The sequence below is a fragment of the Chiroxiphia lanceolata genome, chromosome 6 (genome assembly GCF_009829145.1).
Source record: "Chiroxiphia lanceolata isolate bChiLan1 chromosome 6, bChiLan1.pri, whole genome shotgun sequence".
NCBI lineage: Eukaryota > Metazoa > Chordata > Aves > Passeriformes > Pipridae > Chiroxiphia > Chiroxiphia lanceolata.
The window spans coordinates 21,032,179-21,176,357 of record NC_045642.1 but is presented as its reverse complement, the minus strand read 5'-3'; the positions used below and the strand labels follow the sequence as shown (position 1 = coordinate 21,176,357).

Sequence of the window (144,179 nt, the reverse complement as noted above, 5' to 3'; positions counted from 1 at the left end):
ACCTTCCAATTCAATCTATTCTATGATTCTGTGGATTCTCCTTGAGTCCACTTGCACCTTTCAGATGAAGCTGTATGTGGTTGATGTTGTGACTTCTAATTCTGACACTTGTTAGCAATTAAAAAGGAAAAAGTTTCTATAGGTTCAACTGGTCAATTGCTTCCTGAAGCCAACTCAGATATTTCTACTTCATTTCAGCAAGTAATTCAGACTATTTCATTCCTGTCTTTGTACAGTTGATATTCAGTGGTAGATTTTCCATATTCAGCTGGCAATATAAAGGTTTCTAAAACACATTCTGAAATGGTGATGTGTCTTGGATGCTACTTAAAATGTAATCATCATGAAATAGGTGCTTAGCATCTGGAATGTTCTTTTTCATTTTGGACATGGCATTTGGGAAACATTAACAAAGAAGAAATAAAAGAAAGAGCAGCTAGAGATGATTGCAGATCAGGAGGAATCAAATTATAGTATACAAAAATGTTTTTAACCTGTCCGAATGAAGCTGAGAAGAAATGTGTTTGAAAACTGCAGTAGGGCTATTTACCCCCTCTAAACTTTTCCAGTGTACGACTTGCCTTCATTTTGGGACTTCAGGCAGGATTCTTAGAACCAGAGTTACAGCTCTGACAAACCCTGAAAGGAAAGATATTGCCCAATCTCTGACCTGTGAGACCATATCAGGAAGGAAAAGGCAGCTCTTGGAAAGTTGTGAAAGAAAAGACTTTCCAGAAAGTTCAGGGTGGCACACAGGAACAGGCCTTAGGGCAGGGAAAAGGTAAGTTTGCTTTGGAGTTCAGGAGCAAGTGATGTAGTAGATTTCTCTGTCTGCACAAGACTCTCGGTCAGGAAGTGAGTGTTACCATGTTAAGGCCTTATCCTAAGAACTGCCAACCCCTCTGTGTTTTGGGGACGGGGAATAGTAGAGGTTACTGATATAGCTTGACAAATCAGAAGGATAACCTGTCCCGCCATCATGTGTGTTCAGGTGGAAGTGGAGAGCTATGAAGAAGCCTGTGGAAGGTCTGGATTTCACCTGGGGATAAAGACCTCTCTGAAGAAAATACAGGCTACCAGAGAAACTGGTATTTGTATTGATGCCTGTGGTAGAGAATTTCATTACCATGTACTTGTTCTGATATTTCAGAATAAGCATTATTTTGTTTTCTGGATGGCTGTGTCACCCGAAATCAGACCGTCACAGCAACCATGAGAATAATCATGGATCACAAGAGGCTGAAGGAGGAAGTAAGAAGTAGGTACCTTGATCTGTCAGGCTTCAGACTGCTTCTAAACAAGAATTTACACATTCTTAAAGATCTACATTCCAAACAAAAAGCAACTGCTTAGGTTCTACTGATGTTGAACTAAGGATAATGGTACAGAAGAATTACATGCAATGTAAGGAAAAGATATCTTAATGTTGATAGGGGAATATAAAATATCAGCAAAGCAACTGATGCATATTGTATCAAATGATTCACTAAAATAACACTAGATAAAGCAGTGAAGATACATCTGCAGTAATGGAAACATGAAATTAATGATTCAATATCAAGAATTCCTCTACTGAGCTCTTACTGAGATAAACTGCTGAGAAGTCTGTATACCTTTTTTCAAATCATCTAAAGTACCATCTGCCTAACGAAAATAATGGGCGCAATGCATCTCATCTGCAATATTTGAAGTGGATATGGTGGGACTTCTGGTACTATCTCCCATCTGAAAAGCTTGATTTACCATTAGCAAAACCAGGAGAATTTGTCATGAATCTTCATTCCTTGACCCAGATATTTAAGCAATGATTCCTAAATATATGATTTTACTAAAAGTAAATCATGTTTTGAAATGCATTGTTACCTTGATATTTTAACCACAAGCACTAATTTAGTGATTATTTTTTATTCTGTATTTGTAAGTCTTCATAATTCTGAAATTAGGTTCATACGAATACAGTTTCTATGACTATTCAAATAATTCAAAGGACTAATATATATCCTTGAATTGTGTGTGGCATTGCTGTGCCATCTGTGCCAGAGCCAAAATTGAGATTTTGAAAAGAATCCTGAAAAGAAAAATTTATTATTTAATAATTAAGAAATGTCTGGATTGTGCTTCAGGAAGGCTTAAGTATAACAAATAATTAAAACAATTTTCACATATGTCAATCAGTAGAATAATATAAAATTTCAAGGAAAAAAAAGCTAGGCATACTTCACTGCCACCCACAAACAGAATGAAAGAGGATAATCAGAATATATAATTAGTAACAAGAAGTGAGAAACACTCATTACCTTCATGAAATCTAAAATGAAGTCCTGATTAAGATTTATAATTAATGCTTTTCAAACAGTGATCTGTAAATCCTACTTTTTTATGCAAAAAAATATTATTCTTGGTTTTAACTCTTCAGTCAGTTCTTGATTCACTTCCTTTTTTCTATCTGGAAAATAACTGATAGTTAAAGATGACATAAAAATATTCAATCTCTTTTCCATGTCAGTAGTCTCTAGATTTGGCACAGGGATTTGGGAAAGGAAGAATTGGAAAGGTAGTTTTTTTCTAATTAGTGTTTAGGAGATAATTCCTAAACTTTAAAAAAAAAATTATTTTATACCTTAGGTTTTCCTTTAATTTCTTTGAAACTACAATTTGAATGGCTATTGAAGAACTTTTTCACAATGACGTTGGTGAAACACTGGCACATGATGCCCAAAGAGGTGGTAGATATCCCATCTCTGGAAACATTCAGGGTCAGGCTGAAGGGACCTCTGAACAAAATGATCTAACCGAAGATGTCCCTGCTCAGTGTGAGGTTGGCCTTTGGTCAACAGTTGGTGATTGTTTCTTGAACCTTATTCCTTCTACTTGCACTGTACTGTGTTGCGCTTATCTCCAGGAGCTAGATAAAGGACTTTTTTTCCCAGAAAAGGGCTACCCTACCTCTGTATGGCTTTGTTCTCCAGCCACATCTTGTTCTTTGTCACTGCATGTTCTTACCAGCAATCCTTAGTTGTCTCCACAACCATCCTGCTGTCAGTGTTTGAGACATACACATTAACTCGCTTGTCTTCTAGGCTTCTACACAGGCAGCCAGGACCCAATATTTAAAATGTTATTTATATACTGAGTGCTGGCTCTGAAAGTCATGTTGTCTTGCCTATTGTATAGACAAAAAACTTTTCATACAGGAAATTTTGCATTTATTTATTTTCCTTTCTCTTACTTTATGGTCAGGAGGATAGTATGAATAAATGCAGCCAGTCACATGATAAAGTAATTGAAGGTCAGGTGTGATATGTTTCTTGTCTCCAAGATATTTTCCTTATTTTACTGCTGGTGTCATGCCCATAACAATAAGCAGCTTTAAAAATTGACAGATTTATCATCTTGACATGCAATTTTCTGGGTAACTTTTCCAAAGCTGTGGTTAAGCTATAAGGCTATTTCTATCTGGGAAAATAAACTGATTATGATGTTGTACGGATTTTTATACTATATTCATTTTTTTTCTTGAGTTCTAACCTTGGTATGTGGTTCTCAGGACATTGGATTCCTGTGGTGGATAATTATGCTCAGTGGTTAAGAACTGGAGAAAAAGTCATGGTGCTGTATTGATAGTGTTGAAAACAATGTGATTTAGTCAATCTTTGTAGCAAAGAGTTGAAGTCTTAATGCATGGAATGCCTTCTCTAGGCAAAAATTATCGTTTTAAAAGTTGGTAACATATTGCACATGGAAACAACTGCAGCATTACAAAACTAAGGGCTATGTGGCAACCAGGAGAAGAGGGATAAAATAGGGAAGTGTTTAATCATAACCATGAAAACACAGGTAATTAGGTTTAAAAATCAGTGGTGAAATGTGACATATAAATGATTTGTCTTATAGATTATTAAAGTTGAGTAATTATTTTGAAACAGCTTTACAGGGAACCAGACATTTTACTTTGCAGAAAGACTGCCATTTCAGGAGAGATTAAACTGGTTATGTATAGCCAAAAGTATTAAAGTCAACACAGAGTAACTGTGACAAGTTTGCAATTCTTCTCAGGTCAGTCTACTCCAAACTAAATTCAGCAAACTAAAGAATTATTGCATTGCAATCATCATGAAGTTCAACAAGGCCAAGTACAAGGTCCTGCACCTGGTCAGTACAATCCCAAGCACCAAAACAGATTGGACAGAGAATAGACTGAGACCAGCCCTGAAGAGAAAAATTTGAGGGTGTTGGTGGATGTAAACTTGTCATGAGCCAGTAACGTGCACTTGCAGATCAGAGTATCCTTGGCTGCATCAACAGAAGCATGACCAACAAGCCAATTACTCCAATGTAAGAAAGACAAGGACCTGATGAAGCAAGTCCAGAGGAGGGCTGGGAAGATTACCTGAGGGCTGGAACACCTCTCCTATGAAGACAGGCAGAGAGAGCTGCAATTTTTCAGCCTGGAGAAGACTCCAGGGAGACCTTAGAGCAGCCTTCCAGTAGCTAAAAGGGGCATATAAGACATTTGGAGAGGGATTGTTTACAGGGACATGCAGTGACAGGACAAGGAGGAATTGCTTTAAATTGAAAGAGGGTAGGTTTAGATTAGATATTGGGAAGAAACTCTTTACTGTGAGGGTGGTGAGATACCGGAATGGATTGTCCAGCAAAGTTGTGGCTGTCAATTGCCTGAGGCTTGAAAACTGCCTGGTTGAAAGGGGCCTGGGGTGCTGATTGACAGCTGACTGAACATGAGCCAGCAGTGAGCCCAGGTGGCCAAGAAAACCAATGGCATCCTGTCTTGTATGAGAAATAGTGTGACCATGGGGACTAGGACAGTGATTGTCCCCCTGTACTCAGCATTGGTGAGGCTGCACTGCAAGGGCTGTGTTCAGTTTTGGGCCCCTCACTGCAAGAAAGACAATGAGGACCTAGAGCATGTCCAGAGAAAGGAAATGAAACTGGTGAAGGGTCTGGAACATAAGTCCAGTGAGGAGCAGCTCAGGGTACTAGTGTTGTTCAGTCCAGAGAAAAGAAGACTCAAGGGGAATCTTATTGCTTGCTACAACTACCCTAAAGGAGGTTGTGGCTAGGTGGGGATCAGCCTCTTCTCCCAGGCAACTAAAAATAGGACAGGGGTAAACAGCCTCGGGTTGTGCCAGGGGAGTCTCAGGTTGGATATTAGGAAACATTGCTACACTGAAACAATGGTTAAGCATTGAAACAGGCCACCCAGGGAAATGATGGAGTTGCCATCCCTGGAAGAATTAAAAAAAAAGTGAATGTGGCACTTTGCAATATATTTTAGTGGGCATGGTACTATTAGGTTAAATGTTGGACATAATCTTGGAGGGCTTTTCCAACCTTAGTGATCCTATGATTCTATGATGTGTTCAAGAACAGGTTGGATGGGGCTTTAAGCTGCCCAGTCTAGTGAAATGTGTCCCTGCCCCTGGCAGGGGGGTTAGAACAAGATGATCTTGAAGATCCCTTCCAAAACCATACCATTCTATAATTATAAAGGGGAAATTGGCTTTATGAAAAAGGCAGTAAAATAATTTAATTAGCCATTGTGATTGTTAGCTGAAGTAGCTTCAGATTATGCTGGCTACTTTTCAGTGACGATTGAAGAAATGTATTTTGTTCTGTATCCCTCCTTTCCTGGGGACTGGAGTGTGTGAAGAATTTCTGTGGCCTGAACCAAGATCATGATGAAAGAAAAAGAGGAAAACTGGGTTAACAATGACAGAAGTCAAGGAAGACAGCTCAAACACGACAAGGATGTTGTACCTCCATGAACACAGACAGCTGTGAGTGTGAACAAGGGCAGACTCCGAGTGCAGTCATCCATTTCTCCTCTTTGTTTCTGAAGGACAGAAGTTAAAGGAGGAGGATCCCATCTATCACCAAAAGTTATGATGAATTTCAGAAAGTGCATGACTTCTTTGCTAGCCATGAAAGGCCTGCAGCATTCTTATGTTAGATAGTCCAAGTTTTCCCAGAAATGGTGGGTAAGAGTCAACACTGCCTTTAAATCTCTCAGGTTATATCTCCAACTGCAGTTTGAAATTGTTCTGTGTATGAACAAAGGACTCAATTCTCCTAGGCTGCCAACTTTGCACTCTTCTCATGTACAGAAGTCAAATAGAAACCAAAGAAATCAAACAGCTGTAAGACCTGATGAAGTAGCTGAGGACTGCAAGTATGATATAGCAAGAAAAATATCATTCTCATATGAGTAGTGCATCATGTCAACTCTATTACTGCCAAGGTAGGAACAAGTGAGCAGATAACAACACTTTGAAAAGAATAAAAAAACAAATATCCTCATCTGAAAACCAGTCTCCTTTTTGTTGCTGTTGGTATAAAAGTTTTGATAAAAAAATCAAATTTTTGAATAAGCTGATGTAAGGTCAGAAGTGTTTACCAGCCTAGCTGACTTCCTGTATCTGTATCTGTGAAATGTAGATATGGCTGTAAAACAAGACAGAGAAACCTCCAGCTATCCAGAAAAATACCAAATTGGCTTTGTGTATATTGTCAGTGGTGGTACAGGTTAATAACATCCTTCCACTAAGGAATGCACATTTTAAGTTAGAGAGTAGAGTGAATCATGTTTTGTGCTAAGCAACTTAGTTTACAAACATGAAGCTAGTTCTCTAATCAAATCGCAGTTCTTTTCAGAACTGCTCTTTCAGACTACAAAGGGCAGGACTACCAGGCTGTGTTCTAGAATGTGACAGAGAGGGGACCTTCACCTTTCGTTTTCTGTTTCTGATTCATCTGAAAACTGGTAGGGTTGTGGCTTACTCACTTGAATATGTAGGCTGTCATTAATCTATTAACCTTCAGAGACAAAGCAGAAATTATCTAATACTAATGTGTCTGTAAAAGGGTATCAAGCAGCTTAAATTTAGAATCCAAGGTTACTGTCCAGTAAACTGATGAAATAAACTGGCTACCCTTGAAAAGTATTTACTAAAGTGTTTTTAAGCCCCTAATCCCATCAACATCTGTCTTATTCAAATCTGATAAAAATGTTGGAAGTGTTCAGTTCATTTAGTACAACAAAGACTAATCCTGCACTGATTTATAGTGAGAATAATTTTAAAAACCTGACCTTTCAGTATTGCAGCATTCTAGTAAAAAGTGAATTCTCTCCTAAAGTGGATTCTCTCCTAAATTTTTCAAAAGCACTGCAAAGAGCAAAAAGATGAAATGGCTTATCTGAACACCATTTAGATCTTTATGTTTTCATTTCCATCTTTCTCTAAACCACGCTGAAATTTACTTGAACTTTGTATAGCTGTAGTTTGCCTATTGTTGCTTTTTGTCTTTAGTATGCACAACTTATCCTTGCCGTTAATATGACCAGGTTCTTTTAGCCTGATAGCAGCAGAAAAATTTCAACTTTGTGAATATAAACATAATAATTAAAGTTAATATAGTTAGGGTACCTATTTTAGGCAGCTAAATTTAAAATTGATTTTATTTTTTTTTTCCTTTAAGGTCTAGTTCAGATATCAATTGTTTCCTGGAATTATACTGGCTTCATATCTCTCAAATTAGACCAGATTAGACCAATCAGTTTTTGAAAAGGAAAGTTTTATTTCCCTGCACACAGTGTTCAAATACACTGTGGTACCAATATAAATGAGAAATATCTGAATTTAAAAAGGAGAACTGGAATAACTTAATATTGATGCAGGTAATGCTTAATACCAGAATTTTTCATTGATTGGAAATATCTTCAACAACATTTTGGCCTTGTGTTAGTTTATTCCTCTATGCTGTTAGAATTATGCTATGACTACACTGGCATTTAGAAGACTACAGCAGTACTTACTTAGTTAAGAGAAATTTTATAAAGTGATCAAGGAACAGTAAATAGATAGCTTACATATTTCAAGGATTCTTTTCTATTACTCATTTTTTTTCTTAAGCCAAATGTGGTCAAAGGGCCTTATTCCTCAAGATTAGGTAAGAGGCTGCTGAAGGGAGACAAGCCCTTGCATTAAGTCCTGAAGAGAAAAATTATATTAAAGACTCTCTCAGAACTGCAGTCAGGGTTGCATGATGAGACTTTCTGTTTTGACATTTTTCCTTCCAGTTCTGTGCTGATAAATATAACACATTGCAGAAAAGATTATTTTTTTTTAAGTACACGTAATTATTCGGTTGGAAACACCAGCAGCCATCAGTTTTAAGTTGCAGGAAACACACTTTTTAATGTAGAAACTGACAAATCCTTTAAACTTTTTGCCCCTTTTTTGAGTATTATAAATTCTTTATCCCATGTAGAAGTCACTGAAGAAATTTTAGTCAGATACTGATATAAAACATCAAATTTTGTTTGTACATTTTGGATGCGACTTTCATACAAATGTGAATAACTTAAAAGACCTCTTGACTTTCAGTGAAAAAAACCCTTCTCTCTGCAACAAAAATGGAATTTTTGTTCTAAGTATTAAACATTCATGAATGTTTATTCTTGAATTTGCATGATTAAAGTTATTTAATAATAGAATTCTAATAATAGAAACAAGAATGAAGCTTGAGTACATATGGAGATGTATTTGTAAACTAAGTGGTCTCATGAGTTAAAGACTGGTTTAATCTAATTCCTGAACTGGAATATTTTCTAGATACACAGATTAGAGAAACATATCTAAGTCACAACGTCAAATTTTCTTTCTACAGGAAATTATAAGTCCAAATTTTGCATTGCTGGTTGCATCTGACTTCTGGGAATGAACCAAACTCAGTCTTTACTGGGACCTCACATCCGTGGTTCTACCAGTACTTACTCTTACTGTCCTGAGAGGTAAACCAACAACTGAAACAGTAAAACAGTCTAGCCAGAGGCTGATAAACTTGCTATATAGAATTTATATTTGAATTATTTGTCTGACTTATAAAGATGTTCAGTTCATAGAACGCTTAATAGAAGTATATATATAATATTTTTCCTAATATATAAGCTTACCAGCAAGTATTCTCATGATTTATTTGTCATAACAGCTGGCATTGTTTAAGAAAGTTCATAGGGTTACATTCAATTTAGGTACACTCTCAGTGCTGAATTATTGCAGACGGGTTGGATTTTGCTGTTGTAGTGAGGACTGTTCAAATGCTGCATTTAAGACTTTAAAGTTTAATACTCCTCAAAGTCAACTGTGTCCACAAATTTGTTCAATTTTATGACCATCTTTTATGTCTGTACCCACCAATGCTCCCTTTTATTCACCATGATAACCCAAAGGTCTTTTGCTTCATTGTCATTTAATTTTGTCAGCTGTATTGTAGGAACAGAGATTCTTATGTGCATATTTTTTGTGAAGTATGTAACCCTTGGAGAATAAAAATGATCAGTTTCTAGATCCATCAGATATAAGAGGCTCTAAAACAAACTAAGGCATAGCAATGTCCTGTCTATTTCTCTACAGCATGTGTATACAAATATATACCGGTCTTGGCTCTTTCCTTGCAGCCTCAGTGTTTGGTAAGGTACATATTTGGTGGCATATTTTGGGAAAACATGGTTTCCCTCTGAACTCTGACCAACAGAGCTTCCAGAGAAGTAATGATTTGAGACCTGAGCTAAGTTGTCCTATCTTTCCTTAAGTATTAGTACTGTGCTATATTACAGAAAAGTATGACTTCCATGATTACTTCTGCCTATTGTTCAGTTTATAAATACAGTTACAGTGTTACTTTTAGTTCATACATCCCTGTATGTTTCATTTTTTGTCAGTGAGCACACAATGACTTCTCTTTATATAAAGTTATTTTCAGACAGAAAAGCATGGAGCTTCTGAAAATTATCACTCTTTAAGATAGAGAGGTCAACTAGATCCTTGACAGATGAGAGGAAAAAGCATGAAAGGGCACTTCAGGGTTGGGGGTTTTTTTCTCTTAAAAGAAAAGTGGTCTGAGCCAAAGTTTCATGTGATTATTAGTCACTGTTCCACTAAATACAAAGTTAAAATTGAACATGCATTTACAGGAATTAATCTCTAGAGAGTCAAGAATGTGTTGTTCCATTGCCAGTGGTTCTGTAGTGGCATATGAATTTTTGGTCTCAATGTGCACTGCTTTGTCAGAGGCAATGTTCAACCAACAGTTTTCCTAGAAAGTTCTCAACTGTTTACATGCACCAGGATTGAAACACAGTAGTCTTCATCTTTCTCTAAGACAAGCTGGTTGAATTAATGATAGGACTCCAGTTTCTCTGTTTTACTGACAGATTCAGTAACCAGAATGATCCAAGAGTATGAGAGTATGAAACGTTTTATTATGATTTTCATTATTAATTGCTGTTTTCCCATGGCCTATTGTACATGGCAAATAGAGAAGTTACTACTGAGTGTGTAAACATTATTAGTTAGTTGTTAGGAAAAAAAAACAAACAAACCCCCAAACAAACAACAAAACCCAATACAATCTTTATGTGGGAAAAGCTGTTGCATAATTTGATATATTCATAGTATTGTTTTCTAATAACAATTCTGATAGTGGTAAAGGACAGGTTTTAGGCTTTAGAGATAATATTGCAACAGCTGACATCTAATGGATCAAGATTAATTACTCTGATTATGGTGCTAGCCTGTACAGACTAAAAATTTTTTTTGAGATGTTTAGGACGATTTAAAAAAATTAACATGATAAATCAAGTCAACACGTTACACATATATCAAGATTTCTTTGCCATTTAATCATAAAGTTCTACTTTGAAAAGCTGTAAATATATGTCATGTTACTGCTAATAGTCATTGACAATCAAGGATCATTTTAAAAGAAAAAATGAAACTGATGTCTAGTGTACTCATAAAAGTTATGAGGTTCTCATCACTTATAGATGCTTCTACTCATAGGCATTATTTTCTTCTGCAACTAGCTAGCAATTCCTAGAATGGCATGAAATGATATAACATCTAGTTTTAGAGTCCTTTTATTTGCCAGTGTTCTGGGTGACCTCTGCTTTCAAACAACTGAAATTTAAGTTAGGTGGGCACTGCACCAATTGTGGGAGGGGAAAAGACACCCAGCATGAACTTATTTTTAACAGTTCTGCTTTTTCCTAATGTAGTATCAATAAAGTTTTCCCAACTGAAAATATGGTTAATCCTTGTTTCTGTGAAGCTTACAACTTTAAAGTAGATAGTAATGTTAAAGTCACTGAGATGCCTTTCGTAGATAAGTCTAAACCACTCAATCATGCTTATTAAGTTTCAAGCACTATAAGGACACGCTTTAAAACCAAAAGACACAGATGACAGAAGTTGTACAACCCACCTGATTTGTCCTTCAAAGTCATGTAACCACTAGAAAGGAAATAAAACGTTTTTAGAAGTAAACGTTTATTACTGCTACACACTGTAGGAGCATGTCTCCCAGTACTTAGATTTCCACACTTGGCTGTTTCTCACTGTGGCATCACAAGGTTTATCTCTACACAACACTACCTTGTTGTACAAGTTGGTAAATCAAACTATAACCATATACCAATCAAACCATAACACCTGCCACTAGAAGCCTGTGAGAAACATTTTCTCAAAGAACAGAGAAAAAGCTGTGATGTTTCCATGAAGTTTGTATCTTTCAACTACAGTATGAAAAGTGCACTCCACATTTCAGCTAAAATGTCTCCAGTCATTTAGCTGATCTTGCAGCAATTAGCACGTCAGATGGAAGTAAAATATTTTTGTGGTCCATGGAAAATAGATGTCACATGTCCTCAATCAGTGAAGGACTGATAAAATGTGTACTGAAGTAGGCCTGTAGTGAAAGCATAAAATTTTCCAAGTCACTTTCTTATTTTGTTTAATTTACTTGATGGTTCTCTTTTCTCCAAAAAATTGTGCTGGCAATGAAATTTCTTATAAGATAACAGATATGTAGTGTATTTAATGCATTTTTTCATTCTTCTCTTTGTAGTAAAAAAATATTATTCCCTACCTTTTTTCAGATTGTTAACCTTAATATATTCTGTTGAGTTTTCCATTTGAAAACTGTATATAGTTTTCTTACTACAGTACTCAGTGGGCTCTATCTGACCACAGTATTTTCTGTCAGCTTTAAATTAAAATTCGACTACGTTCACATCAAGCACTAAACACTAGAGTATTATGACAACTATAGTTTCCTCAGAACTTATACAGCAGTAGGTCAGTTTTCAAGATTACTTTTAAATGGTTATCTTTTCATTACAGAACTTGAATTACAGGCAGACACCCAAGTTATTGTTCTTTTCTTCTATAAGCTTTTTTGAAACAAACCACAGAATCTGGTATTGCTTATACTTAGAGCCTAGCCTCAGGCTGAACACCATTTCAACAGTGTAGTAGCACTGGGTTAAAAAATACATTTACCAAGCCAAATAAGCCTAAATGGATTAAAAATAAATTAAACCCCCAGAAATTAGATGTTAAATCTACACAATCAGGATATAATTCCCTCTTAATCCATATTTTGATGTCTTGTGCATAAAATAACTAACTACACTACACGTGCTGTCATGCTAGAAAAATGACTACATGTCACTTTTCAGGAGAGGTTCATCTAATCTAACTATTTTTAGTATCTCCATTTGTGGTTTTTCAATCCCTTAGAGCAGAAAAGAATAGGCACATCTGGGGTATGGTTCATCACATTTGAAAATAGACTTTTAAAATGTTATTGGAAATACACTCTAAATGTGATAATGTGATCTCTCTTATGTTTAAAAAAAAAGGAACATAAAGAAAGCTCCTTCACAGTGCCTTACTTGCAATCATGACATTCATATGCTGTGAAAAGATGACACCTAAAGCATGTCAGGCAATGGATATAGTTTGGTCCAGGGAAACCCACCCTACTCAGGGAAGTAGGACCTTCATTGAGGCTGAAGAGAAGAATGTCTGAGAGAAAGCTTGGAAGCAGTTTTAAAAGCTACCTTTTAAGTGTCTATTATATTATAATCTCTGATCACATGATTCCAAAGGAAACTCTAGCACTTTTGGGAGGCAGACTATACATAACTGTATTAAATGTATTCATTTAATCATGCCATCTGAATCCTTCACTATTCTAACTCGCATTCCCAGTTACAGTCTAGGGGAGCATTTTAATTACTACTTTTTTCCAATCTAGGGGCATATGTAGAATAACAAGCTTGCAACATTTCCAGGCACTCTAGATTAATTTTCTCTTCATCTATTTATATTTTCAACGTTCTCATGAGTGCTACAGTAGTAACTCAAATATGTCCTATTCTTCAAAAGTAATAGACAACAACAAAATCTAAAGAGTAGGTGAAAAAAATAACTAGTGAAATACATACTTACTGGAATTTGCACGTCAGAAAATTTGGAAAACTGGATGAAGTATGCAATATGTGAATTTAGAATAAGAATCTTGTCATCCAATAATAGGAGAATAAATGTGCTGCTCATCTATTTTTCCTTGGAAAGAACCAGTGAAAGTATCAACAAAATTAGGCTTAAACAGGCAAAAACTTTTCACACTGCTTATTGCCAATTTTTTTTGTAGAATAAATATCGACATTGTTTTGCCTTTCATCCCTTTGAAGCCAGGCAAGCATAGCTTTTACCAAAGTTTTTCCTTCAAAAGTATCATTAATCTGACTAATAAGTGCTTACATTCCCAGTTAACTGAAGTTCCAACCTTTTAGATGAGAGTTCTCCTTTCACTGAAAGTGGTGTATAAAAGGGCTAAGCCTTCAACTTCAGTGTACTTCAGCGAACCTTTATTCTTTATCCTCTCGAATGGTTTCTGGGGACTGTCCATTCCCTCAAAGAGAAAAAAGGTTCTCCAAAATAAGTCGTCACCAAAAGCCCCTGTCAACTCACTGCCTAATTCCAAATTTTGTACAACCATGAGAAAAAGCTTGTTAGTTTCTGTAGGAAAGAGAACAAGAAATACTGCCCAGTGTTATACATCTTTTTTTTAATTTCATTGTTTTCCTTCTTTAGGTACCTGTGGACGGAGATACTTCTGTCAGGAATGGATGTGACAACATAAAATTCCATTTTCACAGATGATATTTAAATCTATTCTTTATTACCATTTTTGCCAGTAAAATTTTTAGTCACCTATCTACAGAAAAGGAACATAAAAATGTTAGCAATTTAATTCTTGCAAATTGATTAAAAATCTTTTAATATACCCTACTTGCATAGCTTTTCCACGTTGTTGGGATCTACTGAAGTAAAAAAGCAAAAGTGAAAGATTGTGTGATTGAAAGAGAGTAACTAAAAATACTATATTTACTTTCAAGCTTTGTTATTGAAATATATCTAAGTACATCTATATTTGACCTTCTCTAAGTGGTTTCTGACAAAGATAAGGGCATTTTAAGAGGTATAACTTTCTCATTTGAAAATTTAGATCCAGATCTCACCTGCTGTAGAGTGACTGTGGCTTAGGATGGCTACCGGTTCTGTGATAATGTCTGGACACTTTTACATTGCTTACTAGAAACGGAGAGCTCTTTCAGACTCTAAGTCTTTGGGGAAAAAAATCAATTGGAGTTACATCTCATTGAAATACTACTTTCACGGTCTTAATGTGTAACTTCTGTATTTTAATTTTGCTATATATTTACAAAAAAACCAAGACTGGTATTATAGAGCTATATATTCCTATTAAGGATACCTCAAAAAATCTGTTTCATGGTCATGCTCCTCGGGCTAAAACTTCTCACATCTTTAAAGAACATACAATGGCTTTGTGCTAGTCATTGTCCAACCTAAAGGAAAGATTGCCAAAAGGGAAAGGTATAGTACTGGTGGCAGCAATGCATTGCCAGTGGGTCAGCCATATCTTTTGCAGCAAGAGGCTGCTTTAGCAAGCCGTGTATCTAGAAGGCTCTTTTCGCTGAAACAGGTGGGAGCAGAGCACGTCTAATTAACTAAAAATTTGCTTATCACAAGCTGCAGTAAGTTAAGTACTCTGTGATTATATGATAATACATTTACATCTTTGTCTGATCTCCACCCGCTCAGAACAGGATGGTACAGATAAATTATTTTATTTCATGAATATTCTTAGGAGAGAGAGAGAGAGAGAGATTGCTCACTGAAGAATTTTATTTTATTCCTGTAGCTAAGTTGCTTATGGCAAATTTCAACCTCTTCTGGATGCACTGCATAATAAAAGCAGTTACTAAAACTGGCAAACTCTTACTGTTATTTTGTTTCATCATATTTTCTCTTGGGTTTGTGACCTTCTACAATAGAAACACAGAAAAGCAGTAACAATTCAAATTCCAAAGTCTTCCTATTACTCCTTATATATGTATAAAAGGCTCATGTAATATGTCCTATTATGTCCGCTGTAAGTAAACGCTTTTCTATTATTCCCACATAATTTCTCTAGAGAAAAATACCCAATTTGTTTCTTTTTCTATTTGTTCTGCCCAAACCCCTTAGAATCACAGACAATCCTTGATTCTGTGCTGTAAGTGATGTTGCAAGATCATTTAAAGTGATTTCTGCACTTCATTTAATTAAGGTCTTGCTGCTATAACCCTACTGCTATTCCTAAAGATCAGATAGTAAAAACTAGGTTGTACTAGTTGGGCCTGGTGTAGCTGACATCTGGCTTGGTGGTATCAGTGTATCTAAGAACAATGATAAAAGCAGTATGATGCTGTCCCCTCGTACTCTTCAAATACCACAGTGGGCCTTGTAGATGCCCTTCCCATCAGTACATAGTTTTCCACAGTGCTTAATGAGATTCGGACATTATTTAATTTAAAGTATTTTTTAAAGTATATTGCCTGTGGTTTTAGTTGCATGTGAAGTACAGCAAGTATTTACATTCAACTTGTGTTTTTGATAGAGGTTTTGGCTTCAAGATTGTCTAGTATTTAACAGTACTAAGCTGTTGAAATAGGTGCAGATTTAGACTGTTTGGTATAATGAACTACCCGGGACAGAATATAGTTATGTTATTACAAGTGGGGTTTGATACCATATCAGGGTGATAGTTTCCAATGTTCTTCTATCTGTATGAAAATTAGTTAATCGCACTTTCAAAGTCTGGACAGGTCAGTGATTGTTCCATATACAGTAAAATGATTAAATATTTACATACAGTTAGTAATGCGATCAGATTCCCTGTTGCAAGATAGAAAGGGAGGAGGAAGGGGGAAGCAGAGAAAGAAGGTGAAAAGGTCAGCAGTGACTATAGAATATAGGTGAAAGAATGAGCTTTTTTACTTGAATAGCTGAGCGCGCACTTTCTACTGAGTAGTAGAAATTTAACAGAAAGCTTATTTTTGCTTATTGAAGTGCAGTTTCACAAATGCTTGGAGAATACCTGAACTGACCTCAATCTTTGGGACATCTTCACATTTTCATATGAGTCAAAAATGCTTAGAGAGTTCTTCCAAATGGAATTTGTATAGGTAATGTTTTCTTTGCCTTATGTACTATAACAGAACTATAAAACAACAATATGGTAGTTAGACTGAAGAGGAGAGAAATAATCTTCTACACACTTTTTCTCTTACTTAAAAGAGGTAATTTCATTTTCTTGAGATTCTAAGTCTACCTCTACATGACTACAGAAGTCCACAGTCCTTCAGGACACTCAAAAAGCATACTTTTTCTCTTTTGACACCTGACAAGAGTTTTATAAAAGTTCACAAATTCTTTTGATAGAACTGGTACAGTATTTTGTGCCCATGCTCTACTCTGTCATCCATGAACCGTTGCATCAGTGGTAGGGACTAAGTAAAACTGATGTGTGGTTAAAAGCCACCATTTTGGCTGGTAACAGACACTGAATTATGGCTTTTTCAAGAGAAAAATATTAATTTCAACAACCTCAAGTAAAAAGCTAGGACATTGTGTTGGAAGTTTAATATAATTGCACTATAATGTTTTGACTGGACACATATGATAATACATAATTAGAGGTGAGCAATTTTTTTTTATTTTAGGTGTGGTATAGTATATTCCTTTGAAAAGTGTGGTTGAAGTTGTCATAAAGCAACTAGTATATTTGAATAGAAATGGTGACTAATTCCATCTAAATAAAATTTTTGAAGGACAAGATCCGTAAGCTTGAACTGCATGACTTCACAGGTTACTTTCAACCTCAGTAATCCTGTAATTCTGCAACTTGGACAATTGCTTTATTTAATATATTGCTTAGATTGGACATCTACAAAACTGATGGTTGCGTCACTAGGAAGGAAGGATCAGGGTTTGATTTGTTGCAGTTTCTTATAGTTCTAATACCACATATTCACATGATGTCTTTCTACAGTGAACCTTATGCCAGCTTCTTAGCCTAGATGTGAATGCACACTGTGAATGCCTGGAGCACCAATGGCTGGAGGACATTGCATCTGCATTACAAGAGGTGTAATCTACATAATGTTCTAGTATATAACTCCTACTGGGGTTTTATCAAGAGAGAAATTTCTTGAGACTTATCACTGTTACACTTAAATTCATACTGTGAGACTTCAGCTATAATCACTGGAGAAACGTACACTGAAAAGAATCCACTTGCACCCCAAGTCACCAATGCATGTTCTAGTGCGTGCCAAAGTCAGCATGCTGCTTTATCAAATACAGATTTGAATCTCTATGTAGGCCCATGTCTTTGATCACAAGTTACAGAATTCCGAGTAAGGTCTGCACTGCTTATTAATGTTTCTTTTGTACAAAATTCTTAAATAATCACTCAAAAAAAGTACAAGAATTAAAAGGGTTGTAGTCTGAAGCTACCATCTGGATGTCATTTCACGGGGAAACTGCTGGGTCCAACTAAGTTTTATTTCATACCAAGCCGATCAGTGTCAACTTTTTTTTCCACAGTAAATTGCCAGTCTTCTTCCTCTCTCACTCTCTTTTTCTCTATTCTTCTCACTTATCCAATATTCCTTTAAGTTTGGTATTTTCTATGAAGGTAAAATATGGGCATGAAAGTATTCTGAGATGGATGAGAAAAAGGATTCTCATGATATCTCTCAGTCTGGGTGAGACTGCTAGATGATTCACTGTTTCCTTCTTAGCAGCTTTTGTGAAAAAAGCCCTGCAGAACCCAAACCAAAACGTAGTTGCTATGTAAATAGCAACTGTATCAAGATTTATTTTGGCTTTTTTACTTTCTGTAGTTAAGTTGTGAAATCGAAACTAAATAAACAACTGCTGGAACCAACCACACTGCAGTTGTTTGTACGATGTAGTCTAATAATGCAATACAGGACGTATAGCAGAGTAACTGTTCCCAGATCCTCCACATTTGGAGGAATGTGAGAAAATTGTGTGCTTTACTGGCTTAAGTCTCCTTGCTACAGGCTGGGTTGCCTTGCTATGCTTGAATTCTTGCTTCCAGCCTACCTAGTCCTAACCCAGAATTGCTGATACTGTATCTCTTTTCTGCTCAGGCAACAGATTCCTTGGACTGACAGCTGTAGTCTTGGTAAAACTGAGTTACTAGGTATATTTGTACTATTTATGTTAATTTGGGGAGAACAGTGGAGAAATATCTGGTTGACCAAGATCTGAACTGACAAGCTGGAATGTATTTACTAAGGGCCCCCACCACACCTCACTTACAGTGCACTTCCATCTCTCTAAGCAAGACTGGAGATTGGCAACCACTGTCATTGGTAATATATTTGTACAGATGTTGTCCAGCCTTTTGTATCGCTTTGTGGTATTATGCTATATCACGTACATCTATGCCCAGCACAACCTCAACAATAAAACAGGTAATCCAGTAGTACAATAGAGGCATAAAACTGTTTTAGACTTTGTGTTTAGCTATTTTCTGCAGAGCACAATCCATCTCACTGGCTCTATTCTGAGCAAAATGTTGTTGTTAGTAGATAGAGTTCCAACAGTCCAGCTATAATCTTATGGAGTGTTTTGAGCTACAGTTTGAGCACTAGATCTCAAATCATAGATTCCTTATTCTATCTGTAAACATGGAATTACACTTATCAATATACTAGTTAATGTATATGGTTTGGTTTAAAATGTTTAGTTACCATTAGCTATGTACTTAAAATATATTGCTCAGTTCATAACCACAAGTATTGTACAATTAATTCTGTCTCCATTTTGTGTGTCACTGATAATACAGTGAGTGTAGATGCAATTTTTTTCATTGGACCACAGAATCATTAAAAACATCATTCAGGATATGGCTTATGAAGGGGACAAGTGCATCAGACAGACTTTTAATTTTCTCCTGTTTTAGGTCTTATTGTTTTGCAGTGAGACAATGTATTACTAGGGGAAGAGAATTTACTTTCATACATGTGAGATCCACCCTTATTTAGGTGTGATTATATCACCTTGATTTCTACTGATAGTACATTCTGGTAACAGTAATCCCATTTGAATAGAATTAGAGAAGGTGACAATAAATACTGTGTGCCTGAATTCTAAACTTATGTCAGGAAGTATGTGAAAATTATTACAAACATCAAGTTGCTCATTTATGGAAACTATTCTAGGTAACTTCACAGCTGTTCTTTCCTGCTAAAGCTTCACAGAGGATGGGCTTAACCTTCTGCGCAGCTGTGGGCTTCACTTTGAGGAAGTAATACAGATGCAGAGCAGCTCCCTATGTGTCAGGGGATATTTTATACTGTCTTGTACAAGATTGAAGTTATGGGCCAGAAGTATTCATGTTTCCACTCATGTAGCCTCATGACCTCCTTGTCTCCCTTTCTATTGCACCAAAATGGAATCCTTTAAGTATTGCTGTGATCATTCAGTAAATCCAAATTGGTCTCAAAACAACTATCAAGGAAACAGGGAGAATGACATATAGCATGTGCAACTGCTAGTCAGGAAACAAAAATGTGCTATGTTTTCAGATCTCTGAAGAGTAGTAAATGTCACTTGAAACACAGATAGTATTTATAGTGACATAAAACCACAGCAAAGCATCCTAAAACAACCCTTCATTTTTAAAATTGACACATACTCTATCCTTTTCAGCAAGGAAATACACATCTTTGTTTTCCTACACCTCCATTGTATCTCTCTTAAACAGCCTTGCTGCAGCTGTAATTCAAAACACCACAGCTTTTTCCTGAGTCAAAAATGTTACAACAATCATCTGGTTGGAAATAGGAGGAGATGAAAGGCACACTGTCAATATTTACTTCTACTCAAACTTTTGTTTCTTCTTGGTACCTCATGTGTCAAAATTGCCCTAATTCCAATTCACAAATTTTACATCATGAAACAAGCTCACTATCAATTTATAGAACAGATAGGGACCTCAAGTGTGTATAATTCATCTGTGCTATTTTAGACTTTTTGAATCTTCACTACTGACCTGAAAACCTCAGAAAAACAGGCCTTTTGACCACTGAGAATTGAGAAAATCATTATTAATATAGAAATTTTCTATCAAGAGCTCTTCAAATAGATTTTTGTTAATTATTTCCTCACCAGCATTGGAAAAAGGAAGTTAATTTTCACAGAAATAACAAAGAAATGGAAATAAGGAAGCTTGCAGAAAGCTTGTGAAAGTTGTCTAAGCTTTTGTTAAAAGGATTTGAAGGGAGAACATTGTACTATTGAGTCTGAATGAGTTCATTAATCCCCAGTGACCATCTGGTACAAATATACAGGTCCACATTGAAGCTCAAAAAATATCTCATTGCTATTTGGGACAAATGGAGGGGTAGCTATTGTTAGAGAGGAATAGTTGTTCTTTAATTCCTTTATTCATGTTGGTTTTAGAGGTTAAGAATCTGCTCATTTGAAGCTGTTAGGCTAAATCAGCTCACATTAGCTCCTCAGATATGTGTTGTTTTTTTTTTTTAAACAAATTAATTAGAAGACTTTGATATTCTACCTTATGCTAAACTACACATGTTATAATTGTGGGGATAATTGGATGTATATCCCCACTCTACAATAGGCATTTAATAGCAGATGGTGCCTTGATGTCTCATTTTTCAAAAATATGGTAGATTACATTCACTAGTATGCTACAGAGAATCATCATAAATAATTGCCACTGAAGGAGTTGGCAAATTAAAAACATATATTATGACATGCATTTCAATAGAATTCGAAATGATTCCTACCTATTCAGAGAGAACTTGTAAAGTGCTGTAGAGTGCTTTGAAATACAAGGTGTTGCATACTAATAATTGCTTTTATTATACATGTGTCTGCTTATTAGTAGACTGAATTCTTCATGTAACTTACCTGTGTGATATTCATGTCATGCTCTGTCTTTTTTTCTAGGGTTCTCAGTTGCAGAATTTTAAATCATTCTGCAAAATTTATTCATTTGGCTTTGCCTTATAATGGTAGGCTTTTATATTTAATTAAGATTTTGGTGGCATCTGCTCCAGAAGTGCTATAAAAACATTATGATTCATACATTTATGAATTATAAATATTTTGTTCCAGTGAAAACCGACACACAGAACTCCCAACACCTACACATAAGTAGAAGAGCCATAAAATGCCTGAAGTTGAAAGTGTATGCAGTCTGTTTTTACATGTAAAACTTTCCCTGGTTTTGTGGTATGGACCGATTTCTAATTAATTCCTATTATATCGCTCCATTTGTTTTGACGTCAATATATAGACTATTTGAAGACGTCAACAATTGTTTCACCTATGGAACACACAGAAATGGCATTTCCTCCTTCAATTGGGCTAGGAATAAACTCTGTGCAAATTATAGTGGTTGAATTGATTTCCAGATACCTGAGTGTTGTTTATCTGTCGCAGTGACTGAAATGAATGCTACATTGATACTTTCTAAGACTTGGAAGTACACAGATCTTGAACTTATGCGCCATTTTAAGATCAGAAAGTTGGAGAGAAAAATAGTTTAATTTTCCTCTACCAAAAAATGTTTGCACTCACCTTTTTGGTGTTTATGTAAGGTATATTTGAGTGTTCTAATCACCATTCAACTCATTGGCAGTTTTATCTTCAGGATTGCCTAGTTTTAAATTCATTCTATCATAGTAAACACAAGAAATGTTCTAGTTTTTGTGGTGGACTTCAAGATTTATTTGCAAAAGCTTGTTATAGACCAAGGTTTGGAATATTGAATAAAGCACATGACCACCTATCAAAAAGGATTCTATCTGTTAAGCCCTCAGCTCTCTTTGGCAAAAATAAAGACATGCCTAAATTAAAATGTGGGAACTAGGCAAGAATGGAAGCTGGATGTATAATGCGTATATTCAGTAAACACCTGCATTTATTCCAATCAATTGTCCGTTGTTCCCCTAAATCCATGCTTAGCTACCTCAACATGCTTTGGTATAGATTTATAAAATTTAACCTTCAGTTGTATGACAAGTTGTTGTGTTTCTTGGAATTGTCTCCCACTAGCCTCAACTGATACCTTCTAGCTCTTGCAGTTCAAGAGATAATTCTAATTTCATTCTAATTTATTCTTCCTGTGTCTGTTGTGCTATACAGAAACTTAGAGTATCTCATCCTTAGTCTTCTCTTTTTAGAACTGCATAGTACTAGCTAGTTGAACCATTCATTCTGTGGAAGTCATGCCCCTTTTGTAACAATCAATATGACTAAATTGACTTTTTAAGTTTATAAACAAAGTAAATTATTATTTTTATGATTATAGAATAAATTATTTTTTTATTCCTAGAAGAAAGGGATGCAATTGAAGAGAAACAGAACTAAAACACAATCAAGAAATAATTCCTGGAAAAGGTATCTAGACATAGAATTAAAACATTCGTATTAACTCTTAATCTAACTTTTAATTTCACAGTTAATGCTTCGATGTAATTAACATATGCATATTCATTATTTGTGAAATGTACAAATCTATATACAGGTCTAATAACCACTGATTAGCCAAATAGTTAGAATCCTAGAATGCCTCAGGTAGGAGGGAATATCAGAGGGTCTCTAGTCCAACCTAGAGCTCAAAGCAAGGTCAGCTCTGAGATCAGACCAAGTTACTGGAGTGTTTGTTCAGTCTGGTCTTCAAAATCCTCAGGGATGTACAACATCCCTGGGCAACCTGTTCAAGTGTTTGATTGTCCTAATGGAGAAAGGGGTTTTTTTTCCAGTCTGAACCCAAACTGGATCTCTTTCGGATAGATGAAATTACTAATTTTACTTTTTTGTCCTTAACTTACTGGACAAGATCTTGCCCAGGATCAGAGTGTACACTGACGACTGGAAAGTCCTATGACTGAACTCACGTGTCATTTTGAGATAGGAACCACAAGCAAACCATGTGAGCCAAACTGGAGCTGACTTTTATACAATGAAATTTTTTAGTACCCTGAAGGATATGGAGTACACATGCATGTCCTTATCAACTTCTCAAAATATAGATTAAACAAAAATGGGGTGTAATGTACGAACTACTTAAACTACATGAAATGAGTCTCCATCTGCCTGAACATTCTCTGGAACTATTAATGCAAAATCCTTTTGAGGAGTATAATAGAAAATGGTTGACACTCAGAGAACAAAACTAATTTTCTCATGGGTAAAGCTTCATGCTATTGTACACCTCTGCAAAATTTTACTTATGCATGTTAAAGGTAGACTGCAACTTGAACAAGTGTTAGTAGAGGCAACTAAGCTAACTGAAAAAGTAAAGTTTATTTCACAACAGGCAACTAGCAGATCTTGGCTTGTTTAATATAGAAAAAGGAAAGCTGAGCAGGAATTTATTACTCTCTATCATTTCATCAGGAGAATAAACAGAGAAGAGCTACTGAATTTAAAGAAGAGATTTAATGTCAGCATAGAAGCAAACTTAGGATGTAAAAAAATTTAGGATGGAAAATAGTCATCATAAACATAGATTTTTAGTCATCATAAGCATAAATTTCTTGAAATATTTCCATTAGAAATAGTAGAGGCAAAGATCACAACAATTTTAAAAAGAGTTTATAATAGTTTATGAAAGAATTGTTTGTGACTGCAGATGACAGAATCTGGTAAAATATTTCCTGCTTGATATTCTAAGTCCAGCAACTGACCTTGTCTCTTAAGGACTTATTCTCAGAAATGTTAAACCCAGTTCAAATTTATTTAATCTTGTTCTTCTGAGAGCAATTTCTTCATCTGTAAAATGGATGTGTCACTTAAGTAGAATGAACATTTATAACCCTTAAGATAATTAAAACAAAAAAAAAGTGAGTGAAAATTAAGAACACATCCTGAACTTTTTTAAAAACAACATAGGAATGTCAGATTTCCAAGGTTAATTAGTCTGTAATAGAAATGAGCAGCTAAATTGATGAGAATGTTTGAAAAATCTTATAATGCAAAAGTAAGCCTGAAAAATGGTGTAATCTTTCTACAGGGGTTCTACTGTGCATGAAGAAACTCTACTAGCACAGTACACAGTTTAGGAGCATACAGCAATTATTTACTTATTAATTTTCATAGGGAATAGCTAGTAATAACACTTGCAGGTTAAACACTTGAATGCTCATAATGCAGGCATGTCATAAGTCTCTACTAGTAAGACAATCATTATACAGGGGGTGAAGGTGTGTTCACTGTTGCTTAAAGTGTTGCTGCACTGCTGCATCTAAATGCTTTTTCCTAGATTTTTGTATAATTCTGTACTGATGTTTTTCTCTCAAGTCATTAAGTTAGTAGTTGTTGACATCTCTGTTTTTGTCTTTCTTATCTTGCATAGCATTAAATTTTATTCCCTCTAAGGGGAATAAAATTTTTAATGAGCCAAAGTCAGAAATTTGTGTTTTAAACAGGCAGGCTTTGCATCACACACAGCTGAATTCCAAGGCTGAATTATAGAAGTATCATCTCCGAATGATCAAAACTTTGATGTCTGTAGATCCAGCATTAAGTATAAGGAACTGCACTCCTCCAGCATCTATTACTCAGGTCTGAGAATACTCAGGGTAAAAATTAATTCTCTTACTCTGTTTCCTTACTCTGTAATTGCAATTCAGGCTTTTCTTTATTTCATTGTAGTTTTGCTATATAGGTTGATTCCATTACATGCATATCTTAGGAGTAGAAACACGTCTAATAAGAATTATATTGCAAATATAAAAATGTTGCATATATATTATTGAATAACAAGCTAGCTGGGAAGGGAAGAAGTTAGATTTGCATCATAAAAAGAGTGGAGAATGACTGAAGTTTAGAGTTTATGGCATTCTGAGATGAACCATCTAGACAGAAACATTTTTCTAAAGTGGACCATTTCATTATTTAGAAGACATTTTTCAGTATGACAATAGCAATCACTGTTTGCAGAACAATCATGTCTGTATGCTCAGTTTTCGTGCTGATTGCCCCTTCAAAACTGTGGATATCTGGAAACAAACTTAAGTACTAGAAGTTTTGACAGCAGACTATTTAGCCTTGGATTTATATTTTCTAGAAAGAGACACCTTGGCTTTAAGTAGAAGTTACTTTAGCTTTTGTTCTGCCTGGGTTTTGATAACGTTGCCACTTGAACTAAAGCCCTCCCTTTTCTTAATATATGACCTGTTAAATAAAGCAGGAAATTATTCCAACTGGGAGTGCAAAGCCTCTTAGATGAGGCTAGACTTTTGAACCTTGAATTATCAAAAACAATGTACTGCATTTTGGGTTGACATCATTATGTTTGATGTGCATTAAAACCAGAACAAAAAGGATTAGGCAAAATTCTGAGCTTTTAAATATAAAATATTAGTAAAGCACCAATTGACCCACAAGCTCACACAATAAGCATTGCTTGCCTACTCTTACTTGCCAGTATGAAGTGTTGTAGTAATGTTTATCACTACACATTTACTTGGCAGGGGGGGTTGGACTAGATGATCTCCAGAGTCCCTTCCAACTCTAGCAATTCTGCGATTCTGTATTCTAAATGCTATATGTTCTTATGCAATTAGTAAATCCCTAAAAATTATAGGACTGTCATTCTAAATGACAAATTCTTTGCATAAATTTTTTTCAAATATTCGAAGAAGACAAGTCATTGTACAAGTTATTTTACCTTTTACAATTGACTTACAATAATCTCTGGAAGAGACCAATGCATGTTATTTTGTGCACTCTTCTATTAGAAACTCTTAATTAATTTCCTTTCTTAGTGTTCCTCCTGGATATCTGTTAGATTTATACTGAATCCATTGCTATTTTTCCTGTTGATATCAGGATGCTTAACAGATCAAAGAACTTTGCAGGAGTTTTTTCCAGTCATGACAATAACAGTTCCTTCCTTCTTTTTGTATCATGATGTTTTATTTCCCTGTTTGAATTTTCTAAAATTTTCCAAGGACAAGGTAACTAGAACTATGTGATTAGTGACAATTGACATCAACAAACATATTTAAAATGAAACTGTCACTCTGATCTATCCAAGTATGTATCCTTAGATATTTTCAGATACCAATTAAATATGTAAAATATCTTACTGACTTCTTTTTTTCTTATGTATTACATATTTTTCTAGCTCATTCCTTATTCTGAAAAAAGAGTGAATAAATTCTTGACACTAATACAACTTGACAGATATATTAAAGTTCTGATTTCTTTCTAAAACAAAAGAAAAAACAAAACAACACAGAAGAAAACCGCAACAAAATGACACCAAAACAAACAAACAAACAAAACAGTTGAGATTTTCAAGATTTTCATAGTAATTAATTTAATTCTTTGCTCTAGCTCTTATAGAAATGCTGATACAAAAGAGAATCCACCAAACATGCTTTTGTGATGTGAAGAATAAGATTTAATACATTTCTTGTATCTTTAATTTAATCTTAATAATCTAAATGTTGCCCTTCATAAGGACTCCTCATTTTGATCAGATAAACCTTCAAAGTAAGTTTTTATAATCATTCTACAATTCTACTGAAGGTGCTTATTTTTCCAAAATTTGCAACAATCTCTACTGGCACTAAGTAGTCTTCTAGCATTTGCTGTTTGACACTGACATTCTTTTTTGTCTGCAGGACAGTGTCATTTTTTCAACAGGTGTATTAATGATTGGGGAATATCAAAAGACGCTTAATGAGAAAACACGTGTGAGAAAGGATGTCATATTTCCAAGCATGATTGAAAGCACCCCTGACTTTGACCCTGATGTCTTATTTCCCTGTCACTCTCACAGTTTCAAGTTAGTCACACACTGCTTGACACAACCACATCCATCAAATAGGCCATTTTAAGTTATTATACAGCAGTTTTCATTGTCAAAACTTGTCCTAAACTTCACAGATATTTTTTCCAGCTTCTCACTGTACTGAAACAAATATTAGTGAGGCTTACTAGGACTATAGCCATAGAAAGAAATCTTGCATATTCACTGTGAAAGCTTAAAGGTTTATTACTTACTGTTGTAGCAGTAGAACTTGAATATTTAAAATTACGGAGAGGTTGTACTCTCAGTTCTCACCAGGCCTATCTCACAACACTTCCTGTGAGTCCTCTGTCTGTCCTCCATTCATCTTCTAAAATCCTTATAGTATGAAAAGTACTACCCTTCACTAGGTGAGCAGGTAAGATTTGACTCAATTTTTTTTTGTTTCAGATACACAACCACCATCACTCCTGATCCTTCTTTTCCCTTTGTTTTGAAGCCACCACTCACTCTCCAAATACTGTGGCAAGTACCCCAGGACTTTCTGCCTGTCTTCGTAGGAGAGGTGTTCCAGCCCTCTGGTCAACTTCATGGTCCTAATATTTTGAAATATATAACTAGACTGTAATAAAGCACCTTCTGCTTATACCTTTGTCCTCTAGTATGTGGTAACTTGGCTCAAGTTACCAACTACTTTCTACAGAATGTTTCAAGTTGAAATATGAAGTTTGTGATGACATCACATGAGGTACTTTTCTTTTGAGGGACAGAGGGCCCAAACTGCGTAAATGGGAAGATTGTTTCACTTTAATGTCAGCTGATGATGAAGTATTTGTAAGAACTAGAAGACGACCTTATTCAGAAGGTAGTAGCAAAAAGTATATTCCCAGACTAATAAATTTGATTCTAACACACCAGATTCTAATGAATTTTTTATTATTGTATAATTTTTATCAAGTTATTACAAGCTATAAAAATTCAGATATTTTGCTTTTTGTGTTTAATTCCATATTATCCTCCATATTTTCTTTATTATTACAGTACAGAAACTCTCAATGTTTTCTCTTGTGTGTAATGGTAGGTACAAAAGTAAGTCTGTCATTGTATGTGACTGAGACTCCATTTTTGCTGAAGAAATGAGGGAATTCCACTCTCTGTGTGGTACCTTATTCTCCACTACTGATCTTTATATTTATTTTCCATTTGTATAGACATGAGATACATTTAGAGACTTAGATTCACGGGTTCACCAAAAGCCATTTGTCAAACCTGTGGCTGACTGGAAAACAGAGTCCAACAGCACTTTATCTACCAGGCAAAATGAATAGACATAACAACTTCTCTTGTTTCAGAGGGAATTACAGTATTAAATGAATAAATAAAAAATAAAATAATTTTTTTTAGAAGTCCCAATGGATTTGAGCCCATTCTTGCTGTTTGTTTTCTAACCACTTATTAATTTTCATAAAATAAAAATGTGTATAAATAATGTAATTAAAAATAATGGTATGTTAATCTTCTATCCCTAAGCTTCCATTTAATTGCTTGGAGGGTGATGGATTTGGATCTGATACTTATTTACTAGGGATGATTGCTTAGCCACTTACTGTATTAATATTGACAGATGTCCCAGAGAGATAATAAGTGAAAGCATATCAGCAGTTTGCAGTCATTTAATGTTAGCATATAATGCTACTTAATACATGTTGACTTTCACATTTAGTTTCTGTGGTGAACAGAGGAAGAGTGTGAGAGATTTTTCCAGAGTTTTTTCCATCAAATAAATGAAAAATGACATGGAAATAAGCCTTTTAAAATGACAAATTTAATGTTTAATTCCACCAATAGGGGGAATATAACGTTAGTTCTTCAGGTTCATTTATAGGTGTCTACAGGTGGGTTTAGAAAAGCTTTTGAACACTAACTATGACAGAAATTCTCCTCTCAAAGGCTGTATAAACTTCAGAGTATTAGAGGGACCAAAGTTTTTCAGAAATTTTCACTTCTAAAAAGTCATACAGAAAAGAAAGAAACAAAGACTGATAAAGTTATAAATTCTACCCCTACAGGGAGTATTGTACTCTTCCACAACATATTCTAAAGCATTTCCTGGTCTAGATTTGAAAATATTGAGTGATTAATCTCTCAACTGCCCTTTATTGGTTCCCTTGCTCTAAATGTGTGAAGAATTTTCAATACTTCTTTTTTAATGTCAAGGACATGCTAATACTAGTAGTAGTAGCAAAAAAAAAAAAAATCGGGGAGGAAATGTTTAATGATTTTTTGAGGATTTTGAAACATATATTGTACAGGTGCACGTTTCTGCCACACACTTCATCTGACATGCAGTAACAAAGCAGAATGAATACATGAATATAAATATCTGTCTTAACATGCACCCTAAGCAAATCTTCTCATGTAGTAATAGCTAAATTAAAATTATGTATTCTGAAAGTTATCCAGGAGCTTGATATTTTTATGACTCTTCTTTGATTCGTATCAAATTTGAAAAATGTAGCTAAAAATGTTTAGAAAAATTGGCTTGTTGCCTGACTGATATTACTTCTGATATACCTTTGAGCAGTTTGTTAAATTTTTATCTTTTCTTAGCCAGGGAATGCAGAAAAATATTAAATAGATTCATGTAGTAAGGAAAAAAAAAAAGGAAAAGAGAGAAAAAACCTCTTTATCCAGTGGTAGTGATAGTAATTGACATCATTATTCAGGATTAGGAAATGAGTTTGCTTTTTGTTTCTCGATACATATACCTGTTTTGTTTCATATGATCCCTAGTTTAGCCAATGTACTTCCATTGCCCTTCAGAAGGCATAACTGTTTCAGTAGGTAGAAGCTACTTTGGTTTACTGTATCTCTCTTCCAAGTTAAAGTATCCCTATAGAATCATACAATATACTGAGTTGGAAGGGACCCATCAGGATCAGTGAGTCCAACTCCTGGTCCTGCACAGGACCCCCCCAAGAATAACACCATGACCTGAGGGTGTTGTTCAAACACGTCTTGCACTCTGTCAGGTTTGATGCTGTGACCACTTCCCCGGGGTGGGGGGGGGCTATTCCAGTGCTCAACCACACTCTGGGTAAAAAACCTTTTCCTGATATCCATCCTAGGCCTCCTCCAACTCAGCTTCATGCCATTTCCTCTCACTGGTCATGATAATTGAGATCAGCACTGGCCCCTCCATTTCCCCTAGTGAGGAAATTGTCGACTGTGATAAAGTCTCCCCTCAGTCTCCTGTTCTCCAGGCTGAACACATCAGGTGACCTCAGGCTTCTCCTCCAGACCCTTTACCATCCTCTTGGCCCTCCTATGGGTGCTCTCTAATAGCTTAATGTCTTTTTTATATTGTAGTGGCCTAAACTGAACACAGAACTCAAGGTTAGGCTGCACCAGTGCAGAGTCGAGTGGGACAATCACCTCCTTTGACCACCTGAGCTTAATGCACCCTGGAACACCTAGATAAATATTCTAGTTATATTCACTACAGTTCTTCCTTCATCTGTTGCTGCAAAATCAACAGTTACTTAGGAGCAGCCATGAGCCACTGTGTTCTCTCGAGGAATTCTGTATCAAATTAGATAATATATTGACCATGTATCAAACCGTGAATGAACAGGGTGGGCTAAATGTACTATAGATGTCATCTGTAAAGGAAATGGTATGAAGGAATAGGCTTTGGAACAGGTCAATATGTGAACAAATTATTCAGCAAATGGAGCCTTTATTTTATCGGCTCACCAAGCATCAGAATGGAATGGAGCCTTAAACCAGTGAGTATAGACAGGAGTACAGACTGGGAGAATTTGGTTACTGTGAGGAATATCTTGTTTGTTTGTTATTGGACAAGAGCAAAATCCATAAAAAAATTGCATAAGTCTTTACATGCAATTTAATTCCATTATTTCATTCAATTTTCTTAGACTTGGATCTGTTGTGGATTAAATAGAAACATTTAAGGTTCTCAGGCCTCAGTTGTTTTACATGTAGTGATCGTAAGGAAACCAAATAACTCATATCAGGACAAATCAGAATGTGCAAGCTATAACCTTCATGCTGCATGACTAAATTTCTTTTTGAGTCTGTGTTGCATTTAGGAACAAGAGTTGTGATCCTATTATTTTCGGAAGAGTTGTTTGAACTTATACAGTCACTTGAACTTGGATTTTTCACATGGATGATCAGGAAAATTCAAATGAATCAGTAAAAAGAATATGACACTATCCCTGGAAAAAATATCAAGAAATTCCTGGGATTTTTTTTTTTCAAGTGAACTGTACATGATTTTGCTAGATGGCAATGGATAACTATTCAAGTTAAAAAAAACAAAACCAAAAACCCAACCAGATTTAAAAAAAAAAAGTCATACTTGTGCATTGTTGCATTAAAGGAAATGAAACATAGATGTTTCCGTACAGAGTATGAAGTGGAAGAAAATATCTTTATTATGTTAAAAACAAAAAAAAAGGAGGAATGAGATAACCTAGTTGCTTTGTAATGCATTGATGGAGAACTGCTCTTTGCCATTCTGTTCACAGACCTTCCATTAGCAGGTTTACCTTCTTGCAGAAAAAAAAAAGTCTGAGTATTTGCAGGATCATATAGATTATAGGACAGGTGGAGTGTATTCCCAAGGAAGTTCTATTTTATGGCATGAAAACTTTCCTCTACTAAGTGCAGTAGCACTGCCAAAAGGCTTGTGACTTGACTATTAATCCAAACCACTACAAAATCAATTTTAGTACCACGTAATAGCAATTAGATCTCATTTTCATATTGCCTTTAAGAAAATATTAAGTGTTTTCTCTATCTACAGTACCCTGTTTTAATAGACACAATTTTAATTCTTCTGTGTTCATTAACTGGAAACTTTAATACAAGGATTTAAACAGAATTTATCTGACAAAGTAAAACTCTTTAAGATGTAACTAGGCATATTTCTAAAATGATTTTTCAAAAATAATAACAAGTCAGAAAAGCAATGAACATCCCCTTTAAATTATTTTAGACTTTTTTACAATTTCAAACACCTTTAAAATGATTCATAAAAGCCAATTAAAGCTAGCCTGTTGGCTCAGCAGGAGGGATTCATATATCCATTTTGCACAATCCTCACTGAGGTATGATGAAATGGGGTGGAGGTAAAGGAATAGTGAGTTTCTAGACTTAAAAGTGACAAAGTGTCTAGTTACTCCTCAGAGGAACTGAAGGGGAAAAATCAATTATAATGTCTTTGCATCTAAAAATATGGCTCATACCTCTGCATGGTGCATTATCATCAGAGCTGAGCAGATGAGAGAGCAAAGAGAGAATGGGAGACGACTGAGGAAGTGATCACCAAAGGATGTATTAGAAATTCAGCTAGCTGAAAGCAATTTCAGTTAGAAAGGAAGAAAGAAATATGTTTTGATGTTAATTCATTCATGCTTCACCATTTGACTTGCAGGCAGGGCTAGGGCTTTGTAGTTTACTGAAAGCAGGTAGAAAACTTTATGCCTGATTCTGACTTCTCTTAAGGCTGAAGCAAATCAGAAAATAATCCAATAAAATCAACCCAGAAGTATTTATATAAGATTAGTGTAAAAATCAGACCCCTTATATTTCTGTGACATAAATCTGTCGGATTTATGGCTATCTCTTTCAGACACCCATCAATTCTTTGGACAGAATTAATAAATGTAATTCAGAGCAGTTTCTGAAGTAACTGGAAGCGGTTTTATTGTCAGCTACTTCCTCCTCTAAGAGGGGAATCAGGATTCACTTTCTCTTCCTAAGGGAGATATATACATTTTAGGAAAACTCAAAAGTAATTTATAAAATGTGTTTTGTTTGAGTTCTGGATGAAAGGGCCTTGGTTTTCCAAGCAGGTTAGTCTGCCCAACAAGAGCAGAAAGTAAAAGACCTGCCCCAATAATCATACTCACTCTTTGCTTAAGATCACTGCAAGCATTGACTGCAAAGTAATGACAGTACTTCTGCTCTCCCCATACTGCAGTCAATTATACTTTGTTACTGCAGTGTTAGGACATCTAATACTCTTTAACTCACTCTGAAAAAAATGTGGGCAATTCATACAGAAAATTTGAGGGGTGCCATTCTGTGATGGCCAGACAAGGTAAAAGCAGTTATTTTAGATATCAACACCGTTCCAGTTTAAAGCATACTTCATTTTAAGCACACTGCTAAATTAGTAGAGCTGCATATCATGTCTGGCTACCAGGTCTTATTCACATGATTTTGGTAACTTTTCTTTAAAAAACATTGTTTGTCTCCCTTTTCACACTTCATTCACCCCTCATCTGCAAAAAAGAAAAGCTTATTACCAACATAACACAGAGAAACCTATTTTCTCAGTAAGAAAGACAGCTAAACCTTCTAATGACAGGGTCATTAGAAGATGGAGTAAAAGGCAGCAAAACTATAGCCCTGAAGAACCAGCAGCTGCCTTGAAATACTGTGCTTGTGGTGAAATTGCCGCAAATGGCTACTTTCCACTGACTTAATTGACACTTCACTGAACTGGAGCAGGATTCATTCTTTCATACTTTTCTGTTCAGACACAAGGAAAAGACTATATTAGCTGTTATGATGTATACTGACCATTTAGTCAGTTAATAGGATCGATTGATTTGTTCAACCCATCTAGTTCAGGCAAAATCAGACAAAAAACTTTAGTTCTCTTTAGTGCATTAACTGATCTGCAGACAACTGTCAATAGAAAAGAGCTGAATCAGTGCATTTGACTAATATTTTGCACTTTATTACTGGAGCCAGAGCTCAAGAGGTAGAAAGGTGCCCCTCCATAACCAGCCATTCTGTGAGACATATCTTCCAGTGTGTTTACAAGAATTTCAATTCTATGATCATTTTTTTCCCCAGTGTTGGTGATTTTTATGTAATAGAAATATTTCAGTTGTCATATGTTTATATCGTATGACATTGTTCAGAGACAAGATTTTGACACATCTGTAACAATGGTTAACCAACCTTGTTGGAATGAAACGATTATGTAGAAAAGGTAAGCTTAAAAGTATGGCACAAGAGAGACTTTTCTTAATTATTTCACTTTAAAAACTAGGGCTTAATACTTCTACTGGCAATTACTTAAAAGAAACAGTATTTTTAAAGTATACAGATATCTGAAAACAGTGTGAAATACATGTATCTAAAATATGTCCACCAGGATTAGTTTTGGCATTCCTTCACTCCAGCTGATAAAATAACTTAATTATGGAACAGAAAGAGCTATAAATTATACATGAAAATATACTTAAGCAAGATATCTGGTTTTAAAAACTCCAGAGGAACAAGGTCTTCATTTAGGGTCAATTGTCGCAGCTTAAAGCCCTATTGGGCTGCATAGCTTGGCATTTAGTATAAAAAGACTGGATAGAGATCTTCTAAAATAAAATACTTACTTGACCATGGCCTCAGAGTCATTTGAGTTTTTCCCGTGACTATTTCCTAGCTTATAATTGTCACAGGGGAAAAACAAATCTTCAAACTGTAAATATTAACAGCTGTGTGTAGGGGTAAATGCAACTAACTGAACCATTGAACCTTAAAGCAGAGCCTGCTCCTTGCTAACTGCAACTGTTGTGGACTGCTTGTAAGTGTTGAGAACACCAGCTCCAAAGAAAAGTGGCATGTCCCAAATCCTCCAGTTAACAGAGACATGAAATATAGGAGGCTGCTCTCACATTGCGTTACACATACAGAAAATGAAGAGCTTGGGGTTCTGAAAAGAAGACCATGTGGTAGAAAATAAGACTACTTAAACAAGGCAGTCTTCAAAATACAAACGGAACCCGGAAAGAAGAAAGCAAAGATCCTACCTGGAGGAATGATCCTGGAAATGGGGGAAGATCCTGAAGATTAGAAGAGTTTCACGAGCCATGATTTCTTTAAGACCTACAAATATGAGGAGAGCAAGTGCCCTTATGCTTGATGGTTTAACATGTCTTCTCTGTAGGCAGGGAAACACAAGCCTTTATTATTTGATGTCACTCAATATTTTAATGATTTCTTGGTGTCTTTCTAATATTTTGTTCTCTTTGTTGTGCACATCCACTTGCTTTTTATTATACGGCTACATAAAAGTTATGATTGTTTTGATTTGTAAGTAGTTAGCTGATGGAAAAATCCTTGCAGATAATTTTGGAACTGTATTAGGTTTTTGAAGATATAAAAGCACATCTGTTAAAACATGGACAGGCCAAACATGACCATCACCATTTAAGATTCTGCTAAGATTTTATGTCCATGACCATAGCTTTATGAGATGATCCCAAGAGCATTTATTTGAACCCCTCCACAGATTATTGCAGGAAAAGTAAATATTAAACCCTTTATGACAGAATAGAGATGATTTAATGGTGAGTTTGGTAATGGCTTCTCTTAATATTTTACTGTGCCTCGGAGACTAGGTATTTGGGTGCACTGCCTCAGAGGATTATTCAATTTTTAGAATGCTAGCATGCATCACAACTACCCTTTTTTCTTCCCCCTCTTGAGTTATAGGAAGATCGGTGCCCCCATTCTTAGAAAAGAGGGCAATCTGTTTAAATAATAAGCAGTGAGAAACTAGTTAATGGTTCAAAATGAAGTTTGAAATCTGTGCTAGGGATACAAAAGCAGATTAAATATATCCTTAAAAGGAAATATTGCCATAGAAACTGAGGGAATACTTGCTAGCTGTTAGAAGTACAGAGATAGGACTTATTTTAATTTTTGGGGGCCTTTTATTATTAGAAAATCCTTAAAGTTTCAGTAGAAGCAGTATCTATAATCCCCTGAGATTTATACCTTTATTTTACTCTTCATCCTTCATGATGTACTAACCACTATAAACTTCTCTGGCCTGCAGAAACATTCTAACTTCAATTCATTATTTCATCATAATAAAACTTATTTCAAGGCACATTAGGCTTTTCCAGCCAGAGCACTAATATGATATGTTTGTTTCAAACAAACAAACAAATGAAAAGAAATGGTGATGGGAGGAACATTTTTTCATTCAGCACTCAGTGAACTGAAACTGTCTCAAAGTCTCTAGTTGGCTTCAGAGCTATTAACTGTGTCATGCTTGCTTAAATGTATTGAAAGGAATAGGAATGTATAGGAAGAAAGTGATTCATGTAGTTTTATGGGAAAACTTGGTGTCAGAAAAATATCTCAAGGGAAAAAAACCACAAAAATATGAAAAAGCTACCAGGACAATTTCATCTGGAAGTTTCCGGATACTGTCCTGGCAATTGCAGCAATATTGGTAGAGTTCTCAAAAGAATACAGTATATGTATACTGATACATAAGAATTAAGGTGATCATCTCTCTTCTGTCTTTTCTCTATATATAGTTTTTCTCAAAACAAATTTGTCCATGTGCCATGGTTTAAACCCAGCTGACAGCTAAGTACCCCAGAATCATTTTCTCACTCTCCACCCTGCCCAATGAGATAGGGTAGAGAATGAGAAAAAAAGGTAAATCCCGAGGGTTGAGATAAGAAGAAATAATAATAATAATAATAATAATAATAATAATAATATGAAAGCAAACAAATGGAAGTAATTTGTTAACAAAAATTCTATACTGCATCAATTTTTGAATGAAACAAAAAAAGAAATCATACATTAAAGGACCATTGGTAATGTGAAAGTGAAATAGTTCCTTTAGTTAGGAAATCTATCCTTATCTTTCACTGCTATGAAATGTAAACTGAATGCTCCTACCTAAATATTGATATATATATAGTAATAGAAAGATGACAACACTCCCGAGAAACATGAATAAATTTCACTGTCCAGGACAGCTGGGTGAAAAAAAAATGCCAAGAGTATGGCTGAATTAGACAGAAAATTTATTAATGCAATTTATCAGAGAACTGCTAGGCATTATTTTATACACTGCAAATATGCTGCAACTGTCAGAAAGACAGTGTCAGCCCATTTTTTGACTCTTCTTCCCCAAGTCATATGTAGTTATGAGAATTAGGGGAAGTGTTTTTACATTCCTACTGTATCAAAGATAAGTAATTTTAACTCATTTGTCAAAGAGGTTCCTCTTGGTTAATTTTCAGTTTTAGCCATCAGGAGGCATTTCTTCATGTAAATAAATATGTAGTGCACAAAAAAGTTCTATCCCTTAAGCCACATTAACTCAAACCTAACCCCTAGATGAACTGCCTTAGATCACTGGCTTGTTTATAAATAAAATTTAAAAATAAACCAAACAAAAAACCCATGTACTTTCTACTTTGTCAGTAAGAAAGTAATCCCTTTCTAATCCATATCACACCTCTCCTCTTTGTTCTTCAACCTTACAAGAGGCAAGGGGCAGAACGGCCAAGAACTAAGGCATAATTTTTGTCAGTTCATTATACTTCTTCAGTGCATGACACTGCAGATAGCTCTTTTCTGTATGCTTGGGTGAAGTTTTTGAAGAGTTAAATTACAGGAAAAAAGTTAAAGTTAAAAAAAGGAAAATAAGAACTTCAGTTAAAAAGTTTACTTTGCATGCCTATGTGATTTATGTTTTCATAAGACATGAGAATCTTATTCCAGAAAAAAAATCAGTTTCATATGTGTGACATTTTCAAACCACATAAGTGAAGTACTAGTGAAAAATGTGATTTTATTTCTGTGAAGCTGTCAGATTACGGCATACTTGATATCTCATAGTAATAGAGGAAAAGGAAGTAAAAAGTTCCATAATCACCTTCTTAGTTGCCACCAAGCTGCCCCTGTGAATTGTGTAGAAGACCAACAGATGCATTGCCTTCCTTATCTGTGAAATACAGTCTCATCTTTGATTTGAAAGCAAAACAGAGACATACACATACATAAAATTTCCAGCCAGTCCCCTCCATTCTTTTTTAATTGAATGCTTATGTGCACTGGTCTTTCAGCACTCTACTGATAACAAAATTCCTTTCAACTCTCTAAACTATGAACTCTGTTTCCAAAGACACTGCATCTTCACTGGGATTCTTCTTCAAAAACTATTGTGGTTTAGTTTTTCCCGTTTTCTTCTTTAACCCTGGGTAATACTCCAAAGATTTTTCTTTCAGCTTCCTAAAGAGGTAGAAACAGGTTTCTCTATTTCTCACTTTTCTCCCCTGCACTGAGATAAACTTGAGTGGCAGTCAGTTGAGGGGATTAAAATGGGAAGAAAATAACTTCAGATCAAATATTTAGTTGATATCTTTCCTCCTAGATTATCAGCAGGAGATGTGCATATATATTTTTGGAAAAGTCACTGCTCAGCAAACCATCTTCTTTTGATTATAAAGTAACTGTAAAAAATGTAATAATATGTAACATCTAGCAAATGCACTTCAAAAAATCTAGGAATGACTGACTACTAGAAACACAGATAAAAAGTTGCTATTTATTATTTAAATTCATGTTAAAAAATAACTGGCTATTTTTCACTGCTACATACAAGCTGCTCGCTGTACAGAAAAGCCCTGACACAGTGTAGGACAAGCCACACAGCAGGAGTAGCAACAGGATCTCAGATGTGCTTGGGCTGCTAGGATTTTGTCCTGAGCTCCACACTCCACCGGGAGTGGGACTGGAGAAGACAGATCTTTCACTACAGCCCTGCCCCTTGTTCCCCTGAGGATGTGGCCCCATTTGTGTTCTGCACCAGGCATAAGCAATAGGCTTTGGGCAATAGGACAGCTGGCTGCCCTGCACAGGGGAAGGTCAACCACTCTGGGCCAGTTCTAGCTGTTCCTGAGGGGATGAGAGAAACCAGTGCCCACCAAATACTTCAGTCAGTTGGAGGAGAGCATGGTACCTTGCATGAGTTTATTTTTTAAAAAGAGTGGTAATGGCCACACGAGGGCCATTGACGGAGCAACGTGCTGATGGCAGTTGACCTGGAATGTCCAGGAGAGGCACTGCCTCGGGGGACCCATATCAAGACAGGTAGAACAACATCAGGTGGACGACGTGAGTGATGGCCAGGTCGGGCATGGCCTGAGGTGAGAGTAGCCAGGGTGACCTGAAGAATCCAGTGGAAACTGTGGTGGTACCCTAGCTCTGTGTGGGAAAAGGTGCATGCAATGTGTGGACAGGAGAGAAATGGAGAGCCTGAGGGGACCCACAAAGGTGCTGGCAGGTCAGGGAGGTGCTTAGAAAGAGTTGGGACTGGTCTTTCTCTTAGTCCCTGCTTTAGTGTCCCAAAGCCCTGTCTCTCACCACATGTAGAGTGGTGACCGGGAGCTCTGAGACCTGTGGTTAGCCCATGTTGTGCTTCTGTGGGCTCACTATGCCTTGAGTGGGTGACTGGAGGGAGAGGGGACACTCAGCAGAGCAGGGTCAGGTTGAGGGTCACTGTTCAGGCAATGTGCTGCTAACCTGGGTAGTGGCCATTGCCCTGGATGCTGCAGGGGCAGCCTGCGAGCTCGGAGGGTCTAACTGGGGCTGGGCCAGGCCTCTCCAACTTCTCAGATGGAAAAACAGAGCTCATGAAGGCTACCTAGTTCCAGTGGCTGAGCAGAGCTATGGAAAGGGGACCATGACTGCTCAGCAGTCCTATACTCCTCCACAGTCAAGAAAAAACCTGAACTTTATAATAAATGTTCCATTTATTCTGAGGTTGAACTAATAAGTTAGACTTTAGAGATAAGGGATGGAGAACATATGTGTTTCTACTATTGCAACATTTTTGGTTTTGTTGAAGTGTTAACCCTTAAAGCCTGGTTTGTAAGTATGAGCAGCTGAAGTTTCTGAGGAGTAAATGCAATAAAGTAAACCAAATAATCTGTTTACTGGGGCAAGGAGTGGAGTTCAGCCCCAGGTATGTTCATGTGTTACTTATGTCAATTATTGTCTTACAAGAAGAGAAGATTTGGTAACTCATTTATGCTAAGCTTGTGATGATGTTAAAGGAACTTAGAATGGATAGATATTCAAATTATTATTCAAATTCTCAAATAATCTGATTCAAGGAGGTGTCTGCAAGGTGCCCTGTTGGGAGGGAAAGGCTGTGAACTACTCTGAGCTAGTCACAACTGGTTCTAGCGTGAAATAAATTAAAACAACTCATTAAATGCCAGTTTCCCTCAGTCTGAGGAACACATGGAGGTGCTAAAATATGTGTAAGAAAGGGCAGTAAATGCTAGAAACAGAAGACTAAGACCTGAGGACATAAAAAATAAAAGATATGAGGACATGGAGAGAGACTTGAAATTGTGTTAGAAGAAAAAAAAAGGAGGGAGAGGAGAGACAAAAATATAACACGTGGAGATGCACCCTTGGAAAGAGGTGCTCCATGGCAGAGGCAAATGTCCCTGAAGGGAGTTCAACCCCAGGGTGACCCATGTCAAAACAAGGATATCCCTGTGAATAAGCCATACCAGAGCAGGGACACCCCCAAAGGGTCTGTGGCCTGTAGGTGAACTACGCTGGTATAGATACTAAAGGACCTGTCACCCACAGAGGAACCCATGGTGGAGAAAAGGAACAGTACTGAGGAACAGCGGAGGAAACAAGAGTCATGAAGTAATAACAAAATTATACTAGTCATTATGCACTGACCCCAACCTCCAGCTTCATATGTTACCTTACCAGTGGAGTTCTGAAAGGGTCTGAGTTTAATATACAGTGAAAACAAGAGAAGTTAAAAGTAGGAAGGGAGGAAAAGAGTTGTTTCCTTAAGTGTTTATTTGCTCCCTTTTTTCTTCAATACTAGAATTATTAATCAGATGAATGTTAAATTAAGTGAAATTCCCTTATTCAACAGTCTATGCAGACAATCACTGGGGTTGTCAAGTGTACAGGGGTATTTCCTGCACCAGAAAATCTTAAGGAAAGCTGAGAGAGCTGCCAGGAGTCCACAAGTCATGCAACAGTCCCCCTTTCCCTCCCCTTTCCCCTGTATGAAACAAGCCCCTAGGGAGCCCTAGCAACCAGACACTGCAATCAGGATGGGCAGGAAGGGAATGGCACTGTAGCTCAGCCAGCTCAAACAGGGAGCAGTGGCATCCACCCGGGGGAAAGCCATGGCCTCTCTAAGCTCTGCACTCACCACAACTGAGGCAGTTGTCCAGACAGAGCACCAGCAGAAACATGCTGCCAAACAGGTGTAAGGTGCAGGGTGTGTCCTGCTCTTATGCCAGTGCAACACCAGCAGTGAGCACAGTGAGTTTAAGATGTTTATCCAACAAAGGCTTACTTATGTATTTAGGTTTTACACAGTAGGTAAATTCTGCCTGCACTATAACCAATGGAAGCTTTTCCAGTATCTTAACTAGGACTAGGGTTTTACATTGAAGTCAGCGGTATTTCTTACAGGGTGAATTACATGAGTAAACCTAGGGAGAACTAGAACCAAATTTATTTATGGTGTCTTACAGTACTTTATAGATTGATCTTGGGGTTGCTAGATTTTAGTTACTGAAAAGCTTGTTTTATCACATTGGTTTGCAAGTTCACAGAATAATGCTGAGATTAAAGGTGCATCTTTCTTTATTCAACTGCAAGGTCTTATATTGCCTATAAAATTACCGTTACACAAAATGCTGTTCTTAGAACTTACGAAATGGACAGGTGCCAAACAGGTAAAACAGATTCTGTTTCAATACGTGAGACATAGCTTGCTCATATTTAAACATACTATTTATAAATAATTCACATTTTAGAAACATATGGGTAATGTAGCCTAATGATACTCATTAACTGTCATTATCCATTTCAGAGGTGAAACTAATTTGCTAGATTTGTGTTCTCCTTTAGCTCATGTAGGAGATGAAATGTAATTTCTAGGCTAGGTAATAAAAGTTTCCTCTGAAGGGAAAAATTCAAATGTGGATCATGAATTACGTTGTTCGTATACTAAAATATGTAGTAATGTTCTATGACTTTGTGAAAGCAAATTTCAGTGCCTTTAAAAATGAGTGTAAATGTAAAATAAGTTCAGATTGATCGCATTTAAAAGAAAATAATGTCTGTTGAATCCTGATTATGATATTTTTCAGATAATTCTGATTATAAAACATCTAATTGGTGATAAGTTAGTGTTTTCTATTTTGTTTTGGTTATCACCTGATACAGATGTGCTAGTTATGCTGGTATCATGTCCTTCGCTATGCTCTTTGCCAGCAATAACCTCTGCTGTTATTTGTCCCTTCCCTCCCCTCTTGCTCTACTTCATCTTCCTTTGCTTCTTCCCCCAGATATCCTGTGCTCCCATCCTTCAGCTTCCATTCTACCCAGAAGGTTTCAGCTAACTACAGAAAGGAGAAGATATAAACGAGGGGAAAAAATGTGAAGTTCACAAAATTGGTAACCCCGCATTTACATTATTAACATTAGCAGTGTCTTTCATATTAAGAGAAACTTGATCACCAGCTGTAGAGATGACTATCAGACCATATAAAGAATACTTCAAGAGGACAGTGTAGACTGATGGCCAGCTGCAAACTTGTGTGTCAATGTCAATTTATCTTTTACAATTTTAGGCCACACAGCAAAGTGGATTAAAGACCTCAACCATCAACAAACACTCTGGCACATCCACAACCTGTCAGCAGTTCCTCTGCCTCAGCTGAGCTGAAAAGAAAGGAAGTGATGGTAAATCAATAGTGCTTAATTGTCATATGCAATACTGCATAATGGCAACACCGAACAGCCAACCTATTTGTGATAGTTCTCTGCTTTGAGGAAAGCATAGAGTAGATGCATGTTTCTGGAAATAGATTCTAATAGTCTCTGTGTTTGGCAATTAAATTGTTCCTTTCCTGCTGATTTCCAAATATACATGAGAAGGGGATCGCTCTCTACCACTGTATTGAAATCACAAATATAGATGTGTCTATCTACAGGATTTCCAGTTCATTTCAAGGTACCAAGTCAGTACTAATACTTCTCTCGGAAGAAATTGTAAATAGATTTAGTATTCATGCATCTATGGAAATCATTGTGGGAGGATGTACTGAAATGGTGTATATTTTTCTTTATCAATTTAGAAATGATACAGGATAACGTCCTTTGGCCTGAAAGAGATGATAGCAATGCATTGTTCATGTGACCATATGTCTGTGACACAATGTGATCCTCAAGTTAGAGAGAAGAATTGGAGTTCCACTTTGCATTCCAAACATTAAATGTTTTTAACATATGAAGCTTAAATTACATGTTTCTATATCTCTTGCCTGATATTTTCATGTATACCAGATTTTATTGGGCTAGCTCATTGTGATATCTTAAACAATTTATTGTGGTTTCTCTGTAAGATATAATATCACTGAATTCACACCTGAGCTAATAGTTTATATGCAAGTTTTAACATATATATACTAGGAATAGTTGATGGACAGCTTCCAATTTCTCATGTCTTTTCTCTATTACAACACTGTGCCCTAGGGTTTTTTTCCTGCATTTTTCTTACCAATGTATGTTTGCCTTGTCATCTTGTTTCTTATCTTGAAAGGGAATTTATATTGATAAGCCATTTACTCAAATGGGCTTTTGTATAACACACCATAATCAGTCATTTTTAACTGTAAATGTCATACCTTTTTTAGGAAAAGAATTTGTTTATTTCTAGTTAGAGTAGTCCCTTTGTCTAATTCACTCTTTGATAAGCACTGAAGAGGAAAACCTAATGAATTTTGGTTTTTCTGAGTTTTTTGAGTTATTTGTTGTATATCAAGCACAGAAATACACCCAACTCTCCCTCCACTCCAACTTTAATAATGCTACCATTACCATATTTTTCTCTCCGACGAGCAGGGAAAATTGTAGATGTTATGTGGTAAGCAGCAGAACATCATAATTTTAAGTTGTGCAACATCTCTTTTGCTTGGAGTTACATTCTACCAATTGACTGGACTAACTCCCCTAAAATTTCCTCTCTCTGGATTAGTGCTGTCTCAAACTGGTTAGTCATGGTGCTGAATTGTACCGTGCCAGAATTTCAGTGTTGATTTCCTCTGCTTAAAGAAACTGTCATTTGCCAATGTCTAAAAGCTGAACTTTCTCTTCCCCTAATAAACTGCTTATAACCTAACTTTTATCTTGTCACCTGTTGCACCCTGTGCAACTCTAAAATCAGTGATACTACACCTTAAAAATTGGAAATGCTTAGTGACCTCTTATTAATAAAGTCAAAGTAGCTTTTGGTTTTTAATAGCTTAGTCTTACAATTTTTTTTTCAAGTCAGAAATTTTATTTTAATATGTATACTTTACATATCTTTTTATTGTATTAAAACTCAAGAAGACATTTGCCCATCCTCTTCAGTTTCTGTTTACTTTTGTAGTCAAATTAACTAGCATATATGACTGAATTTCCTTAGGCAGTGACGTTCTTTATTTAGTTTTTAATGTACATTCTAATTGCACAAAACTAATGTATTAAGACAGCAATACCTTGGTATATCTTCCTCTGTTCTTAACTGTACCACATTAGGTGAGATGAAGTCCAGTGTGATGTCCTTTTATCATTGATGTGAACTGGGACTGTGAGTTTCACTCTTGTTTAGCCATTCCATACGAACAATTTTCAAACACGTTTTCTGGAAACCTGAGCAGAATTATCTTCTTTAAGCAGAAAAGCATGAAAACATCTTTGTAGGCAAGATGGAGATTGGAGATGATTATGTATTTACTAAGAAATTAAAAACAAATCCAAAACAAACTGTGTGAAATAGAACCCCACCACACACTATTCTCCCTCTGAGAAAATGAATGAGAAAGGGAATGCACTGGAAATGTTAGTCATATTGTTTAATGTACTATGCAAAGGTATTCAAATATTAGAGCAAGGACAGTTAATTTGTGAATAAAACAGGAAGAAGAATATGCATATTATGCTTCTACTTGGGGTACTTAAATGAGCTAAATCTAACATCTGTTTTATGTATTATATGTTTTATGCATTATGTTTTAATTCCCTCCTCAATTCCTATTTAAAGGAATATTTATTTTGTTGTATAAGTAACAAGTGTGTTTCTTAAACAAACAAAAACCAAATCTAGTCAATATGTTGTGCTTTGCATCTGTTCTGATGGTGCACAAATTTTCCCTCTAAATAATACTGAGTTATCTTCACTTTGGATGTACATAAAAGTTAAACTTTTCACTACCAGTCAGACATACTGTTTTCAAAGTTCTTATTCTAAAACTGTTATTTGAAGAAACCAACACTGCGGGTAAATTTTAAGGTACTTTTCCATGTGTAAGATCCAGGTGCACCCTGTCTTAATGCAAAGAACACAAAAGGAAATTGTGTGAAATGTGCTCTATGGTAGCTACATAGAGCACCATTAGGAGTATTTCTGTATTGACCTTTTAGATGTTTGAGGCTTTTTTCTTTATGTAATATTCTAGTTCTATATTCTCTGTTATAATTTTGTATCAGTGTATTGGTTGAGTTTTTTTCTAATTGTGACAGATTTGACCACTGGTGGCTTGAGTTTTATTCACCAGTTTTCTTTCATTTTACATACCTCTAGGACACTCATTGCTATAACTTTGTGGTGAGGACATTGCTGAGTCAGCGTGGCAATAAATTGTGAATAATGTCTCTGCAAAAGGGTTATTCTAGTACATCTCACCAGTACTTACATGCTTGAGTGACTACAGCCAAACGCTTTTCCTCAGTCATTATGAAATCCTCATTCCCACCTCTTATGTAATCCTAGCCCAAGCTACCACTCATTCTTAAATTTGAGTACTTTCCTTGAAGCAATGACATAAGAACAGCAATGATTCACTTTCTCATACGCCTACACAACGGCAGAAGCTTGCCAAGTTACAGAATGAAATGCCCAAGGTCAGTGACAGTGCAGTGTAGAAACTTTGTGAAAAAGATATAAACACCAAATTCTAAAAAAGATAAGCAATCAACTAAACTGGAGATACCAATTTCTCACAGAATATATTCCCTTCTTGATGGAGTGCTTTATTTAAGAAGTTCTTTAAAGTAAAAGGCATTTCCAGTCTTTTGTTCAGATATGCAGTAAAAAGTACCCAACTTTCAAGAAAAATTAAATTTTTCGTATTTGGATTTCCATCCTAGCCTTTGTTTACCTCTGCATTTTTTAAGCTCTACAATGCCACATCAGTGTCTTAACTGCAAAAGTATAATGTATTTTGCCTACTTCTTCTATTCCTGTGGTTTGAGTTCTCTTATACCATGGCCCATTTTTACTGAAAAGCACCTATGGTACCAATGTCTAAACCATTCTTCAACTTAGAATTTTTTTGGAAATAGTGCATGGTGCCTTGAAGTACTCTGGGAAAAAAAAATCAAGTCAATATTTTGCATTTTTCTGAGGGAAACACAGATTAAATTGATGTGCCATGATTCTTTTGATTTTCTCCTGAAGAAAAAACTGTTTATGAGGAGGAGATTATGATTTGAGTTATGAATTTAGAAGAAATCCTAATATCTAGACAGGAAGAGAAACTGGGATAGATCTCTTGTGCTTAACATTTAGTCCCATCTATGCTTTCTATTGGACAGTTTATCCCAAATGTTTTACATTTTCCCAGCTGTTTTTGTATAGCACTAGCCATATTCTGTGGATTGTATAAAACATTTGGGCATGTCAGTTGAGGGGTCAAAATCATTTTGCTCGAGTATGATACCAAAGTTTTTATAACTTTAATACATAATACATATATGTGTTGAAAGTGTGTATTAATACCAGATATTAACAAATTTTTGTCCCTCCTAAGTAATGATGGAACTGTGACTATCCTAAGTGGTCTAAAATACTACTGGAAATTATATGTAGACTCTGCAGTTGCTATGATTTTTACTAACTCAATCTCTAAGAGAAATTGCTGTGCATTATACGACTCTTATTTATGAGTAGAAGGACTAAGAATGCAAAGTATCCCCAGGAAATACAAAATTTGGTGTGGGACATCCATTCTGTAGCAATAAAAATGGGGGAAGTAAGGAAGGCAAGTTTAGGAGATTTCTTTTTGGTATGTTGACAGAATTTTGACTTATAACAACTTGCTTTTTGCACAATTTTAAACTGTGATGATACTAAATTGGGAGGAACTGTTGACTCCCTTGAAGGTAGAGAGGAAGCCATATGAGGAGAGGCTGAGGTCACTTGGTTTGTTCAACGTAGAGAAGAGGAGACTGAGGGGAAACATAGCTGTCTACATCTTCCTCACTAAGGGAAGCAGAAGGGCAGGCACTGATCTCTTCTCTGTGGTGACCAGTTGCAGGACCTGTGGGAATGGCATGAAATTGTGTCAGCAGAGATTTAGATGGGATATTAGGAAATGGTTTTTCACCCAGAGGATGGTTGAGTACTGGAACAGGCCCCCCAGGGAAGTGGTCACAGCACCAAGCCTGATGAAGTGCAAGAAGTGTTCAGACAATATTCTCAGGTACATGATGTGATGATTCTTGGGGTAGTTTTCTGCAGGACCAGGAGCTGGACTTTTATGATCCTTGTGTATGCCTTCCAACTCAGGAGATTCTATGATCCTATGATTTAATTTGTAATGAAGTAGTAAGCAAGCTGCATTAATATTTATAAGATATGATGTATATATATTGTATATTACTACAACTCCTGCAGTTTAAATACTAGTTAAAGAAGTTCTGGTGAAAAATATATAACCTTTCCTGAGACTTTCACTGCAGTGGCAGGAATCAGATGTATCTCTTGAAACAAGCAGATCCTTAAATGCAGTCTACTGCCTTGTGTGATAGGCTTTCTCCTCTTAAATTTGATGCAGTAAGGGAAAAAGTGTCATTGGCTGATTTTGGATGCTTCAGATGTAATTACAAATCAATACTAGCTTTGGAATAAAGCCAGATATATAAACTTTTATGAAAATAGTGGTATACAAAATGAGTCTTGATACAAATACTATTGTTTTCTGTTGTTAACAACCATGTAATTGCTTCCAATTCCCATAAGAATAAAATAGAAGGGGATCCTAAATAGCAGTGGGTAGTAAACAATGACCATAAAAACATTGTGCGCAACTGATGCTTTAAAGTATGGATATCAAGATACAGTTCTATCTCTGAGGATGAAAACCTAGAAATAATCCACAATGCAGCTCCCCTGTTAACTTAATTTTACTTAGTTTATTGTAAAAGAATATAAGTAAATGGGGAACAGGCTGAAATCCAAAAGGTTACAGATACCAGCACTTGAAGCAGAACTCTTTGCACTCTATTGTAATTTCACAAAATGTGAAAAATACCCTGGAGAGATAATTTACAAATCTGTGAGAATCAACATTGCTTTTATGTGATACACCAAAGTAAAGTAAAACTTAAATGTGAAAACTTGCAAAAACAAGAAAAATGTATGATGGACAGGTTTTAGAGGTACATAGAAAAGACATCAGCACATTTAATCAGGTTGATACATTTTAGAAATAATCATATGAATAAAGTCAATTTTTTTGTATGATTCCTTATACATTATTGTACAAAGTCGATAGGAACTGTTGTAGCCCTTGAATAACCAGTGTTACATCACCTGGTCTAAATATTCACCTTGTAATAAAATCTGCATGTGATTAATGTGTGTACACAGAGCATTTCCAATACACTTGGTGGCATCTTTAATTCCCTGCAGATCAGTACTCAAAATAACTTCTTCACAGGAAAATTGAAGCAAACATGAAAATGAGACAGCTCCAAACAAAGACTACTTTTTGTAACTTTAAACAGAATGACACAGGTTTCATTGGTGTTCCCTTGATCAAGCTGTTATGATGGTACCTGTAAATCTTAACTCTCGAAGAAGAAGGTTGAAGGCTACATCTCCATAATATCAATTAAGCACTAGTAGGTATCATCATTATGATATGAAAAATTATATTTGTTCCATGTTTGCAAGTTTTATAAATCACTAATATTGCTAGAAGCTAGAATTCCTACATATTTATGTACTTTTTAGGGCAGCTGTTTAGTATTAGATCTCCATCACGTAAGATAAGAGATTCTATTAAAGCATGATTAAGAACAATTTTAATGGAATTTGTTTACCTTGCTCAAGTAAGACTTCCAGTTCGAGAGGGAGGTGTTTCCTGAGCAATGAATGCTTGCATAGCCAGTCTCCAGTGGGGTACTTCATTTTTTCCACTTTTTCTATTGGTTCGATAGACTACTAGAAACTGAATGAGGAGGGAGGAAGAATAATTTTCAGGAACAAAACAATAATTAAATATTTCTTTCCTAAATGCATTCAATTCCTAAAAGACTGACATCTATTCAGATATGCCAAGGGTTTTCTAAAGCTACTCTGTAAATGTTCATTGAAAATTACTGTCTTTTCTATTTCTTTTGCACATCTTTAGACACCGAATTCTTTTGGCTATAAAAGGTCAGATTTTTTGTAGGTATTAGACCCAATAAAATATTAAATAAGGAGAGTACAACTTCCATGTTAGAAAGTGAGATACATGAAAAATTGGAATGAATGTGGAAATTATGAAAGCAGAAATATAAACCACTTGTAACTGAGGCATGAAATATTTTAATGTATTGAAGCTGGAAGGAGAAAAACAAGAACAACACTACATTCTTCTGCCAAATAGTGTGGAAAAGCATTCATTGTATTCGTCTCTGATAACAGTAGTAAGACTCCAAGAAAAACCCCCAGTTGTAAGATAGAATAATTTTAATTCAGGAAGAACTGCAGGGAGATGCTGAATGTAGCACTCGTTAAGGATCCATATTTCTTCACAAAAACAAAAATCTCAAAAATATGTTTTGGCTTGAAAAGATTATTCACTGTGTTAGTAAACTCCTATGGGTGATGTTAGTAAGCTCCTATGGGTGACTGCTTCAACCAGTTTTGCTTTTAACGTGTTGCTTTTAGCTATGCCTATCTCAGGGAATCCCTTTGTCAGGAGAAAGTTCCTTTTTCAAATAAACTTCCATTTTTAAAAACTACTCAAACAATACAATAGTCAATTATACAATAAAATTCATCATTTACTTTAAAGAAATGTATAATTTGCCCCATAAAGCCCTTGTGCCCGCACCTGCTGATTTCAGTGGTTCTGCTGCATGCACTTTTTAGTATGCTTTTGCAATTTTTTTGTTACAGTAATTATCGTGACCTTTTAAATTTGATGATGTAGATTTCTGTGCAGGGCTTTTGTATGTATTTGGTGGATGACTGAAAGGTAGCTTAATGGATAATAAGTAGAGTATTGCACATTACAGTTCATTAACTGTTCTGCTATCTAACTATGGAAGGAGATCACTTAAATGGTGATATGAGGAAAAAGAGCTTCAGGAAGAGGAGGAGACTTCTAGCATTAATTTCAGCGAGAATAAGGTAGATTTGAAGATTCTTGGTAGGAAAAGGTAGAACATTATGGGGACTACTGCAGTAAACAGAGTGTATAGCCACCTAAGACTAAGAGCTTACTAGCATAGGAATGCTCTCTTCTGTGACAGCTGGTCTGGCAACAATTCTAGGCTTAAATTAGTAGCATGGATACTGACTCTGAGATTCAGAGTTTTAATATACAGATTTATATATAGGGAATTTCCCTGATCCACAGATCATTTAGAGCTAATTCAAGGATGCTAGACAGTCTATTGTTAGCAGACTGTCATGGTTTTCTGTGGTGCCTTAATACAACTGGAGAATATTGTATCAAGACAAAATGCTGCATGTAAACATACCGAGTCATTATAATGGTCCTTTTCCTTCCACTTCTGCTTTTAAAAAGTAGTACTGTTGATGGCAAAGCCCAAAAACTTTACTCAGAACACCTGTACTTATAACTTACTTGCACTGAAGAGGAATGAGGAATTGTAATATGCAGTAAGTTCTGGCAAGGCTGCAGCAGGCTAAACAACAGTTTATTTAACAAAAGCACTAAGCCAGAAATCAATTAAAACTCAATTGTGTACAGCAATTGGGAAACAAATAGATTTTGTTCCTTACAATACTCCTACTTTTCCACATTAAATTCTTTACTGATTTACAGTCAGCTCTAAACTTACTCTTTCTTGACCAATGTGATCCAAGTATAGCCTCAGATAAAGAATAGATTATAAAAAAAATAAAAAGGCTGGGAAATGTTCCTGTTGATTATTCTTCAATCCAGAGATCAAAGTCAGTCACAGGTTTTTGTTGTAGTCCCTTTACTTTTCTTATCAATACACATGCTCTTCACATCTCCATCTGCTCTCATACCAGCATGATCACAAAAAGCAGGGTTATGTGTGTAGGTTTTGTGTATGTGACTACAGAATCACAGAATCATTTAGGCTGGAAAATATCTCTAAGGCCATCAAGTCCAACCTTTGATGATTCACCATCCTGTTAACTAGACCATAGCACTAGGTGGAAAGCTACCTTGGTTTAAAGACAAATATTGGGGCAGGAACTCCTATATAATGAACTCTCTCCCCTAATATAGAGATACAAAAATGAGAGGAGGTATAAGTGGGAACAAAGGGGAAAGAGAATGGTGGAGAGTCCACCCCGCCAACCACCTCCATCTGTCTAACTAAACAGGAGAAACAATGGCAGAATAGGGCCAAAAGCAAAAAACTCAAGAAAACAGTGTTGCTCACAAGGAGTTATGCTATTAAACTAGCCACTCTACATCTCTGGGTAGGTTCAGGGGTTCAGCTGCAGGGGTGGTATTATAGACTAATTGTCTGTAAAATAACCATAACAATTGTCCTCATCACTTTGAATTTAAGTAACATAAATTGTTCGGAGTGGCCAGTCAGGGGTAGTGAAATGCTCATAATTTCCAGTTACCCAGTTTATAGCAAAAGATACTCTCACTGGTAGCCATTTTCTAGTCTAAATTCATGTCCCGAATAATCTAAGATAATAAAAAGATTATGGTTTGAATAGGTAAACATTTAAAATCATTTTTAATATAATAAAAATAATTATTTCTGGATTTGTTTATAGTCTCAACAAGGTTGTGTTATGTTACCTGTTATCCGACTTGAACTACTAAGTGCATCAACTAAATAATCTTTGCCATTTTTATAGATAAATGTCAGTGGCATCCTGATTTTTCTGATTCTGTTGCAAAATAAAATATTGTAGGAAGGACCATGAAAACCTAACGATGAAGCTGAATGGAATTAAAATAGAAATTAGTCATAAGGTAACTCCTTTTAAATGTGTGTATTCTTAGTGATGTTATAAATATAATTAGTAATCCTCATCTTTGGCTAAGATTTTAAAAACTGAATACATCAAATACAAAAGTAAAAATAAATGAGGAAATCAATAGTCTTAATCTATCCTATCACACTCTAATTTCCATTGACTTAGAACGCAAAATGGTTAAGTTCAGCTTTTACTTAATTTTCTTTTTGCATGGATTTTTAAGTACAAGTTATTTCCTGTAAAATTTTGCATAAACTTGGTAGTATAGCATAGGTTAATTCATAAAAATGCTATTGAATAAATTGGTCTACATCTTCTGAAAACAAGCAATACAGAAACTGTCAGGGTACTGCAGGGACTGAGTGTTCCCTGGGGTCAGGAACCTGTCCCATCACCCACACTGAGGGCATCCAAGGGCAGCCCCAACCCAGGATATCAGGCACTTCCACGGGGGCAGGAAAAATGAGGACAGGTTGGAATGCCCGTCTGAGAATGGGGGACAAAAACCAGGGTGAGACACAGCTCCAGTGTGGCTGGGCAGGACCACAAGGACGTGGCCAGGCTGGGTTTCTGTTATCTGCAAGTTCCAGTTCATCTTCTGGTATAATTTAGAGCATCCAGACAGTTGCTGCAAACTGCACTGAGCTGCAGTTATAACCAAATTAGTTTGCCTAGTGCTCTGAGAAACTGCTTCCCCAATACTTTAGGCTTGTGATAATGCTAGAAAAAAAGAAGCTTGGATGGTTCAGCAGGCTCTATCTGTTCATCCACCCTGTCTGATTAAAGCTAGAAAATAGTGGTATGAGAAAGATATAAAAAACAGTGTATTGGATTCATGTTTTAGTTGCTGCTGTGCCTTTAAAATTGGGATTTGTTTTTAAATCCTAAAATTTGGATAAGAATGGCAAATTTTAAAATATTTTTTTAAATGGTAACTATTTTCCAACCTTAAGCAGAGAGATCATGGTCAGAAGCAGGTACATTCAGAAAAGGAATTATTTGAATATACTTTTATTTGCTTTGCCCAGGACTATTAACATTTGTAGAAATTATCCTGCCTGGGCAGAGAAAGAGATGGGATGACCTAATAGGTCTTTTCCATCTCTTTGTACTATTGTTCTGCTATTACATTAAATACATTAAAAATAGATTTGTATAACACACTGGAACAGCTCCAAGCAAGCCATTTCAATCTCTGAGGAACATAATAAATATGTAATTTAAATACGGCATAAAAATGTATTTACTGATCTGCCTGCATTTATTCTTCCCTTGGAGATTACCAAAGAACTCTCCCTAAATAATGTCAAAATCTGTCTTCGCTGATTGAAGTCACACACTCAGAGGAAAGACTGCTGTTTTGTACCTTAGAGCATATTGCCTTATTTTTAAAACCTGTAAGAGCAAGTTTTGAAAGTTTGACTAGTCTTAAATCATTGATGAATTTCAACAGGAGTCTCTTTGGTCACAGTACCATGCTTAGCTTTGAAAAATGCACTTTGAACCTACTTTAAAAGAGCTACATATGCATTGCTACACTGGATTTTCCAGCTCTAGTTACCAGATGGCTGTGTCGGTTTAGTTCAACTGTATTGTCTTCGCATGTTCCTATGGAGCTGTTTAGTTCTCTTCGAACTTGCAGTACCAAATTCCATGTGCAAAAGACACCAGATTGATCTAAAAAAACAGATTGCAACCATCCCTCTTCAGGTTACTTTCGGGCATGTACAAAACCATGTGCAAGATATACATAATTTAAAAATACCAATAATTTAAAAATAGCTACTGGTTTATACAACATATAACGTAGCTGCAGGAGCAAGCTGCTAGATGCTCAATGTTCACTACCCCTGACAGTACATCTAATGAATCCTTCACCAACTGGTCTTTGATCAGGTGGGGAAGAATGAGGCTTCTTTGCTCCTTGGATCAAGTTGAGCCTTGACATTGCTGAGCTGCTCTCTGCCTAATCCCTATTTTTTCCTTTTATGCTTTGGTAACTTTTTCTGATAGCGTTTTTCCTTATGAATGCTTCAGCTGCTCACAATCCTCTTTTTGTCAAGTTTACCTGTCTTTGGTTTTATCTTCTTGTCATGATTTAACCCCATCCAGAAATCAAGTAGCAGCCACTTGCTCACCACTAGCAAGATTGGATAAAGAATCAGAAGAGAAATTGAGAAAACTCATGGGTTGAGATAAAGACAGTTTAATAGGTAAAGGGAAAGCTGGATGTGCAAGCAAGCAAAATGAAGAATTAGTTCACTGCCTAAGGGGCAAGTGTTCAACCATCTCCAGGAAAGCAGGACTCCATCACACTTAATAGTTACCCGGAGAGACAAATGCCATGACTCCAAACATCCCCCCCTTCCACCTTCTTCCCTCTACTTTACATACTGAGCATGATATCATATGCTATGGAATATCCCTTTGGTCAGTTGGAGTCAGCTGTCCCAGCTGTGTTTCCTCACACCTTCCCATGCACCCCCAGCCCACTTGCTAGCATGGTAGTATGAAAAGCAGAAGAGGCCTTAGCTCTGTGTAAACACTGCTCAACAATAACGAAAACATCTCTGTATTATCAACAGTTTTCAGCAAAAATCCAAGACATAGCCCCATACTAGCCACTGTGAAGAATATTAACTCTACTCAAGCCAAACCCAGCACACTTCTTTACCTTGTATGGATCTAATATGTTCTTTCTCACAGTTCTGTATTACAATTTAGCAATTTTCCTGGAAGTCAAGAACTTAAAGATGTGCTATATCCCAAATAGAGTTCGGATCCACATTGATAATTAGTAGACTGTAAGTTCAGTGACATGTCTCTGTCTCAATTTTGCAGAAGTCCTAGAAACATGGTACATAGATACCCAAGTTGGTCAAGTAGGAAGTCAGCATAGGTATAACAGAATTCACTAACTCATTGTTCTTCATACCTCAGGAAAATCATAGTTGTTCTGCCATAAAATACAGCTGAGTTATTAAACCTTGTCTGACTCTACTGTGCTGTCAATTCAAGTGTTTCTGAACCTCTAACACTGTTTACCCACAGCCTGGCTAATTGAAAGGTGCATATTTGATAATATTATGATTCTGAAAGCCTTAGTATTTTATTTGGCAATTCTTGAAGAAAGGACATTAGTCCTTGTAGCTTAATTTGTGGAAAGGACAGAGTTCAACAACTGGGGGTCAAACTACAGGCTATCTTTTAGAAATGTATCATGTCTCTGATAAATTACTTCAAATCATGATGAAATAATGTTCACTTATTTAGCTCTAATACTTTTTGATTCTTTACAATGTTAAGAAGATATTATCGTAAATTGGAATATTCCTTTAATTTATATATTTCTAACTTTACCTTTCAATCACTGGATCTTATTATGATTTTATCTATCAGATTAAAGGACTTCTTCACTGGATTTTCTTTAATTAATTTTAAGAAAGAGAAAAGTAGAACTTCAAATAACCATAAGCTTAATGAGCTAATTGCTATTGTAAATACTAGGAGCAGAGCTTAAAAAATGTAAGGTAAAAATTGTAAATATGAATTTTCTGAGTCTATATATGAAGTCTATGTATGAAGAAGAAAATATAATTAATGAAGCAGACTCAGAATTTGTATTAGAATGCATTTATAACAGCAAAAAATTTGTCTGGCAAAGTTAAAGTAGGCCTTTGCCATGCTTGTGTAACAGGAAACAAAATCCACAGGCTGCTTCAGGTGGAAAAGTGTAAGAGTAGTGTACGTCAATGTTCTTTTTCTCCTTTCTGGGTTGAAACAAAGCAATGCATCCTGTAGATACGTTAGTCTCATGTTGTTTTTAAGCATTTATATTTTAAGACTTCCCTATTTTTACAACAAAAATATATGCATCACACACCTTTCTGTTAATCTGCCTTGTTCTCTCATGGGGAGAGATACTGGGAGTCACTCTTTATCTAAGGTTAGAAGAACTTAGAAAAGGAGTATTTCTTTTTGTTATTAAAAAGACCAGCTCTAACTTTGGTTTTATATTCTTTAGAATATATGGCAGCTGAAAGAAAGAATTAGAAATAGAAAAAGAATGAAGGCTAATCCTCAATTTAGCAGCATGAATTAAAAAGATCACTTTCAAGGCCTGCTACTTTTCATTCCAAAAATCTTAATAGCAGCGCCTCTTTCTCAGTATGATCCTTCTTATCATTCAGTAAAGGAGAGCTTTTTTTAAAGAAAAAGAAACAGATATGAGAGCTTCAGTAAAGTTTTCAAAGAGCACGATGTTGTCATACAAATTAGAAGAAAAAGATCTCTTCATACAAATCTGTCTATGAAGAAATCAGAATTTTAACATAGGATATGGGTTATTTCAGATCTAATTAAGCTAGCGAAATTGTCTGTTTAGGGTTGATTTTAAATCATATATTTATATATATAAATATAGGTTCCTGTGTTCCTTTCCACTTTCTTCCTGTTTAAATTTCTTCAAATATCAGGCAGCCTACAGATCTGCTGCTGTTGTGCCCATGGCCAACCATTGATTTCAGAGAGTAACAATTGGCAGCCGTGTAGCTCTGCTGCCAGCAGGTCCTTCCTCCTTCCCTCCTCTGCGTCAATGAACTCCAGCATCTGAAGAACAGTGATAGCAATGCACTCAAGAGAGTTTTGGAACAGTTTTAGTTGTTCAGTTGTGCTGTGGTGTTAGAAGTGATTCAGACGTCCTACTAACTGATCTTATATTTCTATTCCGTGTTATTTGAGGGGCCTGTCAGTTTCCTTCAGTTCCCTGAGATTTAACATTCACATTACAATTTTGTAACTGAACAAATGCCATTGGAAGCTGTTTCTTTAGTAAATCTTATTTTAGTGAAAAGTACAGGAAGCATGGAACAAGATTTCCCCAGACAACTAAAGCAATAAAAATAGCATGTATCTCTTTAAAGAGGCTTTCATTCTGATTTCCAATAAAACAGGCAAATTTATCTTTCTCTTCTTCTTTCTTTTTCCTTTTTTGTCCAAAAGTTTAATAGAGGTTATAGTAGTGTGGTTTCAAATAATATCAGAGAATCTAATTATTCTTTTAAGAATCATGAAATACTTCTAAGCAGTACTGTGTTACATACCATTTCAAATCATAGTTAATTATTATCTCCTAAAGAAAAGGAAGGAATGAAAAACTATGAAGACTGCACAGATGATCTGTTTTAATCCACTCCCTAAACCTTGAGCTCCTAATTTGATTATGAATTGAAACATTTGTGGGGACTACTAATTCCATTGCAATCTTCATTTCAAATACCCAGACTCATGGCTCTACTTCTCTTAATAAGCTTTTGTAGAAAGTACCAAATTCCTTTGGGACTTTTTATTACTTTTCTTTTTAACAAAGCAAAGAATACTTTCTGACCACAAGTCTGCAGTTAACACGAGAGCAGATGAGAATGCTGAAATCACAACTGTGGCTTCATTTCCTTTCACTAGATGACTTTCTTCATTTTGAATGGGTACAGGACCAGGGAAGCCCTACTATTGGCAGAAAGGGAATTGTATTATTAGCTGAATTGTTTGTATGTGCATCTGAGTATCTGAAATTAAATTAATTATGATTGTCTCTATAAATGCTTGGGAACTTCCCAGCTTGGTTTGATTGCAGAATTTGAAGGAGTGAATTTTTTTTTCCCCTTCCCATGGTAGATCAAAATTCTTCTTTCCGCTTAATTTTTAAACCTCTTCCCTTACTTTTCTTTAAACTGACTGCCAAATGGGTAAAATGCTAGGATGAAAATATTAAAGAGTTACACACCAAGAGACAATATTCTTTTGTCCTGTCTACTCATACCTAGGGAATTCATTGAAAATTTTGAGTTAGAGGCAGATAAAAATATTGAAAGGCACTTATAATAGAAAGATGTTGTGCAGTTCTCCACTGCAGGTTCATTAGTTTATTAAGAAACTTGTATTACCAAAATACCCCTGCAAAAGTCGGAATACTTTACTATGACATCTACTTGATGTACATGGTTCCTGTACTAATGTTTTATGGAGGACAGACAAAGGGCACAACGTGGCAAGTAAACATTTACTCTTTCAGTGCAGCAGACTCTGCCTAGAGTAAAACAGGAACATATTTTCCTGTATTCTATTGCAGAGCTTCTGTGGATACATGGAAAAGTTTCTGGACTCTTCTGTAGGAATGGGCAGCTGACAGACACTACATGTCTTTAGGAATTCTTTATATGTTGGCTATTTTGAATCATAAGATAACACAACATCGGTTAAAAAATATCCAAACAACTGAACTGGTGATGTCAGAAAAAAAAGGAGCTCTTTAGAGTATACTGACTGATTGAAAATCAACCCAAATGAAAACAGTAGGATTTGAATATTTATTTTAAGAAAATTAGTATATGTAGTGATGTTTTTCATAAAACTTTTAGTTAGGACCTCTAATTTGTGTCCTCTCTATGATGAGTTTGTCCTTCTTTTAATATGATGGACATTGCTCAAATGCAGCCAATTCCTGCTTTCTCAGGTTACCAAGGCAAGAAGGAAGAATCTATAGTCTGTTAAATAACACAGTTAGGTGTGGTTTCTTGTTGGTTGTCGAGACCTATGCTCAAAGCAGAAGAGACTTTCATAACAAAAGGTACTAAGGATATGTCCTGGATCAAGCTGTGAGGAGATCCCTGGTGAAAACACTGTATTACTCAGCTCCAGCCTTCTCATACTATTTATGTGGTGCTGCACTTTGTTAATAAGCCCTGCTGATTAACAGAGAGATGACTCTTCATAGTTCAGGGAAAGTTCTCCACAAGTGCCTCTAAATCGCTTTTAGGGGTCCAAATTTGTTCAGGTTCCCTTTCTCAGCCCGCACTTTTGACAATCGTTATTTCACAAAAGAGATGAACAACTTAGTAGGCAACAATCAAAACTTAGTATGCCACATCTATGCCCTAAACATACACCCTTTGCTTGTTATCTGCTTGGTTCCATGAATCTTGCAATGTGTCCAGCCCCCAGGTAGTCCATTGCTTAATGTGTTCTCTATTTTTAATCATCATTCTAAGCTATAACTCTCCCCAAATCTTTAGAGAGAGCCTTTATCTTTAGACTTGATTCCAAGAACCAAAAAACTAAAAACAGTATGGCATTTCACTCCTGGACACGTCACCACTGAATCTACATTTATATATGTATTGAACTGGTTTCTGTTAAGCACTCTGCCTAAGATTTAGGCATGGCAAAGTTTCACAGTACATTTTTTTGAGGATGAAGCTGACTCAGATTTCATGCATCTTCAATAGCAGGTCTGTCTGCAAGGTTTATCTGATTGTTTTTCTTTCTAGAAAAGAGTTTTCACTTCTGTTCGCACTGTAGAGCCAGAGGAGATAATGAGCTGGATTCTGTCCTGTCTCAGTACCTACAGAATTAACAGCTAAATTCTCATTTTAAAAATCATTTTGAGGGAATTGTAATAAAGGTAATTAAACAATTTGGTAATATTTTTGTGTCCCTATGTTAATTACAAGTACTAGATGCTGAGAATTCTTCAGAGAATGTGTTTGAACCTTATAGTCAAACCTACAGCTCCCAGTTACATGGAAAAAAATAAGTCAAGCTACTTCAAAGCAAAGACAGTAAAAGATCTCTAATGGCAGTATATTTGTTGTCTGAAACAAATTTGCTGTAAATTACATGTTCTAAAGTAGAAGTATAGATTCCACGATCCAAAATTACATTCGAAGGACAAAGTAAAAAAGAATTACTGCCTTGTGTAAGAAGTATCAGGAATAACAAAAAAAAATGGTTGAAAATTTGTGTGACTGTTGGGAACTATTTTATTAAAAATTGCTAAATTTGTACAGAAGAAAAATGGTAGAAATGTTCAAACACAACATGAACACCATAGTGACAATTCATCAGCATAGCCAGGTGGGACATTTTTGTATCCATGACATATACTACTAAACCATAATACCTTTTTAATTTGCTCTCTCCAAGCCTTCCTGGCTGCCGTCAACATCTTTTCAAACTCGTGGCTACAACTCTTCCACTTCATTGCCAGTTTTAACTTCTGCCATAGCAGCACTACTTAAAATGTTACTTCCTTCTCTAAAATTTCTTAGCTATGTTGGTTTTTTTCAGACCAGAAGTTAGTATGAATCTGAACAGCCTATTCCACCTAATTGCATAAGCTTTTCCTTTAGACTCCTCTGTTCTTCCTGAAAAGAGTGTTTGCCATGTCACAAAAACACGCATACTGTGTTACTCGCCTTCTTCAGTTACTGTCTTTCACTGGTTATTACTAGTTCATCCAGTTTGTATTTGCTGATGAGGTAACTTCCTTTAAATAGAAGCATGGTGGGACCTCCTGTAAGGAATTGAATGGGACCTGCTTTCTTAAGTTCTCAGTTCTTCTTGGACTGGTAGAAGGAGCTCTGCTAGGAAATGAAGACAAAGCCAGAGATAGTTTCATTTCAATGTGATTCTGATTTTTTCTGGTGTATTTATTTTAATCTTCTCTGTTAAGAGACAGTCATTGTCTTTAAACTTCACAGAATGCACTTTTGTATCTTTGGTAGGGATCAAGGGACAGAAGGAAATTTTTCTGTAGATTTCTGAAGCTTTCTGTAGTTTAGTAAATCTAGCACAAATATACCATAATGTCTTTCCTTTTAGGGCAGATTAAATTCTCTCCTATATATGTAATACACTGAGCTAGCACCATACTTGAGTTTTGTAGGAGTTAAACTCGTTTCCTGAGATACTACTTTCATTTGATGACAGAGAATAAATTCAAATTGGTGGAATATTTTTCTTGCTTTTTCCTTATAACCACATCCATTTAGGTTTTGCTAAGACATTGTCTAAGTACCCTCTTTCTTCTTCCCAGCATCAGTTTTGGTTTAACCTCAAATTCCTTAGAATATTGATAAGAAAAATATGGATTTTATTTATGATGTCAAGTTTCTGTTTTCACTCCAAGTAGATGCTACACATTTTCTTTATTTAACTATTGGCTTATTGTACATCTGTTCTTTAAGAATGAATGATTTTATTTTTTTTTAATAGAAAGTTACTCTGCACTTTTGAGAAAATAATAGTGAAATAAGAAGATTGCAGACTGTCACATCACTTGTGAAGTCTTATTGTTACTGTAGGACTGTTCACTACAATGTCTCCTAAATATTTTCAAGTAGCTTATAGGATTTCATGAAAGAAGGAAACAAGAAAAACAAAATTCATCAAAATGAATGCTGCTTAACCTTCTCTGTGTTGCTGTTGTTTGGTGAAATGTTATTACTGCAAGTTTAGGCATCTAACTTTAGTTTGCAGTTACTCCTCTGAGATCAGTAGCTGATTTTTCTGCCGAGATTTATTTGAAATGCCTCAGTAGCATTAATGCCCCTGCAACTTGGGCTGGTATCTTCAGTTTGCCATACCTGAGTTTCTCTTATTGCTTAAAAAGAAGAAGAAAAAAAAAAAGGCAACACTGACCATTTTCTCTCTGGGTTAAGTACAAAGAGAATAGGGAAGTTGATGGTGTTGATGGTCTCCCCTGATGGGCAAAAATATTTAGAGGTTTTCTTCTGTCTTGTAGATGTAAAGATGATTGATTGTGGTTTCTTACTTTTCAAACAGTTTAGTTTTGTAAGTTAATTGTGGTGTAAGCAGATCAAATGTCTTCAGTTGGAATATCATAACTATCTTTTACTGTTGGTATTCATGCCACTAAGTGCTTTGAACAGAAAATAAAATGGACTGATAGAGCAACAGATGTTGGCCTGAAATACTTGAGCCTACATTATTAATTTGAAAGCTACTACAACCACAAATTGCACTAGTTCTGGAGTACTTTGGAACCTTGAATAAAGGAGGTAAACAGCCACAGTCCAAAGCGGGGAGAGGCCTATATGTGTGTATAAATATGTTCATGTGAAATATCCCTGCTATTTCAGCCTGAAAATTCAGCACTTGCTTCCATCAGTAATACTTTGATACTGGGTTAATGGAGTTCATGATGGAAATTAAATTATTAAAATTGATAAGGGAAAGGAACGGGTGCCCACTCTACCCTAGTCTTTCAAAAATTAATGGTCTCTTATGGATGCTATCTTCATTTACCTCCAACAGTTCAATTAATCTTAATTAGACTTGTTTATTAGGAGATTTGAGTATGTGTATTTAGCTCTGAAGCTTTCTGGTGCAGTCCAAACAGATTGAAAAAGAAGTGCAATCAATTAAATGATGTAGGGAAGTAGGAAATGAAGAGTGTTTCAGTAGGATGTAGGTAATGTGTGATCCTAAAGATGCATCGCACCTTTAAATCTTTACTATTTCAAGCAAACCAGTTGAAATACCTCCCAGACCTCACTGTGCAAACACAGGCAATGAAGAGAATATATTAGACCCAGTATCTCCATGACAGCGCCTGTATTAAAAATGGATGGACAGCTTCTGAATACCCATTGTTTGCTGCCTCCACAGATAGGATTCAGCTAATGAAACAGCTAATTAGATTTTTGTAATCCTGTCGTCATTGTTTGAGAGTGACACTTTGCTTGAATTTCTCATGTGGATCTCTTCAGTCTAGGAAGAAATACTTTTTTTCAGGCCAATTTGGCTCTTGTCACTTTGCTGGAATGGCGGTTCCCTCTGTTGGTGTAATGAAATCACTGCTTTTCCAAACAGAACTATGTCACTCAGCATTTAAATAGAAAAGAACAGAAAAATGAGGATATGATTAGTCAAACAGGTCCTGTGTTCAAAATCCATTTCTGAAATCAAATAGTAGAATTGGATTGAGTTCATAATGGAAGAATTACTTAGGTATTATTGCAAGCTGTATTGCATATTCATAGACTTGCTGAATGTGCATGGATTTGTCAGGCATTCTCCACTCCTCATTTCTTTCCAGTGCAGATGCAGTGAAGGGATAACCAAGTGAAAAACCATTTAAATTAAGGAGTGATTAAGGCAAGTTTGGGTGGATGCTGAATGTTAATCTCACAGGCCACACGTAAGAAGGTGCAACTTTCGCTGGTAGCTCTCTGGCTTCAGCAGTGCATCGTGATGAGACTACTATATGAGAGACTGTAGTCCTTGAAGCTTAATTGAGTTGTGTGTTGGGTTTTTTTAAAAGCTTCCTTGGTAATAGCATTTCTGATGGTATTGATTTCTAATGGTAGTTGGGAGGTATACTCCCTTCGAGATTCTTGTAAAATCCCTGCAATTAGAGAAACAAAACTGCACTGACCAGGAAAGCTGTATTAATTAGTAACTCAATACAGTTTGACCCAGATCACCTGCATTTCTGCATGGATGGTCCCCTGCCATCTGTGGGGCTCTGAGTTCTGCCCACAAGAAGCTCATTGGGCAGTTCTAATTATACTCTGAAAAGTCTTTGCAATAAGAGTCCCTACATTTAGTATGTTAAAATAACAAAGTTGAGTGAATCAGTGTGCAAATTGCTAACCTTCACAGCAGGTACAATCTGCTGAACAACTCTGTAATGTCAAACATATTCTGTAGACTTATAATGACTACTGTTATGTAATTCAAAGTATTTGTGTGAATTTATATAACAAATTACCTGCACAACTGACCAGATTATAGACTTACTTGATAAAGTATCTTACCTGCTGATATTGTTTTAATATTAACACCACAAGCCTATTTGGTTTAATTACATAAACAGTATATATGAATTTCCTGCATTTCTATAGCACATCTGCATACAGAATCTCAAGGACTTAATGCGTAGCCTATCTCATGATATCTCTGTTGTAGTAGATGCCATCTTCACAGCTGATTCTATTTCTGTAAAATTTCATCAAATTTTAGCTCCACTTTTCATTAATTTTCTTTTCCATTGCCATCCCATGTCTGTCTTATGTATATTAAGAACTCAACTGAATAACTGATTTGGTTTCTACAGATGCTATCATCCATATTTTGAGAAACTGAGATGTTCTGTTTTCAGAATGCATATGAAATGGACTAAATTATATGGGACATAAATGCTTTCACAGCATTGTTGAAAGCCTGCTGCTCTTTTTCATGGATCCTTAAATGTTTAAACATTATGCTTAGCGTATGCGTCTAAGAGGTTTTGTCTCATAATTTTTAGTTTCTTTTGGTTTTATAAATTGTTGAGATTTTTTGGTAAAAATCTTTTATAAACAAAGCAGTATTTACTTCTACAAAAGAAATTGGAAATTTTTAATCATAAAGTGTTTTTATGAAAAAACCCACAATTCTTTTTTGGTACTGAAAAATTTTGTTTCTTTTTTCTCTTGTTGATATTGAAATACTTTTCTTTCTGAAAATAAGAATGGCTTAAGTAGAGGAAGACGGATTTCTTCAAAATACTTTAGACCTCTCCTGACCTAAAGGGACTATTTTTATCACGTATAGGTCATGTCAACATTTCAAGGATGCTAAAAAGGGCAATTTATATTTTTTTCTGGGAATGTTGGTTCATTTTTTTAAATATGGACATTGTCTAGGAAGAAATAGAAGAAAAAGTATTTTCACAGTCTTCTTGAGTTTTGAGGTATTAATGAGTTTGATCACTACAGAAACAGTCAGTCCTCCTAGTAACATAATTTTAGTTTAAAACCCTCTGAGTCATCTACTCTGTCTTCATAGTTACTAATTATTAGTGGTAATTGCATGAAAAGGAAACTGTTTGTCTGTTCCTGCTGCTTATTCTCTGCTAGAAAGCATAATCCTTTGTTTGTGGACAGCACAATTAGCAGCTTTGGAGATCATAATTATTTCATACCTGGGGTTTGGAAGAAACCTGGGGAAAAGATATTCTTAAGCCTTGTCTGAAAACTGAATTTACTTAGAGCTACTTTTCAAAGTTCCAGTTGTTTGAGACCTGAGTATATCTGTAAAGTGTTCAGTACATGAGTATCTGTGTGGATGGGTTACTGGAAAATTTGTATGGAACAGTCCTGATCTAGTTACTGTACATAAGGCAAAACACAACAATAACAAAAAGAAACCCAAAATAACAACACAAGGTGTAGCACAAAAGTAAAGATCCAGACAACATTATCTTACAATAATTTTCTTAACTGACTGATAGACAATAGATTTGATATTCCTGTGTACCTCATCAAACTTATATGAGCTACTTGACTGAGAAGTCTGAGAAAGAGAGAACCAAATCCCTAACTACTTGATAGACCAATTAGTGGTAGCTTTCTCTTTCCCTCTGGTAACTTACATTCTTGTAATAGGTGTTGATATGGTGTCATTGGCCATATTTCCAGTGTAGGTGTGATGGTATGCAAATACATGAATTTTCCATTTCATACAAGTTCAAACAAACTTACATGCTTCAAAAGGCAAATTTATAACAAATTTATAAATTAGCTTACTTATCCAAAGCAGCAGGGATTATAAAACTCACATGTAACTGTTCCAGTTAAACTAGGAAACATTCTGGTGTTCTTGATGTCTGATACAATGCATTCTGGATATGCATTGTATCAGACAGCAGCCGACGACAATTTTTGCTCTGTAATAAATCACATTTTCTGTTTTAAAAAGTAGCAGTGGATTTCAGTTTGGTAATTTATCAATACTTTGTATCACTAGGACTCAGTGTAGATAGCATGCTCAGAGATTAGAAATTGCTGAGATTAAAAACCAAATCATTTTAAAACTAGAACTTTCTGGTTCAGTTTATTTCCATGTCTTTGATTTTGAAAAGTATCTGGTGACTTTGGTGCCTGGGATGAAACTTTATTTCTGTAGACCCAACACATCTGTAAAAGAGCAATCTTGATTCTGCTTTGATTTCTTCATCTTCATTTCTTCAGAAAAGTGACCAGCTAAATTGGAAATTTTCTATCAGTGGCAGTAATTTGACAAAAATACAGAGCTCAGTTTTAAACTTTGAGCTGAGCTAGTGGCTAAGACAGCAAAAAAATTCCTCCACTGAAGCTGAGCATACTTGATTTGTGGTTACTGAAAAGGTTAATGTTAAACCTCAAAATACATTTTACTTAACAGAATCAGTTTAAAGTAGATCAACATTAAAACAACACTTAAGCATGTAAAATAAAACATATTAGCATCTGTTTTATTTTTCCAAACCTATAGTTCATTTCAATTTAATTTTATTTATAACCTATTTAATCTTAAGTAGGAAGAAAACACAAAAGCGGGTAGTTTTTACTTTAAAAATCCCTGAACATTATTTGACCTGTAAGAGCATTTAGTGGTTGCTGTTGAAATAAGAATCCATTATATATGGCAAAAATATAAAAGAAAAAGACATTATATATTCTGAAGAATTTGTCTAAACAAAAGTGGTATGTAAGTACCCCTAGGGAATGAAAATGACAGATTTGGTTGTATGAGCACACTGCATAAATTTTAGCATGTGTAGTTTGTTTTTTCTGAATACATTGTTTCATAATGTTAAATATTCTGCACAGACCCATACCATCTTGGTGTTCTCTGAGTGTTCTTTCATATGCAATTACCAGCAGTTGCTCTTCTTTATGTAGTTTCCAATATTTCTTTGCTGGTCCGTTTTTTTCTTCATATATGGCCATCCCCAAACACATATGCACTAACCAGCTTTTGAGAAAATTGCTTGATTTAGAGTCCAAGGCTCTAAAAGAAGTACTAGATGGGACACATTTTTTTGGTAATAAAGTCATCCATCATCCCACTCGGGAAACAGTAGAGCATGTCTGTTTATAGAAAAGATGTCATCTGAAAAGCAGATTTGTTGTGATCCTGTGCTCCTGAAAGCGAGGCCTGGAGAACAGTTCTGTTTATTGACATTGCTTAGTGTCCTGGAATCTCCTTGCAAAGGTATTACCTGGAAGGACAAAAGTAAAATGGAGGGGAAACAAATCCTGGGAACTCATGCACTCTCTAGCTGTTATTTCACAGAAAGATAGTGATGAATATAATTTAACCCTCTTGTTTTCTAACATTTATTTACTATGAAAGAGATTTAATATATCCACTTATAAATGTATTTAATAGCTGCTGACATATCTTTCAGCAACCAAAATCAGTGTGTTACACATCAGATTGGTCAAAAAAAACCTTAGTCCAAAGGTCAGTAGTGTTTCTGAGCAAAAATACTGAAAACCTGACAGTAAAATTAGCTTGAGTTATATGTGTCATCACTTCTGGTTATGGGATGTTTACAACCATTAATTAAAAAAAAAAAATAAATTAGAGTGGTGTCCAGTGTTAAGGAATACATCTTGTGTAGGTAGCTCAGATTGCAAGCTGCCATTTGAGATGCAGATTGAGCTCTGGGTGGGAGCCTGAGACGTGAGGCCGTGAACTGCCAAACCTCTGGTTAACAAAGGGCATGAAGATCAGTGGTACCCACCAGGTGAGTGGACACTGAGAGACACAGCAGAAGATTGAAGATCATTGGCACTAGCCAGGTAGAAGGACAGTGGGAGACACAGCAGGAGCAGAGGACTCAGGAGGAAGAGTGAGACTTGAGTGAGCATAGACTGTGAGAGGACAAAAGCCCAGGGCTCCTTTGTTGGAGGAACCTCCTCAGAGGCACCAGCTTGGGCAGTTTCTGTGTTGCTGTATCATGAATAAATAGCTTTATGGAATGGGATATCTGAGGCTCTGCTATGGGAAACAGGGGGTCAAACTGGTAGGGAAACCTGGTCTGACTGTGAGAATGAAGTGTGCAGAGAGACAAGTGGGGCACTCGTGGGCTCACTGGAGCTGCCTGCTGTGAAGCTTCTGCACGTAGCTTCAGTCAGAAGTGATAGCTATCATGAAATTACATTCTTGCAAAAACTGCTAGAGGCCTAGCCACCCAAACAGCACCTGCTGATCTTCTGTGTACCTGTTGGATTTTCTTCAGTTGCCTTTTCCCTGATAGAATGTGTTTCAGAGAAACAGACTTTATGTTCTTGTTATGTATTCTGCAGAAAACAAACAAACAAACAAAATCGAAAAACAAAGGGATAGTTTTTCCACTGTTTAATTAAAAAAAAAAAAAGAAATAATAATTTTAAATAGTCAAGTGTCTAACTTAGGGTGAGAAAAAAACCCATACAACTATCTCACAGAATATTATAACATTGTTCTGATCTTACTTCATATAAATCCATATATTTTTGTTTGGACCCTTCGGTTATGTGTTAAGGTACTTCCTGAAAACATTACCTTTTGTTCCCTTGACATATTTCTTGGCCAGAATATCTGAGGAACAACAGGTTGTTCACTAAACATCTTTTAAAGGTAAATGAATGAATAACTGACTTTCTGTTCTTTCTGGAAATGGACTTCACAAAAGAAAGAACTTTTTAAATTTTGATTTTGCTTTGCATCTCAGCAGAGGAAGATCTACATAGATATAGTTTCTAACAAGCTGGGCCCTCAGTATTGACCGACATTTCATAAGACAGTTTAAAATTTCAACAGAGCAATTAACCTGTTTGAAAGTGACCATTCACTGAAGCTGTGAAACTGGGTACTGCACATAAAAACGTGATTTAGGCTTGAGATTGCTGGTGAAAAGTAGGTGATGGTGCTTGTTGAGTAACTAAGGGCACCTAATACAATGGAAACATTAAACAAAAGCAGGAAGAACCCAGTGGGATAGTCCATGGGAACAGTTGTCTCTTACCTTGGTGCAGACAGCAGGTTTTGCTGATGCTGTGCAGTGAAAGTGAATGTTGTGAGGAACTAAAAATACATTCAAACTGTGAAAGAAAGCTGCTTTTCTTTTCTGGTTTAAACTGCAAAAGGATTGTTTTCATTTTGCCACTATTTATGCTTATGCAGCTCATTGTTAATATAGCATATCTTACACTGTTACGGTAAGTGTCTGTCTAACAGAGGAACTCTCAATTCTTTATATTGTAAACTTGTATGAGAAAGGACTCATAACAATATTCTATCACTGATTAATTGTTATTTTGGACAATTAGCCTAATATAAATACCTCTTCTCTGTAAAATAGGTATGAAAGTTCATGATATAAATGTACATCTCAAAAAATAATACTCTAACTTTTTTAAAAAAACTACTATATGGGTGCTTGCTATTAAATATGAACATAATAAAATAATAAAAATCAGTGCCTAAGGAGGGACAGAAAAAACTCGAAGTAGTTTCTCTTACGAGTATAAACTTCTTTGTTCACCAAGTGAACAATGCCCTCTGCTGATTGTGGGGAGAAAAATGGCTAAAAATGTGGAAGAATATATCTGAGACAAAACTGTAAGATAAAATAAACTAGATTAATTCTTCTGATGTTTATTGACATATCTAAGGCTCTGTCTATAACTTGTTTGTTTACCGTAGATTATATATGTATACGTGATAAAATGTGTTTGAGGTGACACTTGCAAAGGTTTTATACAAACCTATCTTTGTGTAAATTAAGTCATTGAATAATACAAAAGATGCTGATGTCAATGCATTTTTCAGGCTAGGTGGGTGGTGTGTTGTAAGCATGTAGCTGTCAGTGTGATCCTAAAACTGGATGACCTATGGTGAAAGTGGAAATTCTGTTGAAATCTACAGATAAAACTAAGAGAACTGGAGATGTCTCTGTATTGCTCAGTACCTCCCAAACAGTTTGTGCCTCCCTGAAGTGCTTGAGAAGAAGGGAAGGGAAGGGAAGTGGAAGGGAAGTGGAAAGATTTAGCAAGAGCAGCTTGAATGGGAGTTTCTGATGTGGGTGTCTCTAGGGAGTATTGCCTGATGACAGTGAAAATATCAAATAGTTACTTCTAATCATTTTGGTATTGTTTGGATCCATCACTTCATAAATCACTTCAATACTTTGTAATGTTGATTAATGTGTATGTTCCTTGATTCCAGAGGACTTGGGGCTTTTTTGATATAGAATTCTCCAGCTAACTTCCCAACACACTCTGACAGTGGGAGGGAACTGAAGGCAACATTCCTAAACTCATAATTGCAGTCTTGTAGACTGTAATTCTGAGGTGAAAAATGTGGGTTTGAAACATCTCCTTCAGAATTCTGAAGGATAAAAATTATTGTGTTTGTGTTTTTTCCATTATGTTTACTGGAAGTCCTTGTGAGCAGCAGAATTTTTTAAAAGTCTCAAAAAATGTCTGTTTGCAAGGGTCTTTTTGTTTTTACCTCTCCCACCCTTCTGCTCCGTGCTTATGATGAAAACCGCCTGAGTCAGGTTTTGAGTTGAGACATTCTGTGATGCTCTGGTAACTACTACATTTTAGTGCTTGCTTTATAAAGACCTGAGAATTTGGTGGTTTACTGCTCCTTTGAGGCCTTTGTCTCATTAGAATCATAGAATTATAGAATGTCTTGAGTTGGAAGGGACCTTAAAGAATCCAGTTCCAACCCCCTGCCATGGACAGGGACACCTTCCACCAGACTAAGTTGCTCAGAGCCCCATGCAACCTGGTCTCAACACTGCCAAGGATGGGGCATCCACAACTTCTCTGTGCAACGTGTTCCACTGTCTCTCCACCCTCTGAGTAAAGAATTTCTTCCATACACCTAGGTTTATTCTTTCCAGTTTCTCAAACACTGAAGAATTTGAATGCTGAAAAAGTGGGGTTTTTGTGAAATGTGTCATATTATATCAGTTATCTTTGCCTTAAGGATTTAGATAATATGTCTGAACAACAATTTTTTTTTTCTCTATACGATACATATATGCCTACAGGAAAAGAAAATAAAAAAGAAAAGAGAATGTTTAACTAGTGGAATGAAAAATTAGTCCTGCTTACCTAGATACCACTGTGTCTCAGGATGTAATATAACATCACTTCGCTTACATCTGCATCCAGTTAGCAGCTGGTGTAAAACAGATAATATTCAATTGGATTGATATTTTGGTTAATATAATGTTTTTCTCTCAATAAATGTTGGTGTTCCAGATGAACATATTTTTCTTGTTTTCCATGAGAGATGGAAAATTGTTGAATGCCCTCTTAATCCTATTTTAATCTCTGCATTCTAGAATACACATCACCAATAATGCATTGCCAGAGTGTTCTCAGTTACTTTTGGTGATTTTAGGTAGTATGACAGAAACTTCCCTTGAGATCTGTGGTTTGTTTACAATAGGAAAAACAAAAAAACCTCCAAAACAAACAAACAAACAAACAAAAAAACCCAAACCCCAGTTCTGCACATGATTGTGAACTTTTGGCCTTACTGGGCTTAGTGGGAAAGTTATTATTGCTTCAAACAACAGGATCCTGCAGACTTATATTGAAGCAATTACTTGATTAAAAAATGCTCTCTTGAGTAAGAACAAAAAGGTCCTGCATGCAGATAAAAATTCTCTCTGTATCAAGATCTTCCATCCATCTCAGAAACACTTATTCCTTGCACATATGTGTCTACAACTGTAGCAGAGTCAGCTCTGCCATTGCTGTCCTATCGATCAGCTGTTGATTCCTGATGTCATATCTGCATATTGGATATTTCCCAATGACAAAGGGAGCAGCCAACTGTCATGCATTCCTCTCCCTGTTATGGACTGTGATTCAGCCAAACCAGTGTTCTGTTCAAAACTGAAAAGTAACCTGGATTTGTGAGTGTATCTGGATGTTTTTAACCCCTGCTTTACACCATCATCTGACAAGAATACCAATAGAGAGGGCTTATTACAGTGAGGTGCAGTATTAAACCTCAGTACAATAAGAAAAACAGTTCCCTCTGTCTGATGTATGTCTCCTGGATTTGCTTTCTTTCTTTAGACTTTAAAAAGTGTCTTTGACTCTGTTCTGTAGTTGTTGCTGTTTGATGTTTGGTTTTGGTTTGTTTGGGGTTTTTTGCCCCCCTTCAAGGATTAATTAGCTTTCCTTTTTCTACAGATTTAAATGTCCAGAGTGACAACTAGAATAAATGAGGAGTGCAAAGGAAAAAATGTTAATATGTTTTAGTCTCAAGTTTCAAAGAAAAACAATCTAGTAAATCTTTCCTGTACTTAAATCTGTGATGTTCTTACTGTGTTTTAATTTTAATAGGAAGGCATAAAAATAAATGGTAGCTTATGGGTATTTGCATCAAACAAGTGTTGTGTTTAAGCTGAATGTGTTCTGTATATTTTATAACAAATGTTTTGTACCACAGATATTTTAAAGACTGGACTACGTCTTGATCCCGAGTTCATTCCAAGATGTTATAATCTGCCAGTAGAAAGGATGTGGGAAAGTGAATGGAAGAGATGGGGGGGGATTGCCTTTGTATGAAACTGGCATAGTTTGTCCAACAGTTCTGCTGTGTTTTGCTACAGCAAGTGTGAGAGTACATGTGTTATTAGTACTTCTAGAAGGGACTGTTTCCTTCTAGTTTTTGTCAGACTCTGAGGACATCCCAAGTAGACTGACAGACTCATTAAATAATAGCAGCAGTTTCATTAAGGGGCTAAATTTTTAACTTGAAGTGCAGTACATTATTCAACCCTTATACTGACTCAAATATTTAACATTGATGCTCTGACTGTTATCTCTGTGACCAACTGTATGGTATTACAGAAAAGTATATCAAGTAAAGAGGACTAATGTACTGAACTGCAGGGAGTTTTTTAGAGGCCAAATACATTAACTTAAAAATTGGGAGGGACATTAGGGAGAAAAGCCATAATATTTTTTAGTGCTAATAGCTTTAGGTGAGTATTGTATCTACTGAACAGACTGATATGTGTCTATGTAATTTATTGTTGCCTAGCCATGATTTTTCTGTTCATCTCTGTTATGATCTGGTTATTAATATTACAACTTGAAATATTTAAGATCATGTCCCTCTTTTATACTGCAACCACTTGCATTCATGCTTAACTTATAAAAATTCCACTTTTTCATAGCACAAGACTGAAGACTCCAAATTAGTTTAAAACATTTCTTCTATAATTAAAAAATCTAGAAAATATTTTTGCAGCATGTTGTTAAAAGATGTGGAGGAATTGGCAGCTATGGTACAGTCCTTTCGGATGTATTTTGTAGACCTCATTTAATTCTTGCTAGTACTGTTGAATACGGTAGAATGTCATATAAAACTACTTAATCACATTCAGATATCAATTTGTTCATTTGAAAATATATATATTTTGTTTTAATCTTATATCTTTGTGCCTTTTTTCCCACTGTACAATGAATCAATGGAATTTTTCTGGGATCAGCAGTTTCAGGACAGTTACAATGAGCAAGCCTAAAAAGAACAAATTTGTGCATTGCTGTGGCTAAGTCATAGGCATCAAAGGCCTTGTGTGACAAAAAGAAAGGACATTTCTTAATGAAAATACATAATAAATGTAATTCATTAGAGTTTTTGAGAGAGTAACAATTTATCTTCTATAGGAGCACTGTGTGTTTATAAATTAATGCATTTATCATTTGGAGCATCATTTTGGTGTTTGGATCCAAATGATTGCTTGAAATAATAATGCCTTACAGAGGTTTGGTTCAAGTTTTTAAACATACTTATTTCTTATGCATGGAGACCTCTACAGGACTTGAGCTGTTCTGAGGACTGAGCAAACTCCTCCATAGAGGAGTCAGTCTGTCAGTCTGTCACTCTATGACAGATACACTTAAATCAGCTCACAGCAGTAATGACTCAAAGCACAGTGCCCAATAAAAGCATAAACCAGTGTGAAAATACAAGATATGTATTGTACATCTCTGCAAAAAGAGAGGATGTAATGTTGTGGGGTAGAAATACAGAGGAAATATGCCTTTATTTTTAAGGGACATCACAGAAGACCTGGCACTCTAGATAAGCTTTTCACAGACTCTGTTGGCTCCATGGGGCTTATGAACTGTGTATAGCCATCATTTACCCTACAGAGCTTATTTGCTATATTTTCAGAAATTCTGTATATCTAAAATTTTATTTTCCATCCATACCCTTGCAGAAGTGATATGAACGTTATTGTGCTGTTCATAAAAATGTATAAACGTGAATTTGTGAAAAAGTTTGCTCACATGAGAAGTTGTAAAGAGTTCTAGTACATCAGTTTATGTTATTCTGTGGTGTAACACTTGCAAGCACTTTCTACCTCTTCATGACAATGTCAGTTTGAAAAGTATTGTAGTCATAGACAGCCTTCAATTTTTAAAAGCAATTTGACAAAATGTTTTGCTGCTAATACTAGCTTCTCTGAGATACTGATATTTTGATTACAGCATTTTTTGTGTATTACAGAAAAGAGTAACACTTGCAATGGTCAGAAGGATTATATTTCTTTGTATGCTTACTTACTGCCTTTTCTACAATTTCTAACAGTGCAGACGCTGAGCACTCTTCTAAAAACTGTCAATGGCAAAAGTAGAATCAATGCCAAGAGCCAAAACTTGCATCTGTTGCTCAAAATTGCATAGTTATTAGAAATTTTAAGTAGGTGGATCTTAAAGGTCTACCTCCCCTTATTTTAAATTATAGGAAGTCTTCTTTCCGGTATAATATTGTGTGCAGTTTTGGGCACCACAATATTAAAAACATACTAAGCTTTTAGAGAGTGTCCAAAGGAGGGCAACAAAGATGATGAAGGGCCTTGAGGGGAAGCTGTATGAGGAGCAGCAGAGGTCACTTGGTCTTTTCAGCCTGGAGAAGAGGAGACTGAGGGGAGACCTCGTTGCAGTCTACAACTTCCTTGTGAGGGGAAGAAGAAGGGCAGACACTGATCTCTTCTCTGTAGTGACCAGTGACAGGACCCGAGGGAATGATCTGAAGTTGTCGCAAGGGACGTTCAGGTTGGATAACAGGAAAAGGTTCTTCACCCTGATGGTTGTTGGGCACTGGAACAGGCTCCCCAGGCATAGTAGTAGCAGCACAAAGCCTGACAGAGTTCAAAGAGTGTTCGGATGATATTCTTGGGTACATGGTGTGGCTCAGGGATGCTCTTGTGAGGGTTGGACTTGATGATCCTTCTGTCACCCTTCGAACTCAGTATATTCTGTGATTCTGTGATTCTATGAACCATATTCCTTTGTACATACCTAAAGATTTCCAGCTTTCCTTTGTAAAAACACCAGTTCTGTGACAGCTTTTTGCAGAAGTGTTATTTTTTTGGATGCATGCCATTTTCTCTGAACATGAGTTCCCACTGTCTTTTACACTTGCAAGAAAAAGTATTGCTGAATCCAAGTCCTGTTTCAAGGTCAACTTTACATTCAGAAAGATTGGAAGTAGTATTACTCATTTTGTGAGTCAGAATTGCATGCAAGATAATATAGGCTCTGCCTCTGTAAAACTGAGTATCTAGCTTTCCTCAGAGTTCTACATTTAGCTTGAAGCTGGAGGATTCATGTGCACTAGAAACCATTGCTACTTGTCATCCATTCTTTCTGTGCTGTTGTCATTCACCGTATAAAGTACGCAATCAAATTGAGCACACTGTTTGAACCATCATTGAATACTACAGATTGAGGAGACCACAATCTATTCATTCCTTGTACATTTGGTGTCACTACTCCTCTCTTAACTAGATCTTTTTAAATGGCTATTCCGTTGTGTTTTGTTGATTCCAACTGTCCCATAAGAAATGGTTCCTGTTAGCATATTTAAGTATGCATTAAGAACATAGTTTTTAACATGGTCAAATTTGTTGTTTCCCTAGATTAGGAATATATTTCTGACTTTCGCCCTACGTACTGTGCTTTGGTTCATATTACAGAACTTTCTTGGAGTATTCAGCGGGAATTTCGCTAAAGAACACACAATAATAGACAATATTAGATATTCAAGAAAACCATTGCAAATGCTTAAAACAGCTGTTGGTCCTCTAGTACCAACTATTTTGTTCTACAGAGCTTATACCACACTACTTGCTAATGTAGAAATTTACACTTGAAATGACAATGACTTTTCAAACTTGTTTTTAAGAGACTCATATTTTTTAAAGATGTACAGTCTTCTTGTGTGTGTTTGATTTACTTGGAGTCTCCTTGAGTGATCCTTTTTTTGACACAATTCAAATGTTTTGTTATTTTTCATTTTAAGCAATCTCAATAATTTCTAGTGATACTGATCCACTAATATTTCATCCCCAGTCAACTTCAGCAACAAGAATGTAATTTTTAGATCTAAACAATTTTCTGAAATGTTTGAAGGTGATATTAGATAAGTATTTGGATCTTCTGCAGCTTCCTAAGTTATTCTCTTCTGTGTTTATTTGTAGATTGTGATCTGGCCTTTTAAATCACTTCTTAACTCCATGATTTTGACACTTATGCTTCAGTTGTGCAACAAAAAAAATTGTATGTACTCTAATATTTAGGCACACCTGCATTCCCCCCCCCCAAATAAATCCCTGAAACTATTATTTGGAATCCTATAAATAAAATCAGTAATAGAAATTGTGCAAAGTAGATAATTGCTGTGGCACTCAGATTTTGTTTCACTGACCATTTGCCATTTCATTACCAATATGGTAGAACCTGAAAGTATATGACTATAACTATTTAATATAAACTTCAATATAAAAAATAAAAGTCTTTTCACAATTATCAACTATGAACTCAACAGTGTTTAAAATTATTATTACATACACTGCTGCATGCATATTAAGTGTAACATTTCTTTTCAATGGACTGCGAAATTGCATTCATCTGCCTCATAATTACAGAACCTTTATGTGTATGCATCTTCTACTAAGAATTCATCATACCTTCACTGTTTTGCTTAATACACAAGGCTAGGAATTTATTGCAATTTTATCTGGAGCACCAGGTTTCTAGCTTTAACTCTGGATGTTTCATATTCAAAGATAGTCTGGAATAGCAGCTGTTAAACATTAAGAAAAGAGTTAATCCAGTATACCAGCAGTTACAGATTCCTTATACTTAGAACAAAAGTTTTTTTTATCAATGTATACAAAAAGCCCACAAATTTTCCTCTGGAATCAGAGCTGACTGTAACAAATCTACAATTCTAGTCTACTCTTGTCATTTTCTGAAACAATCTTATCAAAATACAGTAATTTTTTTCTATGTTTATGAGAACATTTGCTAATGAAGTAGCCTTTGTATAATGCATCAATTTCTGTGCTTGGTATTGCATACCTGACATTCTAAGAATTACCAGCAAGTATATGGCTATTATGAAGTAAAATAAGTTAGACATAAGCAGTAGCTCCTATTATTTCCAATCCAATGGACTGAAATAAACTACTAAATCAGTGTCTGAAAAAGGATATAGAAGAGGACACCAAAACTAAACTTATTTAATTAGTACATTTCACTAATCAAACATTGTCGGCCATAGCAATTCCACTTAATAGGAGACTGAAATGGAATATCTACCATGACAGAACTTGATGTGAGGGACTAGATATTTGCAAAATATTGAGTGATAAATATAAGAAGCAGAAAAGGAAAATAATGAGGGGATCCACAACTGCTTTATAATTATCAAATATTGTCAAGAATGGCAAACAGTAATATTATCACCCACTTCTTTATAATCACTCTCCCATATGACTCTTAATTTCAAGAGCACAAAGTGTCAAGAAAAGTAGTCTTATACCTGTTCACACATATGAAATTATTTTAATATTATTCATTTGTTGGCAGAGGAAAACTTGTAATTCTTTTAACTTTTACAAAGTATCTTACAAAATCAAATTAAAAAGAAAAGGCAACTTCTTTGGCAAGAAGTAAATGTTGAACATCATTTTAGTGTAACCTTCAAGTCTCAGTTGAATTGCACATAGTAAGAAAATATGTGGCTATGTTTCCAAATCAAGAATGATATTCTCTGTTTAGGAATTTGGTCTACTGTCAGTTGGGGGTTTAACTGAACATGGTCAACAGAAACTCACAAAGAGAAAATTTACCACCTTTATTTTAATTATACCTCTATTTCAAAATTTTGACCCCCAATGTATAAGTGTTTGACTGAAACAGTTATAAATTTACTCTGAATGTTTTGTCCTCTAGATTACTTTTATGCTCTTACAGACTTGAATAACCTCATCTGGAAAGTTTCAGGAAAATTTTGTCATGTATGTGTTTGCTTGCCATTATGTTACACAATTACTAGTGGGGTTAAAAACAGATCACAGAGTCTTAGAATCACTAAGGTTGAAAAAGATCCTTAAAATCATAGAGTCTTGTTATTACCCTAGCACTACCACGTCTACCACTAAACCATGTCCATGGATATCACATCTGCACAGCTTTTAAATACCTCCAGGGATGATGACTCAACCACTTCCCTGGACAGTCTGTTCCAATGCTTGACCACCCTTTCAGTGATGAAATTATTCCTAATATCCAATCTATACTTCCTCCAGAGCAACTTGAGGACATTTCTTTTCCTATCGTCATGGAGGTAGACAAAAATCAACTTCATGCAGCTCATACATTCAGTCAAACTAATTTGCAACCAAAACCAATGGCCAAAACTAGCAAAAAACAGTTGTAACCATGATGACACTCCAATGAAATTTAATAGGTTACAGGCTTGGTTTATCAGTCAGGAATACTGGTGCTACACAGACAAGAACAATGGTGCAAAATACGCATGCGCTCACACGCACAAGGAGGGCCTCTCTCTCATGGGTACCATGACTGGTATCCTGAAGGCTGGTTCGCTTCATTCAGAGTGTTAAAGGATCAATCAAGGGTATCCAGTAGAAAAATAGTCACTCACTATATAGTTGAATACTATATTATTATATAGTTGAAACTATTATATAGCTGTATTATATAGTCATTGTAGAATAGTATAGACTATTCATCTTCTTTACCCTAGCCAAAACTAACACAACTGTTTAATTTTTTTCTTTATACAAAGAAATGTAATGTTTAAAATCAGGAGTCACAAAAACCTAGTATTCTCCAGTATTCAACATAAAATTGATAAAGCCATAAAATACTATTGTTATAGAAGTGCAGTGAACTCCTCCTCCCCCAGCTTTCATTCAATAATATATACAAACACGAAAGACAAATATATTAAAATCCTGCACCGCAATTTTATAGGATGCTTTCCATTGTCTGATGATACAAATGGAGCTAAAATATTCATTATTATTATAATTTCTGTGCCAAATCATTTTAATCTGTATATTCTCACAAATTAATGGTGAGGAAAGTAGATACTGTCACTTCAATTTTACAGATAGGCTTAGAGAGAAATGTATTTGCCCATGTCTTTGAAGGGGACAGGATCTGAGGTCAATCCTCTCAAGTCTCAGGAACTAATTATTAGTTTGTCTTCTTTATAAATTGCAAAAGAAATCCTGCGTTGGCATATCTAGGGAATGAGCTCCTGTGTTTATTAACAATAGAGGTAAGTCTGCACTGAAAGAAAATTTATATTCACCCTTATTGAGAGGGACAGGTTTGTGAGGAACAGTAGAACAGCCTTTTTGTCTACTCAAGTCTTTGTATCTCAGCTGAGACTACCAAAAGAATGCTCGTTAATACTGGTGGATTTTATGATAGACCCTCTGGCAATCAGAAAGTGGAAAAGCATGGCCAGTTTATTTCGTATAACTTGTTTATTTCCTAAAAATTACCTCAAAATGGCTTTCAGTAGTTTTGGACAATCAGAAATTTGAAAGGTGTAAGTATGGATTTATCAGTGGGGGACAGGATGTAACACTGGAAATGGAAATATTAAATAATATAATAATTATTAATTTAATAATAACACAAATATTAAGTGTTTAAATATCTGATTGCTTTAGAGTTGTTCTCTTTGGAGAAGAGCAAACTTGAAAGATGGCCTTCTGTTCATCTCCCAGTTCAATTTTACAATTAGAAAGTTACATGTCTTTTTATTCCTGGGTAGATACCAAGCTTTTAAAACGAGATTTTTTCATCTTCTGCAGCTGAATAGCCATTGATCTGCCAGAGTGATTGACTCCTGATCTAGACCTGTGTGTATGTAATCAGATAGTAGATAACTTTGTAGTATCATTAAAAAAAAAAAAAAAAAAAGAAGCTTAAATTACTTAAAACTTAAATGATAGTAAAGCTTGGTATTAGAACAATCCACTTCATTTTTCCAGAAATGTACATCTTAGAATGTGAGAAAACTCTGGGGATAGCTAAGTCACAAGAATCATCTCTATATCTGTCCCATTTCTAACTCTATAAACTCTTTACCTAAAGATCTGCTAGGTCTTATGCAAGTAGCTCCTGGGACCCATAAAGAAAATCTTTTTAGAGGAATGGTTAAATTGGTTGTTAAATATTAAATGTCTACTTGTAGCATGGATTCAAGAGCCCAAGGGTTTTGAAAGAATTAAAATTGGTTCTTTCTGAATACTTATGTTACTTACCAGGATTTTAGACAGTTTTTCATCTACCCTGCTGATGGCCTTAGGGTGTGACAAAGTCAGTTAGTGTTCAGATGCAAAGAAATTCCATCAATTATTTGTGAAAATCACTTATTAAGTTCCTACAGTAGCTGGTAGATATTTGATATTTTGAAACTACTAAGTAAACTATAACATTTAATCACAACTACATAACACATCTCTTTTTCATTATGAGACCACATTTAATGTCACTTTCTATCACACATATTTAGGAATTCCATGGACTACTTAGGGTGGATAACACTAAAATAATTAACAATACATGAAACTGTTCCTACTGAGTGAAATCACATTTTGTGCTTCAGAAATAAAACATTAAAGCTAAATAAGAAATGCCTGGTACTGCAACACAGAGAGCTTCTCTACAAAGTGAGTGTGTTTCAATGACACTTCCATAGGATTCTGGCACAGAGAGCAGTCTTTCTGTCTCCTGGGTTACTTTTGGCCAAACTTAGCACAGCAACACAATAAGTGTGGGCTGTGCAGCCCATATGTAGGTTCACTACAGGTGAGAGTGCAGCTTTGTCCTTCTACCTTCCCCTACTGTCTAATATAATAAAGATTAAAGAAAATAATTGGGGATTGTAAACAATAATATTCACTCACAGGGAGAAAGTCTCTGAAGAAATGTCAGAAATGGTAATGGTAGTAATTTATGCATGGAATATGATAGTTGTCTTGAATATTTTGTGGAAAAAATAGAATTGCAAGTTTCTGTCTAAAGTGTCTTTATTAATACGAGTTCAGAATTAATGTGGCAAAGCTAAGCTATTTCATAAGTAAACTATAAAAGTTGTCAGAGGTATAAAGAAATTTAATTAAATGTGAAATTATAGACAGGGTAGGAGTAGAGGATGCTGAGTTGATAGATACACCACATTTTAGGATGCATACTTGAATAAGGATATTTTTGATGCAACATAAGTGCAATGGGCAGGAAAATAGAATTAAAATATAAAGGAAATGTTCTAACTGGAGGGTCAGTTTATATAAAAAAAGTTTTGGTGAATTTAGCACTAGGTACATTTTAGATAATTTGGTAAATAAAAGAAATGTGGAATAACAGAAAGTCTGGCACTGAAAGGAAGTGTTTTGCATAAGCCAGATTGCCTTTTTCATCTTTTGAGTATTTAGCTCTATTTCTCACTTGAACTGGCTAGTTTGGACAAACTGTGATTATCTCTATTTTTGCTCATCTCATTTTAGCTTTGACCATCTCTAAGCTGTGTCAGCGGAAGCAACACTGTCAAAGACATATTCTGCCTTTGGAGTTGTATTTTTAGATTGTGAATGATCAAATAAGAGCTAAGCTTTTCTACAGCTTTTCAACCTAGCAGTTGGGTCTGTTTCTTTTAAACTGCTTTTAAAATGATCACTGTAGATGGAATCACAAAATCACAGAATATGCTGAGTTGGAAGGGACCACAAGGATCATTGAGCCCAAGATAATGCAAGATCTGAGTATGTGGATTAGCCACACAAAGCAAGCCATTATTCAATTGCTGGGGCATTCATCTGTCACTGGTTAGATGCAAACACTCCCATGGTGTCTTCTCAGCAAGCAACCTTCTACTTACGGTCAGGAGGCATGACAAGTTTAAAGTGTATTTCCCAGAAAATGTGTGATGGATTGGAAGACTATTACACTCCGAGTACTGCCTAGAGACATGTATTTTACAAGAAGCAAATATCAGTGTAGCAATTATCTGCTGTCACTATTTGCTACAGTCTTGTCAGTACTCACACATTAAGCAAAATCAAAATAAATAATTAAAATTGTGGTATCAAGGTTTTTCCTCAAAGTTTCCTATGAAAAATAGTATCAAGGCAGAATGAACATTTTTGCATTATGAAAATTTTGTCTTGGCTTGTATGGAGCAGATGTTCCTTACATGAAACATTCAGGTTCTTATGCCTATAACTTTGTGTACCTAGAACCAACCCTGGAGGAATATTTGAAGTAATGGTACTTGTAAGGAGAGGTAGAATATTTTACATGTGAAAGTTTCTCAAATGAGCAGTGCAGGCATACTTGATACTGTTTGGTTGCATAAAAGGAAACTTGATTAACCGCTGTAGAGATCTCAGAGGACTTGTCACAGAGATGGTACTTCTAGCATATTACCTAACTGGTCTAAATTCATCAGTGGAACTAGTTCTAGTTGCATGTAAAACTCTGATAATAATCCTGTGTGATACAGCTCGTTCTTCTTACATTATATTCCACTTATTATTTATGTTTAGGATGATTTGGGGGGGGGGGGGTTGCTTTTCCAGAATGTCGTTGGACTCTGGCAACCCAATAGGTGAGCAGACAGAAAATCAGGCAGTTTGTTGTTCACAGTCTTTCTGTATTTATTCAGTAATTCATCAAAACCAATCTATTTTTGCAAAACGCTTCCGTTTGGCAGATAAGTATTTTGTGACAAAAGTTCAGTTTAATCAGAAAAATCCTGTTTAGTTCTATTCGTTATATGGTAGGAGAGAGACAAAACAGATGCATTTCAGTCTACTAATCACAGAGCATGACTGGATAAGTTTCAATCATGTCTCTATCCTTTTTGTCTTAATTGCTGTTACTAATACTAAGATGGTAGCTATGAAACCTGCAGACTGCATTGCAACTTTTTATATTGACAGCTGTTGTTTTCAAAATTAGCACTACGTACTTAACATCTTATATGTGGAACACCATCTTCTGAGCAAATGTTGCTCAAGTGTTCTTTGCAGACATCATTGGCAGGTCACTTAAACTTCAAATGATTCCTCGTTATGGTTATGGTGGTTGATAGCATCTGAAATACACACAAAAAATAATACATTTGTAAATAAAATTAGGGCTCAGGTCAAGACAGCATTTATGATCTTAGAATTTGAAATGACCGTAAGTATAAGATTGCAGAGGTATAAATGTATATAAATCTTTTCTTGAATTAATGACTAAATTCTTAAAGTACAATCAGCAAATGAAACATCTAAATTGTGCACTGAATCTAATAAATAGAACAGCTGTGACCAAATATGTAGCTTACCAGTTTCTGGCTGGTATGGAGTTAATTTTCTTCCTAGCACCTGGTACGGTTCTGTGTTTTGAATTTAGTATAAGACTAATGTTGATAACACACTGATGTTTTAGGTGTTGCTAGGTAGCACTTACCCTAAATCAAGGACCACATTCTGCCAGTGAGAAGGTGCACAAGAAGCTGGTAGGGAGTATGGCCAGGAGAGCTGACTCAAATTAGCCAAGAGGATATTCCATAATATAGACCATCATGCTCATTATACAAGCTGGAGGGAACTGGCTGGGAGATACTAGTTGCTTCTGGCTAGGCATCAGTCACCAGGTGTTGAGCAATTGTGCTGTGCATCAATTCTTTTTCTTGGGTTTTATTCCTCTGCATCATTTTCCTTTATTAATATTATTATTATCATCATCATTATTATCACCATCATCATCACCATGATCATCATCAATCAATCATCATCATCATTTACATTTTACTTTATTTCAATTATTGAATTATTCTTATCTCAACCCATACTTTTTTTCCATTCTCCTCCCCATTGCACTGGAGAGAGGCAGAGTGAGTAGTTGGCTACGTGGTACTTATTTGCTAGCTGGGGTTAAACCATGAAACCTAATAAGAATAGCTGAAAAGAATAAACATAATTTCTTTATTATTTTTATTAAAATAGTAAATTTTTATTTTTAATAATATTTTTAATAAAATTGTTGGCATTCTCAGCAGTGACAATGCCTCAGATTTAACTATTCTGCTGAGGTTTTTTGTGGTTTTATTTCATTACTGGGCTTTTGTTTAGTTAGAAGGAGTTTTTGTGAGAAAATACCTGTCATCAAAAGGAAAACTGTTCAAGAAAACATATGTGAGCCCACCCAAACCCTTCTCTTTTTTTCTTTTTTTTTTTTTTTTGCCTTAGGAAGAGATCTATTCTGGAATATCCAAGAACTGCACGGTTAGAACATTTGAGGGAAACAAGAAACTGAATTTCAACTTACTGCTTTGCTCTTGAACCATCACCGCTCTCTGCAAATGATCTAGTCACTTTGAAACATAGCAATGTTTTGCTTTTGCTCAAGTATACGGTAAAATATAGTTAATGTGCTGGTATTATCATTTTAAAGCTTTGGCTACAAAGGAAATGCATGAGAAAATAGTACCTTTTTGGGATATACACTTGTCCAGCTGGTGTAGAGACATTTGATATAGCCTGAGGGCAGCTTTCCACAGTCACAGCTCTGAATAACTTTCAAGCAGCACTGCAGAAGAAACAAAAAATCAAGATTCCCTAATGTTGTTCCCAATATTCAAAGAAACTAACAAAAAAGTAGTATGTAAAGAAATATCTCTGTGAAACTCGATAAATTGGTACAAGTCATCTGACTAGCACTTTTTTTTTTCCTTCAATCTAAAGCCTACTTTTTGATTTTATGCACTTAGTCTCTGTTGCTGATTTGTTGTTGTTTTTAATAAAAAGTTGAATTCGTGACAACACTTTTTTTCCTTTTCCTTGACTTACGAGTGGGTGAAACATGAAGAAACAGAAAGACAAATGGAAAGGGGGAGAGAAATACAAGTTTGACTCTATTAAACCTTAATTTCTTTCTTTGTTTAAATCTGGAACCTAAATTTATTCCAGCTCTTGGCTGAAGCGTAAAGAATGCAGAAGAAATTTTTAACCAAACAGCCCTCATCCTTTCTGCTGAATGGTATGGACTTCCATTTACAATTTCTACTTTATGGTAAAACAAACAAAGGTTGCACTAGAAGGAAATAAACGGTATTTTCATTTAGCCACTTTAATTTTTTTCTTGGAAGTTCATTTGTATTCATTTCCCTCTTCTAATGCAAGGGGATAGGGTTAGTTTCCTAGTATGCCTATAATCATCATAGATTATCCTCAGGTGTACAAGACCCACAAGTATCTTCCAGTTCAACTCCTGGCCCTGCACAGGACAGCCCCATGTGCCTGAGAGCATTGTGCAAACATTTCTTGAACTCCATCAGGCCTGGTGCTGTGACCCCTTCCCTGGGGGGCTGTTCCAGTCCCCAGCCACCCTCTGGGTGAAGAACCTTTTCCTAATATCCAGCCTAAATCTCTCTGAGACATCTTCATGCCATTCCCTCAAGTCCTGTCACTGGTCACCACAGGGAAGAGATCAGTGTCTGCTGCTCCACATCCCCTCAGGAGGAAGTTGTAACTGCAATGAGGTCTCCCCTCAGTCTCCTCTTCTCCAGCCTGAACAGACCTTATCTGCTCTTCATATGACTTTCCCTCAAGGCCCTTAATGGACAGGTACATTGGTATGAATAGAAGAGGATTCAACTATATATAATAAACATATTGTTTAGCCATTAAATTGACTATTTACTATTTTTCTTGAGTTCCTTTTTTGAAACTTACGTAAATTTTGTCTATTTTGTTCAGTAAGAGAAACTTACATACTTAAAATACTTAGAGAGAAAACAGATGGTACAGCGACCCTGAGATTAGCTCAACTGGTTAGAGTACGGTGCTAATAATGCCAAGGTCATGAGTTTAATGCCTATATAGGCCATTCACTCAACAGTTGGACTTGATGATCCTTGTGGGTCCCTTCCAACTCAGAATATTCTGTGAATTATAAAGCTCTTATAATTATGCTAAAAATGTAGTTCTCTGGTTGATCTGGGAATCCAAAAGGAAAAACTAATTTATTTTATATCCATGAATGGGAAAGTTCATTAAACTTCAGGCCTGGGAAACAATTTAGTATTGACTGTGGTTAAGACCAGAGGGCTAAGAACTGGAAGGCTTGGCTACCATATTAAATTCTTGTGCAAATTTGCTCTGTGACCCTGGAAAAATTAATTAATTTACATTCTATAGCTCAAATCTAGTCAATTTTTTAAAGTCAGTCACTTAAATCAAAAGAAAAATAATTTAGTTTCCTGATCATTTGAGTTTAACTACATTTAGCTAATGTGGATGAGAATTGCTACTGCTGGCTTTTCTCTCTTAAAATAAACTCTGTTTTTCACCAGCTTATATATAGAGAGAGATATCATTATAAGGCCTCAGACTTCAAACCACAGAAGTCTGACGTTGTTAGTTAATGACTTTTTATTTGAGATTTAATACCCTGAGTTTTTTTAAATCTTGATATTAATCAAGGTAGAATGTTAATAAAGGCTTTCTGATATTTTCAGAAGTAACTACAGCTGGTTTAATTACATTTTACTGAAACTAGATGCAACCTTTCTAAAATTTTGCAACCATGTTGGGAGTTGGAAGGAAATGATCTTTAAAGTCCCTTCCAACTCAAGCTATTCTATGATTTTATGATTTTCGCTGTCACAAAAGATTTCTTTAGCAGGCTTTGACCTAATTGGGGCTTTAGGTTTGGGTTCGGGTTGGGGTTTTTTATTTTTTGTTTCTCTGTTTTTAACTTCTGAGTACTGTAAAACAACTCTCTCATTCTAGTGAATTAATTTTTATTAAATGATGAGTGTGTTTCTGGGAGATTCCTTTACATGAGAAGTGATGCATTCATGCATTTTATTAATATATCTAGGACTACTATAAGCCCTAGTTTATAACATTCTATAAGGTTCTGCAGTATATAGACAGTAAAAACTTTTGAGAAAGCTTTTTTTTTCTCTGTTGTTTATCCTTTTCACTATTTCATCCAATTTTGTGGTAGGTATCATCTCTACAAATCAAACTGGGCCTTCACTCTGGGTTTGTTTTTTTTTTTAAATCTCCTCTAAGAGTAAACATGTAAAATCTGCTGTACTGTAACACAGAAAACTTGTTTTATTGAAGTACTTTATTTTAAAAGGTCAGAACAAAGAATGAGAACCAGATCTTATACAGTGATGGAAACTTAACATTTGTCTCACAGTAACAGCCAACATCTTCATTATTTACAATACATAGGAAATAGAAGTAACCTCAGTTACACAGAAAATTCTGTTCTGTTTCTTAAGAAAAATATTGGCTAAAATACTCCAAATAAAACCTGAAATAGCTAATTCATGAAACACAAATCCAGGCATACTGTTGTGATTGTTGAATAGGATTTGGTTATTATCCACTACTGACAATTCTTCACATATAAATATACAGAAAGCATAGAGAGATTTTGCAATATATAGCAAAAAATATCTTCTGTTTTTAAGGAGCTGATAGATGAATCATAAAAACATCCATACATGATTTCTTTCATTCTTAGTCATAGTCTTCTGGAAAACAAGCTGATATTTATAGGATAAGGATTTCAGGGAATGCAGGGTATTGAAAGAGCAAAGCTGTGTGTTCCATTTTTTGGCATGCTTTTAAGTGTGGAAGCATGAAAACTGGTACCTTGGCTATTTATTGGTCAAAAACAATAAATTAAGAAATGTTTAAACAGATTACCTAGTCCCACTGAAGCTAAAAACTTTTCCATTGGTTTTAATGCAGCTGAGACTTCATCTGAAATTCTCAGCTTTCAAATCTTAAGATATTTCCATGTTAACTCAGTCTTCAAAAGAAAACTATGTCATACCATGTGCCTGAGAGTATCATCCAAACACTTCTTGAACTCAGACAGCCTTGGTGATGTGACTCTTTCCCTGGGGAGCCTGTTCCAGCACCCAGCCACCAGTAACAGTATTACTAACCCATCAATGTAAAAACCCTTCAACCATCATAATGCATTTAAACCTGTGCACCATGGAGTACATTCAGAAATGATATCAAGATAGCATGTATATGATATCCATAAGCACTAGATAGCCTCCGAGACAGCTCCAAGGCATAAACAATCCATAAAGATTGAAGAAATTCCAATTCACATCAAACCTTTCCAGACAAGGAGTGTCTTGTATGAATCTGGAGGAATAAGATTCAATGAATTTGGAGTTGAGCAGTGGTAAACTCAGGTTATAGTTGTGTTTTGTCTTCAATAAAGCCTAGTTTGGCTCTAAATAGTTACGTGGAATTGAATTTTGGGAGCTTCAGGTAACCAGAAAAATGCTAAATGCTACTCCAGGCTATGTTTTATTAATTTGCTTTTCTGTGATTATAAAACAAACATTTAATTTGTTTCAAAAATCTTAGTTGGTTCTTTTAATTCTCCAGACCATATGATCAGTTCAATACTGTATGTAATACTCAGTAGCACTCATGAGGTGGCTGCTAAACCATCCTCTGTAAGGTTTTTCTACATTTTGCTGCATATCTCACTTTAAGAGTCTGTTGCATAGATGCTTTGATTCATTTTAACACTGAGGTATTGTTTCACATTGTGTTTGATTACAGCTCAATCAATACTAGTTAATTTCCCATTGTCTTTATCTGAAATAGTATATTTCATGTATGTATCCACCATAACATTCAGCTATAACATTTTAATGTATTTCTTTTAACTTTGGATTCACTAGTCTTGCTCTTTGTAGGATTATCTATATGCCTTGGGTCTGTGCCAATTTCTTCAGCTCTGAAAGGAAATGGCATAGCTTGAGATGACAGGTTGCTTTCTTTCAACATTCCCTTTCTGTGTTTGTCCATTAATTTCACGTTTCACATTATAGTTTCACATTATTATTTCACATATTGTGAATTCGCATTCACGATATACAGTCATAATATGAGCTCTTATTAGTATGGGTTAATTTATATCTTTTGAAACTGACCATTTTTTGCCACCTATATCATTGAAGTTCCCCATTTTATAGAATTGTATTATAGAAATTCCAGTTTAATTCCCCTCTTGTAGACTCATGTGCCATCACTTCACATTTAGTTACATTTATGATCCAAGTCAAACAAATTGAGTGACATTCAGCTCTATCTTTAAAGGTAATAGTTCCATATTAATTTTCTATACCAGTATATTTACCCAAGTTTTAAACAAATTAAATGTTATTTTTAGAGTTTAAATCCAGTAGTGTAATTTCACATGGTTTCAGAGCTGACAAGCTGTTATTATAGATTCAATTTCTATCTTTCATTGAAAAGATGTAAGATCAGTAGTTGCTTCTCTCTTCAGTTTATTGTTTGAAGTTGTAGATAGTCTGACAAATACTTCTAAGTTATTTTATCCTAGGGAGCTTTATATGAAGCATGATGAGTTTTATTCTTCAAAATGCTCATTGCAACATTGAAAGTTGCTTATAGCTCATGTTTAAACTCTGCTTACTCTGTGGACCAGATCCACTCCAAGTTAAAGGATTGTATTTCTATGGATTTACAGTACAGTCCAAAATAAATATCTATTCCACAGTATTGTATGAGATGATATTGTTAAGATTCCTATAATATCTTTAAATAAAAAAATAATTTATCTTTTCTATCATGTTTTGCATTGTAGATGCCACAGGACAGAGATTAATTTTTGCTTGAAGTGCAAGTGCTTGAATATTACTGTTATAACTGCATTGGGATTTCTTGGGTTTTGCTGAAATGAAACTCCCAACAACATTATTTTGTGAAATTATAATTTTTACAATTTTAAACTGAATTATTTTATTTAATAATTTTGCACGACTGATTTCAGCAGCATAGTATTATTAATTCCAATTAAGATAATTCTCACTAATGAAATATGAAACACATGTCAGTCAGATTGCAGTTAGCAGCTTCACTTTCTGTAATTTGTTCCAAATGTCAGTCTGCTTATGTTTTACTCTTTTTACATTATTTCTATTTCATCAAAATGCAACCAATTCTCTAGCTAAGATAAATTCATTCAGAGTCAAAGGTAGTAAAAAAATTCAAAATTCAGATTGCAAAATAATGAGTTTTCATGTTGATATAGCATATGACATATGCACATGCACAAAACTTATTCTTTTACTTTCTGTGAAGAGGTGTTTTAAACACCAAAGAAAAAATTTGAACTTCTGTGACCTGATTTTCATATTATATGTTTGATATTAATTAACTATAGCAATTCCACTTGGGAAATGATATTGTATTTATGCAGGTTAAAAAACATATGACAGAGTCAGACAATTGCACAACAAAGCAATTATATCAGTTCATTATTTATGATATGGGATTATTTTGTGAAAAATGTCAAATACTATAAGTAGAATGTGTGCTTCAGTGTTTTAAAATAAGATGTGTGTGTGTCACACTATATTTCAAAGTAGTGAACACTGATGGAAGAGAATTCCTCAGTCACATTCACTGAAGAACAGGGCTAACGAATGTGACTAAGAGGTCACAGGTGGTAAAGCCAACTCATAGGCCAACTCAATACAGCTCAGGTGGTCACTGATTAACATGGGAGAAGGTAAAACAAAACCCAGAAACTTCATCCCTCATATCAAGACTTCCACACCTTAGTAAATCACTTTCCTTATATATACATACTTGAATCAATTTAAATTTTCTAGTAAAAATTGCTGGAAAAAAAGGCGTAAAGACAACACTACATATTAAAGTAGCCCATATGACACACAAAAGTGTGATTCAGTAAGGTGTTTATATGACTGGAGCTGCTAGAACTGCTGTATTGCTGCTTGGTTGTTTCAAATTTTTTTTGGCCACCCTTTTCTGAGGCAGCTGTATAAGCAAGAACTTAGAAGGAAATAATTTCATTATCAAAGACACTTGAGCTTATGCTTCGTAAAACTTCTCCATTTTACCTGTCTTCTGAATTTATGAGACACCAAATGTGGTTAGCAAAGTAATTTGAAGTAATGCTATAGCTTAAATGCAAAGGTAGTAGTTAAACTTGAAATAATTTCAGAGGCAGTAGATCAATGTGGCATCCTATAATGAGCTAAAAGGTTATGAAGCATATGTGAATCACTAATGTTAATTTTTTATTTACATTGAAATATTTGTATTTGGATACTTCAGAGCAGTGATCTACCTCTAGCTGTTATTTAACAACTCCTTTTTAGCCCCATCTAGCCCTCTCATAGGTTCTTTTAAGGCATATGCCTCCAAAGATATTTCTACAATGCTCAGATATTATGTAAATTCATTACATAGGTAGAAGGATGCTTAACAACAGAATTATATTTATTTCATTGCTCAAGTAAAATACTTCTGTCTTCACTATTATACAAGGAGACTAGTACTGTATAATCCTACCTGGGCAACATGAAGAAAATCAACGGGCCAGAGCCACTTCCTGAGGTACTAAAGAAGTGATGTGTTTTACGAGAAAGGGAAGAGCATTCTTCATGTCCTTCAAGGGCAACCAATCCTCATTAGCCCAGTCTGCAACCTGATAAAAATTTGAATATGTTGAATTAGTCATAATTTTTTCCAGCAGACTTTCTTTCATTTTAGATTTTGTACCTCATAAATTTTACAGTAAGCCTGAACAAATTCCCACAATTAATATAGCAGTCAGTAATGGTGCTTAATAATGGTTTCAGTAATAGCCAGAATTATAGATACGAACCTGAATTTCTTCAACTTTTTTTGCTGTAAAGAAATAGCTGTCCTTGCTAAAACTATATCTGATTCTTACCTGAAATTAATGAATATAGGTTTGGTTGGGGTTCTACACGAGACCACAAATAAAAATGGAATTAATTAAACATCTGTAGAAGTTGGCATTTGAGACAGCATCTAACCTTATGCATCAAGAAGATTCTTACAGAAGTGTTGCTGCTATTACAAAATCTTCAAAGGTAAAATTCTACCTCACCCCACCTTGCTTTGTCTTAGTACCACTGTCATCTTTAGCAGTGTTTTAGACTAAAAACATATGAAATATCCTCACTAAATCTCAAATGTTATACCATGATCTGAGACATTAATATTTTTTTAAAAATCAGCATATATTCATAACAGTTCACAGGTACTGAAGGAAATAATACAGACACCAAATTTTGCTCCTGCTATTTAACTCACAGACCTGCCTTTCACAATGCCTTAATGCTGTTATTTTGCTATGTGCCATCAGGTGACAGAAATGGCAAAGCATCTGCATAATTACAGCATTGACTTCCTTTATATAGTGACCTATGATGGGAAAAAACCCACTTTTTTCATTATTTTGGGAATACTTTGTTGACCTGTACCCTTAATCTTGGTTGGGGGTAAGGAGCAGTGGAACTTCTAAACTACCTATGCAGCTCAGATGCGTATTTCCTGAATATGTCTACCACAGCTGATATACAGTCATGCAAAATGCTCTCCAAGTCTTATATTAGGATGATTTTCAGAAGAACTTTGTAAAATAAAAAGCCTTGTGGTATTGAGCAGATCATAAATACCACTTTAGCTGAAGGAGGTAACATAGTTTCTTCGTTAGAAAAAACATTTGTTAAATATAAAAAATTTTCTGAACCCCTGGGTGGACAATAAAAAAAGATGTAATGAAAGTTGAAAGTCAGTTGCCGGAAGGAAGGGAATACGTTTCTATGATCTATCAGAAGACACTGAGATGTGATGTCAATTTTCAGGTTTAGTTCTCGTATTTGATATCCACTTGGACATTAAATCCAATTCTTTGAGTGTCACCGTCCAGCCAATTCCTTATTCACCAAGTGGTGCACCCATCAGATCCATGTTTCTCCAGTTTAGAGACAAGGCTGTCCCTTTAGTGGATGAAAGTGCACACAGGAAAATGAAGCCTAGTGATGTATTGTGCACAAAGCCATTTTGCCGAATTACTCATAGAATTATGATTCAGTTAGGAGAACATTTTTCTTTCTCAGGTGTGAAATTCCATGTAAATTGAAAGGAAGCCTTAAAAATAGTAGTGGGTGCAATTATATTCGTAATATGTCAGATAATCATGTAATTTTTCAATGACAAATTAATTAGTGTTATTTTTCATATGAACACTTTAATTGTTTTCCTCTGAGGATTTCTGAATGATTCCAAGAACATATAATTAGGCCTCTAAACAACCATTTGAGGTAATCATTGTCTTTCTCTACTCACAGGAAACTGAGGTACCAAGTCGTGAAATTATATTTCTGCTAACACACACTGAGTGAGGAAAAATCAAAGTATGGATTTTTTCTTAGTGTTAGAACACAGGATATTTTCACTTATAGTGTTTATATAAAAATAGGATAACTTTTAGGCTTCAAGCAAATTTCCTAAGTTGAACAACCCTAAAAGAAATAAGTATACAGCACAGCTCTATTCTTAGCAGACATCACTTAGCACTTTTTCTCATCTACAAAATGTATTAATCTAGTAATTTCTGATGACCATTTTATTGTTTGCACATAAAGAGAGAGCCATTATTTACATGATCTAATTCTTTCTCCTGCTGTCTTGACTTGTATCCAAATACTGACGTCCTTGAAAATAGTTTACTAATTTTAATATGATGAAAATGAAATCAAAATTCATCAAATCAAATCAGTTTCTACTATAGAACTGATGGTCAAGTACATGAGAGTTATATATCCTTTAGTCATTAAAAAGGTATATTTTATGCCAATTATAGGAAGTATGTAGTATTTGCTTAATATTACTAATGACATCCAATCTGTCAGTTTTCAATTACAATTTCTCACATATCTAGTAAGTTACCCATTTATACATTAATCAGGTAATTATGCAGTGGTAGAAAAAAACCTGAAAATTTGGTCCACAATCAGCGTGCTGCAGGATGACTGATTATGACACCATATTTCCTAATTAGCAGGAAAATTCTGCTTGGCTAATGTCTCTGCCTGACACATTATTACAACCTGATTTTTGTTAATTTTTCATCATGATCGGTAGTCCTTAAAGGACCTTCATTCTTCTGCTTCAGATCTCTCTTCTGCCATTCTTTCACCTGAGTTTGACCTCTGAGACTTATGGTATATGTATCTTAAATATAAGTCTTGATGAAAGAATCCCTAGCTATACAAAAGAATTCTATTTTTATAATAGACCTTTTCCAGTTATTGGACTCAACTGTATGTCTTTATAAGAAGAGACCTACGATTAAAACGCACATGCAATTCTCAGTTCTTCAATCCGAGTAAATGTAGCAACTTAACAAAGAAAGTTTATGAATAGATTCCTTTCAGCAAAACACCTAGAAAAGTGCGAAATTTTAGGTGTGTCATGAATTTGAAAAACTACGTAGGTTCTCCTCTGAGAATTCACATTATGTTCAATGCTCTGGTGTTTATTACCTTTACTCAAAGGCATGTTTGTTTAAAAAAAAACACCATAAATGGTAGGAAAGATGGATACTTCAAAGTATCTTCAATGTTTAAGTACAGAGGCTTCTAAAAAAATAGAAATTATCTTCTATTCTCTCTATAATTTCCACAATGATTTAAAATGGCATTGAAAATGGGAATTAAAAATACAAGTAGGACTTAAATTGCAGAAATTCATAGAATTTAGTATTTTTCCAGGAAACACCAATTACTAACTGGCTACAGAAACCCAGATGACAAAGAGTGATGTTTTAAGGATGTTTTATGTATATATATAACAATCTTTTCATCATAGTTTTTAATTGGCTATGTATTTTTTAATGGAAAACAAATCTAAATGTGTCTTCAGCTATTTTTAAGATTTCTGATTAACCACAGTTAATTTTCAGTTTAAATGTTCAAGAGAATTCAAATAGTCTATAGTACTATTAACCCATTGAACAGCTTAATTATTGCAGTTTTATATCTAGTTCCATTTGTTATTTTATTTCTTTGTCTCATTCTTGGGATATGGAAATATTTATTTTTTTTAATTCTAAAACAAATAAATATAGAAAAAATCATTGAAAGCACTGAAATATTACAGTCAAGAAGGATTTTGATTTTCAGACTGAATTAATTATATATTTTGGTTAACTTAAGGATTTAAAAAGAAAACAGAAATATATGCATATGCAATTGAAACTCAGGTTTTGTTAACACAGAAATGTTTATAGGAAATTCAAATACTGAAGAGCATCAACATCTGGCAATAGGGAATATAAAAATTAATAAATTTTGATTTTTGCTTATAGTAATTTACAGTAGTGAAAGTTTAAACCAAATGGGCTGGGATTTTATGTCTACGCTTTTTTTTTTTTAAATAAAAATAAACACTGGGACAATTGAAATATGTCTTTGTTTCAGAAGCATTTGATGTGGTTGTAGAAACCACTTCCCTTACAACTCCCCCTTGTGAAATCACAAAGGGCCACACTCTCTATTTGCTTTAGCTTAAGATGAGGCATATTAGCTGAATGAATTCAGATGAACCACAGACTATGTTCTCTCATCAGAAAGGACTGATGAGTACTTTTTCCACACCCAGAAGATGGGAAGGTGAAATAAGTAAAACTTTGGCAATGGCTGATGTTACATATACTTTATCTCATTCAAAAAAAGACATAATGCACAAGTTCTGAAGGAAGCACTGAAAAAAGAAGGTACGTGACAAACAGAAAAGTTTACTAATGAATCACCTACTGTATGTTATTAAAATCAAACTAAGACCCTAAAAAGGACACCAAGAATAACAAAAACACAATTAATTTAAGCTTTGTTCTCATTAAGCTCCCATAATTACACTTTCAAGATGATGTGGGGGTCAAGCCATTTGAAACATGATTTCTGTCACTGAAACTATTTTAAGGAAGGTCAGACTGAGCATCTTAAATGTTAACAAGATACATACACATTTGGCTGGAAATGAACAAAAAAAGCACAACTCCTTTCAAAAGGATTGCTGCAAAGATACTTTTTTTTTGCTTACAGTGTTGAATTTGGTTTTCATCCATTATATTTACAACAAGATTGGAAAGAAAAAATATAAGCAAGGGGAAAAATAGATTCAGAATTTAACTCAGTGATGCTAATGCTCCCCCTGTAATACTGCATTTGAAACTGTACAAAGGAAACCCATTGAACTGTTTTGAATAAATTTTGCTGAATGAAAGATTAGATTCTGTTAATGGGCAGGGCATTTCAGACTTGATCTGAAGCTGGGGAATGGATCAACGTCACAAGAGTCAATCCTATCTTTCCTGTAGTCTTTAGAATTTGTAGCTTTATGTGTTTGAAATGAAGATACAAGGAAAAGATGCCCTAGTGTTCTCCTACACTTATAACTTCATGGTTCAATTCTAAATAAATAACAGAAAAATAAAAGAACCTAAAATATATAGCTTCTATTTAATTTGTCATATTTTAAAAGATCTGTGTTCTCCTCCACAATTTTATTATTCTGTCAATACAACAGTAAGATGGCAGAATAAAGAAATTTAAAGTAGCAATTCCTATAAAAAGTATGTTTCCTGTAAAATCTTATTGGTGTTATAGGCTCAACTTCCTTCTGACATTACAGGTGAAATAACTCTGTGCACCAAAGTGAACCATGCAGGCAATCAGGCCTAACCACCACAGGGGTGGTTAGAATAGTTCTTTAGAACTATTCTATCTCTGACTCCTCCAGTCCTGATTCTCAAGGGAACCTTTTTAAAATACTTCCAAAAATGAAGCTTTTATAGATCTGGAAGCTAGAAATCTTGAATTCCATAGAATTAACATCAGTTTTTATATTCCAATACAATTCTCTCTCTGATTCATCTCTGTTATACAAGTTCGGAAACCTCTTTTCTCTCTTTTCCAAGTGAGTTAACAATGTAACACTTGTCTCCTTGATAACACACTTCTCTTTTCTGGTGTTGTTCTTCAATCCTTCCTCTTTCATTATCTAAAACAGGCAGGTTGAGCTAAGAACGGTAGTGTCTTGTTCTGTGTTCAGTCTGGATTTTTCTCATTCTTGTCAAACCTGAGTAAAGTACTGTGACCTTGGAAGCTTTTTTTTGATCCAACTGTATGGATGTTATATAAACAAACAAACCAAAACACAACCCCTTTCTTCTGGTAGATTTTTTCTGTCTTGTATCTGTACTCCATGTGACTGCAAGATCATGACTACAACAATTGAAAACTAGTATAACTCAAAAAACATTTCAGAATTATTTAGTACCTCGATGCTATCCTAGGCAATAACTGGAATATAACCATGCAAAGAGAATATTGAAACCACACAAATGTTACTACAAGACCTTCAAGCAGTTGCCAATTTTTATTTTTGTACTTTATTTTTTATCTAGTGCCATTATAAAATGTGGAGTCTCAAGGCTGAATATTCTGATCATTGATGCTATCATAGAATATAGTCCTGAAGCAATCTTAAAGGTTTTCTAGTACATATCCACTCATTCCGCATCAAGGCAGAACAAGCTCTACCTATGACATCCTGACAGAGGTGTATATAATTTGTTCTTATATTCTTTCACATTGAAGACTGAAGTTCTTTTGTGTATCTAGACTACTGCTCTCATTGCTTTTCTCATTTAACAGAAATTAATGTTTTCTTCCACTGTATTTCTGAAAGGTATTCTCAAATTTACCATAGTCCATAATAAATGGATGTGTCCAATGCAGTGTTAGAGAGGTCATCCCAGTGAAAAAAGTCTCAAGGGGATTATTTTTGAGTGGTAGACTTACTTCTAAATACTTAGTTTCAGCACAGATAGTTTTTTTATTTCTTTATTGCAACACAACTTTTTTGTGTCACAAAGTATACAACATAACAGGAAGGAGAGTGAATTGCAATTGAAAAAAGGGATTAAGAAAATGTAGAATAAGTTTCCTAGTTTCCCAGGCAATTTCATATAACTCTGTGCCTCTGAGATCCAGTTGTGTCACTATTTGGGCAGTGTTTTGAGGGTTTGGGGTTTTTTTTGAACTGTTAAGTTTTACAAAGAATTTTAGTATTTATCCAGATATATACCTTCCTGGGAGCAGCTATTACTATTCAGTCACATTGTTACATTGCACACGTGGTCAGCTTATATACAGTGTCTGTCTGGAATTCAGGCTCTTTAAGATTACATAGCTGAAAACTTCCTTTTGCAAAGCTTTGTTAAATGACTGCTGTACAATCTCATTCAGCAGAGACTGACAAGACTTGTGTTTTTTCTATCTGTCCATGCCTAAATTACATTATGTGGGTTTTATTCTTGTTCGGTTTTGTTGGTTTTTTTTTTTCTTTTTCAGGACAACTTGATTATTCTTTAGTATAGCATGATTAGAATTCTCCTATAATATGTCCGGCTATGTGGAAACAGAGAGAGAAAGGCAGGACATGACTGAAAAAAAAAAAAAAAAAAGAAGAAAAAAAGAAGAAGAAAAAGAAATAATAAAGAAATTAAAATAGAAATATAAATAAAGATAATAAAAAGTTGATTAGTGCCTTCTGTCTGGAGTGAGAGATCATCATCATGATACCATTGATCATGTTTTCATGAAGCCAGCTACAATTTCCAGACAAATCATTGCATCTTTCATAGATTAAAACAATATTTTAGATTGACTTGCTTTAGCTTATTAAAATATCACACAGTGTGGAAATACTTAGGGTAAAGAAAACAGACAGATGGCTCAGTAAATTAATCTATAAGGAGCAACAGAGCATAAGGTTAGTTGCTGACATTGACTGAATGTTGTGGAACATGGTAGAAAGATGACAGTTAATTAGCAGCAAACATATGAAGGTGAAAAAGGATGTGAAAGGGGATGAGATGGGTTAGGAACCTGTCATTTAAAGGAGGGTGAAAATTCATATTTGAGATTTATAATTGTATTTAAAATTTCCTACAATTTTTTTACATTTTCATCAAAAGCTCCAGTCAAACACATTATGAAAACAGGAATATATCTCCAGTGTTGATCTACATTCTTTATTCTAATTTCAAATACAGCCTCCATTTGAGACTGCTTTGAATTCTATTCACCAGTTGTAATCATAATGCAGTAAAATACATCATACAGAAAATAGAAAATAGGTCAGATGACGTCACAAGATGCTTTGATTGAAATTGCTCCGAAACAGACATTTCCCTGTTCTTCCAAATTACTCAAGATTTTTTCTCTTACAGTGTTTCCAATTGCAATATATTTTTGGGTAATATATTACTATAAATTTGGAATTCCAAAAGCTAAACTATTATATTTATGGTAAACTGTATGCTTTGTTCCAAGCTGGATTGTATTCTTAGCCTTTAGCTCTGGAAGTCAAAACTTCTTACTCTTTAAACGCTGACAATATTACAGCTATAAAAATGACATTATTTATTTTTCATATATTTTAAAATAGATAATTCAAGTTCACTGACTTTTCTGGAGCTGTACAAATTCATAATAGCTGAAGACCGGGAATAGAATGTTTTCAATTTATTTCACTCTCATTTCTGTAAACTTACTGAACCTGATTTGGAAAAAATCCTGAGCAGTCCTTCAGGTACTGAGTATTGCATTTACTTGAAATTTCACTTTTTATGGTCTTCTGATGAAGGAACCGGTGTCAAAAAAAAACCAAACAAAAAAACCCAAAAAACACAGGACATGAGCACAATTTAATATCTCCATGTATGATCTTCCAAAACCTGCTAGTCTTTTATTCTATGACAATTCATATATAGAGACTAGACATACATGACAAAATGGTACATAAATGCCTATATTAAAAGGCATAGTCAAGTATTCCCTTATTTGTTTTCTAGTGATATTTGACAAAACTTTTCTCCATTAATAACCTAGTGGTGGAAATATTTTATTATTTCCACTCAGTGGATTTAAAAGCAAAATAACCAAATATCTTACTACATCATATCTGGCAGAATGACTGATGCCAGAATCAGTTTGGTGTGTTGAATGGGATATGGGGTTCTTTGAGTATTCTTTTGTGATAGAAATCTGCCTTAAGTGCTTCTCTTTGAAGTTTTCACTCCATTCAGAGACATCTCTCTATTTAATCTAGAAAAAAAATATTGCAAGTGTTTTCTTACTCATATTTACTGAGGTATGAAAAGTGAAATTTTTTAGGAAACATATGGCTTATGGGTTGAATGTATATAATTTTAAATTTTTCATTAGCCCATTTATGCTTCCATACCAAGACTTTCAAATGAAAAAGATTTTTTTCTTTAAAGAATAAAAAGAAAAATGTAATTTCCCAGGATCTTCTGAGATTTGTCATTGACATCAAGACTGACAATGAGAAAATAAATCTTTGGCTCTATTTCTGTTTTTAGCCTCTTATATTTGTAAAAGATCACGTTACAAAAACAGAAAGTAAGAGTATGTTTATGTATGATAAAGATTTTCATGTAAAAATAATGTTTTAAAAGACAAAAGCATTTGACACTAGCTCATTGGTGATTTAAAATTTCTGATTTATTTATTCATTTTTCTTAACCTGCACTTGACTTTAATTCTGTGCCCTTAAATCCAACTTTAAAGCCTGAGAGGAATTTAACATGGTCCATGGATCATATAGACATGAGAGAAATCAATTTGCAGCAGAAGCTGAAGACTGAATATTTAAGAGATGTGAAGGGAGGGAGACGATGGACTCTGGGACGTGTTCCACAAAAAAATGTTTGATGCTAAAACTCAGGTCCTGAAATGGTGTGTGATAGTAAAGAAAAATATTTATAAAAGAAGGGATTGGAGGCATAGTAGTGGCTGGATGCTGATAATAATTCTATAGACTGAATAATACTTCACAGCTCTAAAAAAAATACTTTCTAATACTAGGATATTTTTCATTAAATAGTGATTGTTAGACCTATTAAAAGTGGATCTGGTTGCAATAAATCACTGAGTATCTGAAAGCTTATGCTTCCAGCTCTTCTTGTTTAGAAAAAAATACTGAATGTGATATTTTACAGTGCACTTCTAATTTAAAAGAGTAATAGATTAAAAACATCACCAGAAGAGAGTGCTTGTCTTCTGGAATGGTTTACACATTAGTGAACATAAAATATATAGCTTAATTCTAGCTGTATAGGTATTTTAAGAAACCTAAGCTGTTATTTGGAAACAAAATCAGACCATTCCGCCTTTTTCATAGCCGTTGAATTTCAGGTAGCATAAAGGAGATGGAAACAAACATCTGTGAGTCTCAAAAAGACAGCAGGAAAAAATTAATGGCATATTCTGGCCTGAGCCATGGCTGAGTGCTATTCTGATCCTTGTTCCTCCTCAGTAGAGTTCTGCAGGGCTCTGAGCACAGATATAGAAAGCTATGTCCAGACCTGTGAATTCCTAGACCAGGAGCTACTTGTAAATTCCTGAAAGTGAATCATGCTGACTTTCAGTGCAAAGTGTTTGTAAATGTTTCACAACTGTTAATTCTATTAAAACATTACCTCTGGAACCATGAAAAAGAGTAAGGAATTTCTTACGGCCAACACATATAGGCCCTCATTTCTATGTGCTTACACAGCTGTCATGTACTGGAGGTACTGATTTATCTGAAAGGAGTTGGCATTGTGTATAATACATGACATAGAATGAGTGGAATACTCTTTTAAAATTAATGTTAGCTCATATCTAGAACTCTGTTTCCAGGTTTCTGATATTATTTCAATACAAATGCACTTTTAAAGGTTTTTTAATTAAATCTCACTGAGAAATTAGGTGTGGTTCTAGTTTTCTCCCCAACCCCCAAGTCACACCCTTGGATTGGAAGGAATTAGGCGTTCTTCATATTCTTTCTAAAAATCTTTTATAAATTCATTCCTTTAAATGGATTTTAGTTAGCAATGTTTACCTCATAAAACAAGTGCTTTGTATCCTCTGAAGACTAATTTACACAAAAATTTACATATTCCTCAAGCTTAATGTACCTACAGTTCTCTGTGGAGTAAGATACTGCATGGTATAAATAAGTATACCTTAATAAGACCTGTACTTTCTATTTCTGAAAATTTTTTATAACCTTGAATTTTGAAAGTCTGTATGACTTTACAGACATAATCCCCACAGATAGGAACTATTACCTTTGTTTTTTTCTTTTCATCTTGCTTCAAAATACCCTAAGTTTTAAAAAGGCCTTCAGGTTTTTTATAAAAGGAAGACACAGTCACACAGATACACACATGCGTGCGCCTACACACACACACACACACACACACACACACACACTTTGATTTTACATGGACTGTCCTACAGAATCTGATTTGTTGAAGCCCTTAAGGTTTATCTCAAAAGTGCATTGAATACATTCCAAGGATCAAAAGATCTGGAATCTGAATATTGTTATTCTCCTCTTACAATTTTTAAAGAAGAGAAAGCATTCTCCTGTAATAGAACCAGTGGATGTTTCAAGGTCAGGTGGCCATCTCTAGCCTACCTTCTCTTTATCAGCAGTTTGTGGTTAAACAGAGGAATTAAACATCCTTTTTCCCCCTGGAAAATATATGATTGTTTTTTCTTCATTTAGCTTGGCATAACTAAATTGGCTTTTCAGTTTTATATGGTTACCTATAAAAAAGAATGCGAGAAATTTAATTCATTAGTTACTAACATAACTGAATATGTCAGCTTTGAATACTATGTTATTTTAGAACACTATCTAATCTACTAGTTGCAGACTAAGAATGCTTTTATGTTGTCAATATTTTTGTTAATTTAATAATTTTAAATAATTTTTTTAATACATGGTCCAATTTACTAGATTATTATTCAGATTCCTCAGTAGTTATTCCTTTTCCTCTTCTTTGATGGGAGGAAACACAGGAAGAGTTTATTATTCAGTGTGCCTTCCGTTCTGTACTATTCAAGTTCTGCTCTCTGCATTTATGATATCAAAAATTCTTGGCTGATTTTGGAGCTGTTTATACATGTATTCCCAGTTACATTCCATTATCTAAAATGCATTGATAACAAAAAGGCCTTCTTCCAAAATTACCAGTGTCACCTTGATTTCCACAGGTGTTATTTAAGAGTGATTGTACTTTTCCAGTTTTATTGTAGAACAAATTGCTCATGATCTCTGATGACATGCAGCTGCTAATGCAGGTGCATTTATAACACAGCCTAAGGAAATACAATGAATATTTGAAGCAATAAATCTCATTTTGATTTCTGTAAGAAGGATAACATCAGCTCTTTTTCCTGTCCTTCATCTCTTCATCTGTCAAAGAGAATTTATAAATGCAATTATTTCAAAGGCACTTTAAATAAGAAAAGGAAATAGAGAAAAAAAACTAGGTGACAGGTGACAATGACATCAGAATGAGAAAATACAGCAAATATTGTAACCAATATTTGAAAGGTGGAGTATTCTAGACTTGCTTTATCTTTTGAGATTCTCCTAGATGAGTCTATTATATGACTTTCCAATAGCACTTGGAAAGTAATCCAAACAATCTTTTATCTTAGCTAGTACTGATTGGTTACTAATGTTTGAACAACTAATTTTCGTCTGCATATATGGTGATGTCTGCTCTGGCCATGTCAGGGGGAGCTGAAGGAAGAGCCAATACCAGAAATCAGGGATTTCAGTGGCATTGACAAGTAGGTGCAAGATGGCTCGGCTTTAGTGTTCAGGAGGGCTCTATGGTCAGTTCACTGACTTTGGCCTTTAGCAGCAGAGACAATGACAGTAAACATGTTCTGAGAGAAAATGCTAATTGGCATGTCTGGTTCAATTACCCTCTTGGTTTCCTGCTGTAGAACTTCCCCAGAGCATTGAAAATGCCCTTCACTGCAGACTATTGTACAAAAAGAGGCTGACACACAACGCAGCTGAGGCTACAAATGCACAATCAGCTTGTTACAAATGTCTTACTCATTGTTATTCTAAGTAAATCAAAAAGCACTGAATGGTTTTGAATAATTTTGTAACAGGCTTTAAGAAAAATTTTCATTGTTAATCACCTTTCTAGTCAAAATTACGCTATTTCAGTCCTGAGAACTAAGGATGGGTAGGGAATAGTGCAGTGTGGCCTTTCCATCACAAAGCATTGCAGAAGCCCTCTCAGTGCACAGCAACTGACATCAGAACATCTTCCTTTGACTCCTCTCTCAGGAAGCAGTTGCTTTGGTGGTTTTTAACTTCAATCATACATCAAGAAAAATCCAATATCATGTACCTCATTAAATTAATATTCAGTAAAGGCTGACTATATTAATGAAACTTTGAATATTTATTCTCTTTTTTTAAAGATTTTTGTTTCTTTTTAAAGGGGATATATGAAAATTAAAGTCAATAAACTCATTATGATATGAAGATTTTTTTTTCAAAGAATCATCTTTTATGTATCTTAGTTTTGGGGTTTTTTTTTATTTATATGAGCTTTTAAAGATACTTGGGATGGTGTATTTTACAGGAGAGTCCTTATAATATAATTTAAGGAGCAGATTAAAGGAATGGATTTCTACAGTGGGACTAATCTCAGTTAACATTAACTTTCTCCAGTTAAGAGCTATGAGAAGTTTTTCACTCTCAGTTTATTATCCAAGTTCCCAATACATTCAACAGAATTCTAAAAATCACCTTCAAATAGCAAGGCTTTTCTGCTACAGATATTACCTTTGTGTATTGTTTTCCTTAGATCTGGGTTTTCTGATAAGAAGGCAACTCACAGGGTTCTACCATGTCCCTGGGTCGAGGTGGTCTCGTTAGGCTGTAGTGCACACTCACCAGGTTAACGGCATCGACTTGAGTTAAAGATTTGTCTCAGTATGCAGAAGTCCACAGACAAAAATTCATCATTTGGCACACCAAATACAAGACACTATATGTGTTTAAAGAATACTTATATGGTTAAAAAAATCCTGTTGAAAAATATAAAAGGTCAGAGATGCTCTGCTTGGAGCATTTCAGACTTAAGGAAATTTATTAGGGAGCATCCCTCTAGTATATTTTGTTAGGATAAAAAAAGATGTTCCTCCATTTCATATCTTATGTTTAGGTGGTATTTTATCTTCCTATGATTTACAAACATTTCATTCACTCTCTTTATTTTGCTGTTAGGTAACTGATAAACAGAAAGGATAAACTGTGCTAAAGATTTAAGAATTAGTCTGTGACAGATCTCAATGGCAATTATTCATCTAAATATCTTTGAGGATCTGGGCCTCATCATTTCATTGTTTGTAATTCTCTGTTCTGACATTACTTTAAAGTTATCTATTGTTGTTCACTGCTGAGGCTCCTGAATGTTAGTCTCTTAAACAGTAACAAAGATGTGTCTAATCCTCACAATCTGTTATTGGAGGTACACCAGGACTACTTTGCCATTTGAGCAATTGCAGTTGAATTCTGAAGTGTTTCCATTTGGGTGAGCTACTGATAATTGTCTGCTAAATAGAAACCTCTGAAAAAGAGGTAACAAACCTCTCCAAGTCTAAGAGTGCTATGAAGCTGTAAATAGAGACACTGTTACTGTCAGTTATGATATTGGAGTTAAAATAAGAGTGAAAAATACAGTGCTATCCTAAGATAATGCAATACATTTCCTATATGGCACAGCTTGATACAAAATGAGGAGCAGAGCAGTGAGAGACTTATTGAAAAAGCTGCTAAGAGAGAAACATGCAATGGCAAGTGGGAAAAGCACTATTAAGCCAGGTGAGAAAAGCACTGCATTGCATTATAGTATGAAGTGGTTGCTTACTTACATGTACAGCTATGTTGTTATACCATCAGTAGAGAAGAAGGAAGATTCATGGTCTTGTTTTCTTATCTTTTTGTAACTGGTAAAAGTTGTGTGTATTAGATAAAATAGTTAAAACCACAGACAGCAGAATTTAAGATTTTCAAGCTGGAATTAGGACAGCTGAAGTGGTAAAAGAGTGTAAGATCATTTTTCTCTCTTGTCAATATTATTTTTTACCAGCCTTTTTTTCCCCATTTCACTCATTTAAAACCTACAATATATTTCTAGCTGATAGAATTTAATGGTCACGATATACGCAGAGAATTAGATTAAAAGGTACTAGGTTTTTGGTGTAAATTCTGCAATGATCAGAAGCTCGGATTTAGCAAAGAATGTTCTTCCAAATGCCGAGTACTTTAAAATATCTATTGAATCCTTTTTATTTTTTTTCAATATTTCCAATAATTGTGTTTCCTATACACAATTACCTTGTGGATAGGAATTGATTTCTGAGCTTTGACTATCTCACCAAACAAATTCACAAAAATAACCATTGGAAATATATTTGAAGAAATTTTCCTAGAAATATTTTAAGTCATGAAAAATGAAAAAAAAACCAACCCACATGTATGGCAAGATTTTGATTTTCTTTTTCAAGAGTATTCAGTATCTGGAGTCTGAAGAAGGAAAGCTGGATTCATATGACCAACTGTAGCTTTTTAGGGAGACTCAATAATAACATATGTATATTCATAAGGAAAAACATTCATTTAATTCATCAGGAGGAGGGTAATTACCTCAGTATGCAGATTTTTGCAAAATCTTATTCAGTCACAAATTACCTTCGTCTATATTTAGCTCAGATATGATAAATCCACTGAGCTTACACATTTAAATAACATTTGGAAAAAAAATAAACTTTCAATAGGCAATTAAACAAAAGGACTACAATTATCACCATGTATATGACCAAGGCAGATATCAAGTTACTAAAAATAATTCTGGTGAGATATAACACCCTTTAATATTACTTCTGATTGCTATAGCAATTAATGTCACAAATCTGTACACTCTCAATATAGTTTTCTATGAAAATCTCTAAAACTATGTAGGTGTTTCCTTTTTCCATTATTTTTTCATTTTTTTTAGTGCCACTGTATTTCATATTTAAGGAACTGCATTTCTGTGAATACTTAGGAAAATTAAAATCTGAATCCAATTTTGAAAAAAGACTTTTAATTACATAAGAAAACATTTTGTTATGATTCAATAAAGTCTCACTTGAGCTAGTTATTATGGGGACTGAAAGTAGTTCAGCTGTGCTAAAAAGAAACTAGAATAAGTGACCTACCCAAACATTTTCTCACTTTCTTGAGTAGATTTTGTAGTAGTGACTATTGTGAAGACACAACCTGTAAGTACTTTTTAAAACCTGTTTAGCTTTTCCAGGTGTCTTTGAAAAATTGGTGCTGAACTGTGTTTTAACGCAATTTGTTCAGAATTCCAAATACAAAGAGCAACTAACAGTTGTACACTGCACATTTCATATGTTTTAATTAAAACATTTTCATGAGGATGTAGGTGCTTTACTACAATAAATCTTGGAAAGGAATATTATTAATAACTTAGAAAAACAGTAAACTTAAGTAACACAGTTATTCCAGTGCCATTCATTTCACTGATTCTTTTTAAATAACAACTCCAAGCTATCAGTTGAAAAAACTAGTTCCATAAATTGGTGCTCTGAGCCAGGATGTGTTAGAGGCTACTCAAAATGTCCCAAAAGCATGGCGCTCACAAAGTGCAAAGGCATCAAGATGTTTTTTTCTCTTCTGTGTTCCCATGCCAAACTTTCACAAGATTATGAGAATTAAGGAAATATTACACACACAAAAAATGTGCTATTTAGTCTCCAATGTTTGCAATCACAGTCATTACTTACTCATACTATTGGCTACTGCACAAAATTATGACAAAAATAATGGATCTTACAGAGCAAACAGATCACATAAGCGTAAATTTGAGTCACATAAGCAGAAATGTTAACTTTAAGAAAACTACTGGTTTCATGCTTAGAATCAAGACGTACTTCTGTACCTGCAGTTGTGGACCACAATGGAGATAATCTGATAACTCTGAATGTACTGAGCTCTTTAAGATATTACAAATTTTATTTTGTAAACTGTGTTCATCATTTATTTATATAATTGTTTTCTTTTCTTTTTCTTTCCTTTTTTTTTTTTTTCAAACAGTGAAGAAAAAGGCACAAAAGTTCTTAGAACTATTTCAGTGTCTTGGAACATTAATTCTAAGGGGTTTACAAATTTTTTTTGATGACCCGAATATTTCTGAGGAGCACCTAAATAAGAATGGATAATGCAGTAAAATAACTTTAACTGCTGAAAAGGAGACTATATAAAGAAAGAAAAAGCATGTTTCATCTAAATTGTTCATAGGGCTTTTTATTCTGTCAAATATGACTGATATGATTTGACTGACATAAATTATTACTGATTTCCAGGCTCTGGGAAATCTTTTAGGCCCTGAAAAAAAGATTTTAACCCTTTTTGGGTTTTAAATATTATTTTTATATTATCTTTTACAGAAGGTTTTATGAAGTTATTCATCTCATAATAATGACTGTAGTTAAACAGTACATTTACAGAAGATGACAAGGAACTGCCTCATCAGAAATAATTTTATGTCCAGAAGTAAGGCCCAAATCCATACAATCTTTGCTATATATATCAAATGTCAGTAAAAGTTCAATTTAACACAGATAAGTGAATGCATTTGAATTTTTGTCAGGAAAAGCTAAATAATCAAAAAGATTTAGGTTCATAGGCCTTCTAATGACTTATAAAAAGGTGTGATTAAAAGGATCTCCAAAGATTACCTTCTCCAAAGCTTTTTGCATATGCAGACTCCTATATTCAGGACTGTAAAGGTATCATGAAGGGATGCTCACAACATAATGCAACACATTTATTTAATCCGTAGTGGATCACATCATAACCTGCTCTAGCAATTAATATTCAATAGACTGGAAGACACGTAGGCACCAGGCTCTGGATCACTTGCATGTGTGGACTATTTTCTGCGAGACAACTGAGTATTGCTTGTTCCTCTTTGAAGCCATGTGGGAGGAAAAGCAAGCTGAAGCATCAGTGCAAGCATTCCTTCCCAAGGAACCTACAAAACTTGGGAGTTAATTGAGCAAATATACACAAAGATGTAATGTGTTTGAAGAGATAGGGTCTTTAAGCTCTAAAACTGGCCATGTTTAGCTTTATTCCTGCTACAAGAGAATAGTAACTTGAAGTTCATGTCAGTCTCGTGACCTATGAAAATCCATGGGAACTTTTCCATTGACTTCATTGTATCTTGGATGGGTCCTCTCTTACTCTGATTATAAAAGTACACAAACTTTTAAACATTGCTTTGAAGCAGCATCTTCTGTACATAAATTCTGTAATGGCAAACCCAACATTTATAGTAGATATTAAAGGCAATGGCTGAAAATATGTAACCCATGTAAGACAAAAAAACCCTGCAGATCAAAGTAAGAATTTCAGAAGAAAATCTGTGCTCCAGAAGGAAATTTGGCCATCGAACTAGAAATCAGCAGAGATAGGGTTAAATACAACTTATGTTACTCTTTGAAACATCAATGCCTGACATTTCACAGCAGTTAGTATGCCCAGATGCCCCCAGGGCTCGGCTCGTCCCTCCTCCATTCTCCACTGCGCTTTGAACAGTAAGACACCGCTAACAGGCAGCTAGCCCATGTGCTTTTGAGCCACTTTGCAGTAAAAAAGAGCAACACATGAGCTGGACTTACGTCAAATCCTTTCTGGAAATCTGAACATGTGATGTCCATTGAATTCCATTTTTGTCTCCTGTGGTAGTCTTGTCTTCAAAGAAACCTAACCAGATGGTGAAACTTGTCTTTCCTTTCTTAGAGGACATCAGTCTTTGCTCACACTGTGTATTTCTAAGTGTTTTTCCTGTTTTGATCTCTGAGAAAGACTTTGTAAGACACTTCCTGCAAGTGAAGTTTAACGACATTCTCCGATATGTTCTCTTTTGTTAGTCTATGGCTCCGTGATAACTACCTGAACCTACTGAACTTCAACTAAGACATCTTGAAAAAGTAATACATACAGAAGCTTCCCTGCAACTCTGGTCCTAAATCTCAGCTCACCATGGGTAAATAATAATGACTTCCATTCATAAGAGCACTTTTAAGCCCTAAGATCCCAAAGGTTTTGCAAACTATTGTCATGATTCTTCAGTCATCTATTTCAACAGGTAGAGGACAAAGTTCTACTGCCACAGATGGTAACCTCTGGCATCGCAGAAATCACAGATGGGACAAAATTTTTCAGGTACGAAGTAGAATAAAATATATGGTTAGGAATAAATTCATGTTGTCATCATTTTAGAAAATTCTAGTGCAATTTGTTCAGCAAGTCAAACGTCTTCATTCAAACTACATTTTGACAGAAAAGTAGAAGTCAAGACTCCAACAACATTTAAACAGAACCCCTGAACCTATTTTTATATGTATTTCCTTTGGTTCATAAATGCGTGATCAGTGTAGACTCTGTTCTATACTACTGGATTACTGTTACTACCTCAAAGAGCAATTACATATTCTTGTAATATTTTCTGTTCAGATACCACCCAGACCAAATACTTTTTAAGAGTGCAAAACAATGCTGAAAGTTGTGCTTGATCATGCTATATTCATTCCTGACAGCATAAGAACAACAATAGCAGTGAAATTTTCTAACAACTGCTTCCATATCGCTTTTGGAAGTAATAGTCTTTCAGGGGGTAATTTGTATTGTGTTTGTTTCTCTTCAGTCAAAAAACAAAAATTGTCTGTGTGGACTTAGGGTGAAATCAGTTTGTGGAGGAAAATGAATCTCTTTCTTTCAGGTACTATAAATAAGTGTATATTTTATACCTGTGTTTTATATTATGCCATAACAATGTAATCTCTTACAGATATACCAGAGAAAATTCTGCAGTAAAGCTATATTATTTGTTGCTGACATATCACATCTAAAACAACATTTCACTGTAAGGTAGGAATTACCCAACAGATAAGTTAATATATTTTCAATGAATAATTTGAAAGTTATGGCCTTTTAGTCTCTTTGGAATCTAACAATAAGTAGTACATGGTATGGCTATTTTTATTCAATGTAGTTGGTAATTATTAATAAATAAATAAGAGATTTTGCATTAGTCATGTCATGGGCCATGCCATTTCTCTTATTTATTAGGTTACTAGTGGCACATGATATAGCTTCTCCCCTAGAAATAAACAAATGGGATTATTTGATAAAAATATAATCAATGATAACAGAGAATAAACGCTATTTATTTATGCCCAAAGGCCTTTAATTGTAGACAAATAGAGGTGATCAGAAAAAAAGTACTGAGAAAAATTTTCTCTATTTCCCATTATGGCAGTTTGCACAGTACAGCTATAAGAGATGAGTAGCAGCTTCGGCAACTGAGGAGAAAGTTGTAAAAAGATTAACTGAAGAACATGTTAAATTTCAGTTGCCTCAATATGAGCTTGAGAGCACTTACATTTAACTAACTGTCCTAAATTAGCAACTTTACCTTCAGTTCATCTCTCAACTATAGAAATTTTATATATCTTGAAATTTATTTCCATTTCGTGAACAATCTTTTATTTCTTATCTGTGAATAAAACACAATCAATAATGTATATTTTCTTCTAATCTTTGCCTTTCTAGTCTAATTGTCTGAGATAAAGGCATTGTGATATGTAAAGCATATCCAGTTCAATACAGTGTTTGACTCGGTGGAAGAACTTGTGGGCAGTGATCAAATTAATGCTTGTTATAAAATACAGTATGGAAATTGTTTGTATTTTACTCTATTAATAGACACTTTCAGATTGTCACCAGATAGTTGATTTTTATTAACTGAAAACTGTGCAGTTTCAGGTCATTTCAGTTCAAATATTATAAGCTGAAAACTAAGAATGTATACAAGTTCCAGTAGCAATTAAAAAAAGACAAACACAATCCACTTTCTTTCCAATAATTCTTTTATCCCTATGGTTATGTACTGGGACAAAAAGAGAGGAATAAGATTAGAATAAAGACATCCTGGACCATGCATATGTGTATAATTCCTTTGGGATTTTCACCTAGCAAAAATTTATGAGTTATAATTTCTTTGTCACCCAGGCCTGGAGGGAATACATGGAAAACCTATGTAAAAAAAGCCCATTTTACATATGTTCCTGAGGAATGAATAAGCATTATTTTATGGAGAGATTGTTTAGTTAAGCTAGAGAGTTATGTGTAAGCATACATTCTTCTTTTTCTGCCTAAAATAACTAAGGAAATTGAGTGTTTCAGAGAATAAATTCCAGATGAAAGATGTTTAAGTTATGTGTTGGTTTACACAGATACATAAAGTTGTAAAAAAAACCATTTTTTTTTCTAGACAGAGGTTATTCTTAGTTCATCAGGTACAATGCCTTACCTCCATCATTGACCAACACTTGTTTATTCAAAAGAGAGTAACAATTACTTCCTGCCTACTAAGCCAAGTGTGCTTGCCACATACAAAGGTATTCATTCTTGTCTCTTCCTGATCAATTTATATCTTGAATTTATGTCCCTTTATGTCCTATTTTTTTTTTGCATAGTATTGCTAAGAGCAAATATTTGATAGAAAATCAGAAATATGTATCTTTCAAAAAACGAAATGTTTAGACACAAAGAAAAAGGAAAGAAAAAAATTAAAATTATACCCTGCTTTTCAACATGTATTTTGAAACAATCATACTTATGGTTAAGTGAAACTTTCATCTTTAGCACATCATCCCTACTGTACTTCCATACAACTCTGATAAAGCTGCTAATCATAAATGATTTCCTAACAGTTTCTGATGGAGCATTTCCATTTAAATATGGTAGAAGATATTAACAGACAAATAGAATACATTTCTAGCTGATCATCAAGTAAATTAGTACTAGCCATAAATATAGTTATCTAAAAGTCTGCTTGCCTGCTTTTTGGTTTATTCAGCATCTGTTGTCAATTTGTTATATGACAGATGTGTCATATAATAAAGGCTTGTTTAAATTTGGTTCATTATAACAAAAATAGTGGGTAGTAGATATTTCCAATGTTTTCTGTCATGATTCAGATAGGAATATAATAATGGCTGTAGTGAGTCAATCATTCTGGTCCAATAGTGTCATATAGTCCAATAGCGGTAAGCAGGTGACAATACTATGACAAAAAAAAGGAAAGCATATATTAATAGCAACTTCTAATAATATTCTTCTGACTATTTTCCCAGTACTATTTTTCCAAGTACTTTTACCTCAAGACACACGTGGGGAGATTTTCCAGGAATTGATTTCGTAATCCTGTTCAGTTCTGTTCAGTGTTCCTTGCCTCCATCAAAACGTTCTGCAGCTACACTATCCCTTACTCAGAGTGAAGCAAAATACAAGTAAGCCAAGCCAAAAGATTCATATAAAAGTTTATTAACTTGTATAAAAAAAAGTTTTCAGTGACAGAAAATATGCTGTCTTATATGCCTAGTCAAAAAGGCAGTTCCTGTAACTGTGACCCAAAGTATAGCACATGACCTAGTAATACTAATTTCTCAGTACCTCCTAAATGAGCATTCCATTATCAGTCAGTGGTCCCAGGATAATTATCAGTAAATCTGGAAAATCATCTACAGGGAAATAGAAACTTAGCTCATGAGGAGACACATCTTTGAGAGAAATGACAGGGCTCTTGGACACAGAAGATTGATTTTGGTAAGGTCTGTCCTCATAGAGAGCTAAGAAGTCAATGTGTTTTTTCTTTTTCTGTCTACCGGTATAATTGTATTACTGTGGTTCTTGCCTATTTTAATTTTTATTGAAGTACCATCTTAGAAGATGGTCCTGAAACAGAGCTCCTACATTGAGGTCTCTCCTGACGTTGACATGAAATTTAGAAAGACACTGTGGAAGTGTCATGTCCTCCTATATACTCCTTTTAAAGGATGATGTTATTTGATCTCTGTCATCACAGAATAACAGTTGTTTGCATTAAGTTACCATTTAGTCCACATAGAGCTGCATTTGGAAAGCTTGTGGGTACATCCTTTGAATTCACACAATCATGATTATTCAAAGTACTGTAACACATGAGGAACTTGACTCACTTATTTCTTCATCTTGCCACCTTGGCATATGCATATTTCAAATTTACATTAGCACATTGATTCATGTTTTTCCATGGTTTGATTGACATTCAGAATACTAAATTACCTCAGTTCTGGAATATCTTTAACTGATTATAGCCTTGAGACACCCTCTGATAAATGGCTGTGCTCTAATTTTCAGAAGCAAACACTCTCATAATCAAAGGAACCTTCTGTTTATGTACTTCTCATCTGGCAGTATCACAAAAATGCTTTTAAATTAGTCTGTGAGCTTTAAAATTTATAGGTTTATAAATACTATTATCTAGTTTCATGTTTGAAGTTATAAATCCTTTTTATTCCATGTCACTTGTTTTAAGTTTATTCAGATTTCTATATCATCTGTTTGGCTTCTATTCCAAGACAATTCATGGTCCCAAGAAAATGGTTTTTTTGCTATATTTTTGAGAAAGACATAATTGTGACAGCCAGATCCAGCTAATAAATAGTTATAAGAGCCAGAAATCAAATTTCTTGGGATGATAAGGAGGCTGCAAAAGATTATATAGAGTGATGCATTCTCTAATATCTATATAAACCACCTATTTCAAAGATTTGGTATAGACTTTAAGGGAGATCCAAAACTATTTTTGAGATACAACTGTCAGAGAAGATCTAAGAAATTAGTACCACCTCAATAAGAAAGATGTTGGCTTATATTTATGAGATAGGGCAAAAATCTTACCAGAGAATTCTGATCAGAGTTTGGAAGATCCTTGGATTCAACTGAACAGGCTGCTCATTCTAATTAATTCTAATTCACAATCATATTACAAATAAGAGTTTTTTCTGCTCTGGGATTAGCTTCTGTAGGTCCAAAAATTATACCTTAACTAAATGTATCATAGCTAAAACTTACATAAAAAATGAAAAGTTCTAGCTGTGTTGAATTTCTCATAGACAAACATTCAGTTGCAAAGAAATTCCTATTGGACCTAGAACTCAGAATCAATATGGGTCAAGACGAATATAAGATTGAATTTTTCCCTCCTTCTTTTTAATGCATTGATAAAAGCCGATAAGAAGTTAAAATCTTCAGCCTCACAAATAAAAAGGGAGTTAAAAGAGAAAATTGATTCTCCATTGTCTTTTAAAGATCAATAATATGTTGATAAAAAACAGTTAACACAGAGAAAGAAAACATAAGTTGTGAATCTAATAACACCTAAATTGGACCTCTTAATCTCATTTGTCTGTGGTCATTTTGATTTCCAAATTAACAGGAGTGTATTATCAAATTAGCAAATTAGGCCACAACTGTCTTACTTTCAAAGTATTTATGTGGTGCGACCACACTGACCTTTATCTTTGCCATGTCAACTAAAAGCTTAATTTTCAGCTCAGGTAATCTTGTGCACTTGTAGCAGGTTTTACCTGTGGATTATGGAACAACTCACATATGGTAGAAAGACCAATCTCACTAAAACTCGGGATCAGAGAAGTTCATTCAGTACATTCTGAAGATCCTTGTTTAATTTAAGCTTGCAACTGTCACTTTCTTTACAAACCATGAACAAGGCCTCCATTTTGTGAAACAAATCCAGACTTGATAATCCTTAGTGATCTATGTGCAATTCTGGAATATATGTTCACTTCTTAACTAAAATTATGTAGCTTGTTGGTTTATTGAGAATATTTTACTGTCTTACAGAACCTTTGCAAATACAGCTTGAAGGGTGCTATACTGGTTGATTTACCCTCTATGGGCACATAGTTACAATGAAACATGAAGTATTTCAACATAGTGTGGTACAGTGGCATTCGAGGATAACCAAAGTGGTTTGTAATAAAGCTTCTGTCCGTGATGCAGTGTCAAAATGTTTTTGTCATCATGTGGGATCTGTTAAATGCTTTCCCGTAGGTCACCCAACCCCTGCCTAAACAAAGCAAAACTAATTCTTGGCTTGTGATAAGAGTCAGACCTTAACAACAGTATGCATATTTTAAAGTTTTAAAAGTCTCAAAGCTATATTACATCAAACCCACTTCAGCTATTTAATTTATTTCATTCATCTATGACTACAAAAGTGTAGTATTCTTACGGCATCTTATGTTTTAATATGTAAAAAAAATAAAAATGGACTGGGGCTGGGACATTTAAGAATGTGCTCCCTTCCTTCTCTGCTCAAACCCCCAGAAATCTCAAAGTGATTTAAAATGTCCAGGATTCTTATTCTCATTTTTTACCAGAAGTGATAGAGTCACTGAGGCCTAGAAACATTGAAGTAACTTGCAAAAGTTCAAGAAGTTTGTGACCTTGCTAATCAGTCATAGGATAAGAATAAAAGCCAAAACCACTGGCACTCAGGAAAGGCCATTAAGCTGTACCTTGCAACTTGCAGTAGAATAAAGCCATTCTCCATATGCCTTCATTCAACCATTCTTCAAAGCCTATGGTAGTATGTAACCACTGAATACAGAATTACCAGTACACAGAGAAAGTAAAACTACTAGATTGCTTAGTCTGTCCTCCTACTACCACGGAATTTTAAATTTTTTCAGAATTTTGTCAAGTATGATATTAATCGTTGATGTCAAATAGTAGCAAACATATGAAGTAATCAGGGCTAAGATACCATATTTATGATGTAAATATGACACACAAATACAGTCTTTTTCTGACCCTACAATTAATAAAGAAGTAGGATTAATTTATCAATTATCTCTGTTATCAATCCCAAAATACTATTCTCTCTGGCTATAGCTGGCAGATGGACTGAAATCCAGGCTATGTCACATTAGGTTTTGGAAGTTGCTCTTAGCTTTGTTAAATTCTGTCCTATTCTTATGGTTGTTACTGTTCACAGATGACAGATCCTGTTAGGTCCTCAGTGCCTGGCTTTTGTCCACTCTTATTGAAAACATCAACAGCAAACAAATAAACAAATGAATAATCATATTCTGCGGTTTGATAAATATCGTCTTCCTTCCAAATTCCTTTAGGTGAACTTCCATCTTCAGTGATATCCAGGGCCAGATTTTCTGTCCCCTCTCTCCCCTCTCCCCAGTCATTCTGACAGCCTAGGGGGAAGGAAAGCTCAGATTTTAGCACAGTAATTTAAAGTGTTAATTAATGAATAATTAAGTGACCTTGATATCCTTGTTTCTCCAAGAGGTAAGGAAAGATAAGGGGGCAAACCTCCTCCCAGTATACTCATCGTTCATCAGAATCATGACTCACATTTGCTTAAAGAAATATATCAGTAATAAAAACATAATCAAGTGTCTTCTCAACATCTGGAACCAATTGAGTTGTGCTAATTTTAAAATAAAATTATCTATAAAAACACATTTTTTGAAGAACTAAAACTTCTGTCTTATTAAGCCTCACAGGAAGTTTAAATGTAAGTTACACTGGCAGAACAGAAACTTAATTCATTCTTTATTTCAGTATATAAATTAAAGTCTCTAATTCAAAGTGTGGACTCAAGAACTTTTCAGTTTTGCCACATTAGTGAATAAATGAATGGAACAGAATTAAAATGGTGATTCATCACTGCAGGATGATACACCACAAAATATGGTTTATTCAATTATCTTGACAACTGAGCTACAGTTTTAACTATTTACAATAATGCTTTCATAAGGTAGTAGTAAATATTTTATCATGTATTTTATGAAAATAACAAAGACTTATAAATTCTGCACTGCACACACTAAAACACAGCAGCACACTGCCATGAAACCTTTGCCAAGAAGCAGGGAATATGAAGACACTTTGTGCGTAAATCATAAACTTTAAAGGTTATTAAAATACAGTCTTTTCTATGCAATCTTTGAAGAGGTAGCAGAATCAAGTCACATTTTTATCCTTTCTGAAGGCATGATTTCTCAAATGAATAGTCAAATACTTCTGGCTTATACTGGAGCATGACTCATACCTTCAGCTCTGCTTCAGATTTTCTACATAGACTGAAATTGTGACAATTTCTCCTGCACAACTCCAGATATATTAACATCTCTAGTTGCTGTTATACATATGTAATTAAATAAATGTAATTTACAGGCTTGCCAGAAGAGCTTTAAACAAAAGACTTAAATTTAAGCAAGATATTCAATTGACAGACATTTATTTTCAGGTGCACAAGATTTGTTCATATTTTTAAAATAGTATCACAATACAGACAAAAACTCAATAAATGGTAGTGCTCTGTAGACTAATTTTTTAAAATGTTACCTCTGGTTTATCTTTTTTTTTCCATACTTGGATTTTATAGATACAAATATCAGGAATATGTCCAAAACATTCTAATAGACTTGGTAATTTCCCTTATCTAAGTGAACCAATACTTTTTATCTAGCAGTGTACAAATAAAGTAATGAAAATACTTTACTTCTCCTGTCACTGCAGTGGCAATTAGAGCAGATAGACTGTTAAAGAAAGAGATATAAAGGGCTTTAGGAAACAATTTTTATGGAACAACATCTTTATGTGACTTATTTATCAAAACAAAATAAAATGAAGTAAAATTTTAAGGATTTTCAAATACTTATTTTTTATTTGAGATGGAGAGAAGAAAACTCTCTTCATCATAGCTTGAAACAGCATTTTTTTACTAGGTGTGTAATTTTAATTCTTTTTTTTCATAGTAATTGAAATAGGTGCTTAAAATGAATATATTATGTAGCATTTGGACACAGTTTTACATTATCAAGAAAATTTGTCAGAACTGTATAAAGAAAAAGAGTATGGTCAATCTATTAAAAAAATCAACATTAAATAGTAACATTATAGAAGTAATTTTAGAAAATATAAAAATCAGCATTAGCATTCTTTTATTTTTTAGAAAATCCAGAGTGCTTTAAAATATCTGAGCAGTTGAATTTATTGACAAAGGTCTTTATTAATATCCTGTAATTAATTTTTTCCTACATCCTCCCAGTTAGTTCTTTTGTACAAAGTACTTATATTTCAAAACTTCTATTTGGACCCTGTCTGTATTCCTCAAATCTGCAAAGTTTGGGTGGTATGGGGGAATAGAATGTAATCTCAACAATTTTCAAATACATTTATTGGTTATTGTATTTAAATATTACAATAACTTTTTTGGACATACACAAACTGAATACAGCCCTACTGTTAAAAAAAAAAAAAAGTGTTGAATAGAACCTCTTAACTGTTATCTGTAAGTTCTTATATTGATATAATAAGAATTGTAGCCACAACCTTCTCTTCATTATAATGCAGTTGAGGCAACTTTTAATAACAGAGTTTTCCAGACCACAAGTGCGTAGGCAGCTCTGATAATTATACTTTCATTTAATTTTTTTAGGCTATTTCAGGACGTCCATTATCTTGAAGTTGCTGTAGCAGGCAGTTCGTATAATACAGCACAGCTGGTACCTCTCATGGCTGAGGTTAAACACTTTGATTACTATTTTCTTATTTTTTACTTCTTTTTTTCCCCTCTGTGGTCAAAACATGAGTTTATAGAAAAAATTAAATCAATTCCACACATAGAAATTATTTCCAAACAACCATAACCATTTATTTCTGACTTTCCATTAAGCAGAAATCAGATTTTGTAACTTGCTTTTTTTTTATTTTTTAAAGCATGCTGGAAAAACCAGGTCTGGCAGCCTCTGTGAAGGATTCCATCTTAGGTTTTTTGCCCAGCAGAGCCTTCCTTAATCTAACTGCATTTTACATTGGAAAATTATTTTAGTTTCTATCTCCAGTTCGTGCATTATCTTGGTCATTTGCTTCAGCACAGAACTGTTGCTCTTCTCATTTCTAACATACAGAATGTTTACCATTAACTGTGATGAAACCTCTTATGTTTTTCTTAATAGTATAAATAAACCTAAATATTACATCAAAATTCTCACTAAAAAATCCTATTTGCATCAGTATAAATGACTTGGATTAACACCATATTTCTTGCTAGAACTAAGGAAGCAATAGATCTACCACATATCAAACCTCTGCCTGTAAGGTGCAAGAAATAGGCTGCCTTGGAAAAAGGGAATTGTAGAGAAAAAGGAAGAAATCAATAATGTGTCAAGTTTCTTTTCTGCTTTGAGAATGCTCAAAAAAGATTAAAAAAAGATCCAAACCGCCACTATATTTGAATACTCCCCAATTTATTCCCAAAGATAAAAACTCAGACTGATTTCTCAGAAAACAAAGACTTGTCCTGTTTTATTCAAGGCATAAGCTAGTTTATCAGCCTAAATAGGTCTAATAGCCTAAACAGAACTACAGTTCATGGTATACAGGTAAAGGACTGATAATTTTCTTGTCCAAAGTATCAACTTGGAATGAAAAATAAGAACTATGGAATAGGATGAAGAAGAAAGAGTAACCTTAATAGCTGTATGGGCAAGGATCTAATATTCTTTCAGAAGCAAAGCCAGAAGAGTCTCCTTATAAATCCGCAAGTCTTCTGCTTTAGGCATACTTCATCACTGGTGTGCATATAAAACCAGAATTACCTCTGCATACAGTGAATATTCTTAACAGCCTAAGGATCTGCATTCAGCAATAGTAGCCTGAGAAGGGATTTATATTGGAAAAGAAAGATGAAAAACTAACATGAAAGACAACAGTAGAGAAAAAAATTGTCCTAATAATACCAGCTAGTGTCCTCCCACCACATATTTGTGTTTCAATCTAATCTTAAATCACCAAAATAAGAGTGAATATGATCTATCCTCAGCTGAATTCCCTTACTGAATCACAGTTAGGGAGATAAACAGCATAGAATGAATTTCTCCTGGTCCTCTGGATTAAATCACAAAAATCAAAGAACTCCAACATTCAACTCTTTTATTTTTGCTGACAGCATAACAACTTACCAGCTACTTGTTTGATCAGTAGAGCTATTTCTCTGCATCTCAATGAAACAAATTACTCTCCCAATTATTTCCTAAGTTTCTGATTTAGACCCAATATCACCTTGTAAGCAAAAGCCAAGAAAATGCTGGAAGTGGATACTGTCAGAGACATTAGCCAACAACAAAAGACACTATGGAAAAGTTCCATATGTATACTGTGAAGTGCTAGCTGTAACTTTTAACTTTTTAACTTTTAATATATGAAATGTTGTTCATATATGAAATTTCTATTTTTTTTAATAAAATGCTATAACTGCAGTGTTATGCTCACACCTGGACTGCTGAGACAGGCCAGAAAAGATGTGTCTGGCTGACATTCTGCTATGTCCATTCACTCTCCTCAGCTCCCATAGCATTCCAAAATGAAAGATTCATTTTTCCTTCTGCTGACACTAATGAGATTTTTTCTTTGATTTCATTGTAGGAAGAACTGCACTATTACTGAGGAAATAATTAATATTTTTCCTCTACAAATCTAGATATATTTAAGATTTAAAGGAAGTAATCCAGAATAGAAACCTACTTGAAAGTGGAGCATAGCAGTAAATGGTAGAATCAGGGAAAGGTCTGTCCTTTTTGAATCAGAGCTGCAGTCTTTTTGCAGCAGAAGATGTGTAAGGTGAAAAATGTGACAGCAACAATAGATCAGGTCATATATTGGGCAGTGTTTTGAATTGTGACCTAAATGTGGTTTAACTTGATTCACTCATTGCTATACTTGTCCTTTTGTTTTCTACTAGAAAAGACTCAGACAATAACATATGTTTTCATAAACATGTAGTTAACTGTTTGGGGTTTTTTTGGAAGATCTCAAATGAAAGATCTAATGGGTGTTAATTTCTGGATAACTAAAATCTCTAGCTGACAGGGATTTGATGAATCATGTAGGTATCTAGGAAAATGCTTCCACACTCATGACAGTCATTATTTGTAATAGTGACTGAAGGAAATGTGATAAATAAGAGACCCTTAGAGATTGAATACAGCTGAAAATCAAGTAGGACATAGCTCCATTGTGCATCTGCCAAATGTGACAAAGTTAATGAGGAAAGCACCTGTAAGTATAATCTTTATCCGACAGTTCTCTGTGTAACTTGTAGCTCAAAGATTTACCACCAACAGGTTCAGGGACCACTTTCATGGAACATGGATCCATTCGTAGTAGCCTGTCCTACTGGGTGTCTTATATCATTATTAGCACTTTTCATTCTTGTTTTTGTTTTAAATTAAATTGGAAACTTTTAAAGAAACAACTGACTATAGTTATTTGCATGTATTGGGGACAGGAAAACAGCGTCTTGATCTTCTCTGGTCTTTTAGTGACTACTGGCAGAAAAACAATAAATGAGAATCTTCACACAAATCAGATATGTATACGTAGATGTGCTTTTTCTCATCTAGGAACTCACAGTCCTCCTAGGTAGTGATCTTGCACAGAGAAATTAAATAACCTGGAGGGTGGTTTGATCACAATCTCTGTGAATGGCAGTCAAAAATCTGTGTGCAGATTTGACGGCCACAGCCTTGATATGGTAACAACATGCTTTTTAAGAAGGTAAACAAGAAAGGAAAAGTATCGTACAAACATTTTTTAAAATTCATGGGGGGTTGTATGTTTGTTTAAAAACACAAAATATATCTATTTTCTCAATACTTCTCAATATTTTTTTAAAAGCATGAAAAGCACCATGTGTTGAGCAATATATTCATTTTTCTTCCTCGTGAGAATAAAAAAACACAATACAAGCAAAAGGAGCTAGTGCTGAGTATATTAATTCAAAAAGTCTTTTTGACACAATGACCCATAAGGTCATTTTAAAGAGAGCACAATGAAACAAGTTCTTCTCTAGTGTACATTTTCTTGTGTGTTTTTTAAATTCTTTTTTTTAGCGTATAGAGTTACAATGTAATCTTTGGGGAGCATAGAGTTACAATGTAATCTTTTGGGAGCATAAGTCACTTTCTAAACTTTCCATTGAACATGCAGTTTAAAGAAGCAAAAATGCTGAGTGCTTTTGTTCTGCAATTCACATTATAAACAGCAAAAAAAAAAAAAGGAAAACTCTGCAGGATAAAAATACTTTCTTCTATTCCCTTCCCCCATGCCTTTTTTCCCAGTAGGACTTGTATTGCTCTGCTTCACTGCTTGATGAAACTTCCAGCAAAACCAAGCACAGAACAAATGTTCAGGAGTCTCTAGATATCATATTCACACCATGCTGTTTCCTAGTAGTCAGGAAACTACAAATCACTACTCAAAAAATAACTAGATCATCCTCTAATGCTAGTTTTGAGATGAAGATATTGCTTTATTTAGCTTACAGTCTAAAGGAAATGTAGAGATAAAGCTTATATTTAGTCTTCATTATTTTTCTTATCATTATTCATGTGTATTGAACACTCAGTTCACTTTATCTTTTCAAATGTCTCATTATCAATTGCCTATATTCACACTCTACATGAATGTCCAGAGTAAAAACATTTGGCTTGCTGCCACAATTTGTTTTCTGTTAATAAAAGTAAAAGTTGAAGTTAGGGAGAAATGCTCTCAATGACCACTCCTTTTATGCTTCTTTCACTGTTCCCATAATCTTGCTATAAACCATTTATCAAGAACAGATAACTGAAAAATGAAGTATTCTCTTAAACAAATAAAATAAAAAGAAGCTTGAATGATGACAGCTTGTTTAATATTTGCCAACTATAAGCAAAGACCTATAGAAGAAAATGTGATAAATGTTCCATGAGCATTTACACTGTGCAACTACCATGAAATTCTTCAGTGTAATATTTCAGAGAATGCAAGGAACAGTAAAAGGATAGAAAATATAAGAAGAAATGGAAGAAATGTACTCTGAGTTGCAGAAAGGAGGTCTTTTTAGAGAAGAACATCTCTTATTTGTGAAAACTGCCCAAAAATGGTGTCTACAAAAAAGTAACGAAAACTTCGAGTATGATACTGAAGAACATAAAAAGTTTGAGTAAATATCTTTAATGAACTTAGTGAAAGCAAGATGGATTTCATCTAATATAAATATATTTCTAAACTTCAAATTTCTTAGAGGGTAGAAATTCATTAAAATAAGAGATTCTATCTCAGTTGTGCAAAATGTAATTTTATAGTTTATTCTCCCTTTTGATTGTCAATCAAAATATGAGGAATAGTTTGAACTTTAAATCAGAATGAAACAAACATTCATTCATTTCAACAGGACATCTGTTTGCTCACTGTTCATATCACTAGACTGAAAGACAACAGGAAGAGAACAGGAAAGATAGCTTATCAACTTGTTTGAGCACTGCAGTACTCTAACTTTTGAGAGAAACAATTGGCCATGAAGAGACTAATTGCATTGAACTACTTATACTACTTTGGAATCACAGTTATCTAGGAGTCACTACGGCTCTTCTGAAAAACTGCAAAACAGATTTTGAAATATCAACCTGCACTGGTGTAACACAGGTGACCAGTTAAATACTCAACTCAGAATTCTTTGTATAGCTGTGGAAATACATCCGGGGGTGACTTTTGGAGCAGTGAGGTTTTGTTTTCTTCCTAGCCTATGCTTTTTTTTCACGCTTAATCCATTTCTGGAGCAGTAATCCATTTGAAATTGCAAGGAATTTAACCACTGAGAAGCAAAAATTTCCATGCCTTCCTATGCATGCCTTCATGCATTCCCTCTCTCAGTGATACTCTTCAAGTCACTGACAATATTCCAGCTATACAGAAGCTTAACTTAACCAGTAAGCAACAGCCTCCTTTACCTGCAACGTCTTTGTCGATTTGTTACTACTACAATCACCAGTTTCCAGTTTCCAACAATTAATACTCTTTTTCCTCAAAAAACCATCAAAATTATCTGAAATGTTTCCTTCTTTTTACTTCTTCTTTTCTCTAAAGTTATCTGTAAGGCACATGGGAAAAGTTGAGATTTGATAGAGACCAAAATGACAACGTGTAATCAGTGCTACATTTTTCAAACACTGTAAGCTTCCAGTTTACCTTATTCTGACTTTCAACTTTTGCTTATTTTAGACTTCCAAAATTAAAATAAGTTAGAAATATCAATTTTTGCCATATTTGTTGCAAGATGTCACACTAGTTATAGTGGAAAAGAAGCCACCGTATAATTTTGCATATACATTCAAAAATATGAGATGAAGAAAAGCAGCAATGCACTGTGATTTGCAGCAGCTTTGCCATATCTGCAGGCAATAATGTTCTGTGACAGGTGCTATCTTTAGGTTACTTTGTCCTGAAAGTTCAAGCCACTCTTTGATTCCTTTGTAAGCAGTCATACCTGTACAGGACTTTAGTGAACTTGGCTCCCTTGAGAAATATTCTTGGAAATGAGACCCATTCTCCCTGTGGTTGGAGAATTTTTCAGAACAGAAGCAGTAATGTGGCTTCTGTGGTTGCACTTTGCCCCTAATTTATATTTAACACCTTTGAGCTTCCTTTAGACAGTTCTCTGAATAGGTTTGGACAAAATATTTTGGGTGAAATTGCTATAACAGAAATATTCTTTCTAAAGTTTAATTTCTTCTATTTAAACTGTAAAACTTCATTTTGGAACACTTTTGTGTGTGCAAGTGCATGTCTGTGTTTTTCTACTTGAAACACGCATACACAGATGCCCTCACATACAAGCACCTGTGTGTAAGAATTGTGTTAGAATCAACATTTAGTTTCATGCTGTAGAAACAATGAAAGAGCTCCTTCCATTTGAAAGGCTTTTGAGACATTTGGAGATAAAGAAGTAAAATATTTAATACAGCTACACATATCCACGGCCTCAGAAGTTTTACTGCCATAAAATAATCCTGTTTCAAAAGAGAAAAAGGGAGAGAGCAGAAGGAGAATGTACTATTGTCAGTCTCAGAAAAGTCATTTTGGTTCAGCAGAGAGCAATGATTGCATATGAATAAACATTATGGATTTTTTTTAAATTGTCTAAAAGTGTGATATCTAGAGAGGGGGAACACTGGAGTATTGGAGTGGGAATGTATAAAGTAATGTTTTGATCTTTGATAGCAAAAGTATGTACATTACAAAAATGGAAGATGGTGTGCATATAAATGTTGAGATGACAAGCTGTATCATATGAAGTTAATCAAAAAAATCAAAGAGAAAAATGGGAAATCAGTATTTCTAACAAGAAATCACACCCATGCAATGAGACTGATGAGTCCAAGACAATCTATACTGCTCTGTGTCTATTTGTGTACGTATGTATGTATGCATGTACGTATGCATGTATCTATGTATCTATCTATCTATATATCTATCTCTATACTGTTCATGCTCTGTAGGTTGTTCTAGGATGGAATGTAGATTGTTCACCTGACATTTCTTCCAGATTGTATACACTGAATAATTCTAATAATCTCATTTATTATTTGATAAAAATATGTTTTAATTAACAGCTTCTGATCTTCCTATCTGAGACAGAGATTATAAACATGAGAAAAAAAATGTAGATATGAATTGAAGAAGAAAGTCATAACAGGAAACTTACTGCAATTTTTCCTTTCTCTCCTGCCACTTTACACGCTTGTTCAGTACTCATTCTCTGTTCTTACTCACTCTGTGAAAATGTCACTCTTGTGCATGGTTACTACCTTATTTTATTGCTTTGCATGTTTCACTAGAGATGTATTGCCTTCTTCCCCTACCTTGCTCATGATAAGACTTAGACTTCCAAAACCATTGACTGGTGAATTGCTTCCTTTTTTTTTTTCCTTTCTAAATAAGAATGAATTTGCTTTCAAAAAGATGGTAACAAAAAATTCACACTAATAGCCTTAGTCTCTCATCTGGTATCCTTTCATTTTCAGTCTGTTCTTTTGACAAAATTCAACCCCCTGAATATGCATTATTTAGGAGGTTTTTGACTGTTAACAACGGTATTATAATCATTTGTTTCAAACCTCAGGTCAGCCAACTGCCATATAAAAGTTTAATTTTTACATAAAAACAGTGATGTGTTGATCTGTGTCTTGCAGTTCTTTGAAATCTAGCTGAAAATGCAGACAATAGCTATCTCTTCAGGTTATTCTTTACTGTTATCACAGCAAATAATTTCTTACAGAGATGAACATCAGCTTCTTTTTTCTTTATGTCATCTGATTTTGTGGCAAAGAATAGTTGAAAGAGGGTTTGTTTTTTTCCCCGACTCTAAAGGCAAAATACTAATTGCTTAAGAAAACAAGTGCCTAATTTCTTTATCTTTTCTTTACTGTGCAGCTGATTACAAATAATGACATTTTAATTGACAAATTAGTATATGAATTAAGAAGGATGATTGTTTCCAATCTAAAATATACAGATCACAGAAGGAGAAAATAATAAGCATTCTTTAGAAAATAGAAAATAAACTAGAAAAGTTAATGCTTTAATTTTATTATTTATTTTTTAATTCTACATGCTTATGAATCTTATCCAATCTTAAAGCTTTGCTGTCATCAGAGATTGTATATTTAATTTTTTTTTCTCTGTCTTTACATTTATTTCCTACTTTCATAGCACTGGAAAAATTTGAAGACTCGAATCAATCAACAGCAATATATAAGCATTGGTTGTTGAGAAAATATATAAATATTAATATTAATAACTATATGCATAATATAATCTCTCACAACCTGTTACATAAAGGAATTTAAATGGTTTTTCTTAATCTTTTTGAATATTGTCATTGTAATATAGTTTATGCTAGAGTATCAGTGCTATATACTATTTTTTATAGTTCCTTACAGAGTTCTTAATATCTTCTGATTCTTAAGCTAAAATAATTGGCTGCTCTTACTGTTTGGCAATTTTCAAATTTGCTTTAGAAAATTAAATTATATAAACTATACATGTTTCAGGTATGTCTCAGGTATTCTGGACTTTGCTTTTGAACATTCCTTTTCAAATATCAGTTTCCAAGGGTTATTTACCTGGGTTGACATTTCCCTATATGAACAATCAGATTTCACAGAGGTAGCCTGTTTTACAATTGCTGTAATTTAAATTAATATCTTATTAGCATTTTAATTTTGTCAGGATTGATTTAACTCAAGGTTTTCATTAACTATCTCGGACACAAGAGTTGCATTTTCAAATAAAAGATTTTGTTGTATAGTTCTTTATTCTCTTGAACCTAATGTTAAGAAAAAACATAGAACTTAATCTAATCCTCAGAGATCCTTTTTAGCTATTAGGATTAGATGAGGGTTTTATAATCCTCTAGAGATTGCCCTTTTTTTCTTCCATTAGTAGTGTTGGCAAAAGATTATTTTTTATCTCATGCTTCTTTGGTAAAAGGTCACAAACTCTTTTGTTATTTTAGACCTTCTCAAAACATCACCAAATGTTTGAGCACTTAGGAGCTGTTTTGAGACTCCACTGGAGACAACTGTACGATGTCAGAGTAGAAAGGGTTTTGTTAGGTCATAGAAATCCCTTACTCTATCAAGTCTGGCCTGCCAAATTCCAGTAAGATAAAGTACAAAGAATAAACACAATCCCTGACAGGGCTGCATAAGGTATTCCTTTTTAGTTCTGTTATATAAATCTCCATTTCTGTGTTTCAGGCACTAAATTCTATTTCTTATTCTGTCATGTTTCACTCATGATAATATTTATATTCCTCATAAGATAGTTTATGCTTTGTTGATGGTTCTGGACATTAATTTCCTGTCAGCTATCAAGGATAAGATAAGAAATATTTTGTTAAAAGTTCTACATTTAGAATAATGCCTGAGCATCATAGTACAGAAGTCAGACTAACAAAACATAGGAATTGAAATTGAATTCGGTAATATTAAACCTTTTACCAATTACTTGGTTTCTCATTTGTCATGTAAAGGGAACTATGTCCAATACCAAAGTCTTCCCAAACTCTTTTTTTTTTTTTAAGTTTTAATAAAAATAGCAAGAGTTAGCTTAAACTCTGAGGATCTAATTCAAATTTATGTGATGTCAACTACATGGAAGAAAATGAAATACCTGTAGTTCTCTCTGGTCTCCATTGCCTTTCATCCTTTGCCTGTTACCTGGCAACTTGCAGTCTTGCTAAGATTTGTCTGGTTTTCGAAGTAGACATAGGCACAGAGTGCAGGCACAGCTCAAAACTAATTATACGTCTTGGTACAAGCATATTTGTTTCAAAAATTTGCAGCCATTTTCTTATGAGTGATATAATACAGCTCCACAGTGGCCAGAGCTCAAATATGATGGATTTATGCTGTAACCTTCCAATAATTCCCTGTGTTATATCTTTTTCTCCCTGAAGTTCCTCTTGTTTTTCTGTAACAAGAGCCAGTCATCACTGGAATTGAAACAAAAGAGGGACAAATTTGCTTCTAGCCCTCTTCTCCCCATATGAAAAAAGCCCTCTTCTCCCCATATGAAACTTTGTCTGGTACTGGTGCCAAACTACTTATTCAATTCATGTGCAAAGACTTCAAGAAAAATATTGCAATTTAAAATGCACTTCTTTGCTGTTTCCTATGCACAAGTTTCTCCAAAAAAATTTTTACTACATTTTAATCACAGATATTTTGGAATGCACTAAACAATGTGCCAACATTTTTCGGATCTAAGCTAAAAATTTTAGGAAACAATGTGTGATAGGGACACTGTCTCAGTTTCAGAAATAACTGAGATAACCCAGGGATACATAGAGTTCAAACCTAGGTATGTATAAGAAGCACTGGCAAATATCCATCTCTCTGGAACGCTGCTTATGGGATAAAGAACATGGTGTTCAATTAGAAACTGAATCTCATAAGCAATGCCTAATTCAATGGACTCAAAAGTTCAGTTGTCCTTCTATCTCATTATAAAAATGTTTAGAAATATATAGGATATATGACTTTCACAGCACTGAAGACTTAGAGAGAACACTACAGAGAACAACCAGAGGGTTAGACCCAGGGAATGCTGTGTGACACTTTCCCATCACTCAGTGCAGTGGTGCTGTATAACCAGAATGAAACAGGATTTGTTTTTAGGCAGAATGTATTGGTATTTAGGGTACTAAAAAAGAGAAGAAATCATGGCCTCATTCAATCTAATAAATTCATAAAGCCAAATTTATACTTTCAGTTTTATAATATAAGTCTTCCTTTCAGAAATGTAATATATTTCCAAACTCTTTTTCAATAGTTTATTCTTATCTGTAATTTTATTACAGTTTAAAGAGAAAATATTAGGTACTTTTGTTCTTCGTATCTTTTTCATCAGCAGAGCTGCATGTTGTACAGTTGTTTTCAATATACAGTAATAATGATCTCTGCAAAGAGATGCAAGACATTTCTCCTCCCCTTCCCGAGCACCTCTCTTAACCTGAGAATAAGGATTAATAAAATGTAAGCCTTGGTGCTTCTGAGGATTAACTATAGGTAGTTTGCATTTCTGCCCATCAGCTGTAGGTCAGAAATTACTGAAATCTCGTAGTGGCATCAAGATTCCTGGTAGGCCACTGGTGCCATACACACAGAAATAAAGTTAGTCCTCTGAAGTGCTCCAAACACATTATTTTAAAAGTCTTAATTTATAGATCCTAATCTTACAAGTATTTCTGCATGCACAAAGCCTTATTCATGTTAGTGATACCAGGCACATTGTTATCTTATTCACAGGATTGGGTCATATGAACAAAAGACAGAAGTTACTAAAGTCAGTAATGGAATGGAGTTTTTATTCTTTCAATAAATATGTGTGTTTATAATACAATCTCTCTAAAAGACAATGATACTATTTACTGAGTGGATAATAACAGAAAAAATTATTCTTTAGATTTGGAAAATTAGGAATACAATTAGATAGTCTCAGTTTCAGATACAATTTTATTGTTAGATACAAAACATTTTTATTGTTATATCCGAAACAATAAATGCATGCAAGAGGCAAGCAGCACGAAAGACTTCAGTATTCCATACTGAAAGGGTTGAGAGGGAAAGATAAAAAGAAAATCAAACAAATTAAGTAGTAGTGGTCAGTTAGAAATAACTTAGTGGAAACTACAAGATATTATGGAGTAGGTGTCCAGTCTTTGATAACACTATTTTTATATGCCTTCTAGTCACAATTGAAAAAGTTTTTTTCCTAATTATGTGCGTGTTTTGAGATATATATTATACAGAAGGAAAAAAATCAAAGTCACTATGTTACAAAGCAGCTGGAAACAAGTAAAGCCCTTCAAGAAAGTTAACCTAAGACTTGCTTTAAAAAAAAAAAAATTGATGACTAACCTTACCTTCAAAATTTTTCCTGCAAAAAATACCCACCTTAAAGTGGATGGATGGCATCCTGATATTACTTCTCCCAATCTGCTAACAAATTCAAACTGCATATGGGATAGTTTAGAGTAAAATCATTCATATTCCTCATCCACTTTTCTTAGGCCCTGTTGCTATTTATCCATTTACATGTTCTGTCTTCACTCTGAGTCTATAAATATCTATAGTCAAGAATTTTTGTTTATTTTGTGTCTAGTAAAATGGGTCCTGTTCTAGATAATGCTTCTGGTGACTGTAGAAAAATATGAAATAAATAAAAATTATTTTATTGGTGTGAATAACTGCACAACAGCAAAATGAAAGTCTTCACAGACTCTGAACTACTCCCACATCTATAAGATGGACGCCTAAAATATCTGAATTCTAATTCTTCTTGAAATGACAGAAAAATGCCGAGACAAGAAATAGACAAATAGGTGATAAATCAGAAGGTGAGATAAGAGGGAAGATGCAACCTCTAATTAACCATTTTAAATTCTACTTATTTTTGATTTAGCATGATGTTAATCTTAATAAAATAACAGTAACCTTGAAAGTATTGATGTTATTTTCATGTAATTTATGACAATGAAAAATGTGCTGAGGTTATGGGTTATGTCATTTGCCAGTGAATTAGATAAATCTTAAAGTTTATTTTCTGACTGCATACTTAGCTATTGAAGTTATCTCTAAGACATTAACTTATTGAAAAGAAGATATCATCTTTCAAGAGAAACATGTCAAAAATATTTTGATAAAGTATTTATAATCCCTGAAAACAGATGGCTGTTTCATAAAGATTGTCAGCTGAGAAGATTTACTGACAGAAACATGTTAAACGTCTTAAAATTTTTTGAGGGAAGAACTTGCACCACAAAATCAGATGCATTCTTCCCTTAATCAATCACAGTTGGTTGATTTTTTGACAGCAGGAGCATGCTAGACCTAATTTGATTGCCTTACACTTTTTCTGATTAATAATACCTGGGTAAGTTGAACCTTGATGGAGAGAGTATAAAAGCAGATCACTTGCACAAAGCATAGGTAGGATGATGGGAGAAGAAAATAATTTGATATGTGCAGATAAAGAAAAATCCATGGGATTGTATTCATGCAAAAAAACACTGGGTTTGTTTTGGCTGAGGTAATAATAGACAGCATTTAAACTTTCAGAAGTATGGTATAAATCTCCCCAAAGAATACAAATTACATAAGCAGTATATAGTATTTGAAATTTCACATATTATTTTAGTTTTTTCTGTATGCATAAAGTGCCTTTTTGATGGAAAGAAAAATATGTGGCAAGGCAGAGCTCAGTAAAACGTTGTGTTACTGCATTCATTCTCAGTTGAAGAAGTCAATAGGGTCATGTAGTCTAAGGTGCAGAAAGATACTGAGAGACTGAGAACCGTAATCAGAAGAACAGCTGCTGACATATATTCTCCTTCTTAATATGTTATTTGGTGATACTTTGTAGTGGAAGCCTTTGTTGCTTTGTTACTTTGCAATTGTGCATTCTGCAGGGCCAAAAACCATAAACCTGTACCTTTCTACCCAAACCTGCTTATACTATAACCCTGTAGCCCTGCTTATACTATAGACTGTATCGGCAATATTTAGATACTGTATCAGCAATAAATCTAGTCATAATCATCCATATGATTAGTGTCATATTTCTCACACCTGACCAGGAGTCTTCTCTCTACTACTCTGCCACACTATAAATCATCATAGTAGATAGGAAAGCAAGTAATTTCCATTCCTGCTAAGGCTTGTTTTTTCCTGGGAAGGATACCTATTCATACAGGAATATTTTCAGACTTACTCTGCATCTCTGGGTACGTTAAGTATTGTTGTGCACAAGAGTTGTATCTAGTCTCAGGTGTGGGTCAAGTAACAAAAATTAATTCTACTATTATTGCATCATTCTTCTGTTCCTTTTAAGATGCTGGGACTCATAGCTGATCATGAATGGCAGCAGCAATGGTTATACCATCATGCAGACTGTGTCTATTTATAATGAGTCACTGCTTTTAGTAGGCTCAGTGTGGGAACACCTGAGTGAGAAGATACACAAGGTTATGAGCACCCTAGTTAATTTTGAATGAATAATATGAATATTCACTGGAAGGGATATTTTTAGTGTTTACAGAAACTGAAATAAACTTTGTAGGAACTACCATACAGCTAAGAAAATTTTGTCTTATTTACCTTCTTGAGGAAAAGTTACAGTAAGTGTTAGCATGACATCCCTTTCCTAAGTGATTTACCTGGCCTATCATAACTTCCTAAATTAATATGTAACTGTACATAGATTTTTTCCTAGTTAATGAATCAGATTCACATTTAAATATTGTATATTAGACATATATATATATATTAATAGACATTCTTTAATGACACCCAAACCTGTTAAGATCTTTTCCTGGGTCAAATTTGTCAAATATCATTCTTTTTTGCAGTCTAGATTAGAGAATTCATTTTTTCACCCATCTAATAGTAGGTATTTGATCTCAATTAAGCAAATGTGCTTCGACTGCACTCAGTATGACAGAAGAGCTAAATAAGGAAGTTATCCTGAGAAATACTGTGGAGTGTTGTATTCTGTATCCTTTACAAGCTCAAGTGATAATACTGTAACTTTAGGATGGTAAAGAAAGTATGAGCCATGAGAAGTATGAAAAAGTCTTCAACTGACCTGTTTAAGCTTGCAGACAAAGGTGAAAAATGCACTCTTGTTACATGTATTATCCTGTTAAAATTTTTTGTACTTTAAAGTATGATACCAGGTACACTGAGTCCCAAAACAAATACTTTCTGTAAGCAAACAGAAAGAAAGAAACAAGCCAACCTTCTACTAAGTCCAAGGTTCAAAATGTATTGATTTTGACTTTTGAAAAGTAGAACTCTATCATAGAAAATAAAAGGTTAACAGAAACAGTGAAAATTAATTTCTTATTTAACTCTTCATTGGTAAAACGAGAAATGAAGTGCTACATAGAGATTTTTGATAATTCTTAGGGACAAGGAATTAATCCTTTTTTTTTCCTGATCATTGAATACTGAATGGCCTCTTTTAATATGAAAAACCCCTCTGTTTGTGTTTCTATAATGTTTTCTATTTCAACTACTCTTCCAGATCAATTTTATGAGGTTTATTACCTGCTCATTTATGAGAACTTTTGTCTCAGTATTTAAAAACATGAGAATTGTCAACCAGGAGCATTTTCAGTGTCTGCTTTTCACAGCTGATGTCATTTAGTTCCCTAACTTTTTTTTCCCTGAAAGCCCCTGTTGACCAGGTTTCATACTGTGGTTTGCTTGAAAATTATGGAATATTCACACTCTGAGTGGGACTCTGGCAACTTGTATTTTTGTGCATGTGCACATATCCACTGCAAAGAAAAACCTCCATTTACTCTAGTAATATATCACCGTGTTACAACCATCAGGGCATTTAATTTACAACTCAAATCAATTGGGACTTGCTTCTGCTAGACAGTAATATACAGTCAGTTTAAAAAACCTGGATATTGCAGCTCAGTGCAAGATGGGCTGTCAGTCAGCAGAGTAACAAAATGACAATTTATGGTTTGTAAATATCCAGCAGATAAATTGCAAGAAAAATGCACTTTGACTTTAGCAACACACTGTGAGGAATACGTTTTTGCTGAAAGAACTGTGTACTGTGGGAGGAAATTACTTCTATTAAATAGAAATACTTTACTCTCTCTTTATTATATGTTTCCTTAAAGAACCTGTTTACTGCCTAAGACTTTTAAAGAAACCAAAATATATATACTGGGCCTTTTTCTTTGGTGATGTAATGACTTCTCAGACAGTCATCTTATGTAGATCTATATAACTTCACTAAAGCTCACCAGAGCTGTACAGAAGGTTGGTAAGTGTAGTGCAGTGTGGGCTAGGAGGAGGAAATACATACTACAGGGTGCTGGTATGGCACTGAAATAGCCATGAGTCTTGAAGAAACAAGATGATTCTTAGCATTGAAGAAACACAAAGAAGAAGAGACAGATTTCTATGTAGATAAGGGCCTAATATCTCAAATTTCATGAAGCCAAAAAGGGAACTTTCTCTCTGGAGTATCTTCACGGCCTGTGTAAGCAAAGCAAAAGATGAATCAAGAATCCATTGATGACCACCTGAAAAAGCTTGAAATGAAGGAAAAACACTTTGTACATATGGTTTCTACTTTCACCGTGCCCTAGGTTTTGACAAGAAATATAAATAATAATTTTTTGAGGGTGGAGGGAGGCTGTGGTGAATCATAGAATCATAGAACCATAGAATCAAGAGGGTCGGAAAAGACCTCTGAGATCATCAACTCCCATCCTTGATCCAACACCACTGTGGTTACTAGACAATGGTAGTAAGTGCCACATCCAGTCTCATCTTAAAAACCTCCAGGGACGGTGAATCCACCACCTCCCTGGGCAGCCCATTCCAATGTCTGATTACTCTCCCTGTAAAAAAATTTCTCCCTAATATCCAACCTAAACCTCCCTTGGCAGAGCTTAAGACTATGCCCTCTTGTCCTACTGCTGGTTGCCTGGGAGAAGAGACCAGTGCCCATCTAGCTACAACCTCCTTTCAGGGAGTTGTAGAGAGTGATTAGATCTCCCCTGAGCCTCCTCTTCTCCAGGCTAAACAATCCCAGCTCCCTCAGTCTCTCCTCATAGGACTTGTACTCGAGTCCCTTCACCAGCCTCGTTGCTCTTCTCTGGACCTGCTCCAGCACCTCAATGTCCTTCCTGAACTGAGGGACCCAGAACTGGACACAGTACTCAAGGTGTGGCCTCACCAGCACTGAGTACAGGGGAAGAATCACTTCCCTGATCCTGCTGGCCAGGGAAGGCCAGGATGCCATTGGCCTTCTTGGCCACCTGGGTACACTGCTGGCTCATGTTCAACTTCCTGTCAATCCAAACCCCCAGGTCCCTTTCTGCTTGGCTGCTCTCCAGCCATTCTGTGCCCAGCCTGTAGCGCTGCAGGGGGTTGTTGTGGCCAAAGTGCAGGACCCGGCACTTGGCCTTGTTGAACCTCATCCCGATGGAATCAGCCCAACTCTCCGTCCTGTCCAGGTCCCTCTGCAGAGCCCTCCTGCCTTCCAGCTGATCGACACTCCCCTCCAACTTGGTGTCATCTGCAAATTTGCTGATGGTGGACTCAATCCACTCATCTAAATCATCAATAAAGATATTAAATAGAACTGGGCCCAACATTGATCCCTGGGGGACATCACTAATGACCGACCGCCAGCTGGATGCAGCCCCGTTCACCAGCACTCCCTGGGTCCGGCCATCAGCCAGTTCCTGACCCAGCACAGAGTGCCCCTGTCCAAGCCATGGGCTGCCAGCTTTTTCAGGAGTATGCGATGGGAGATGGTGTCAAAGCCTTTGCTGAAGTCCAGACAGACCACATCCACAGCCTTCCCCTCATCCACCAGGCGGGTCACCTGATCATAAAAGGAGATCAAGTTGGTCAGACAGGACCTGCCCTTCCTAAACCTGTGCTGGCTGAGTCTGATGCCTTGTCCATCCTGTAGGTGCTGTGTGATTGCACTTAGGATGATTTGCTCCATAATCTTGCCAGACACTGAGGTCAAGCTGACAGGCCTGAGGTTTGGGGTTTGTTTGCTTGTGATTTCTTTTGGTTGCTTGTTGTTTTTTCATGTGTGGCTTGGTTTTCGTTTTATGGTGGATTTTTTTGTTTGTGGCTTTTTTTAGCTCTTATGGAAATATAAAAATAACTTTTAAAAAGTTGCAAGTTTTCTCCACATTGAAACTGCCCAATCCCAAACAAATGGCTTCATCCATTCAACTATCATGTGAGTTAATTTTTGTGAGGTTTCCCACCTTTTCACTCTTCACGAACAATTTTGAAAGAAAAGGATTGATTGGCATGCAAATTATGAATTATCATATATACTGAGGATGAAATATTCTTTAACCTAATTTTCAGAGAAGCGAATTGCTACAAAGAATCTATAAAAAAGGAAAAGGAAGAAAATTCATCACATTCCACCTAATTTGTGTATTTTTAAGCAAAGACAAATATTGCTGTCTTGGAAATTCAGTAATTACAACTAAATAGAGAGAGTAATTTTACCTTACCTCTTGGAATATACATGATTTGTATCCTAAACACTTATTCTCCTGTATTGCATACTTTTAGTGCTGTTCTGGTCTATTGCATACTGTAATTAACACACATTCTCTTTTTTTAGATTCAATTCTACACCCTCAAAAAGCTATTTGAATATGAAGTCCCTTACTATACTCTCCTAACAAAAGAGAATTAAAAGCATATAAAACAATTATTATCTTATGCCCCTTCACTGTAACTCAATCTTGACCCCTAGGGATATTTACTTTTGAAATCTGTGTAAAAAGTTGCAATTTTGTCCTCATATCCTCTTATGATTTGGCCATTCTGCTAAAATTCTCGTGGCTGATAACAATAGAGATGAAGGGGGATTTTATATTAATTATTTCTGATATGACTGATGGTCATAGAAAAGTTGTCATATAGAAAATATAAGTGGCATAGGAATTAAATTAATTAAATTAATTTAACACAAGAATATTGCCATTATTAATGCTCTACATGACAAACTATCTAGTTGCTGTTCATTCACAATCTTTATGCAATTTTTTTCCCCACATTGGTCATAAATCCTAAAATATTTAGATTGTTATCTAACTGCATATATAGATACCCAAGTCTCAAGAGATCAAGTAAATTGTTAATAATCTTAAAGTGACTCAAAGTGAAAAGAAATGTCATCTGACTATTTCTAAGTTCAACAGACATTTTTGAATCATGAAACAGATTGTAATAGCTGATATTCTTCATTAACTGATAAAAAGACCATCTTTCTCCAAGGAATTACTTGTATAAAAGTCATGATAAATGCGTAATCCTGAAGCTCTTGAGATCCTGTAATTTTTATGCATTTAGCATTCCCTGAACTCAGAATTCAAGTTCTATCCAGAGGACAGTCTTCTATTTCTAGCAAAGACAATTATTGTTGGAAAAATTCCCTGCTGATGTCAGATTTAGTGTCTGCATTAATAAAATATATATTTAGTGTTCTATTGCAGATGAAAAAAAAATCCAAACACATTCAACAAATTGAAATTAATCAGAGGCACCTGAGATCATGATTATATTGTTTGTTTAACTCTTCTATTCTCTCGGTTTTCTTCTTTTTTCTTTTTTTTCCTCATTTTTTTTTTCCTTTTCCCTTATTCATCTAGGTGAAGACTTCTATCAAATGAAGCGGAATATAGTCATTAAAGTTAAGATTTAAAAAAAAATCCAGCTTCACATCAATACTGATCCTTTCTATTGTGAAATTACTTTTCTCACCTCATTTAATGACAGAAACTTGGCAACCATGATGTACTTCTATTTTATTTTTAACTTCACATCTGATAGATACATGTGTGAGAGTCTTGAAAATTACAAAGATATTTTTGTCACTTACTATGCAGTAGGCTGCTGTCATTTATTGTACAGTAAGACTCTACTATAATAGAGCATGAATCTTTTGATAATTCATAGATGAATTCTCAGAAGAGAGGCTCACAACTGGTTCTGTGCTGGAGATACCTTTACGTTGCAATGCATTTGTGTCTGTCATCAACAATGTCCTTTTGAGACTCATGGCCCCCAGTGAGAAGGATTTATGAGTATTTTTCTCAACCTATGCAGAGCTCTGTGTGCATGGCTGGGCCTTTTCAGCAGTAATCCAAGTGGGGTAGGTAGCCCAGGCTGAGAGTAGTGACCTTATTAAGGGGTGTTATAAAGGGAGCATGAAGAGAGAAGTGGAGTAAGACAGAGGGAGCGTGGATCAAATTATTTTTATGGTGAGTTATTTGACTTTGTGGGAAGCTGTTTCACATCACTGTCATTACAGCTACCGCTGGGTGGTTTTGTTTTGTAAGAATGAACAGAGAAATACGTTCTTTGCCAAGGAAACCATGCCATGTGAGAGCAGGTGAATTATTTGCTTGTAAGGCCTTTGGGAACTATGTCAATTTCTCCTGTCTCTGTTACTGTGCATGTGGATAATCTGTTCTGAACACTGATTTTACTGAGCACTAGTAAATCTGAGCTTTTGCTTATTTTCATCACTAGAATAATAAGGCAGAAAAGATAAAAAAATATTAGTGAATCTACTCATTGTATATGTTACCTATGGTGAATTTTGAGAATGTGGAGTCAGAAAAAACAGAAGCTTCAAGTTCCAAAATGGAGTGTACCTGTCACTGAAGGGATCTATGTGATGGTGTTTGGTTACCACAAGCACAGATTCACAGTTGAGAGTAGTGTGTGCTGTATCAAACTGGTGGGACTCTTCAAGTATTGTAGGCTGTTGAACTGATGCAAGATTTTGAAAATCCTAAAGAAAAATAGACTGTAATAGAATATAATGAAAGGTAAAAAAGTCATTCCTTTGATTAAATAAAGGTATATCTTCTGTCAATAAGTTGGCTTTTCACCCACTCGTGTCTACAGTAGGTGTACTGTAACTTCACAGTTTCATAGCAACTAGACCCTGAATATTTTAGTGTTTAGCAGTAATTACAGCTCTGCTGCAATTGTTTTATCAGAAATAAGTCTTCTTTGCCTTGCTTTTCCTTCTTCCCTGGTTTTAATGTATTTGCCAAGATTATGGCTTTCTCTTTGAGGAAAAACACCTATCAGAAAATGAGTTGAAAGAAGCAGATGTGTTTCACCTCACTGATAAAGTGGGTCTGTTATGCTTTTTCTATAAGCAATGAATGTGTAATGCTTCCCAAAGGATGAGAGTATGGACTCCAGTCACTTGCTTAGCTCTCCAAACATTAACTGTATGGACAAATTAAAAATTACCTGGATGTCTCTGAAAGCTGCTGTTTTAAGTATTAAAGCATTTACATCTCTAACTTACGAAATGGAAAGCGTTAATAACTGATCATGTTGAAATATCCACTGTCCCTGGAAACAAAAAGTTTCTAGCCTCTGTGTATAATGATGAATTTTAAGACAGAAAAATGCACTGCTTATATTATTCTATCATGTAGTTAGATTCTTTTAATATAAGTAGTTACATTATAGAGGTGTAGTCTTTCTTTGAAGTGGATACAACTTGCTTTTCACTGTTAATCTATAACAATTGAACTCTTAATAAAGCTGTCATGATATGGATGAGAAAATTTCTGCCATGAGTTTTCATCTATTCAGACTTCTTCTGCTTAAAATCAGTGCACATGGTGCTTATTTAAACTTTTAACCTGAAAACTTTTTTGTCCTGCATTTTTCTCTACATTCCCTTCATTGCCTTACAGAAGTGACGGACATTTCAATGAGTTAAGTAGAATAGGATCTCCATAATTCCTATTTATATGTGTTTAGAAGATTTTTTAACTTATGAAAAAACAGCATTTGAAGCCATTAGGATCACTTTGCTGAAAGGAAAAATACATATTTTCTATAAGTCTTTACATAACAAGGAAAACCACAATAAAGTACTCTAACACCACTTATCTGCTTGGCCATCACTGAAGGATCATTCCTCTGAATCAGCCACTAAAATAAGATACAAATTCTTATTTAGAGCATTTCACAAATCTTTTCTAGAAGATATAACATTACTTTCAATTTGTAAGTTACAAAATGAAATTTTCTACTGCACTCAGAATAAGACAATAGTAGGAGGTTTTTTGTTCTGCTTCCAATTAACAAACAGTGCTAAATATCTTTGTTGTCTGAAAATTTATTTTCAGCAAAATTAGCAACATAATTGGAACTGAAAGAAAATACTGGTATTGCTAATCATTGAAGTGCTTTGTCATACCACTTTTGGTGTGTCTTGAGCAAGAAAATAGATTTCCCTCCTCTCATTAGGAATGATTTTGATTAGCATTGAGAAACACAATAAATAATGCTTATGTTGGCTTGTTCATCTCTTTCAGTGATTAAAATTTGAGTAAAAAAAGTTAAGGTGAAAGAAACTTGGCAACACGTATCTGGAACCTTTCTTATTTCTTATTTCACAGTTGAATGATACTACCACTACTCGTGGTACAAGGTTACATATGGTAACATTGGAAGGATGGAGATGAATGCCACAATGCATTTCAATAAAATGTTGGCATAACTAATGTTTGAGTAACAAAGGAGCTGCAAGTGTGCTCATGTAAAATCAGGCCATCTCTTTTTCTTGATTCATTGGTGCATGTATATAAACTTGAAGGAAAATTCAAATACTTGGTAGCGATAACACATCATTTTTGCCTCCAGATCCAGTGTTCTACAACTGTGCATAAGGAGTTGTAAATAAATTGTAAATATAATTATTCTCCTATCAAAAAGGTATTTTTATTGTCTTACTCTAAAAGACACCACTTCTGCAAAACTTGCTAAAATTAAGTATAAACATCAAATCCAGGATTGAATCTGATTAAATAACTCCTGTAGGAAGTATTCTGCAAGTGTCTCACTGCTTTTAAATAAAAGGCACTGAGGAGCCAAGATCAAGACTGGCTAATCAGGGAGACTACTAAATGGATTATATGGGCTCAGAAAAAGTCTTACCTTGGCCTGTCCATTCAGGTTCAGATTGGTTGAATAATGAAAAATCACTGTGCTGGATGTCACTACAACATAGTTTTTGTTAACTACTCTGCCTCATTTACAGTATTTTGTACTAAATTTATTTAATTGTATTTTGTTTTAAATGTCAAACAAAATTGAATTGCTTACTTGGGTATACAAGTATTGCAAAATTGGAGTACAGGGACACCTCAATCAGTGTCTTACTGGACAGCATGAGTGTTATCTGACATGTATCTATGTAATCATGATGACTTTCTCCTCCTTGACAATGTTTATCTGTTTTATTTATTTTTCCCCGTAATGATTGTTGTCTCTTCTGCATCTGTTAATTCAAATGAAGAATGTATTTGAAGTTTGGAGAAAACAATGTTGATTTCTTAGTTCTCCTTATGCTCAGGCATGAGGATCTAGTATTTATAATGCCTTTTTCTGTAGATGTTCTTTGAGATGTAACTTAATTTTTGTAATAGGTAAACCTGAGGGGTTTTCCTTCAGAGAAAACCAATAATGTTTTTATTGTTACTAATTAAAATTATATCCTAAAATAATTACTTAAGACCTATGTTGTAAAAGTAGTAATATTCCCTGTAAATATTACTGGTCTAGAATGCTTGCTCAGCTAATAAATATATTCCTAAATATGCCAAATTAATCTCCTACTGCTCTAACTATGGCTTACATTTGTTTTCCATGGTCAGCATACACCAAACTGACATTTCCTGAACAAAGAAATGGTAAACCATTCTTAAAAATAGTTTGATGAATCACTGTAGGACTCTGGTCCACCACACTCTCTCTTTGGTCTGACATTAGTGGTAAATTTACCTAGAGATTTCAAAATCAAAACAATGTTCTTGGCAAATGGTCTTGTATCTTGAGAATAAATAGGTTTTCTTGGATTTCGGAGTAGTCACTTTACATTTTGAAGCATAATTCTGAACTTTAGAAAACATAAAGCTTAACATTCAAAGTTATACAAAATCATGAATGTCAGTACATTTCAGTAGCATGGCCTCTGGTTTATTCCTTACTTCTGTGTCAGACAGCCTAGTTTTCAGCTCAAAGTACCAAGTGCTTTTGTTTTATTATGGACCCCAGATTTTTTCTTTTTTCTGAACAGTCTCACAATATTGATCTAGCAAGGCCATAAACATATTGAAGCCAAATTGAAAGAATTCCTGTATATAATCTAGTGTGGAAAATGAGTAATCTGCTTGTCTTACACTACAAATATGTAACCTTATCATGGAGACTGAGAGATGAGGAAGAGTTCTTTCCACCTTTATTTTGAATATTAAGGTAAAGAACATTAAGTGATGTGAAGTTGGTTTATGATATTAAAAAAAACCATAAAATGTCTTGAATGGGATTTTATCTGGATTCCAGTTAACTTTTTCTTAAATGAGGTGTTTGATGGGAGTTGAATGGTGCACAAGACATTGATGTTGACTGCTGTAAGGAAAAGTTTTTAAATGCAAAAATTTAACTATGGTTAAAGAATGAATCATATATGATTAACAGCATGTATAGAGAGAAAAGTAATAATTTAAACAGTCATTACTTAGTATCTTAGTGTGGTAGCAATGGTTAAGCAATAAGATGAAGATAAATCTCAATAGATTAATGAGACATGATTTAACTTATCCTTTAGATGTTCTTACCATAATTATTACAACATGAATCATGAAAACTGAAGTCTAATCAATAAGAAAAATCAGAACGGCCTGGGTTGGAAGGAACCTTAAAGATGATCAAGTTCCAACTCCCTGCCATGGGTAGGAACACTTTTCACCTAGACCAGGTTGCTCAGAGCCTCATCCAGTCTGGCCTTGAAGACTTCCAGGGATGGGTCATCCACCATTTCTCTGGGAAATCTGTTCCAGTGTCTCACCACCCTCACAGCAAAGAATGTCTTCCTGATAGCTACTCTAAACCCACCCTCTTTCAGTTTGAAGCCATTCCATCTTGTCCTGTCACTACACGCCCTTGCAAACAGTCTCTCTCCAACTTTTCTGTGGGCTCCCTTCAGGTACTGGAAGGTCTTAATCCAGTCATCCCAAAGCCTTCTCTTTTCCAGGCTGAACAATCCCAGTTCTCTCAGCCTTTCCTCATAGCAGAGGTGCTCCATCCCTCTGATCAACTTGGTGACCTTCCTCTGGACTCACTCCAACAGTTCGATGTCCTTCCTGAGCAGGGGACCCCAGAGCTGGATGCATTACTTGAGGTCTCACTAGAGCAGAGTAGAGGGGGACAATCATCTCCTTTGACCTGCTGGCCACACTTCTTTTGATGCAGCCCAGGATACAACTGGCTTTCTGGGCTGTGCGCACACATTGCTGGCTCATGTAGCTTACAGATAAGTTAATGTTTTCCCAGT

General features: G+C 34.9%; 1 long non-coding RNA gene across 1 annotated transcript; it reads right to left on the bottom strand.

Annotated features, from left to right (window-relative positions):
* Positions 1-81,203: 81,203 nt before the first annotated feature.
* On the bottom strand, positions 81,204-133,965 carry LOC116788413. Its single transcript, XR_004357628.1, has 3 exons — positions 133,875-133,965; positions 105,827-105,901; positions 81,204-83,233 (listed from the first exon to the last, which is right to left on the bottom strand). It is a non-coding gene; the product is annotated as an uncharacterized LOC116788413 (long non-coding RNA).
* Between the last annotated feature and the right edge of the window lie 10,214 nt (positions 133,966-144,179).